The sequence below is a fragment of the Eucalyptus grandis genome, chromosome 8, assembly GCF_016545825.1.
Source record: "Eucalyptus grandis isolate ANBG69807.140 chromosome 8, ASM1654582v1, whole genome shotgun sequence".
Classification (NCBI taxonomy): Eukaryota; Viridiplantae; Streptophyta; class Magnoliopsida; order Myrtales; family Myrtaceae; genus Eucalyptus; species Eucalyptus grandis.
This window is the reverse complement of record NC_052619.1, coordinates 68,597,895-68,739,858: the sequence shown is the minus strand read 5'-3', so window position 1 is coordinate 68,739,858 and position 141,964 is coordinate 68,597,895. Positions and strand designations below refer to the sequence as shown.

Genomic DNA, 141,964 nt, shown 5'->3' with positions numbered 1-141,964 from the left:
CTATCAGTTTTTAGTTGTGTCGGTGTATTAGACCTAATGAAGGCATCGGCGACATGAGAGATTTTCAGATTCCTTCTGTTCTTTGGAGGACCGATCATGTTGCCCGGATTCTTCAAAAATAAAACAATAATTTATTGCAATTACCATTGCTATGTCGCTGTCACAAAATTTGTTCTTTTGTCATGTGTTTGAGTGTGGCTTTTGTTAATAATAGATAGCACTCAGCTACCTCTTTTTTCACATCTTCGATTCCAAGTTAAGCATATTTACGGAAGAGAAAATATGGGATTTCTATATATTTCGATGTATTGATAAAGTGTAGATGAGTTATTGGTTGATTATAAGGTAATAAGATAAATATAATATCAATTACAATCAAACAAGGATATTACATTCAGAGAAGATATATGCATAATCACGAGAGATATGGAAAATCAAGTAAATATTCTAACATCGCTAACCATGGATATATGAGCTGAGTATTGAATCTCTGTCAAGCGGGGGAGGAGAGCCTGAATAATGGAAAGTGACTCTCCATAAACCCACATTCAGGGGGATTGCCATATCGTATAGTACAGCTCCAGATGCATTTGCAACGTCAAACATCCAGAAAGCAAAGAAGTCCGGTGGGAGGACTTTAAGATCTTGCTTTTCGATGCATGGTGCAATTTCATTATAATCAGCAACTTTATGAGTTCTGAAGGCGTTCCAAAGAAAAGAGAACCCATGGCAAATCCTTTGGTTTGTTAAGTTCAAGTTTCCAGATCAAGATCCACTTGATGCGATTGTGAATTTTGGCAATGCTGGTAGTATGTAGCTAAGGAGAAAATAAGTAGGGTACCTTGATAATGGCATTCCCAAACTCATTTTTAGGATGATCCAGGGTTACAGTAAGCTGAGTAACCAACTCAATTAATTGTAGTCAACCATTGGAATAGTTGGTAAATTGGAAAATTAGATAAACGTTGATATCTATAAGTAAATCAAACTAAGTTTTTTTTCGAAACTTGATGAATTTGTGATGGGTTTATCCATTACAAAGGGATGAGAACGATTAACCAATGTTAAAAACAATGATGGCATTAAAGTTAAAAAAACTAGATAGAGAATAAAGGGAGGATGTTCATGTTAAAACAGCTTCATTTGGGTAAAATTTAGAGATGATAATTGAGGGCGCATAGCCCCTCTTCTACAGCTAGCGGCTGCCAGCCCTCCCTTGCCGATGCTCAACTAAGGGTTGACGGCTTGCGGGCAAAGCAGGGCGGGGGCGCCACCTCATTCAAGCAATCCAGTGAGTGCCTCTGACACCCCCACAGTGTCGAGTGAGACACAAAATCTTTCTTCAATTATTTATTTTTCTCTGAAAAAAACTCGGAAGCATAATAAAACAATCACATTATTTGGTAACAGAAATATAACAAGTTTAAATAATCTACATGTGCACTTTCTTTTTAGTGTTCATCTTCAAAGTATTAATACAAACACCCAAAAACAAATAATGATGAATCCGCTTATCTCCAATTCGTGAACTTAGCTGAGACAATGCTATATGATAGCACCCAATTAGTCCTAAGAAGAAAGTCGGATCAACTAGCGCCATTATACCCATATTAACCCAAAAACGAGCCTGTACGTTATCTAAGCCGCTGTTCAACTCAAGTATTAAATTATTAATGACCTTTGGCATCATCACGTGACCACCATTGTCATGACTATGTGGACCATCGAATCCTCTCAATGGTTTTACTATCTCACCATTTATGTCAGCGTACCAAGCAATAGAGTGATGAGGGATTAACTCTTGTAGCTCTTCTTTACCCCAAAGAGTGGAAGTACATTTGATATTCAATAATTTTACAAACAAATATCTAGGAGTTTACCAGTTGGTCAAAGATACCAACTCTTATAATAGATAATCAACTCTTTCAAAATTTATTAACATTTATATGGAATTGTTTTCGACTTTTATATAAAATTATTGACTTTATTCTAATCAAGTACATCATTTATTTGATTGTTTCATAACTGTGAAGTGTTTTTATAATCTACCAACATATGAGGCCATGGTTACACGGAATTATCAACTTTTATCTAGTATGTTTAACACATTAGTAAGCAACTCAATGGGTGGAGTGACATAGGGCTAACTGGCAAAACAAGTTCACTTAATATTTTCTTAGAAGGAGGAGGAACGTGGAACCCGCAAGAAAAGAAAAGGAAAAAACAAATAAAAAGGGAGGAAAATTTGATCAAAGCATGCACGACAAAGGGGCAAAATCGTAAAAAAGAAGAAGAAGAAGAAGCTATTTTTGGGAGTGTAAAGATTGGGGTGGAAATAAGACAATCTTTTTATTTTGATCGATCTATTATCATATGTTTCTAATTGGAAAATTCCCTCTTGATAGCCCCCTCAAGTGGAATAAAAGATTACAGGAAAACTTGGGGCGGAGGCAACACCGATTCTATTCCCTGAGAAAATATTGGGTGAACTTGTTTGCCGGAACTTTATTGTCATCCTCTTATTTTCCATTAATAAACACTAAAAAATTGGCTTTCTTGTCATGTTGAGAAATGCAAAAGAGATTCGTCTCGAAAAGCCAATCTTTCGAGATCGAGTGAATTGAAGGGTCAAAGAAATTTAGACAAAATCCTCCTCCTTTTGCTTGCCATTTTGAAGGAGATTCGATACAGTAGATTACACGGCCTAGCACGGATGCGTCTTTATTCACTTTCCTAAACATTGGTCGTCTCTTTGGTTATAAAACAATCAAGTGAGGGTAACAGAGATTCTCAGTTGGGTGAGAAAATACTGATACTACTTTTTCAAGTTTGGAGACGACAACAATGAAGAAAACGTCACCGGAGATTCTCTGCTGGCTCGTGGTCGTCCTAATAATCCTTTTATCTGACCATGGTATATCTTTACTATGATGGCTTAAAAATCTAGGATGTCTATACAATTATCTTTTCAAGAATCTCGCGATCATCGATGGGTTTGATATATACGTCCATAGAAACCATGCTTTTCGATGTATTTTTTGCATGGAATTAATTTTATGCGCCGTATTGTCCATGTGATAAGCTTATGCTAGCCTATGTTTATTGCATCGATGGAAAAAGATTTGCTCGGACATGATAATGTTCTGTATGCCTTTTGGTGATTGTTTTAATTCATGTTGTAAGCAATTCGATCATTTGAAGGAGTTAATTCAATCAGATGAAAGTTAATTATGCCGGATTTTCACTACAGATGGTCGAATCGCGTGCTGTGGATACTATAATTATTGTGCAATTTCTTTCTGTTGTTTTGCTTCTATAAAGACTACGACTTATCAGTCATGTACTCCCATTCCGGTCCAGGTTTGGTGGAGTGCAGCCTCCAAAATTCTGAAAGGTGTTCGGAGAGAGACATTACGATCAACCAAGCCTCAGTAGGCATGCAACCTTCGGGGATTCCGATTTTCTCAGTTGAAATTAAGAACGAATGCTCGTCGGCGTGCACCATCGCGAACGTCCACTTCCACTGCGGCGAATTCAGCTCCGACAACCTGATAAGACCAGAAATCTTCAAGCGGCTCGACTACGACGACTGCTTGGTGAATAACGGGCAGCCCTCTCCCCGGTCAGGTCCTCTCGTTCAAGTACTCCACCACCCGTATGTATCCCCTCTCCGTTTCAAATGTCGACATCTCTTGCTCCACCTGATGAACTTTTTTATCTAAGACTATCAGTTTTTAGTTGTCTCGGTGTATTAGACCTAATGGAGGCATCGGTGACATGAGAGATTTTCAGATTCCTTCTGTTCTTTGGAGGACCGATCGTGTCGCCGGGATTCTTCCAAAATAAAGCAGCAATTTACTGCAATTACCATTGCTATGTCGCTGTCATAAATTTGTTCTTTTGTCATGTGTTTGAGTGTGGCTTTTGTTAACAATGGATAGCTTCCAGCTACCTCTTTTTTCACATCTTCGATTCCAAGTTAAGCATATATACGGAAGAGAAAAATGCAGGATTTCTATATATTTTGATGCATTGATAAAGTGTCTATGAGTTATTGGTTAATTATAAGGTAATAAGATAAATATAATATAACCAAGAATTTCACACTCGTAGAAGATATATGCATAATCCCGAAAGATATGGAGAATCAAGTAAATATTCTAATATCGCCAATTTATGGATATATGAGCTAAGTATCGAATTGAAAGGATCTTTCATCTCTCAAGTGGGGAAGAGAGCCTGTAATCTAGAAAAGAATCTTAATAATGGAAAGTGACTCTCCGTAAACTCACATTCTGGGGTATTGCCATATAGTAGAGTACAGCTCCAGATGCATTTGCAAGGTCAAACATCCAGAAAGCAAAGAAATCCTGTGGGAGAACTTTTACTTCTTACTTTTCGATGCATGGCGCAATTTCATTATAATCTGCAACTTCAGGAATTCTGAAGGCGGTCCAAAGAAAACAGAACCCAAGGCAAATCCTTCGGTTTCTTAAATTTCAAGACTCTAGATCAAGATCCACTTGACCAGACTATGAATTTTGGCGACTGGTAGTATGTAGCTGAGTAGAAAATAAGTAGGGTACCTTGATAATGGCATTCCCAAACTCATTGTTAGAGTGATCGAGGATTGCATTAAGCTGAGTAACCAACTCGGAATAGTTGGTAAATTGGAATAATTAGATAAATGCTGATATTGATAAGTAAATCAAATTAAGTTTCTTTCGAAACTTGAACAACTTGTGATGGGTTTATACAAAGGAAAATGTACTTGGTAGACTGCATAAGAGTTACAAAGGGATGAGAATGATTAACCAATGTCAAAAACAATGATGGCGTTAAGGTTAAAAAACTAGACAGAGAATAAAGGGAGGATATTCATGTTAAAGTGACAAACGGCTTCACTTGGGTGAAATTTAGAGAAGATATTTGGTAAGTTATCAAGATAGCTTGTAATTCAATACGTAAACAAGAAAATTGGTATGTGCTCTAAACACCATCAAGTCAGGAAAATATTTTGAAACTTACTGATAATTATCAGCGAAAGCAATAGAACAATAGGAAAATCTCAATACGGTAAACTATAGATTCTGAAAATTATCTAATACGTGTGCCTTTTGGTGATTGTTTTAATTCATGTTGTTAGCTATTTGACTGTTTGACGGAGTTAATTCAATCAGATGAAAGTTAACCATGCCGAATTTTCACTACAGATGGTCGAATTGGGTGCTACGGATACTATCAATTATTGTCCAATTTCTCTGTTGTTTTGTTCTACAAAGACTAGGACTCATCAATCATGTAGTCCCATTCCCGTCCAGGTTTCGTGGAGTGCAGCCTCCAGCATTCTAAAAGGTGTTCGAAGAAAGACATCACGATAAATTATAAACGATGCTAAGTTCGGAGTTACTCAAGCGTCACTAGATACCTTTGCCTTCAGTCAGTATCCTTGTCCTCATTTTCTCCCCTTGCTTCCAACACCTAGCCAAATTTGGAGTAGCCAAGTCTTTGCTTGTTCCGTTGATCAACTTCGTTGAACACTCCTCAGCTACTCGTCGATGTCGATTCCACATAATTGTCGACAATTCCTCTTTGTATATGTCGATTTTTATGTTGTACAATTGTCAATTTTTTAATAACTCGAAGCACTATCGACAATTAGTCTGCCTTGATCAATTGCATTTTGTCGCTCATCAATAGTCATTGAAAGCTACACACTATGGTTATCGTAGACTGGTCAATTACTATATCGTATAGTTAATGATAATAAGGGAAAATTCCAAATAAAAGCCCGAAGTACTCTTATTTTCTCAAATAAGGGCATAGAATGGATATTATTTCAAATAGGAGCTCAAAGTGGGCATATCAATCCCAAATAAGATCTTAAAGTGGTTATAACTATTTCAAATAGGAACCTAGCCTCTTCGATCGGCAAAATATTTCGGCCGAGCAAGGATATTTTTATCAAAACACTAGTTAAATTAAAATTAATTAGATTAAAAAAAATTTAGAAGAAAGGAAAACCATGAGTGGGAGGGAGCCCCTCCCGCCTATGGTCGCCGATCCATCGGTAATGAAGGTCATGGGGTTGCCAACACCTGGGTGAGGGCTAGCAATCCTTGCTAGAAGCAAGAGAGGGCGGCGACCCTCTCCCAAATTTGGGAAAGGTCGCTTGTCCTCGCCTAGCGCCTCTAGATCTCGCCTTAGGTCTGGAGGCGCTAGGCGAGGGTCGACGGCCTTGCCCAAGTCAAGGCGAGGGTCCCACCCTCACCCAGATCCGGGAGAGGGTCACGCCTCTCTCGCTTCGGCAAGGGTCACCGACCCTCGCCCAAGTGCCGGCGACCTCACCAAACCTTTGATGGGGTGATGGCCACAGGCAAGAGCCCCTCTTGCCCATGTTTTTCCTTTTTGTTTTTCTATGAAAAGAAAGAAAATATTATAAATTTGAAAATCTTAAAAGATGAAATTTCCTTTTATAGCCGATAGTTTGCGCATTTCTTTGAGATTGATATAAGTACTTCAGGCATTTATTTAAAATAAGGTCTACTTTAGGCTCTTATTTGAAAAAATGACTCTTATTTGAAACAATATCCACTTCATGTCCTTATTTAACAAAATGAAAGTATTTCAGACCTTTATTTGGAGTTTTTCCCCAATAGCAATATCAATCAAGATCAACCAAACTCACTTAACTAATTAAACTCACTATTGATCAATTTAAACAAGTTCTGTTATTTTTTGTTGTAAATACAGTTGTTCCAGTAATTTACCAATATATATTTGGGACTTACCAATCCATTAAAGATACCAACTCTTATTATAGATTATCAAATCTCTTCAAAATTTATCAACATTTATATGTAATTTCTGTAGACGCATATATGGAATTAACTTTATTTTAGTTAAATACCAGCTTTCTATTTGATTGTTTGATAATTGCCAACTGTTCTTATAATCTACGAACATGTGAAGTTGCCACGATCTCTTACACGAAATAATCAACTCTTACTTGATAAGTTTGACACATCGGTAATAGACTCAAATATATTTAGCGAACCATTAAAATAGTTGGTAAATTGGAAAAATTAAATAAACGATTATATGGGCGAGTGACTCAAATTAAGATCAGTAATTTTGAATCAAAATAATAACTTTAACACACTAATAACCTATGAAAATAAATGATGTTATGTGTTTGGAATATTTGGTAATTCAAAATAATCGAACAATATTGGTAATTTTCTAAGAGCGTCATTATAAAAGTTACAAACGTTCGAGGAAAATGCTGGCGGTTTTCATTTACCGACATGCCTAACATTCCTTGAAAGCTTATGCAATATGACAGGATCGATATGAGAAGACCCATCCATTCCTTTAAACCTCTCTTGCCAAAGAATACCGAGGTGAATTACCATCAACAGAAAGCGGGGCATGGAAAAGTGTTGAAAAAAAGTGAGCACCCTCATGCCATTGATTGATATTAAGATAAACAATTAGATGGGAGTCTTTAATATCTTGTAAGACTATTATATTAGTAAAGCCCTAATAATAATGATTCGGATTTTTTGCCACGTTGAGGAACAGAAAGATAGTAGTCATTTGAAAGGTTTACCTTTTGTGGGAAAGACAAGAGCCTCATCTTGCTTACATGGAAGCCCCTGAACCCAGCCTAGTATGCTAGGAGAAGGGCTTCATGGGAATCCGAGATGGGCTCCCCTCCCTTTGGAGGGGTTGGCGGGGAAGTCCAATGGGGACTTTATCCCGTAATCTCAATTAAACCCCCTGTAAATGGGGGCTAACTGGCCACCCTGGGATGCCCGATTTAGGGTGGAGCAGTTTAAGGACATGCTCAAGTCAGAGAGTCCACACAGTCTACCAAGGAAGGTTCTTTATCCACTTTCCTAACCATGGGTCATCTCTTTCGTTTTATATATATAGAGAGAGGTTATCATTTTGGCGTGAAAAAAAATACTTGTAATCTTTTTCAAGTTTAGAGACAACAACAATGAAGAAGACGTTATTGGAGGTTTTTAGGTTGGCTATGGTTGTACTATAATCCTTGAGAAAATGACACTTAGAGTGCTAAAACTTGACACAAAGGAACACTTAAATACCAAAAGTTAGGAAAGTGACACTTAAGTGTCCAAATTAGAGCAAAATGGATCAGTTAAGTGCCAATGGTGAAAAAATCCGGCCAAACATTGACGTGACGATTTTCCGGTGGGTCAAGTGCAAAATGACATTGTTATACACGCTGTCATGGCTAGACAAGTGCCAATATAACATCGTTTTGTTGCCGACATAGGTAAATAATTAATATAAAAAATAATTAAATTAAATTTAAAACCAAATTAAAAGAAGAAGAAGAAGAAGAAGAAGATGAGCAAGAAGACGGCAGCGGTAGCTAAGAGCTTAGCCCTCGCCACCGCCGCCGCCCTACCGTTGCCGGGAAGGTGGGGAGAGGGTTAGCTAGGGTCACCAAGCCCCGGCCAAGGGCTAGGGTCATCGCCTAGCTAGCAATGGCTCTTGGGCCAGCTGGGTGAGGGCCGACGACCCACACCAAATTTGGGGAAGGGTCGTAACCCTCACCCTCGATTTGGGCAAGGGCTTGCAGGCTGCTCGTCGCCAATCAGCCGGGGGTCGTCGACCTCTCGGCCAGGGCTCGGCGAAAGCGGAGCCCTCTTTGTTGCTAGCTACCATTCATCTTCTTCCTCCCTTTTCTTTTTAAATTTGATTTTAAATTTAATTAATTAATTTTTATATTAAAATTTGAATTGTGCCAAAATGACGTTGTTTTTATATTTCTTTGCTGAGTCAACCATTCGGCGAGCGACGTAAGCGAATAAAATTAATAAAAAAATTGTTACGTAGGATTTTCGACGTGATTCGCCGGATTTGGCACTTAAGTGTACCATTTTTCAAAAAAAGTAATACTTAAGTGTCATTTTCTTAACTTTTGGTACTTAAATATCCTCATGTGTCAAGTTTTGACATTTTGTGTGTTCTTTTACCAATAATCCTTGCTTCTAAGCATGGTGCTGTCTTTACTGCGATCCCTCCATTATTTCCTCTTTTTTTAAATCTATGATCACTTAGCTTAAAGTTTAAAGATCGGGTTATTTTCTATTGGCTTGGTCCATAACTTTAAAGGAAAAAATTTGGACAAACTCATTTGTCAACACGTTGTAGACAAATATAAAATATGTGCAAACTTGTGATTTTTTAGGTGATGTGGTCGTACTAATTTGTGATGAATAATTACCTTTATTTCTTTGACTGGGAGGTGATCTCAGATAAATTCATACAATAACTTTTCGATCAACGGCTTTGTTATATACATTTCCAATGCATAATCTACACGGAAATTAGTTATGCACCGCATCATCAGCATAAGAAGTTTATGCTATATTTGTTGCTTTGATGGCAAAAGATTTGCTCGGACACAACCAGATGCAAAGGACCAAATGATCAGTCATTGCTTTTACTTGTCAAACCGACATGCTTGATCACTCGATTAACTAATAATCTTGAGAAACATACTGTGCTTTTGCATTCTGACGTGGTTCCTAGTACCCGTTCTTGTAACAATGACCTCATCGCTATAATCTTTTAGCTAGGTGACAATTCGATTGGCTTTGATGAAGAGTTTTAGACAGACTTAAGTGGATCAGATTGAAGTTTCCCATAGCCGGGTTTTCATAACAGATGATCGAATTGTGTGCTGCCGACATTATCAATCATTGTGCGAGTTCTTTCGACTTTTTTGCTTCTACAAAGACTAGGACTCATAGATCATGTACTCCCATTGCCATCCAGGTTTGCTGAAGTGCCGCATCCAACTATTTGCAAGCTGTTCGTCCGATGACATTACGATAAACCAAGCTTCAGCCGGCAAGCAACCTTCGGCAACTCTGGTTTTCTTGGTTGAAATAAAGAACCCGTGCCCGTCCGCTTGCGATCAGTAGCGTCCACCTCAACTGTGGCTGACATCCGGTTTTCGCCCAACGGAATCGCGAGCCTCGGACATTTAACAAGCAACGTCGCTTCGCCACCAAGTCGGCCCGCATACGGCCATCTCAGCACGCCTCACCTTCGCGCACGCTCTCTCTCTCTCCAGCTGTCTGCCCCTCGCTATGGAACCTGGCTTGGTGGATGAATTCGTTGTTGCCCCGAAGCTGTGCGAAGAAGGAGACCGCACTATACAGGCACGGCAGCAACTCCTCTTTCTGTCCCTCTCAAATCCAACCAACTCAGCCAATGCCATCTGGTCTCTCTTAGGCGTGACACGCACGGCCAGCTGGTCTTTCCTCCGGTTGCCAGCGTCCAACGGTGCCGCTCAAGGTCAAAAGCGGTGGTCAAATTGAAGACCGTTGCTGCAGAGTTGAAACCGCAGCTGCTCACTCATTTTCACCCCCACACGACCACCGTTCCCCTCTATTCTGTAATACCGACATGTCTGCTCAATTTTAACGCTGCGACCTCGCCATCGTCGCTCTCAGCTTGGCCGGCAACTCGCATCGCCGTCTTCCTGCCTGTTGCCTCAGCTTGGACAACAGCAGTTCGGGATTTCCGAGAGCTCGCCGAACCATGACCACAGTTTATTTATGACCAAAGGCAAGTGAATTACTGCCCGAGTATGCTACGTAGGTTAATTTCCATACGTCGAGGTCGATTCCATCGAGTTTTAATCACCTCGATCAATTTCGTGCTTAATTATGTTCATCAATGGTTTTGGTATATCATTATGTTGTCGGAATGCTGGATATTGAAGGGTGCCTTGATTTGAGCTTAATTAACACGGGCCATGGACGAATCTGAGGTTACGTCGATTTTCGGGTCTATTTATTGTAGACCGAATTTTGCTAATTTTGTGTAGGTCTTTACGGTACAAATTTGATGGGACTGCCTTCATAATGGCTCGTTCTACGACATACTAAGTGCATGTTTGGTAATCATCCAAACAATGTCTGATTCTGATTTTTTGTTCTCGGGAGCAGTTTGGGAACAGAATTGCATTTGGTAAAATTTTTGTTCCCGAGAACAAATTTGTTTCCGATAACAGATTTGGAGTAGAATTAAGAATAAAAAAAAAAACTTGATTCCAGGAACAAAAAAAGAATAAAAAAAGAATAAAAAAGGTGAAACTCTTCTTCCTCTCTCCTCCTCTATTGCCGTCGGCTGCTATCCGCCAGTCGCCAGCAACAAGTCCGGCGAGCTCGCCGGTGGCCAAGCGGCCTCGCCCAGCCCCGGCGAGGCTCACCCAGCCCCGCCGATGGCCAGGCAAGCCTCGCCCAACCACGACGAGGCTGGCCGAGCCTCAGCAAGGCTAGGCGAGGGCTAGGCGAGCCTTGCCCAGCTGTCGGTGAGGCTTGGCTAATGAGGGCCGGCCTTGCCGAGGGCCGGTGATGCTTTGGTGAGGTCGCCGGCCCTCGTCTGGCCGGTCGCTGGTCACCGGCCACTTATTGAAGGAGAAGAAGAATAGGAGAAAAAGGAAAAAAAGGAAAAAGTATAAAAATTGTTTTAAAATTAAAAGAAATTGATTTGGAACAGAATCAATGAGCACGGTACCAAACGCAATTCTATTCCAGAATCAGAAATTTTGAACAATTATCAAATGGCTTAAAATGCTGAGAAATTGTTCCCAGGAACAGAATAAAAAATAATCATTTCTGATCAGAATCTGTTCTCAGGAACAGAATCGTTACCAAACGCGTCCTAAAATTTCAGATTTTTCGGACTTTGCATGTGCAATCTATATATCAAAAACTATGTGGGTCCGAAATTGTTTTAACAAGCCATTTTCAAACCTTTGCTTGGTTTCCATTTTCTACAGGATTTTCGATAAACAATTTAGACTAATGTCCTCCATAAAAGTTTTAGATCACGTCTTAAACTATAACATTGAATTTTTCATGATTTTTGGAGTTCATTTAGGCATCCAAAATGCGATTTCTAGAACCTGTTACAATCTGGCTTTGTGCCCTGTTTTGCTCCGAATTTCAGAAAATTATTGGAACCAGTCCAAGCTAAACTGGACTCAAATTCTTCACAAAAAAGATTCGTCGGAGTCTCATCCACGCCGTGTTAAAGTTTCCTGATTTTTTGAACGGATTTGCTTGGTGAATGGCATTAATTTCTAAGGGTAGGCGAACTAGCTTTTGGATTAATTTTGAGACTTTGGAATTTCCCCTTTTGCGCTTGCCTTTTGACGGATACTAATAATCGACTGTCCTACATCATTTTCTTGTTTTCAAACGGACAAAGGATTGATGTTGTGAAATTGAGTGGGACTCTGTGTTTTAACCCGTTGGACGACATGTTTAAATTGAATTATTGAATTGTTAAATGCCGTCAGTCCTTGGGACAATGATGCCCTAGGTGTTAGAAGGGATATTTGGAGAGGTAACTGAATACCTCCATATGCCTAGGGATGTAACATGGTTTCCTCAAATGTCCTCGCAATACCAGATAAGTGCGGGATGCACGGGGAGTAATGGGGTCCTTGGAGGATGGTGGTAGTCAATTTACAGTAAAGATGATTAACTGCTATTTCAAATTTATTTAAGATTTATTGGGTTACTATTTTAAGAGGAAACGTTTTCCCATTTGCTATCTTGATTTTAAGAAAGGTTCTTAGGCAAGTTGATATTATAATGATCTTTTGTTTTCTTCGCATGTGCTATTATTGATTTATGTGATGTAGACTGATTAGTAATTTGCTTGCCGAGTGTTATGCTCATTTTTGGTGGATTATTGTCTTTCAGAGTAGTAGTAAATTTGCTGATCCTTTCTGCCTCTATTTCCATCAGTTATGGTGCCTTAGTGGACCTCAACTAGGACTTTTTCGAGTTCGTAGATCCAAAATTTTTTGGACATCACTTTTATTCGGTGTATAGTGATACTGACCATCGACGTAGGAGCCCCCATGAGCCTAGTACTCTTGGGATTCCTTGCTATCTACGCACGCATCGGAGGATAGCTTGTGGGACCGATCCCACATCCAGGCAGTGGTGGAGATGACGATGGCGATAGCGTGATAGATTGAGGTAGGGGCAGGACAGCGAAGCAGCATTTTTAGGATCAAGGCGACGATTTTTGGGCGTTCCAGTTCCGAAGGATAGGTAGCTAGTTATGTACAGGCAATCCCAAGGTCGGGGTAGTACCTTAGGTGTATTTTTAGTATGGTTCAAGATGACAAACCTTTTTCAAAAACTCCCAGTATACCTTACCATGTCACCTAAAGTAAATAAATAAGAAATGAAATGTGTTAGCCTGGTTTATATTTGTGCGTGTGTTCCTTCGAATGTCGATTGTCCTCGGACGTTCTTTGTCCATTTATGCTTCCGCATGTAAAGGTGAAAGCATAGGTTAACCGCACTAGGGATGACATACTGGGGGCATCACAGCTATGGTGGTATCATTGATAGTTTCTATGATTCCATGGATTATACCTATTCGTACAAATACCTCAGCGATTCCCATCAGAGCTATGACACCCCCAACACGTCATCCCTAACGCGATTAAGTTCCTTATCTGTCACTTACGGTCTTGACGCTCAAGCTCAACGTCCATTAACTCACAGCTTCTACTCTCTACTTTTAATATGAATCCAATCTTTTTACTCATATTGCAATTAAGAATGGGGAAGTTATTTGTCTTTTGCTTTACCTTAGCTTGCTAGAAAAAGGTTGCACCGACTACATGAAACTTGGCAGTACGGTTCGATTCCCAGTCTTAATTTTTCAGGACTAGTCCTCAGTGGGCGATTCGCTGTTCTAGGGAGAGACTTGCTCACCCGAACTATGCTTATCCCTAGCCTATTCGACTACTTCTTCATTTTTTATTTTTTATATTATAAGTAGCCATGCCCTATAACTTGTTACCATTGATCCTCTTACAAATTTTCTTGGTTATCTCGGAATTCAATAGCTGTGTTATCTTTCGCATGTTAAAATCGAAGAAGTTTGTTTCTCTAATGAATTTTTTTTCTATGGTAGATTGTAGAAACTTGCTTAGGAGTTTTTCATGTTAGCAGGACCTAGGGACATTGTTGAAGTCGAAGAAAGTTATTTTGCAGCTAGCAATGCCAAGGTATGAATGGATTATATAAGCACAAAATTTGCCAAAAGAATTTATTTCTAAGGTGACCCATAGTCAATATTGTGCCAGAGCCAGTATTCCTGTACCGATACTTTCTCAACCATCTAAAAGACCACCTCCTTTTTTAGGAAAAAGATTAGTTGTTTATTTGGTTGGCACAACAAAATAGGGCAGTTTTTGTATTTGTTGCCATGGCCTTTAGGTGTACTGATTAGTAAGTTGAAGAGTTGTTCTAGTTTTAGAAAGCTCTAGTTATGAAAAGTGTTGTATAGGGTATGTTTGTTAATCAGCCAAATAGTGTTTGATTCTATTCTTTTGTTTCCGGAAACAAAAAAAGAATATAAATTTGTTTGATAAATTTTTTATTCCCAGAAATCGATTTAGAGAAAAATCAAGAAGTAGAAAAAATTACTTATTTGTTTTTGGGAATAACTCTAGAATCAAGCCAACCTATTTTTCTTTTTTTCTCTTTTATATTTTTCCTTCTCTCTTTTTTTCCCTCCCAACTAGTCACCGGCAACTGCTGCCACCACCAGCAATGGAGGAGCTCATTGGAAGCTCACCTGGCCACCGGCGCAGCCCGGCCTCGCTAGGCTAGGGCAAGGCCGACCTCGTGATGGCTAGGCAAGCCTCCAGTGAGTTCGCCAACGACTGGCTGGCCGGACCTTGCCCCACTAGTCGCCGACCATGAAGTAGGAGGAAGAGTAAGAGAAGAGGAAAAAGGAAAAAGAAAATATAATACAAGTATAAAAAAATGAAAAGAAACAAAAAAATTCAAAAGTGGTATCAAACGCATTTCTATTTCACGAATAGAAATTTTAGATAGTTATCAAATGCCTTCAAATACTCAGAATTTCGTCTAGCGAATAGAATAAAAAAAAGAAGAATGATTTTTTAACAAAATTATTCCCAAGAATAGAATGGTTACCAAAAACACTCATATTGTTTGAATTGTAACTCTGAAATTATCAATAATTTGACAAAAATCAGCTCATTGTGCCGTCTCTGTGATAAGTTGGATTATTTTGTGTTAGAGTTTGGTGGCTCATATGGCTAATTGTGTTTTTCTAGTTACATGGAGAAATGTGTAGGACTCTCTCTACAATTTACTGCGAAGTATTGACGATTTTTCCCCAAATTAGAAGCCGCAAGGCCTAGAAGCAACTCTTGAATTCAGGCTTTGTGCTCATTGCATGCGGCCCTAGAAAAAACCAAGAATATACTTCATCATTACCCAGAATGTTGTAAATTTTACCTGGTAACGTTCTTCTTCAAACTTTGAGCAATGCCATTCTCTTATTTGTGATCTTATAGCATTGTGAATTTTATGCTACTTCCAATAGTGGTTTCTTTTGGGAGATTGAAGAGGCATTCGGTGTCGCAAGCCTTACCTTCTTCTCCTATTTTATTTGATTATTACATTAGTTTTGATTTTGTGTGCCAAGCTTTGTAGTTTTCTCTTAGCAATCCATTTTCCTTTGCAGGAAATAACAGGGGATTCTGCAATATCTTCTCCTGCTGAACTATTCACTTGACATGAATACCAGACGATTTATCGACTGTTGATAATAAGAAGTCAAGCTCCGATAGTTCATTTATATTCCTTTTAACTGACAGTAGTTGAATTCGCAATCGCATGGCAAAAATATCTGCCAACATCTGCAAAGTCAAATTGTTTCTGCATTACTTTTACTATTTGAGCTTCAAAAGTACCTCGGCACATCATTTCCGCATGCCTTAGGGACCAAAACTAGTCCTGAAACAACAGCTCTGGCTGCACTCCCCCTCTTAGATGGAGAACTTAATTTACAAGCGTTGAAGTAGAATCTAGAAAGTCACTGAGCTGGAGAATGGACCTTGTTTGAGGAGCTTCCATGCTCAGCAACAACCAAATAAAGGCTAGCCACAGTAGCAGCAGCTTCCCTCAACTCTTCGTCAAGCATAGCAATTCTTTTTTCCAACTTGACTTTGTTGGTAGAAAAGTTTGCCAATTTCTTCAAATCATCTGTCGCAGAAAAAGTAGCACTTTTGTCATCATCTCTGTGCGGAGTGTATCCGTTTTGGCTCTTTTGCAACTTCGCTCTTAACAAGCAGTTTAAAGTAATCAGATGGATCAGATAACAGGTTCACATCATTTTCATTGTAGGGGTGGAGACAGGCCGAGAGGACTGACTCTAGCAGGTGAAAGCTCAGTTTGAAATCCAGTATGTCTCACATCCTGGTCATGCATTGAGGATCCTAACCAATCTTAGATCCCACCTGGTTGCTGTTCTTATGGTAATTTTCACCAGAACTTCCACTTTTACCTTCCCCTCTCGAACCTGGTCCATCTTTGTTTGAACTCCAATTGTTTTCATGATCTCAAAAAGAGGGTGCTTCATACAAGCTCTGTGTCAATATCCCCCTTGGAATTTGAAGCATTAGACGATGAGCCATCAGAAAAGCTTCTAATAACATCGCCTTCACTTTCTGCTCGAGAACCCTCTCTAATCCCATTGCTTTCATCAGGAATGCTCTCATGGAGCTTATAAGCTATTGGTTCCGGCAAACTTGTGTTTTCCTTGCTGTGCAACTCTCTCACATGTTGGAGACCTGTCAATGAAAATTAATAGTCGAAGATAGTGGATAGCTTCCAGGTATGAGGTTAGACTTTTCTTAAGAAATGCGAGAAAAAGTAGACCTTGAGCATAGTTGCTGGCTTTTCCATGTTCACTTGCTTCAGCCGCAAAATGTTTTTCCTGGCTTGAAGTTGCTACTTCTACCAGTAGTAGTGTATCTTCTCGATTGGCAACTTGTTTGCCATCCTCTGACGTTTCTGGTTCTCTCTGGGCACCAAAAACAATCCAAGAATAGCAGATGTACCTGTTAACAAACAGGACTGAAAGCTAAGAACAAAATGAAGCATTTATAAAATGTGGAAACTAATTTATTGGTGATGTAATATCCTCAGCCTAGCGGGACTCTGTTATGCTCACAATTACTTCAGGAAGCAAACTCATTTTATGCTTTAAAAGTTTTAGGATTCAATTGTATTTCTATGACAGGTTTTAAAATTTGAATGCATTTTTTGAAGATTTTAAGACTCAATCGCACTTTTGTGACAAGTTTTAGTACTTCTAGTATAGTTATCCATTTTTCCTTTTGCACATAAAGTGATCTGATGACGAAGTATAAACAGCAAGACGGTTTGGCTGGAGCAAAAGAGTGGGGATGAAAACAAAGGCGATGAGCAATGCGATGGTTGAAGTTAAGATTTCGAAGGAAGCTCCGTTTATCTTGCTCGGCAAAACAATGGAGCAGTAAAGATATTAACGGGCCGCTCCAATCTAATCTAATCACTTCATAATATCTCTCTCGGTTAGCCTCGCCAGCCTTTTTAACCAAATAGCTTCTTTCCTAACCTCCTTTGAATAATCGGTTAGCATTTAGTTAGGTTACTGAGGTTCCTTTTTCAGTCAAGTTATTGATTTTCTTTCGAAAAAAGTTTCAATCACATAAGGTGCTCGAAAAATTATAGATATAATAATATTGTTCCCGATTGATAGGCGAGAAGAACGCTGCATCTCACGTAAGTAAATGGCACTGCCATTTTTCGGATGAGTAAAAAATACATTAACCTAATAATTTTAAATATTTTAAATGATTGACAGTAGTCTCATAGCATATGTACATCGTTGCCTCCTTCTATTACGGAGGATTTTGGACTATGATAAATTCGGACTTTGGATTCGTTTGGTTCAGCTTTAGGAAAATGGCTTTAGAAAAATACATATACCTTTGGAGTAAAACCATTGGCCATGGTATGGTGGCTCCACTGGATAAGAGCTCCATTGATCCTTCCTCAAATGTGAGGGGTTCGAAACCCAGTGGAAGCATTTGGTGTCTTAAGTGTGGCGCCGGGGTGGTGGGTCCTCCGCTAGCGTCACCCTAGGGTTTGCTCGCCGGCTACCGGCTGTACGAGGTTCTCTGGGTCATCCAAAAAAAAAAAAAAAACCTTTGAAGTAAATGGGTTTTTCAAAATGATATACGTTTGGTAAATTGTAACGTTAAATAGCATTGAAAAATAGCTTTGGCGCATATGCCATTTGGTAAAATCCACATTTATAAAAGGCTTTTGCTATTTTTTTAAAGATTAAAAATTAAATCTGATGGAGGTCGGTCATTGGACAATTGCTGTACAGCCAGATCTGGGCATCCGTAGGTCGTGCGAACCTCAAGCAAGGCAGCCTGAGGTCACGGTGGCTAGATCTAGCCATCCAGTGGCCATATCTGGCCTTGGAGGTTGGCCAGATCTCATCGTCGGACGGCCAAATCTGGTGGCCTAAAGTTGCAACCTCAAGCAACATTGCTTGGGTTGCACGAACCCAAGCAGCATTGCCTAGGGGCGCGACCTCAGGTGGTGGTCACCAGGGATACGTGACCCCCAGGCGGTGTTGACAATTGCCAGAGAAGCTCGATCTTAGGTGGCGGATCGGGGAAGACGAACAGTCATGGATGAACAAGGAAGAAAATGAACAATGACAGATGAATAGTAAACTTATTATTTTCAAAATACTAAAAGCTCAAAGTAGCGAAATGCTTTGTATTTTCCCAGGGACTTTGGGTTGCAAAAGCTGAACCAAACAAGTTTGGAAGTGGAACAACGGCCTACCTTTTGCATGTAATATGGCACTCTTTTTGTTAAACAAATAAAGGTTGTATTCATAGTTAAAATAAGTATCATGTTCGATTGGATCCCCGCATGAGAAACATCCAACTCTGGGACATCCCAAGCTTCATACGGACCGCGGACCCAAACGACATCACGTTCGATTGGAGAAGAAGGGCAGCACTGACTGAAATCATCTGCTATCTGGTTTCACACCTTCAATGAGCTGGAACACAAAGTACTGGAGAAAATTGCAGACATTTCCGGCGAAGTCAAAGACAAGTGCCATAACTTGGCACGGGGACACTTAAGTGCTATAATTTCAAAACGGTAAACTTAAGTGCCACTTTTTTTTTTCTAGTGGGACACTTAAGTGCCACCTCCGGCGACCCTTGCCGGAAATCCTACGTTGCAATATTTTATTATTATTTTTTACTTACGTGGCTCGCCGGAGCTCCAAATCAGCATAAAAATTAAAAAAAATTTTAAAAAAAAGAAAATTTTAAAAATTTTAATTTTAAAAATTTAAAAATTTAAAAAAAATAAGAAAATTTTAAAAATTTTTAATTTTAAAAAATTTTAAAAAAATTTAAAAAAATTAAAAAAAAAAAAAAAAAAAAAAAAAAGAAGAAGAAGAAGAAGAAGAGAGGGGGAGGTCGAACGGGCGGGCGAGGGCTGAGCCCTCGCCGCCGCCGCCTCCCGCCGTCGCCGGGAACGGCCGGCGACGGAGGGGGAGGGTCGGCCGGGGTCGCCGACCCCCGGCCGACCGACGGCGAGGGCCGCGAGCCCTCGCCGGCCCGGCCGGGCCCGGCGACCCTAGCCGACCCTCCCCACTCCGTCGTCAGCCCTTCCCGGCGGCGGGGAGGCGGCGAGGGCCCGCGACCCCTCGCCGGATCCGGGCGAGGGTCGCAGCCTGCGCCTGCATCTAGGGCGAGGTCGCGGCCCTCACCTGCATCCGGCGAGGGCTCGCGGGCCCTCGCCGCCGGAAGGGCCGGCGACGGAGTGGGGAGGGTCGGCGGGCCCGTGAGCCCTCGCCCAGATCCGGGCGAGGTCGCGGCCCTCGCCGCGATCCGGCGAGGGCTCGCGGCGAGGGCTCGCAGCCCTCGCCGTCGGCCAGCCGGGGCGGCGACCCCGCCGACTCTCCCCCTCCGTCGCTGGCCCTTCCCGGCGACGGCGGGGGCGGCGGCGGCGAGGGCTCAGCCCTCGGCCGCCCATTCGACCTCCCCCTTTTTTTTTTTTTTTTTTTTAATTTTCTTAATTTTTAAATTTTTCTTATTTTTTTAAATTTTTTGAATACTTTATAATTTAATTAATTTTTATATTATTATTTACACGTAGACATGAAACGGCGTCGTTTTTGCGTTTTCTCCGTCACGTCGGCGTGCAAAACGACGCCGTTTTGGACTAAACTCGCCGGAAAATTGCCACGTCAGCCATTTGGCTGGATTTTCGCCGGAGTGGCACTTAAGTGTCCCATTTTACTCCGATGATGGCACTTAAGTGTCCCTCCGTGCCAAGTTATGGCACTCCAGGTGTCCTCACCTCGACATTTCCCCTTGAATTTACTGTACCGGGCCCCTTTCCTTGCTCGTTCAGGATATTCCCTCGAGCTCGATCAAGTCTTTCAGGTTGAATCTGTGGAAGGAAGACTACAGTTGCCTCGAATGGCTCAATCAGAGAGAAGCCAAGTCGATTGCGTACGTTAACTATGGGTCACTGTCATGACTAAGGAAAACCTGAAGGAGTTTGCTTGGGGCCTTGCAAATAGCAAGCGCCCATTTATGTGGGTGATCAGGCCTGGTGCTGTGGAGGGTGATTCTGCAATTCTACCTCGGAATTCCTTGAGGAAGTGAAAGAAAGAGGGTTCTTGACGACTTGGCGTCCGCAGGATCAAGTCCTAAGTCATGGATCGATCAACACCTTCCTAACGCACTGCGGGTGGAATTCTACCTTGGAAGCTATCTGCAGAGGCGTTCCTCTCATTTGTTGGCCGTTCTGCGCCAAGCAACAAACAAACCGTCGGTTCGCGTGAATGGAGTAAGGGACCAGCACGGAAGTGAACCAAGATGCGAGGCGAGAGGAAATAGGAGCCCTTGTTCGGGAAGTGATGGAAGGGGTCGGTGGGAAGAAGATGAGGGAGAATGCCAAGAAGTGGAATGAGAGAGCTGTTGAAGCTGCCGGTCAAGAAGGGTCATCGTACGATGACTTTGACAGATTCATCAAAGAGGTTGTTCATTCGAAGGAATAGATTAAAGGAAACTATCACCAGATTCCCATATATTCCCAAAATATATCGAAAGAAGTAGCATTAATTTCCAATCTGTTAGTTTGTCCAGTTCCTTCCAAATGGTATTTTGTATCTTACAGCATTAGACAATATGAATAAAGATACTTTCCCTTTTGTACATTCTACAATTGCATTCGCTGTCCTGATCTTGCATGCTTTTAAGTAGTGAAACCTCGGCAAATCAATACCTATGATCGGCCTTCCGACCGTTCATCTGGTTTCCGGGCTCATGGTAATCAAGCGGATTGACGAGGAAAGTTTTTGAGATCTCGTACATCTCTTTGGGCTTCTCTGCATTGATGGCGTGCCCCCTGAATCTTTTATGACCACCGGTCGTGCAATTTCTGTTCCACATGCCCGTTCAACGCATGTGAATCCATAATCATGCGGTTGGAGTCCATGGTCTTGCAGACGGCCGATGTATGCTGAACTGTGTTTTCGTGCCATTTATGTATGGACTCGTCCCTTGTAAACCGGTCGCTCCACGCCCACTCTCGATCCCCTTTCTAGAAGTGCTCGTATGATGAAGTGGAATGAAGTAGTCATTTTAAAAGGGCAAGTGATTTTTGTACTTTTTGGCTCATCACAGCAACCATTACTAAGATTGATCGTACTTGAAAACACTTTTAGGCACCTAACCATTGAGAAAAGTGTCAAAAAAGAGAGAGAGAGTCCTTAACCAATTATATTAATGCCAATTTAATCATTAAAATGATGCCAATTTAGTCATAAATATCTTAATGATACCAATTTAATCTTATTAGTGTCAATTTAGTCCTAAACTTATTAATGATGTCAATTTAGTCATAACTCTTTGAATCAATATCAACTTAATTTTAAACCTTTTAATTCAATGTCAATTTAATTTTTTCAACTAATTTTGGCTAGATTTTGCTAACATGTACATCGGCTGGCTGATTTACGTAACACTACCAAAAATATTTTAACAATATTTTAATAAAATATCGAAAGAAGTAGCATTATTTTCTTCTTTTTTCTTTCTTATGTGGACAACTTGATTGTACTAAGGTACCAAGTCAATCTTTGGCTTATTGCCAGGCATAGACTTCCTACCCAAGCACTCTTACTATCTTACGGTAGAATTGATGGTGGAGCATGTGCCTTTTGTAATGCCACGTCGGATTCCATTGATAACCTATTTTTTGGATGCCTCATCACTGCTAGTTTTGCTTTCTTTTGGGCTGCCAGATGTAATCTGCCATGGCGCAATAAATCATGGGGGGAGAATCTCCGGTGGGCTACACCTTTCCTCACGGGTAAAGAGTTCCATAAATGCATTGCTCGCTTTTCTTTTGGTGCTCTGTCATATTATATGGAAAAAACAGGAGACAAGGCTATCACATTCAGGAATGTGAAGGATACTACAAGGAATAGGAGATTGCAGCACAACTAAGGCATTGATCTGATTATTTTCTCATCTGTGGAGACGGAACTGCTACATCGCTGTAGCTGATCTTTGGTGCCGCGGCTCGTCTAGTGCCGGCGTAGCTCTTCTCAACCCTCGAGGAATACCTCCTGCAGTACTTAGCTGATTCGTGGCCTCGATCATGGTTGGCTTGTGCTGCTGGTTAGCTCCTCCGCTCGACTGCTGGCTACTTTTGCTTGGTGTATGCGGAATTGCTGCGGTTGTTCGCGGGACCTTGCTATTTTGGTCGGTCCTTGCTGTTCTTTGGGCCTGTTGTTTAGGTTGTTTCTTGCTTCTGTCTTTGCTTGCCGCCTTGTTTGCAGCTGGCTTTGTTTTACTTTGGCTCCCTTCTACTCATTCTTACTTGATCTTTTGTATAGTTGGTTATAGCTCAATATATTCTTACCTTTACCCAAAAAAAAAAACATTTTGCTCACATGGCACTGCCGATCCAGTCTCTCTTGCATGCTGGCGATAGCGTGGCATACAAGAAACTTCATACATGAAGTCATCAATCAATAAAATTCAAATCAGAGCTCAGGTCATGTGATGTATAAAGCAAACAGAAACAGTATTCTAGTTCAAAATATTTATAGTCTACTCACATCAGTAAGGTGGGAGAACCAACCATTGTACACAAAAGAAGAAACTGCAATTGAAAATTGAAACTAAAACAGACTGAAACGTCTCGGTATCCCAGGCATGAAAACGCTCGTCGCCAAGGTTGTCCTCCGCGGTATGGACAAAACCTCGATCAATAACGCCAACGCAAAATGAACATCTGAGGGCAGAATAACAGCAGAGCGTTAGACAAACTTGAGATGTACACGGGTATCGAAAAGCAATTTGATTGATTGAGGACGAGGAGTGCGATTCGATAGAGAAATTGCAAAGAATTCACAAGAAATAATAACTTGAAAAGGTAAAATCCTTTCTTTCTTCTTAAACTTCATCGGAGCATCAATTCAGAAATCTTATAAACAGATAATCTGCTGCTAACAATGAATGAAGGGATCGCCCAAGGTGATATTCAATCGACAAAAATGCCATCTCATCCAAAACATACTTGGACGCTAAAAAAGAAATAGATAAAATATAAAGGGATCCTTCAACCAAGACCGAGAGAGGCCTGATCGAAAGGGTGGGCGTCCTGCTTGCCGTCTATATAGTTGAAACTTAATTCCATTTGCATTTAAGCTTTTGACACCCTTTGAAATCAAGGATTTCATCTCTGGGGACTCAGATTTAAGTTAAGCTCACGTTGCTTAGAAACTTGATTAACCTTTCATCACCGTAAACTAAATTAAATCAGAGTTCTGGCTGTGATAATAAAAGCCAACGCAAAGAATATTCTAAACCGAAATACTTTAAAGTCCATTCATCAGTAAGGTGGATGAAGTTTCACCATTGTCCACAAGGGAAGAAACCGAAATACGTACCGCAACCAAAATAACACGAACCGTGGCCTCCTAGGGCAAGGGAAAAGGCATCGTCAATGAACCCACGTTCCTGGGCCCACAGGGTTCCATGAAAGTATGCGCGAAAATGCTGTTCGATATAGCAAAGCTCCCTTCTGGTGTTGGCTGCAAAAAGAACGTCTGAGGGCAGGGCAGAACAACAGCAGAGCGTTAGACAAACTTGAGCATCGAAATGCAATATGATTGATTGATTGATTGATTGAGGACGAGGAGTGCGATTCGATAGAGAAATTGCAAAGAATTCACAAGAAATAATAACCTAAAAAGGTAAATTCGGAGCAACAATTCGGTTCGCTATGAATCTTATAAACAGATACTCTGCTACTAATAATGAATGAAGGGATCGCCCAAGGTGATATTCAATCAACAAAAATGCCATCTCATCCAAACCACACTTGGACGCTAAGAAAGAAATAGATAAAATATAAAAGGGATCCTTCAACCGAGAGAGAGAGAGAGAGAGACGGGCCTGGGAGAAAAAGCGGGGAACCTTGTTGCCCTCCAGCCAGAGGTAGCCGCAGACCAAGCCGTAAAAGCCGCTGCTGAGGTCGGTGCGGCTGACGGGCAGGCAGCCCATGTTGAGGGCTTGGAGCCGCAACTGCCGAAGGGAGGTGAGTTTGGCGAGCATAGCCTCCTTGCCCTGGATTTTCTCGCCCTCGATATTCATCACCGCGTCTTCCCCGTACAGGTTCACCAAATCCGCCGGGTTCCCCTCGAACGTCCTGAAGTAGTCCTCCAGGAATTGCTTGCCCTCCGCTGTCCAATCTCGATCCATCGTCAACGTCCTGAAGTGGTCCTCCAGGGATTGCTTGCCCTCCGCTGTCCAATCTCGATCCATCGTCAACGTCCTGAAGTGGTCCTCCAGGGATTGCTTGCCCTCCGCTGTCCTATCTCGATCCATCGTCGTCCTCTCTCCTTCTGGCCGATCAGATCTACGCGATGCAAACGGAACCACAATTCTAAGGGGAAAAAACCCTAGAGGTTTCGTTGGTGTGAGGCTCGGGAAGAAGAAACGAATCGCCGTAGGAAATTCAGAGAACGTCGTCGTTGGAGGGACTCGAGAGGAAATGGCAACGGCGCCGTCCTAGTGCGTGGTTCGCTAATTTGAAGCAACGAACCCCGGAACAAGGAGGCCCGATCTCAGCTGTAGGGACTCACCGCAGCAGGCGAGAATCATGAAATCTTCACGTCTTTCCTTCTCTAGACATTCACGGCCCTCTCTCTCTCTCTCTCTCTCTCTCTCTCTCTCTCTCTCTCTCACTTTCTCGTGTATCTCTCGATTTTGTCCGATAGCTTTTTCCCCCACTTTCTGTCTATATTCTTGTGCTTTTATAGTGCCCCTTTTGCACCACAGAACCAGTAAGAAAATATCGTCCCTTCTCTCTTTCCTGTTTTGTTTCTAAACACAATATAAGTGGGCACCAAAATATCACAAAATAATGCTAGATTTCCAGTTCTGTTCATGTTCACCGAGAATCAAGGGCACAATACTCAATTATTTTTTCATGGATTGGTTAGAGAATAGGCAATTTTTTCGCACTGACCAAATATCCGGTAAGGATATGCAAGATATATTGCTCAAGATCAAATATGCTTCCATGTATGATATTACCTCTTATAAGTTCAATATTTCATCCAAAATCTTCCAATCTACTGTGAAATATATCATATATCGCATGAACATATAAAAGATTTATCGAATATTAGAAGAATAATACGTTATCTAAGCTGCTGTTCAACTCAAGTATTAAATTATTAATGACCTTTGGCATCATCACGTGACCACCATTGTCATGACTATGTGGACCATCGAATCCTCTCAATGGTTTTACTATCTCACCATTTATGTCAGCGTACATCATTTATTTGATTGTTTCATAACTGTGAAGTGTTTTTATAATCTACCAACATATGAGGCCATGGTTACACGGAATTATCAACTTTTATCTAGTATGTTTAACACATTAGTAAGCAACTCAATGAGTGGAGTGACATAGGACTAACTGGCAAAACAAGTTCACTTAATATTTTCTTAGAAGGAGGAGGAACGTGGAACCCGCAAGAAAAGAAAAGGTAAAAACAAATAAAAAGGGAGGAAACTTTTATCAAAGCATGCACGACAAAGGGGCAAAATCGTAAAAAAAAAAAAGAAAAAAGAAGAAGAAGCTATTTTTGGGAGTGTAAAGATTGGGGTGGAAATAAGACAATCTTTTTATTTTGATCGATCTATTATTATATGTTTCTAATTGGAAAATTCCCTCTTGATAGCCCCCTCAAGTGGAATAAAAGATTACAGGAAAACTTGGGGCGGAGGCAACACCGATTCTATTCCCTGAGAAAATATTGGGTGAACTTGTTTGCCGGAACTTTATTGTCATCCTCTTATTTTCCATTAATAAACACTAAAAAATTGGCTTTCTTGTCATGTTGAGAAATGCAAAGAGATTCGTCTCGAAAAGCCAATCTTTCGAGATCGAGTGAATTGAAGGGTCAAAGAAATTTAGACAAAATCCTCCTCCTTTTGCTTGCCATTTTGAAGGAGATTCGATACAGTAGATTACACGGCCTAGCACGGATGCGTCTTTATTCACTTTCCTAAACATTGGTCGTCTCTTTGGTTATAAAACAATCAAATGAGGGTAACAGAGATTCTCAGTTGGGTGAGAAAATACTGATACTACTTTTTCAAGTTTGGAGACGACAACAATGAAGAAAACGTCACCGGAGATTCTCTGCTGGCTCGTGGTCGTCCTAATAATCCTTTTATCTGACCATGGTATATCTTTACTATGATGGCTTAAAAAATCTAGGATGTCTATACAATTATCTTTTCAAGAATCTCGCGATCATCGATGGGTTTGATATATACGTCCATAGAAACCATGCTTTTCGATGTATTTTTTGCATGGATTTAATTTTATGCGCCGTATTGTCCATGTGATAAGCTTATGCTAGCCTATGTTCATTGCATCGATGGAAAAAGATTTGCTTGGACATGATAATGTTCTGTGTGCCTTTTGGTGATTGTTTTAATTCATGTTGTTAGCAATTCGATCATTTGAATGAGTTAATTCAATCAGATGAAAGTTAATTATGCCGGATTTTCACTACAGATGGTCGAATCGCGTGCTGTGGATACTATAATTATTGTGCAATTTCTTTCTGTTGTTTTGCTTCTATAAAGACTACGACTTATCAGTCATGTACTCCCATTCCTGTCCAGGTTTGGTGGAGTGCAGCCTCCAAAATTCTGAAAGGTGTTCGGAGAGAGACATTACGATAAACCAAGCCTCAGTAGGCATGCAACCTTCGGGGATTCCGATTTTCTCAGTTGAAATTAAGAACGAATGCTCGTCGGCGTGCACCATCGCGAACGTCCACTTCCACTGCGGCGAATTCAGCTCCGACAACCTGATAAGACCAGAAATCTTCAAGCGGCTCGACTACGACGACTGCTTGGTGAATAACGGGGCAGCCCTCTCCCCCGGTCAGGTCCTCTCGTTCAAGTACTCCACCACCCGTATGTACCCCCTCTCCGTTTCAAATGTCGACATCTCTTGCTCCACCTGATGAACTTTTTTATCTAAGACTATCAGTTTTTAGTTGTCTCGGTGTATTAGACCTAATGGAGGCATCGGTGACATGAGAGATTTTCAGATTCCTTCTGTTCTTTGGAGGACCGATCATGTCGCCGGGATTCTTCCAAAATAAAGCAGCAATTTACTGCAATTACCATTGCTATGTCGCTGTCATAAATTTGTTCTTTTGTCATGTGTTTGAGTGTGGCTTTTGTTAACAATGGATAGCTTCCAGCTACCTCTTTTTCACATCTTCGATTCCAAGTTAAGCATATATACGGAAGAGAAAAATGCAGGATTTCTATATATTTTGATGCATTGATAAAGTGTCTATGAGTTATTGGTTAATTATAAGGTAATAAGATAAATATAATATAATCAAGAATTTCACACTCGGAGAAGATACATGCATAATCCCGAAAGGTATGGAGAATCAAGTAAATATTCTAATATCACCAACCATGGATATATGAGCTAAGTATCGAATTGAAATGATCTTTCATCTCTCAAGTGGGGAAGAGAGCCTGTAATCTAGGAAAGAATCTTAATAATGGAAAGTGACTCTCCGTAAACTCACATTCTGGGGTATTGCCATATAGTAGAGTACAGCTCCAGATGCATTTGCAAGGTCAAACATCCAGAAAGCAAAGAAATCCTGTGGGAGAACTTTTACTTCTTACTTTTCGATGCATGGCGCAATTTCATTATAATCTGCAACTTCATGAATTCTGAAGGCAGTCCAAAGAAAACTGAACCCAAGGCAAATCCTTCGGTTTCTTAAATTTCAAGACTCCAGATCAAGATCCACTTGACCAGACTATGAATTTTGGCGACTGGTAGTATGTAGCTGAGTAGAAAATAAGTAGGGTACCTTGATAATGGCATTCCCAAACTCATGCTTCAAGTTTCCATAAGTACACTTTCCTTCGTATAAACCCATCACAAGCTCTTCAAGTTTCGAAAGAAACTTAATTTGATTTACTTATCAATATCAGCGTTTATCTAATTATTCCAATTTACCAACTATTCCGAGTTGGTTACTCAGCTTAATGCAATCCTCGATCGCTCTAACAATGAGTTTGGGAATGCCATTATTGGAGGCTGTTGTATCTCCACTTGATCCGCGGGAGAAGCAAGTTCGCGAGGAAATAATTGCATTGCTCGAGGAAGAAAATTTAATGATTTTAACGGTAATAATGAACTTTAATCTTTCTATCAAGCAGCTACTCGACTTGGAATAACTCTTCTAGAGCGGCTCTTACAAAGAGGAGCTCTAAATAAACTAATTGAAAGAGCTAGAGGATGACCACGACATAGAAATGGAAATCAAGTCTCACAAAATAATGGGCTGACTTGGCCATATGGATTTCTAACTCCAGCAAGAGGTAGATCATTCTTCTTACGAAGAAAGAAGAATTGCTGTGAGATTCAATGGGTTTAATTGTTGCAAATTAACACTTATGGATTGGAATTCTAGCATTTCCGTGGTTCAGAATTTCCCTTTCTTTTGACCAATAGGTTAGTTCGTCCAGTTCCTTCCGCATGGTATTTTCAATCATACAGCATTCAAAATTGTAATTGCTTTAGTATTTACATTTTTTCCTCTCAGGTTATACTATGGGGGGTCATGTTGATGATGGAGTGCGGACCGAAGAAAACCTATAGTTAGCATCAGGTACATCATAGTTTTTCCCACCTTTCACGGTAGTTCGCTTGAAGAATAAAGATGGAGTAAATATTTCCTAGAGAGACTTCATGCACGACCCATCACATCAAGAAAGTTCAAAGCACCACATAAAAGGCATATCCATGAATTCAATAGACGTTGGACAGTAAGCAGACTGTTTTGTAAAGGCATATTCAAACATTCACTCATCCTTAGACAAAAACCAGAACTCTTCTCAAAATGCATTTCCACAACATAGAGCCGAAACTAACTGGAGTGTAATCCAATAAAAAGGTTGCTACTATGAAGTTACAGACATGCACAATGAGAAGCGACGTTTTGACATGGTGTAGAAATTGAGGATGATGCTTAATGCTTCTGTGAATAAGCTCCTAGTGACATCAAACACCTCCAAAAGATTTGAGGAGAACCACAGGTCCACATACTAGATAGATTCGACATTAAATTCAATTCCATTTGCATTTATTTTTTTGAAACCCTTTGAAATCAAGGATTTCATCTCCTGGGACTCAGATTTAAGTCGAGCTCATGTTGCTCAGACGATTGATTTACCTTTTATCACTGTAAACTAAATTAAATCAGAGTTCAGGCTATGTGATAAATAAAGCAAACACAAATCAGTACTTTAACGTCCATGCACATCATTCACAAGGTTGGATCAAATTTCACCATTGTCCATAAGAGAAACCAATATTCTTAAGAAATAGAACCGAAAAATGAGAACAATCCATACTTCATCGACAAGCCTCTTAGGGCTGTTAATAAAGCAAGGAATTTTATCAGTCGGCTCATCAATTAATTCTCCCAAAGATAGACAAGAAGACCAACCAGAAATAAAAGCATCTAAAATGCAGCTACTCTTATGGGAACTATAAAACCATCAACCACTGCGAACCATTACTCCATTTGATCAAGAAGAGAACATAAATATGTACCTTGAATATCTGAAATTTAAGGAACGTCGCGAATTCAATCCTCCAATATGTCCCGTTAAACACTATCTCATGTTTATTCAAAAAGCCCATTTCGCGAAGAACTGTTGAGCTCAATAACTACAGTCACATGTTCATAATGCAAAATAACTGCTTCAAATACTTCGACAAAGGGATTTTAGAAAGCTCCGACCAGAGAACAGCATCAGAGGACGCGTGTGAACTCATGCACACACGAGAGAAATTTGATTGATTGAGGATGAGGAGTGCGATTAGATAGAGAAATTGCAAAGAATTCACGAGAAATAATAACTTAAAAAGGTAAAATCCTTTCTTTCTTCTGAAACTTGATCGGAGCAACAATTCGGAAATCTTATAAAAAGATAATCTGCTGCTAACAATGAATGAAGGCATCGCCGAAGGCGACATACAATCAACAAAAGTGCCATCTCATCCAAACCATACTTGGACGCTAAAAAAGAAATAGATAAAATACAAACGGATCCTTCAACCGAGAGAGAGAGGCCTGGCCGAAAGGGCGGGCGTCCTGCTTGCCGTCTATATAATTGAAATTTAATTCCATTTGCATTTAAGCTTTTGACACCCTTTGAAATCAAGGATTTCATCTCTGAGGATTCAGATTTAAGTTAAGCTCACGTTGACTAGAAACTTGATTTACCTTTTAAACTAAGTTGATTAGAAACTTGATTTACCTTTTAAACTAAATTAAATCAGAGTTCAGGCTGTGATATATAAAGCAAACGCAAAGAATATTCTAATTCGAAATGCTTTAAAGTCCATTCATCAGTAAGGTGAACGAAATTTCACCATTGTCCACAAGAGAAGAAACCTAAATACGTACCCATGACTGAAAAACCAAAATAAAACGGACCCAGCTAGGGAAAGGGCCTCGTCAATGAACCCAAGGCGGTCCCAGCCCCACAGGATTCCATGCCAATATGTATGAAAATGCTGTTCGATATGGCAAAGCTCCCTTCTGGTGTTGGGTGCAAAGAGAACGTCTGAGGGAGGGCAGAACAAAAGCAGAGCGTTAGACAAACTTGAATATCGAAATGCAATATGATTGATTTATTGATTGAGGACAAGGAGTGCGATTCGATGGAGAAATTGCAAAGAATTCACAAGAAGTAATAACTTTAAAAAGGCAAATTCCTTTCTTCTTTTTGCGAAACTTGATCAGAGCAACAATTCGGTTCGTTATGAATCTTATAAACAGATATTCTGCTACTAACAATGAATGAATGAATGAATGAAGGGATCGGCCAAGGTGATATTCAATCAACAAAGATGCCATCTTATCCAAAACATCCTTGGACACTAAAAAAGGAACAGATAAAATATAAAGGGGTCCTTTAACCGAGAGAGAGACAGGCCTGGGAGAAAAGGCGAGCGTCCTGCTTGCCGTCTAGCCAGATGTAGCCGCAGCCCATGCCGTAGAAGCCGCTGCTGAGGTCGGTGCCGCTGACCGGCAGGCATTCGATGTTGAGGACTTGAATCCTCGACAGCTTAAGGGAGCAGAATTTGGCGCAAATAGCCTCCTTGCCCTGAATATTCTCGCCGTCGAAGGTCATCATCGCGTCTTCCCTGTACAGGTTCGCCAACTTCTTCTCCGCTGACTCCTCCACCGCCAACTCCGCCAACTCCTTCTCCGCCCACTCCGCTCGCAACTCCACCAACTCCTCTAATATCGAGAAGTGGTTCTTCAGGAACCCCTTTGCCTTGGGTATAAGATCTTTCGTCTTCTCTCCTTGGGATGGATCCATGGTTTCTCGATCGATGGTCGTCTTCTCCCCTTCTGGTTCTCTTCTCTGTGCTTCGGATCTACGCGATGCAAAGACGACACCCCAAGACTAAAGAATAAACCCTAGGGCTGATCGATGGTCGTCTTCTCCCCTTCTGGTTCTTTTCTCTGTGCTTCAGATCTACGCGATGCAAAGACGACACCCCAAGACTAAAGAATAAACCCTAGGGCTGATCGATGGTCGTCTTCTCCCCTTCTGGTTCTCTTCTCTGTGCTTCAGATCTACGGGATGCAAAGACGACGCCCCAAGACTAAAGAATAAACCCTAGGGCTGATCGATGGTCGTCTTCTCCCCTTCTGGTTCTCTTCTCTGTGCTTCCGATCTACGCGATGCAAAGACGACACCCCAAGACTAAAGAATAAACCCTAGGGCTGATCGATGGTCGTCTTCTCCCCTTCTGGTTCTCTTCTCTGTGCTTCAGATCTACGCGATGCAAAGACGACACCCCAAGACTAAAGAATAAACCCTAGGGCTGATCGATGGTCGTCTTCTCCCCTTCTGGTTCTGTTCTCTGTGCTTCAGATCTACCCCATGCAAAGACGACACCCCAAGACTAAAAAATAAACCCTAGGGCTCTGAGGGCTTTCTTTTTATTTGGACTTAACCCGACCCGGAAGTTCCGGTCCGGTCCGGATAAAAATACTAAAATGCCCTCTTTTTCCTCTCTTTCTTTTTTTTTTTTTTTAATCTTTTTCCAGTTCAGCCCCTTGCGCCTTTTCGACTACTTCTTCATTTTTTTGTTATTTAATTTCGTTTTTTATTTTATAAGTAGCTATGCCCCCGTAACTTGGCTGTCCAACGGATAGATCGGGCAGGATTGAAAACGGTCCTACTCCTATTGACCAATTTAATCTGTTTTAACATTTTCGTATGATATAAATTTGATGATACATACCCGACCCGATCCATACTCAACTCAACCTGTTGATACCTAAATTTTTGCCCAAAAAAATCATTTCAAAAAATGGAAACTTGTTTTTCTACAAAAATATTTCATGTCAAATTATTGCATGTAGATTATCTAGTTGTTTAGTATAGTTTTTTTTTAATGGAAGATGTTTTTCCTTTTTTAAAAAAATATTTTAAAAATTAATTAATTAAAAATATTTTTTTTTTTTTTTTTTTAAAGAGCAAGTTGGGGCCAATGATCTAAATGTGACTAGCAAAGCCCAAAAGGTCAGATTGGAATTCAAATGGCAAGTTGAGGCCAAAATGCAATTTCTAAAAGTTGAGGGACCAATTCACAAATTTCGCAAAATTTCACCCGAGCCCTTAAATCATCATCTTGGCCCTAAATTAAGTTGAAATTGAACTTGGGCCAGGTCCAATCAATCAAATTGGGCCAAAATGACCAAACTTACATTGAATTGGGCATTTTCGGGTAAAAGAATGGCCAACTTTGAGGGACTCTCTTGCAAAATTGGGTAGAGACAATTGCGAAAAATGGTCAAGATCATAAACTACTATAAAAGATCTTGCTAATTAATTAAAAATTACAGCCAAATTGATGGATTAAAGCATTCAAATCAACAGCCAAAAGTCAGTCCACGAGTTGGTCTCAATTCGGAATTGTTGAGTAAGCAACTTGATGGCCCCACCATATCCTCCTCAGCTGCCCAACCAGCCCGATATTTGCACGTGATGGAAGACCATATATAGTAGTGCAAGTGGACGAAAAATGGCCAGGGATAAGCTGCTGAAAGCACCGGAAAATCGTAGCAAAATCCACACACTCAATAACTGTAGAAATTGAAAAAATTGGCTAAGTCAGAGAGTGGGTGGACTAGCTCAGTTGGCAGGCTTGGTAGAGGGGCAAAAAGCCAACCAAGAGATTGATGAATTCATTAGATAAGATCTATGAAGTGTGCTCTTTCGGGGAATAAGAGGTAGAAGACAAGAGGCACGAGGGAGAACTCACGGTCGTCCTCCAAAAACACCTCCAGAAGCAACTCAAAAGAGAACCCAGAAAATTCCAGATCAACCTTCAGAGAGAAAAGTGAAATTTTCACAAACTTGCAGCCAAAATTAGCCAAAACCTTCAACTAGAGAGTGAAACTTCACTCAAAGATCTTTCAATCCATTGGTCACATGTCCAAAATGGAGTTTGGTAAAGTCTCCTAAATCCCCCTGAAAATCACCCCCCTGGCGGGTTAAGAGAGTCCTAAAAATTTTCTAGGTGTTGAGCCCGGTTGGTCACGAGCAAGGAAAAACGAGTCTTTTTGCGAAAAGGGAGAGACAAATGAGGAAATCCATGAGCTACAAGCCAAACTAGAATATTTATAGGTTGGGTTAGTTCTAATTTGGCCAACAAAAGAGGTTCGAAGCCTAATTTCAGAGGTCAATCAAAACCTTTGTTGTCACCCTTTTCTTTTGCAGATCTCACTTTCAGTTTGAAGGAGCCATTTTCCACGTGCCCCACCCCCGGAGGATAATTTCTCTTTTCCTCAACCAAGACTCACTTGAAAACGAAATTAGGAAGCAAGGTAAGCATCCTAGATGTTTTTCTATTTGAGTTCAAACATGTTTTGATCACGAAAATCAAGAGGAAAACTAGTCCGGAGAACTGAATTTCGAGACTGAAATTTTTCTAAATGTTTAAAACCTCTTCAATACCCCTACATGCTTGACTTGTTACTCCCCTTTGCATGCGTTTTTTTTTTTTTTTTTTTGTGACTTTGATGAATGTTATATGGGAGTATGAATAATGCATAAGACAACCCGGTTTAGTTTTTAAATTTCCTTGTGAACCATGAAACTGCCTATAACATGAGCCAAAAACCAAGCAAACCCACATTGAGACATGTTGGGCCAGAGTAGATCATGCATGTATACTTCTTGGGACGTTCGTTTTGATGCATCCGGTTGATCGTTTTCGGTGACGTTTGTTGCATTTGAAAGGATAACTTGCATCGGGTTTTTCTTTTCCGCGTTTATTTTCAAGTCATTTTAATTTCTTGGATGTTTACTTACCATATCACTTTTCATTAATTTGAGTGTGAATTTACCTTCTAAATTATGTCAGATTAGTCTAGAATTAAAAAAAAAAAAAAAAAAAAACTACAAAAACATTTGCATGGACACTTAGTGGTTTTATAAGTATTGTAATTGGTAATCAAGATTATATAATCATTTAGATAAACAACCTTTCGAGTTAGTGGTACCGCAGGGGCGCTAATAGAAACATTGACGTAATTAAGTCCCCGTTCCTAAGAATCTCTGGTTGCATAGGAATTGAGACAACACTCCCACGTCTCGATTGATTTCTAGCCAACCCCAATAGACTAGTGGCGACTTCTAGAATTACATAGGTTGTTAAGAACTAAAAAAAATAAAATCCAACGTCGCGCGAGGTATGGGCTTGGGAGAGCCCGCGCCTAATTTAGGGCCGTTGGTCCACCTCTTTAGGCAAATGCCTCTAAACCTTTCTTCCTTTTCCCCGGATGGAAAAAGAGAGGTCGTGACAGCTTGGCGACTCCGCTGGGGACTTGGTTACAAACCTTAGAGAACTTAGGCCGTAATAACTTGGTTGGTCGTTTACTAACATGGAATTCATTTGATAGCGCGTGTCAAAGCCACGTGGAAAACAAGGTTAGTCCATTAACAATGTGTTAATTGTTTTTGTAGGTTTGGAGTAATAAGGGGTGGAGTGTGTGTTGACCCATTTCTTTTGCAAGAAGGTGTAGGAATGTATGTCTATATGGATGGAAATTGAAGTGTTGTTTGTATATCAATTGTTGTGCATGCCTTTATACTTACCTTAGCACTACACATTTACACACACAACCCGCGATCTAAAACCCCTATCGCATCAAGAAGCCCATAGGAGGTGCCAAAAGATGGAACCCGTGCGGGGAATGACCCATGGCTATCCATTTTTTGGTCCCGCTCATTTTGATTAATGATAAAAAGAACTGTATGACGTAAATGAGGAGTGGGGAAAACTCTTTTGATCTAATTGAAATGGGAACCTTTAGCCTTTAGAATCATACCTCTTAGTGAGCCTCATGAGTCGACATGCGATGTGTCTTTGTGTTTACCGCATTTTTTTCTCTCTATCGAAGGTACCCTGGTATTTTATTCCCCCGATTTAAATAATGTTTTTTGTACATATAATGTTTTATCATAAAGATTAGCTTATTTTGTGACATATGGTGATTGATCAAAATGCCTATTTAGGTTTAGATACCATGGGTTTCCCTGAGCTTCGTATTATCCCAATCCCCAATCCCAAAGAAGGCGTTGTTAGACATGTGGGATGCACTTGATGCGAGCAAGAAGACTTTTGTAGAGAAGAAACTTGGCTATCTTAATTTTTCTCTTATATCGAGTCCCACGTGCCATTAGTGAAGGCCATGGCTCATTTTTGGAACCCCAAGACTTCAACGTTTGTGTTTGGTCATCATGAATTGACCCCAACTTTAAAGGAGTTAGAAATCATTGTTGGCAATGTCCCTGCATTCGGTCTTGTCGACCCTCCTTTAGGAGTAGATCCTATCCCACTATCAAGTCAATTCCTAGGAGTTCCTCCTCTTGAAATTAAAGAACTTCTTAATAGGAATTCAAAAGGCCTCCCTTTGTCTTTCATCGAACAAAGATTCCGTAGTTTTCTCCCAAGCCCCAATCCTCAAAATGCTCAAATTTTCCTTCTAGCATTCTTTGGATTCGTTCTTTTCCCGTTCACCCAAAAGACAATGGATCCTAGCGTTGCTCATATTGTCTATAGAGTCCTTCACCTTAAGGGATTTACACACATGCTTCTTGCCGAAATGTTCCTCTCTCTCAACCGTTTCAAAGAGGACAAGGGTTCGATCCTTAGAGCACCTATAGGCATCCTTCAAGTTTGGATTCTCTCTCACTTAAAAGTATTTGGAGGGAATTTGGCTATTACCAACATCGATAAAGATACAAACCCTCTCACCAAACTTAAGGATATAGAAAAATTCCTCCATGCTTGGACATTCCGTGGTTGGGTAGAACTTTTTGAAAATATCACCCTAAACCAAATCTTATGGCAAGCCCCTTGGATTCCTTAAAGCACGACTTATGAGCGGTCACGATGACCCGATTCCACTCTTAGGTTTGACAGGATTCACGTCTTATTACCCTTTAAGAGTAGTTCTCCTTCAAAGTTGGGGTTGTTTCATTTTGACTTTCGCGATAAGGCTATCAAAGGGAACCAAATCGAAGACATGAAGAAAGAAGTCGAAAACATCGTCAACATCCTACATCATTGCCCACCAAGGGATATTGAGTGGGTTATTCAGTTGGAAGGAGAAATGAGAGAGCACCACGCATCAAGAGGATATATTGATCGTTGTATTGAACCCGAAGTTGCCGTCGTCATTCCAAAGTTTCCTACGAAGCCAACTCCGAAGGAAATCCAAATGGAGCGGATTATAAGGGAAAGGGATGAAGCTTTGGCTAAGGTGGAGCATTTGACCGAAGCAAATAAACGCATCCACAAGTTGCTTTGAGGGGAAAATTGAACGATTAGTCATATTCCATTAGAGTTGTGTTTTTAGAAAAGTTGTATAAGGTTTTCCTTATGTGAAATTTTAGTAGCAATGTACTTTAGCGGATGTATAGGGATTTTCCTTCACAATTTTTTATGTAATTAGTGACGTCTTTCCCTCCCTTTTAATACTTTGATTCTAATGGAATATGAGATGGGCATTTTGATCAATCATCATGTGTTACCCCTTTCATTGTATAATTTCCTATGACAAAATATTGATAAGAAGCCACTTATGTGAGATTTGGCTTATGCAAGGGGTTTGTTATTTCTATTTCGTTATAAGAAAATATAAAATTGAAGGGTTTTAAGTTTTTTTTTTATCTTATTTTTCATCTTTTGTATGCTGATTTGTTTGTTCTTTTGTTTTATTTGTACTAAACAAGGTACCGACAACACGGCTTTAAGACGATCGCCCATCAAGACCGGTTCTGTAGCTGCAAAGATGAACACAGAAGAACAAAATGTCCGTTTTAATGCCTTGGATAATAGAATCACCGACTTGGCAACCCAATTTGCCCAATTTGTGAATGAGATTCGAGCTAGTCTAGTGGCTGCAACCCCCAATAGAGACGTGCTCGTGCCTACTCCTGAAGCTAGCAATGCCAACGTTAGGGAGAACGTTGCTGAAGAGATTCCCCATCAAACACCCGTAGTGGTAGAACTTGACCCCATCTCGGAGGCCATCTCAGCTCGAATGGAGGAGGAGAACAAAAAAAGATTTGCTAAGCTTGAGGAGAAGCTTAAAGCCATACAGGGATATGAAAGTAACATGATCGAGGATCTGTCTCGATACGCCAAAATGGACTTTCTTGAGAAGTTTGAAGTTCCCGATTTCGCTAAGTATGATGGTACCGGCGATCCAAAAGTCCATCTGAAGTACTATTTGAACAAAATGGGGCGCTATGCGTAGAACACCCCATTACTGATTCAAACTTTTCAGGAGAGTCTATATGGCCCGGCCTTGCAATGGTACATTCTGCTGGAACCAGAAAAGATGGAAAAATGGGAGGAATTGGCGGAGGCATTTGTGCCGCAATATAAATACAATACCAAGATTGCATCGACGTGCAAAGTGTTAACGTGCATGGAGAAAATGAGAAATGAGTCATTCGGGTCATTCGCACAAAGGTGGTGCACCTTGGCTGCTCAGGTTCGACCACCACTAGACGATGTTGAAATGGTGAAGCTGTTCCTTAACACCCTTCCTCCAGACTTTTACAACAAAATGATTGGCTTTGACTGTGGAAACTTTACTCGTTTGGTTGCCATCGGAGAGAGAATTGAAGAAGCCATGCATGAAGGTCGGATAACCGAAGGCACAAACAGGAAATTTACTAATAAGGAGAAAGAAGTAGAAGTAGCTTACGTGCAAGCCCTAGCCGAATCAAAACCATTTTCGAATCCTCAAAATCCTTCTACATTAAGAGGGAGGTACCATAATTATGAGCCTAGGAAGTGGACGCCAAGGCAATTCACACCTTTGCCTAGGCCCTTGTCCAAACTGTTGCCCAAGTTACTGTAGAAAGGGTTGGTAGCTAAGGAGATTCCTCGTGACAACCCTCATAAATTCCCAGGGTTCGACCTTACAAAGTCTTACGAGTACCATATGGGTGAGAAAGGCCATGATGTGGATAATTGCCGAGTGCTCCAGAACAAGGTCCAGAGCCTATTGGATAAAGATATCTTGTCATTTAAGGAGACGCAACCCAACATCAAGCAGAATCCTTTACCCGTTCATGTTGGGGATGTCAATATGATTGTGGAAGGAAAGGATAGGAATGTGCAAATGGTTGGGGTTGATGTCCACAAACTATATGAAGATTTGATTTTAACTGGCTATTACAAAAGGAGCGATGAAGATGTCCCAACTCAGAAGAAATTAGAGCGTGTCACCAAGATGATCAACATGGGCATAATCCGAAATGGAAGAGGAGGCCAAGCAAATGAGACGATGACAGCTGTAATTGATTTCTCTCCCAAGAATTCTTGTTGTGAATTTGGGATGGTTGTGGAGAGGTCAGTTGAGGAGGTAAGTGTTGTTGAAATACCAAATGATGTCAACAATGAGGAAGAAGCCTTAGATGCTAAATCCGAGCTAAAGGCTAAAAGAATTGGTAGAAATCGTGAATTTTTTAAGATGGCACTAGAAAAGGGCAAAGTGATAAATACACTAGGCCAACCAAGTGGGAAGTATGACTATCTCGTCAAATACTCACCTTCAAGTTTTTTCATGGATCCTAAAGAAACCGTCCTTGATGGGTGGGGAGGCATAGATGACTTAGCTGAGCTCAAAGAAGAAACCATCGCCATGATGACACTAGTAATCATTGATTTATCTATTGAAGAAGAGCAACGAGACTCTAATGAGTGTGAGTTTAAACATGTGGTTATTGATTTGGCGACTGAGGAGTTCAAGGATGTGAGTTTAAACATGTGGGAGAGGCTGAGCCTAAACGGATGGTAATTGAGTTGCCGCCATACGATTAAGATGAGACCCCAAAAAGCCCTATCGCTAGTTTCAATCCTAAGGCAGTTCCGTGGGATTATGGGACAAATGAAGTCGATGTTGTTACCCGATCAGGTTGTTGTTATGCACCCGCAGAAGTTATGGAAAAGAAAGCTGTCACTAATGAGGAAGCGAAGCAATTTTTAGCGATGATGAAATCTAGTGAGTTTGACGTGGTAGAGCAGCTAAGGAAGATGCCTGCTCAAATTTCGCTCTTGGAGTTGTTCAAGACCTCTAAGAAACACAAAAATGCACTATTGAAGGTTCTAAATGAGATACACGTACCGGAGACCATTGGGGATAAGCAGCTAGAGGAGTTCATTGGGTCCATTCTCTTGAAGGACCAAATCTCGTTCTCAGACGAAGATCTTCCGGAGGAGGGACGTGATCATAAAAAGGCCTTACTCATATCGGCCAAGTGTTGTGATATGATGGTAGCCCGGGTCTTAATTGATAATGGGTCCGCTCTGAATATTTGTCCATTAGCCACCCTTCGTCATCTCGGGGTTGGTAAAGAGCAAATTAAACCATCCAAGTATACCGTCCGAGCTTTTGACGGTGTAAAGAAGGAGACAATATGGGAAGTTGAGCTCAACCTTTTGATCGGCCCTACCTCATTCCTAACAAAATTCCAAGTGTTGGATATCCCCAGTGCTTTTAATTTCCTATTGGGTCGACCCTGGATCCATGCTGCTGAAGCTATACCTTCCTCTCTACATCAGATGGTTAAGTTCATTTCGGAGGGGAAAATTATAACCGTTCATGCATAAACTGATTTTAAGATCTTTCAAGAGACATCCATCTCGTATGTGGAGCCTGAGGAGAAGGAGAAATCTAGCTACCATACCTTTGAACTAGTCTCAATGGTCCATGTACTTGTCGGGACCACTGTTAAGAGTCCTGAAATGTCTAGTCTGTCTATCATGTCAAGTAGAGTGCTACTGGAGCACGGTCATATTCCCGGACTGGGATTGGGATTGTATGCACAAGGTATTGCCAAGCCCATTGAAGCCCCCAGGAATCACAAAAGAGTAGGCTTAGGCTACCAAAAAGATCTAGAGAGTCAGTTGAATTATGAAGAGTTTGCCGGTCAAGGCATACATGGCAGAGGTAGAGGCCGAGGTTACCATGGAGGACATATGGGCCGAGGCGATCGTGGAGGCCGAATTATGCGTGAGGGGATACATGGGCCAAAGTAACTGTTGGGGCCGAGGTGTGTGTGGAGGTTAAATGGGACAAATCGAATATGGAAGGGACACTAATGCAATACAAAATCAGCAAGGCTTGCTCCTTCCATCACTAAAGGATCTTTATCCACCATTGGAGAAGACCTTTATCAAGTCACCTGAGCTGCTACAAGAAGAGGAGGGAACAATCTTGGGCATGGCAGACCTATTTGGTGCCAACTATGTGTGTGCCACCTTTGATGATGACAAGGCGGAGCCTTCTGCGAGCTTTTTCCAGCTTTCGGAGTAGGGATGCTACTTACCTATCCTGTTTAGTTTTATGTCATTTCCTTTATGTACTCCCTTACATGTGGAGAGTTGTTTAGCTACTTTTGTTATTTTCGTTTGTAATCAAGGTATTGGATTGTGAGCTGTGGTCCAAGATCTGAACCTTGTAAAATGGCTTTATCATGTTAATACTAATGCATCCATGTTTTATTAAGGGCATGAGGAAGTATTCCATCAGTCCTATGATGATGCTTTGAGGCTTGGACTTCCTCATGACTCCTAGTTTTCAAAGTTTTGGGAAAAGATGTCTGAGAACATAAGGACAATCTCCTTATTCGTATTTTTTCAAATAGTTATTCAAAAGAATTTTTGAATGTGCATCATGCATGGCATTTGTTAAGTGATTTTACTGACCCCCTCATTTGCATCTCAGGCATGTCATTCAACATAATCATGATACCTATGTATGTGACTTGGAATTACCTAATGAAAGTCTCTTCAAATCCGACGAGGATAATGATATCTAGAAAGACATCGAAAGAGATTGGATTCGTCATGAAGAATCTAAACCCTTGACAGCCGAACAAACAATTACTGTAAATCTTGGCGACACTAGAAAATGTTAAGGAAACCAAGATTGGGGCAGGCCTTTCGAGATCGAGGCAAAAAAGAATGGTTCGGTTCTTAAAGGAATATCAAGATATATTCGCATGGTCCTATGCGGATATGCCGGGACTAGACCCAAAAATCGTGGAGCACACTCTGCCAACTAACCCAAATATGTCACCAAAAAAGCAAAAACTTCGAAGAACAAACCTGAACTTTCTAAGAAGATTGAGGGAGAAGTTATGAAGCTATTGAAAGTAGAATTCATCGAAGTATCTCATTATGTTGATTGGATGGCTAACATTGTTCCGGTCATGAAGAATGATGGACGGGTTAGAGTTTGCATAGACTATTGAGATTTAAACCGAGCAAGCCCGAAGGATGATTTCCCGTTACCGCATATTGATGTTTTGGTTGATAGCACCGCAGGATTTGAACTATTCTCCTTCATGGATGGGTTCTCTGGATACAACCAGATTAGGATGAAAGAGGAGGATAAGAGTAAAACATCCTTCATTACACCATGGGGGACCTTTTGTTACAGGGTGATGCCGTTTGGCCTAAAGAATGCGGGAGCCACATATCAAAGAGCAATGGTCACCTTATTCCATGACATGATGCATGAGAAAATAGAGGTATATGTCGATGATATGATTGCCAAATCAAAGCATGGAGAAGACCATATTAGGGTTCTAAAGAAGTTATTTGATCGACTTAGAAAATTTAAGCTGAAACTTAATCCCGCCAAATGCATATTTAGGGCAAAGTCTGGGAAGCTATTAGGTTTTATGGTTAGTAGCCGAGGCATCGAAATCAATCCGTTAAAAGTTAAAGCCATTTGCGACCTCAAAGCTCCCTTTATTGTCAAGGAAGTTCAAAGTCTCCTGAGTAGATTGAACTATATCGCAATATTCATTTCTCAATTGTCAGAGACAGCCAAACCATTCTTCAAACTCCTGAGGAAGAATACTAAGATTGAATGGGACGCCGAATGCCAGAAAGCCTTTGAAGAGATAAAGCAATACCTTCTTCAGCCACCAGTGCTGGTACCACCAGTCCCAAGAATACCGCTAGTCCTCTACTTAACCATCCTTAAGGAGTCACTAAGGGCCATGCTTGCCCAGAAGAGGCCAAGTGATCAAAAAGAATGCGCGATATATTATCTCAACAAGAAATTCACTGTTTCTGAGATGAATTACTTAGAAGTGGAAAAAACATGTGTAGCATTGATTTGGGTACTGCACCGGCTATGCTAGTACACTCTCCACCATCAGATTTTGCTTGTGTCAGAGAATGACCCAATCAAGTATCTGTTAGAAAAGCCAGCTTTAGTTGGAAAGATAGCTAAATGACAAGTCCTAATTTTCGAATTTGATATACGAAGCGTAGCACAGAAATCAATCAAAGGGAGGGCCATAGCTAATATGTTGGCTAAAAATCCTAGAGAAGCAGAATTTTTCGACACAGCGGACTTCTTGGACAAACGTATTTTGGTAGTAGCAAATGATAAATGGACCATGTACTTCGATAGGGCTGTAAATTTATCGCTCCGGGACCGAGGCAATTTTGATCTCTCCAACTGGCCAACATCATCCCGTAGCTGCAAAATTGATGTTCCCCTACACTAATAATATCTCAAAATACGAAGCGTGCATCATCGGCTTGCAATTAGCCATTGACATGAATGTCAAGAATTTACAGGTATATGACGATTCTGCACTTATTATTATGCAAACAGAAGGTTGCTAGCAAACACGCGATCCTAAGCTGATCCCATATCATGAATTCCTTGAAAAATTAATGAAGGAATTCAAGGAAATATCCTTTGAATATTTTCCAATGTCTCAAAATCAATTTGCTGACGCATTGGCCACATTGTCATCAATGTTGCATGTGACGGAGGGATTGGATATTGAGCCATTAAAGATTGAGATTCTCAAACACCCAGCTTACTATATGTCAATTGAAGGCGAGCTAGACGGAAAGCCATGGTACCACAACATCTTGAATTACCTCTAGCTGGGAGAATTTCCTCAAGGATGTGAGGTAGCTAACAAGAAATATATCAAGAAGTTAGCGTCAAAATTCTTTGTTTCTAGCAGTGTGCTCTACAAAAGATCATTTGATTCAGTCCTGTTGAAATGTGTTGATGCTAGAGAAGCCAACTAGTTGATGAAAGAAATACACAAAGGAGAGTGTGGACCACACATGAATGGTCACCTTTTAGCAAAGAAGATCATGAGGCTCGGATATTTCTGGTTAAGCATGGAAACCGATTGTATCAAACATGTCCGCTACTGTCATCGGTGTTAGATTTATGGAGACAACGTCAATGCCCCACCTAACGAACTACACTTGATGTCTCAGCCGTGGCCATTTTCCATGTGGGGAATCAATATAATTGGGCCAATTAACCCCAAAGTTTCTAATGGGCATCACTTAATTTTGGTAGCTATTGATTATTTCACAAAATGGATTAAAGCGAGTTCATATGTCAATGTCATCACAAAAAACGTAGCAAAATTCATTCTTCGTGACATCATTGCCTGTTATGGTGTACTAGAAGCCATTGTTACTAATAACAGCTCGAATTTGAATAACAAGATTGTGGACGAATTGCTTCATGAATTCCAAATTCGCCATTTGAACTCGTCACCTTATCGCCCGCAGATGAATGGAGCAGTGGAGGCAGCTAACAAAAACATAAAGAAGATCCTATCTAAGACGACGGACAATTATCGTGATTGGCATGAACAATTGTCATATGTGTTGTTGGCATATCGAACCTCAATACGTACTTCGACGGGGCAACGCCTTACTCACTTGTATATGGCATGGAGGCAGTCTTACCAATAGAAGTGGAAGTTCCCTCGTTGAGAATTCTCTCGCAGATTAAACTCTCAGAAGCTGAGTGGATGTAGCAGAGATACGAATAGCTGAATATGATTGATGAGAAGAGACTTAGTGCACTATGCCATGGTCAATGCTACCAGAAGCGAGTTGCGAAATCCTTTAATCGCAAAGTTCGACCGAGACATTTCCAAGTGGATGAACTTGTGTTGAGGAAGGTATTGCCTATCATACTTGACCCACGCGGAAAATTCACTCCAAATTATGAAGGCCCTTTTGTCATTAAGAAGATACTACCCGGTGGGGCTTTAATTCTGGTAGAAATGGACGACCGTGAGCTGCCAAAGCTTGTAAATGCTGATGCAGTCGAGAAATACTTTCCATGAATGAAATTAGTGCTATAGAGCCTTTTCTTGTACAACCCGAGTCACTTAGCACTTGCATCATGCATTTCATGCATACATTCTATACATGCATATGCATTCATGTTATGTATATCTAGTTGCTTTGATGGAAATATCGTAAAACGAAGAAAATTAAAATGACAAAACAAAATGGCAATGGTCCACATTCGAGATATTCCTAGGAGTTCTCGAATACAAAATCAGGAGAAGAGTAACCTGGTATCATTTCCGATATACCCTCTCTAACCTCTTTTTTTGACATAGTCTCCCTATTTGGCAGGAATGTCAATATTCGAAGAATAAAGCCAAGAAATTGATTTAAATAGAATACATATCGACTAAGCAAGTATGTGGAGGTAACACATGCCAAATTCACCTAACTTGGTTTAAAATATGTGTTATTCTAGAAACGGTTCAATTAAATAAAAAAGAAGCGCCTCATGGACACTACTAGCGCTTCGGCCTAGTGGTATGGGGAATGAAGTGGTCGAGAACAGCCCGGGGTTCGATCCTCGGAAACGGCAACGAGTTTGCCATAAAATGTAATAAATAAATAAATAAATAAAAATTTGCATCTTTTATTTTTGCAAAAAAAAAAAAAAAGGAAAATACTTGGGCTAATGAGACCAAAGGCCTGATATTCTCTTCAAGCCTTAAAACAATACGTTCATTCCGCTGTTTGCCGCCAAATGGTGAAACTGACCAAGGGTAATGTTGTATTGTCTCCAGTTTTATGATTCCTGAGGATTCATGTACTAACACATTCCCTTTTGTTCTTCGTAGGTCGCCTAACTACTAAGGCAGAGGTAAGTACCCTTCTTCTCAAAATCAAATGGAAAACAAATGGAGAATTTCCATCGCAAAAAAAAAAAAAAAAAAAAAAAAATCTAGTGTTTTTTAGAAATAAGCCAAAAAAAAAATGGAAATTGAAGAAACAAGTTTTCCACAAAGTTTGCAAAAAAAATTATTACCTTTAAATTGTCCATCCACTTGACGGATCAGTCATTTTGAATCATAATTCCGAATGGAGATTAATCCATCCAGATGATCTCAGCAAAAATGAAAGGCGATGTTACTCATGCCAAGCGAGAAACACTTAGGATGAGGAAAGGCAACCCATTTCCAAACATGTCCTTTAAGCACTCTGGGATTTGAGCAAAAAAGAAAACCCGTGTTTTTAAGGTAAATGAATTCATTCGCAAGCAGTACATAGATCAAGATGATAAGAGGCATTTCTTTCCTCTATCATACACACCACGGGTGACAATAGTTAGCCCATTTGAGCCTTTTAATATGAAGAATTTTCTACAAAATACCCCTGTCAAGAACCACCCCACAATGGGGCAATTATGGAGGTTTGGGTTGACATTATTTGGAGAGGAAAGATGAGAAAGACTTCTTTGCTCTCACTTACATAAATCTTTTGTGGTAACTTCAGATGAATTCTTATGGAAACTTGAAGCATCCCGAGGTGAAGAAGAGCATTCATTTCTCCACCCAAACATAGATACCCTTTGCTTAAACCAAGTTGAGCCTAATCATTCATTTCCAAAACCTGAGTGGTGATTATCTCCCTACATTAGGGGTAGGGCACATGATTTACCAATGCAATTGATGTCTACATGAGAATATGAAAAGCATCTCAAAAATCCTAAAAGCTGAAAAAGTCCAAAAGAGCGAAAGTCAAATGAAAATTAAGGGGTATGAAAAAGTAGTGTGCCTGGTAAAAGCAAGGCCAATACTCGGGAAAAAGAAATACTTGCACTAAAGAGAAAATCATTGTAAATGCAAAATTCATTATGCTAAGATGATTAGTCAAAGGACTTTTGAGATAATTTGAATTTTAAAAGTCAAGTGCTTAAAAAATGGATGATATGGTAATGATGCCATGATAATCACTAACTCTCAACTATCCCTCTTCGAAAAAATGCTGAGCCTTTTGAGCCTATCACTGAACCAACATTACAACCTATTCCCGAAGTCTCTTCAGATTGGGATAATTCGAGTGGAAATTAGGACTTTCTAAAGAAGACACCACTTGAAGAAGTGAGAGCAAGGTTGTTCTATCTCATCTTAAGGTTTCTTGACTTGTAAACCTGACGAAGATGTCCATCGGTGATTAATTCATTTCATAGCCAGTGATGCTTATCCATTGCTAAAACCATGACCAAACCTGCACTATGGTCCATCTAAAAGACATTTTAGATTGGTCAATGTGTACTTAATGCGAATGATTCAAAGCCTTGCACACTGGAAGAGTGAGGTTGAGTGATCAGTTTATTTCCCACATGAATAGATGGGATCAAATAGCCATTTTCTTGAGAATATGCAAGAAGCCCTTTCTGACTAGGGGTCCTTGCTTGGCATAATTAACAGACCTTTCTCATAAGTCAAGGTCATTTCAACAAGAATTTTTCTCCCAAGAGAGTTTGACGATTGATATCATCCAAGCGTGATGACAATTTTACGAGTTTGTCAAGTAGTCGAAATTAATTTGATTTGTTTATGCAATCATTGCCTTCTCATTACCGATACACTCTTGATATTGTTTCTAATGACATATGTTGGAATTGACCTCATCTAGTATGCTACTTGTTATAATGAATTCTATTTGATGTGTAGTATCCATTTCAGAATATTCTCGAATGATAGGTTTCTCCACACACAAAAAAAAAAAAAAAAAAAAAACATGCACTTTCAAGAGATTTTGGTTATCCATAAACCACGCAATTCCAAAGGGTTCATGGGTCAACCTTAAACCATGCATTTTCAAAAGGTTCTTGGTCATCCTTAAACCTTGCAATTTATAAGGTTAGTGGGACTGCCTCAAACCACATGGTTAGTGAGTCTGCCTCAAACCACACGATTAGTGGGACCGCCTCAAACTACACGGTTAGTGGGACCAACTCAAACCACACGGTTAGTGGGATTGCCTTAAACCACAAGGTATGTGCGACTGCCTTAAACTATATCCTTAAACCACACTTTTCAAAATTTTCACAGGTACATCCTTGAACCATGCTCTTTACATTTAGCTCACTTGCATTTTCATTTTATTATTGTCAAAAAAAAAAAACCAATAACCAAAAAAATATAAAAAAAAAAAAAAAAAAAAAATTAGGTGTCGCCTTATCTTTGAAAAAAATCTCTTTGAGCTTCCTTCCAAAGAAGGGCAGCTGTTGACATCTAAATTTTTGCCCAAAAAAATCATTTCAAAAAATGGAAACTTGTTTTTCTACAAAAATATTTCATGCCAAATTATTGCATATAGATTATCTAGTTATTTAGTATATTTTTTTTTTTAATGGAAGATTTTTTCCTTTTAAAAAAATTATTTAAAAAATTAATTAAAACTAAAAAAATTAATTAATTAAGAATACATTTTTTGTTTTAAAAGAGCAAGTTGGGGCCAATGATCTAAATGTGACTAGCCAAGCCCAGAAGGTCAAATTGGAATTCAAATGGCAAGTTGGGGCCAAAATGCAATTTCTAAAAGTTGAGGGACCAATTTGCAAATTTCGCAAAATTTCACCCGAGCCCTTAAATCATCATCTTGGCCCTAAATTAAGTTGAAATTGAACTTGGGCCAGGTCAAATCAATCAAATTGGGCCAAAAGGACCAAACTTACATTGAATTTGGCATTTTCGGGTAAGAAAATGGCAAACTTTGAGGGACTCTCTTACAAAATTGGGTAGAGACAATTGCGAAAAATGGTCAAGATCATAAACTAATATACATGAGCTTACTAATTGATTAAAAATCACAGTCAAATTGATGGATTAAAGCATTCAAATCAGCAGCCAAAAGTCAGTCCACGAGTTGGTCTCAATTCGGAGTTGCTGAGTAAACAACTTGGTGGCCCCACCATATCCTCCTCAGCTGCCCAACCAGCCCGATATTTGCACGTGATGGAAGACCATATATAGTAGTGCAAGTGGACAAAAATGGCCAGGGATAAGCTGCTGAAAGCACCGGAAAATCGCAGCAAAATCCACACACTCAACAGCTGCAGAAGTTGAAAAAATTGGCTAAGTCAAAGAATGGGTGGACTAGCTCAGTTGGCAGGCTTGGTATAGGGACAAAAAGCCGACCAAGAGATTGATGAATTCAGTGGATAAGATCTATGAAGCGTTCTCTTTTGGGGAATAAGAGTAGAAGACAAGAGGCACGAGGGAGAACTCACTCCTTCAAAAACACCTCTAGAAGCAACTCAAAAGAGAGAACCCAGAAAATTCTAGATCAGCCTTCAGACAGAAAAGTGAAATTTTCACAAACTTGCAACCAAAATTAGCCAAAACCTTAAACTAGAGATTGAAACTTCACTCAAAGATCTTTCCATCCATAGGTTGCAAGTCCAAAATGGAGTTCGGGAAGGTCTCCTAAATCCCCCAAAAATCACCCTCCTATCGGGTCAAGAGAGTCCTAAAATTGTGTTGAGCCCGGTTGGTCACGAGCAAGGAAAATCGAGTCTTTTTGTGAAAAGGGAGAGACAAATGAGGAAATCCATGAGCTACAAGCCAAACTAGAATATTTATAGGTTGGGTTAGTTCTAATTTACCAACAAAAGAGGTTCGGAAGCCTAATTTCGGAGCTCAACCAAAACCTTCATTGTCACCCTTTTCTTCTGCAAATCTCACTTTCAGTTTGAAGGAGCCACTTTCCATGTGCCCCCCGGAGGATAATTTATCATTTCCTCGACCAAGACTCACTTGAAAACGAAACTAGGAAGCAAGGTAGCATCCTAGATGTATTTTTATTTGAGTTCAAACATGTTTTGATCACGAAAATCAAGAGGAAAACCAGTCCGGAGAACTGATTTTCAAGGCTGAAATTTTTCGAAGTGTTTAAAACCTCTTCAATACCCCTGCATGCTTGACTTGTTACTCCCCTTCGCATGCGTTTTTTGTTGTTGTTGTGACTTTGATGAATGTTATATGGGAGTATGAATAATGCATAGGACAACCCGGTTTAGTTTTTAAATCTCCTTGTGAACCATGAAACCGCCTATAACATGAGCCAAAAACCAAGCCAACCCACATTGAGACATGTTGGGCCAGAGTAGATCATGCATGTATACTTCTTGGGACGTTCGTTTTGATGTGTCCAGTTGATCATTTTCGGTGATGTTTGTTGCATTTGAAATGATATGTTACCTATTTTCATCCAGATGGAGTAATGTTTCGTATAGATGTTGCATGTGATGGTTGCCGGGGCTTCAAATCTGGGTATATGACATGGCTATTTGACCTGGGTTCAACACCAGATTTGCGAAAACGGCTCCAACCCGCATATTGGAGGCCGTTTTCAATTGGTTATTGCATGTTGTAGGCTGTGATTTTTTGTTAAACCTGTTCTTTGCATGTAATAGAATGTCCTTGATACTTCGCTTTCACATGAGATTGCCTATGGTCGAGATTGAAGGCCGCGAACATGGCCCGAGGAAGCCGCTTTGGGGCAATTTGATGCAAGCTAAGTATTTGATAAAATATTGGAACCAAGCTTCGATTTTGAAAGGGTTGATTTGAGCTCGATTATTGTGATGTTCATGTGCTGTGATGTTTAATGTTAGCATATATCGGTTTAGAGAATTATTATTTTTTAAAAAAAATTAAAAAAAATTAAAAAAAATTGCAAACAAAATTTCCAAAAAAAAATCCATAAATTTTCAAAAAAAATATAAAAGTGATAGATGGTATCAAATTAAGGTAAAAATGACATCCATGAAATTTTCTCAATTTTAAAAGGTCATTTTCCTAATTTAATGTTATTTTGGTATTTTATAATCATTTTTGTAAGTGATCTATTTTTGGTAGATTAAAATTATTTAGAGTAGTTTCATGCATATTTAAATTCCCATTTTGCTCACGGGGGTCCTATTCCGGGGTGTGATAACAAGGCCATGCAATATTATTTGCCTGACTTGTATTGGGTTTTCCTTTTCCGCAATTATTTTCAAGTCATTTTAATTTCTTTGATGTTTACTTACCATATCACTTTTCATTAATTTGAGTGTGAATTTACCTTCTAAATTATGTTAGGATTAGTCTAGAATTAAAAAAAAAACTACAAAAACATTTGCATGGACACTTAGTAGTTTTATAAGGATTGTAATTGGTAATCAAGATTGTCTGGCTATTTAGATAAACAACCTTTCAAGTTAGTGGTACCGCAAGGGCGCTAATAGAAACATTGGCGTAATTAAGTCCCCGTTCCTAAGAATCTCTGGTTGCGTAGGAATCGAGACAACACTCCCGCGTCTCGATTGGTTTCTAGCCGACCATAATAGGCTAGTGGCGACTTTTAGAATTACATAGGTTGTTAAGAACTAAAAAAAACAAAATCCAACGTCGCGCGAGATATGAGCTTGGGAGAGCCCGCGCCTAATTTAGGGCCGTTGATCCGCCTCTTTAGGCAAATACCCCTAAACCCATTTTATTTGGACTTTTCTTTTTTAAATCCATCTGTGATCTATATATCTATTTTAAGATGAGTCATATATGACCCACTTTCATCAATGTGAGTTAAAATATAGGTCTCTCACCCATTTCGACAGCCCTACCTATAATCCGTTACCATCAATCATCTTACAAATTTTCTTAGTTGTCTCGGAATATAGTAGCTGTGTTATCTTTTTTATGCTAGAATTGAAAAAGTTCATTTCTTTTATGACGATGGAATTGCTTCATTTTTTTCTCAACCATCTAAACGACTATTTCTTTCTTTCGGAAAAATATTTAGCTGTTTATGTTGTTCCTATTACCATGCCTTTTCAAATACTGATTAATAAGTTGAAGTGAGCTCCATCGCGCCTGTTTTGTAAGATTTGTTCTAGTTTTGGAAGGCCTTTTGGTGATACTGAGAGTCGAGTTCTTTTGACTTTATTTTCCTAATTTTCAAACGAACGAAGGACATCAACAACGCCAACTTTCTTGCGTTTCCCGAAAGGCAAAGTGGAATCCCCCCTTCCTTCAAGTTATATAACTTCGTGGGGTCAATGCACGACACGCGTCCTCTCCACCTATATAAAACACCCCTCTTCTTCCAAAAAACCATCTCATAAATTTACAAGGTCGTCCACGTAGAAATCGTCCTAAAGTTCAGCCCTTTGTAGCTAAATATTAGAACATCACGAGACATCACGGATAAGCGCAAGCGGTACGAGCGCGTGTTCAGCCACTTCGACGGGGACAAGGACGGCAAGATATTCCCCACGGAGCTGCGGCAACACGTGGCCACCGTCGGCGTCGGCAGGGACATCTCGCTGGCGTAGGTGGATGCGACGTGAAGGAGGCGTTCCGGATGTACGAGGTGGACGGCGGTTGGGGGTGCATCACGCCCAAGAGCCCTGAACAGGATGCTGAGCTGGCTCGGCCAGTCCCAGATCCTCGACGGATGCAAGGCGATGATTGCCAGGCTCGATCTCAACGTTGGCGGCGATTTCGGGTCTCGTGTGCTCGCCCTTTTGATTTTTCCTCTGCTTTTGGCATATCATTATTTCAAAAAGATGGATAACATCTGATTAGGCTTTGAGGCAGGCGAATCCCAGCTAGTTTCGAAGTCTCATGATCATTGTTGGCGCATTACCCCTCTTGGAAAAAGGGGGCGAGGGAGACCAAAGCAAAACGTTTCGGTGGGACTTATGAGCATTTCAACTTCCGCAGCAGCAAAACCAAAACCTTTTCTCTTTTCTCTGGACGAGCTCAAGAAACTCTTCTGTGAAATAAAGCCTTGAAGAAAGGTGTCGCCTTTGGACCACTTAGAACGCGTTTGGTAACGTTTCCGTTCAAAAATTATTCCCCGAAACAGAAATAGTTTTTTTTTCTATTTTTGTTCCCTAGAACAATTTTTTAACAGAAGATGGTGTTTGGTAACAATACAAAATTTTTGTTCGTCAAATAGAAAAAGAACAGAAACACATTTGATAAATTTATATAAATTTTTTTCTTTTTTTCTTTTTTTCTTTTTTCTTCCTTTTGGCCGGTCGCCGGCCTCGGCCTTGGCCGGCAGCGATGGCCCGATGGCTGGGCGAGCTCGACCTCTCGGGGGCCGACGACGCTCCGACGAGGTCGTCAGCCCTTGACGGCCGGTCGCCGGCGGTCGTCGGCCATGGCCGACGCCGGCGACCGGCCAAAAAAAGAAGAAGAAAAGAAAAAGAAAAAAAATGGGAGAGAGAAATTGTTTCTCATAAGTATTCTCGGGAACAAGAAATAAGTTTTTATTGTTTTTATTTCTGTTCCAAATTTGTTCTTTGGAACATAAACAAATCCCGGAAACAAAAACGTAAACAAACACGTTTCTGTTCTTTTTTTGTTCCGGGAAACAAAAGAACAGAAATTGTGTTCATGACAACAAAAAAAGAACACAAACAAACAGGCCATTAAGGTATGCCCACTATAATCATGCATTGGGTTCTTTTTCTATTTCTGTATCATTGGGAATGTCAAAGAAAATATGGAAAACATCTGTTTGCTAAACTTTTGATGGATCCGAGCAGATATTGAGGGACTTTTTAAAAGGATTTTATGAAACTATAAAGTGCAGACCAGCCGCCTCGGTCTCCCCATCCCTCTCTCTGTCTCTTCCATATTATGACAAAGTTTAACATGCATATATAACTAGCGATCTATATGTAACGAAAAGAGAACCTGCCTAAGCTGCTTGCTGCGTGCTGAAGATAGTGCCTGGATTGCATGGGAATACATATTCCTCACGTCAGAAACCTTGAACCTGGAAAATTCTCCCTTAAGAGTATGTAAAAAACTCTCTCCAAAAATTGGCACTACTTGAATGCTGTACAAGTATATTCTCCCATCTTCAAAGGAGCACATCGCTGCTACCTCTGCTCTGATAAGCTTTGAGGAGACGAAGTAACAGTTCTTCGTTATCTGGGTTAAAGTCAGCTGCTTTCTCCAGTATACCAATCTTCTTTTCTAGAGTTTGCAAGCGAGCACCTTTCTGTGGCTGCCTACTTACTGCAAATTCTAGCCAACTTTGTCATCCTATTAAACTCCCGAGTTTTGCGAAGCACCTCATCTTCCCAACATTCGTAGAGCATAAAGGTTTCAACCCTGAACCACCATCCTTACATACATTTGGTTAAACTTTTCTGGTGGTCTTTCATCCTCCAAAGCCCAACTGTTTTGAATGAGCTTTCAAGTGAAAGTCAATATTGGGAAAACTGAAAGCCTAATGCTACTAAAGAACTAGTGCTTTCAGCTTGGTCAAATGCTAAAATTATTTTTTTTTCCAAAATTATGCCTACCAATTCTTCAAATTTTCAATTTTGTCCCTTGTTACGTATTTTGTTTTATTTTCTTTTTTAAGAAAAGGGACAAAGCCCCTTGCTGGACCGGCAAAGGACTATAGCCACTGATGATCTAGATCTAGCGCCAATAGTCGTCGATTGAGGTCACCCAAGGTGGCGAGGGTCACGTGACCTAGGTAGCGTGCAACCCAGGCGACCACCACCTGGGTCTCACGGCCTTAAGCAGCCCTCACCTAGGTCTCACGAGGGTCGCGCGACAACACCTACGCTAGATCTGGCTCACCAGCAGTCATAGCCCTTCGCCAATCCGGCAAAGGGTCTTGTCCCTTTTAAAAAAAAAATAAATCCAAAGCCCATTGCAAAAGTGTTTTCCCAAATGCAACTTGAACTCAAAGTCCATTTGTAAAGAGTTTTTAACAAACACAATTTGCATTGTCCCAAATAGTTTTGGCTTTCAGCATTTATATTACACTCAAAATTCATTTGCCAAGCTAAACCAAACGTACGTTTACTGTCCCCTTGAAGTTTTGGGCTCGTGGATTTCCTCGGTGCCAAAATAAGACGCCAAGGCTGAATACTCTGGATACCAGTATCTTCCAGCAGATATTAGTTTACCGTCCAGGGCATCTACATCTACATCACGAACCCTTCTGCTGATACAACATTCTAAACTCAATGCCGACTCAACCGTCTCGACAGTGGGTGCTATAACATAATGATGTTAATTATTCCTAACTGCAGCAAATTTATTATTATTATTATTTTTCATATATTGAAAAGGCATGAAACTATAACAGCTATGTCAAATTTTAAAGCAAAATTAACAAACACGACACGTAAGTGAAACATATGTGAGATACATAGGTAAAAGTCAACAAGTATAAATTTTTATGGTGCATAAAAGCCAGGGGGGGCAAGTGCCCCACTGATAACATTGAGGTGCCGTCCCTGTTTCTAAGACCAAACCACAAACGAAATTATGCACCATACTTTTCAATGGAACAATAGCAAGCAACAAAGTTGAACGGACAAATAAATTGTGATTAAGACCTAAAAGTATTTTTAACTGATTAAAGGAAAGTGGAGTACCATCTGCATCGCTTTCAATAAGAAAGTATATCCCCCAAACAAGTATCACGAGTTTTAGGTTTGGCAACTTTGACTGATACTCCTTCAGCAACTATTGTTGGAGGGTGGTTGATTGGAAATGGACATTGCGGCTATTCAAATGAGATGCATATATAGAATGTTTCGTTGAGGAAAACCAGGTCCAGTCAAAGCTAAAATGGAATAAACTTACGAAGTGTAGCTAGGTATCTCATTCAAGACATTTTTTCCCGCAAGATACTAGAATAAAGCATCAATCAGATAACTGTAGAAACAATTCTGATTGGCAATTCATCTAAGATATGTTGAGTATTGATAAAGATTATGTAGCCCATATCCTATTCCAGTGGCACTTGTGTAATTTAATAAATGCAGACCAGTTTTCAAATCTGGTTTACATCTGCCTGCCTACGTCCCAACAAAAGATTTTGTATTATTCAAATACAGCGATGCTCCATGCCAAAAGAAAGAAAATGCACTTAAGCAAGAAAGGTCGGAAGAAAATTAAAGCCTACGTTTTCCCAAAGAAAATCGTATGTAATTAATGACCATACTCATATTTCACAGGACTGAGGGATTGGAAAACAAAAAAAGAAGAAAAGAAGAAAAGCAGTCCCGGGTCAGGATGAAAAGTGATATCTGAAAGCCCTCAGCACTCAGTGACATTATATATGTGCTTAATAATCCAGACGCGGTGAAGCCTCATTTCCCTCCCAAAAACGTATTACACCACTCTACAAAACTCAACCAGTTCCCTAATAGCCATGCGAATAACCTTTAAAATCAATCCAGAAAGCACATAAAAGAAAGAAGGAGAGGGAGGAAAGAAACTTTAATAATAATTAACAGAACAAAAATTGACTTTGAAAAAGAAGAAAATCCCTTAAAAGGCAGAATCTGCTCCACCAATCCCACAGAACACTGCAATTTTGTACCTTGAATCAACACCTAAAACCTTCCACCTTTCAAAACACTAGCCACCAAACAGCTAGCTACGTAAACCAAAGAACTAGAGGTGGATTTGTCTTACCAATAACAGATAATGCTAGGAAAACTATAGACCATGAGAAATATGTGAACACATACATGAGACAGATCAGGATTAGTGGAACTATTTTGAAGGGAATGCCCAGTAGGTTTGTCAAATTAAATCCATAAAGAAAATGAAAAATCATCAGTTATAATGTCTAACTAGATTGCCAAGTGACAAGCAGAAAGTAGCCCTGGGAGATGTTCAATATAATTTTACCTCAAGCCAGCTACTATGCACGAAATGTTTCTTGGCCACAACTGCATCAAGCAAAATATCCTCGACTTGCACAAGTTGATCGACAAGGACATGTGTGCATTCTCCACAATTCTCAGTCACCAGACCAACTCGAGAAAATAGTTAGCCATGAGGCTATAACTCTATAGGAAATACCGTTGTAACCAATTAAACATCTCATTATAGTCAAAAACCCTTCTATTTTAAATCAACGTAGTATAAGGCAAAAAACCATCTATATAAGCAATTTCTAAAGTCCGAACCATATGTGGAATGAAAGAAAGGTCCCTCTTATGGATAGATCAAATCTACGTAAAGAGAAGCGGAGCCGGTAAATTATCTATTAGGCAGAGGCACCTAAGAAGCCTGTACATGGATATAAACTGAAAAGGGCCACTTTCTCGCCTAAGAATCTGAATATATGAAAAGTGCAGCCACAGAATCAGAAGGCAGTGGGACTCTCAAATCTTCAAAACTCAAACAATATTTTTATGAGTTCCCCTATGAATTCACCAGCCAGTTAGGTACTTCAGTAACTGCTGGAGCTTCAGTGCTATTTGTTCAGTGCAGATGTGCACCAACAGAAACACAGCACACTGACAGAAAGGGACCACCCAAGAATGCTAGGTTCACGCTATTTCTCAAGCCGATAATATGAAGCTATCCCGAGTACAAACACATCCAAGAAAATCATAACAGAAAAGAAAAGATAGAAAGACCTAGCATTTCGACTTCTGCAAGTTACCAAGTTGATGAAATGGCATCTCACTATTCACGACTTAATTGCTGCATTACATTCCCTGGCAGCTAAAATTATGCATGGATTCTGCCCACAAACAAAAGCAATAGACTACAACTCTAAATGCACAGCCGATACTTTTTATCACACCTCAACCTTTTGCCACTTCAAAAGAAGATAATAAAAGCATCCAAAAGAAATTATAACATTCATTTATTCAGAAAGCAAATCCATATCACGCACAAGCCTACGCCTACATCATAAGGCAAGCCAACTAGCTTATGGGATTTAATAAGAAAAAGAAAACTGACCAATTGTGGATACTTTTCTTCGAGACTATGAAATGACGAGGGAGAATCCATGCGGATGACATAAAATACAAGCGGGACAAAACTAAATCTGCCAGATTTCAAAAGACATAATCAGGTAAATGTTCATGAAACTTTCAATGCCAACGCCAATCTTGACCTTTCAAACACTAATCCTTAATCTTAATGTAAAAGATTATGCAAAATAGAAGGCTACTCATTATAAATGTTAATGGACCAAATTTTCTTACAGGCAAACAAGAATGAAGTTACCTGTAGGTTGCATTACCAGTTCCAAAAGAAACCAAATCGCCATCTTTTAAACTGGCTTCCTTGTTAGGGAAACTCATGAACCTTTTCTTGGGATCCAAGATATTTGTTGATAAATGTACCATATTTCAAGCAACCTCTAATCAGGACCTTGGCAGAAGAGGTGGAAGACTCGATTGGCAAGGGACCCGCGTTAGTCATTGCAGCGACAGTTATCTCTGCATGAATCATCGATACTCCCTTCTCTTTGTAGAAAATTATGTCACAACCTGTAATTACAGCAAGGGGTAAAAATCATGACAGTAACTCAGAGACAGCCAACAAACATCGAAGATAGGATTTCCAGTGCCAAAGTTCAGACAGCGATGCTTATATACACGCAAGGTTGTGACTGTTACGCAGCTAAGCTGAAAGTAAGTTCTTGTTTCTCGACAAACAGAATGGTACCCCTTGAGAAGCCAGCGCGTGTATGCAGATCGCACCCAAGATGAATCGAAACCAAACCAACATACCCGGAGGCTTCTATAATTCATCTTATCTGCTCATATCTCCAGCGAAACTAGCAATTCCATCACCTTTCAATGGGCCCTATTCCCCATTGAGATGGGAAACGCTTCTATAATTGTTCCCTCACCCTCCGGCTCCAAGCTTCTTGTGGTGAAGAATTCTGAGACTGATTCTCCAACTCAATTTGAAATCTGGGGTTCGTCTCAGTTGGAGAAGGAATTCTGTGCTCCCCAATCTGTCCACGGTTCTGTGTTTACTGATGATTGGTAATAAACCATATCAGTCTCAAGCTCCAATGAATCTGTTGTATAATGTCAGTAGAAAATTGAAATGATCTCAGAATGAATAGGTTCAAGGGGATATCATGGAGCCATGATGAGTCTCTCATTGCTTATGTTGCCGAAGAGCCAGCTGCTTCCAAGCCCAACTTCAACAGTTCTGGCTATACAAAGGATAACTCAAATGAAAAAGGTCGTTGCAGCTGGAAAGGTCAAGGTGACTTTGAAGAGGAGTGGGGGAAACATACGCAGGAAAAAGGAAGCCAACTCTCTTTGTTGTCAATACTAAGAGGTCCCATTACGCAGTTTTAAAATGCTCTGCTCACTGGCAGAAGTTTGAAATTGCAACTTTAAGATCTGAATTAGCTGGTTGTGTGCAGTGGAGAGGTACAAGCTGTTCGAGGAATCACAAGCTCTCTAAGTACCGGCCAGGTCATATGGGCACCATCAGTTAAAGACACGAATGAATATACGGTTTTTGTTGGGTGGTCATCAAATCTTAGGAAGTTTGGCGTCAAGTATTGCAACAACAGGCCTTGTGCAATATATGCGGTTAAAAACCCATTCCATCAATCAGAAGCTGACAAAGTTGGTGTCAAGTGGGAACATCCTCAATTGGTTTCCTGCTCTTGCAAAAAATTTTCTTTATGTGACTATTATTGATATGACTTTTAAATGTGATTTTAAGAATTCTAGAACATCATCCAATTTTGTAGAGCTGATGCTGGTGTAGATTCTCCTTTGTGTAATTTAACTCAGAGCATCAGCAGTGCTTTCTTTCCCCATTTCAGGTATGCTCCTCTTGGCTCTTTGGATATGTTCTTCATTTGTTATTCGTTTGGGTTTATCATGTAATATTTTTTTACAAAGAATGCCCACAATATTCACTTAATGGTCTCCGTCTGACTCCAGTGATGCTTACCTTCCCTGCAGATCACACCATTACCTGGTGCCTGGCCACAAAAACCTGGATCTGCTACTTTTCCTTTCTTTGGGGTTCAGGTCTCTAACTCTTTCATTCCCTTTGACTTTTGAACAACTTAGGAGCCTTTCATAAGGTGTCTCTCCGACTAATTTCCACATTTGTTTTGTGCAGCCTGTCATAGTGGATAAAAAGGTTTGAAATTGAAGGCGAGTGTAGTGGATACATGTGCTTAAAAGTTCCTGGCCTGGGGCATTTCGTACAGTCTATGCTGATCATGAGCGATACGAAACAACATACTTCAAACCATTCCCAGGATACTATTTTATTGGTGATGGCTGCAACAGGTTAGTTGATACAACTGTTAAATTATTGCTTGAGTTACTTGCTTCTCAAGATCTTCTCTTTTGGTACCTTCATTCAAACATTTTTTATGTGCTCATACGATGTGGCTTTGTTTTTGTTGAGAAACTTCCAAAGACCAATTATTTTCCTTCTTGAAGCATCCAGTGCCTTGAATTGTGGACTAGTTATCTGATGATGCTTCACTTGCCTCTGCAGTGGACACCGGATTGGAACAGCAGAAGTCGAATCTGCTCGTCTCACATCCCAAATGTGCGGAAGCTACAGTTGTTGGTGTTGAGCATGAGGTACTTTAGAGAGGAGTAAATTGATGATAAAATTTTCATTGCACTTGCTTTGCTATCAAATCAACAAATCATGTTTTTGTCTCTAGGTGAAAGGACAAGCCATTTATGCCTTGGTCACTCTGGTGGAAGGTGAACCTTATAGCAAAGAACTGAGAAAAGGCCTCATACTCACCGTTAGGAAACAGGTTTGCATCCCACTAACAGTCATTTTTTTATTTGTAAACTAATTGCTCTTGCTTTCTTAAACTCCCCAAAGTGACTTATATTTGTCCTCTGACAACATGCAAGTTCTTGACAGAGTAACCTCTTAATGTGATGATAATTGTGATTCATCTGATTTTCTTTCCACATGCTAGTCCCACTAAAAACAGATATTGTTGAGCCGCTTGTTTGCTTACTCCTCTGAATCTGTCCTTGGGCTTTGCAAACAGTGCTTAATCCCTTTCGTAATTACCATGGGGCACTATGCTTAAGATCTCACTCGTACTTCTCATTTGATTATTAGATGCCTCTAATTTCTTATTGATTCCCTGGTGACATTTAATGATTTTGATCTTAGCTATCTGAAAGTTATTTGCATATTCTGATTAACAATGAACATATTCATCACATGGAGCTCTATCTCCCTTTACTTACATGAGATGTGTAACGAGAATGATCAAACAGTGGGACACATGCTAAATGGGCTCTTTTGGCTGATGGATGACGATGAACTCACCGCATCTAACACTTCGCCGACATTTTTTCTTTTTGGTTTCTCCCTTTCTTCCGAGCTAAAGACAACTATGTTATCAGTAGGATCTGTAATCCTCACATAACATTTACTACAGTAGCAAATATAGGGCCTTGTTGATGATGTGTAACGAGAATGATCAAACCAATATCGCTATTCCTCTGCTTGAGGCTTGTCTGAGTAGGTTTTCGTAAGGCATTATCTAGGCTACAATTTGAAAATCGATAATCTCCTGAGATATTTGGAGAATCTCTGTCTCAATTATGTGACTTTTTCGATTTAACCACATTGCTGATAGATGTGGATATACTTATCCTTCAATTCTTCTGGTTCTTGCAGGCAAGGTGGAGGATACAAGTAAAGTTCAAACGTTGCTCTTTATCGCTACTTTACCAGACTGGGTGAAGGGTCTATGTAACTCAATCTGCCAAAATTGTTTTGTTGTTTTGAATTTGTATCTTGGTTGTCAATGTTTTCTTGTAGTTGTTCAATAGATTTGTATATGATTCAAAAAAATCGTGCTATTTGTGGTTAGAGGAAAAACAATTGTGCTGTCATTAGTTGTTAGACTGGTGTTGTATGTCCATGCCAAGGCATATGCCTTGACTTCTTTTTCGAGGTTGAGACACCTGGAGTGCCATAACTTGGCACGGAGGGACACTTAAGTGCCATAACTTTAAAATGGTACACTTAAGTGCCAATATCGGAGTAAAATGGAACACTTAAATGCCACTCCGGCGAAAATCCGACCAAATGGCTGACGTGGCAATTTTCCGGCGAGTTTGATCCAAAACGGCGTCGTTTTACACGCCGACGTAGCGGAGAAAATGCAAAAATGACGCCGTTTCACGTCCGACGTGTAAATAATAATATAAAAATTAATTAAATTTAATTTAAACTTAATTTTATTTAAAATATTCAAAAATTAAAAAAAATTAAGAAAAAATAAAATAAAATAAAGAGAGGAGATCGAACGGGCGGCCGAGGGCTGAGCCCTTGCCGCTAGGGTGAGCGGTTCCGGTTCCTTACAAGTTCCGCTTGGAACCCGGAACCTACCCTCGGGTACGGGTTCCTCATTTTTTGGAACTCGGAACCTACCCGTCAACCAAGAACCCGGAACCTACCCCCCGTCACAGTTCCGGGTCGGTTCCACGTTCCAACAGGTTCCGACAGGTTCTTTTTTTTTTTTAGTTAAAAAAATGGAAATAAATGCAGCAATAATACACAAACTTCTCATTCATCAAAGAGAATATAACACAAACAGCAAACAGCATTTTAGAAGCAATAATAAACAAACTGTTTTTACACTCACGAACAATCCAGTAGTTCGAGCACATGATGGATGAAATGTGCTCTAACAGTGACCATAATTGCTCGTATATATCATCTTCGGGCGCCACCTCTCCAGAATTATGAGCACCAATGCCCAAATTGTTTTTCTTCACTTCACCAGCCATGATTGGATCAGCAATGAGCTTCCAAGACCCTCACCTGCTCAATTAGCCAGGTGCACCCATTAGCCTCTTCCCCTCCGATCATAAGCGATAACGAATGCAATTAAAAAGTCAGACACTATAAGACGAATTCCTTATTCACCACCATTGACAGGGAGTTTCCCCATACTCGAGCCACTTAGGAGCTATAAATGGTACTTAACAAATCGACACATTCATATATATCAAACCGCTGAAAATTATTCGGCCATGCAAAGCTACAAAAAAATAAAGTTTTCCCTAACAAACTGGGTCTGAATTTGAATTCCTAGCTGCTCGTTATATAATGGATCCGGAGATCGTCGTCTTTGGATTTACAATGAACTGTTAGAGTTGTTCCGGCTAGCAAACTGTTACAAATTATAACATGTGTTCTACCCCAAACATCTTCCACACAACTTATGAGCAACAAAGAACAAACAAATATGAGTTTCAAAATGACAGAGAGAGAACACTCACAAGAAGAGGTAAGCGTAGAGGTCAGCGGTGGCGAGGGCGAGCGGCGGTGGTCGAGGGCGAGCGACAGTGGCATCGAGGGCAAGCGGCGAGCTACAGCAGCGTCGCTCGGGGAAAGCTCGGAGCTAAGCGAGGGTGCTGCGGGTCGCGTGCTTCGGGGCACGGCGAAGGCAGAGTTGCGGCATCTTGGGCTTCGGGGCACAGCGAAGGCATAGCGGCGGCGTCGCGGGCTTCGGGGCACGGCGAAGGGAGAGCAGCGGCGTCGCGGGCTTCGGGGCACGGCGAAGGCAGAGCAGCGGCGTCGCGGGCTGCGGGCGAGGCGCGGCGAAGGCAGCAGGGCGGAGCAGAGCGACGCTTGGTGCGAGCCGCAGCGAGGCGAGACGCGGCGGGGATGCTACTTGGTGGCGTCGAGCGAGGGCGAAGAGAGAACAGAGGGCGAGTGTCGTGAGACAAAGAGACTGAGTGTTGTGAGATTAATTTGGGGCACGGTGAAGGCGAGCGCGGCGGTCGCGGCTCAACCCACGGCCAAGGGGGGAAGAGCTCGGTTCGGGCGGAGGTGGTGACGGTTCGAGCAACGACGGCCGGACGGCCGAGCGGCGGCGGCAAGAGGTGGTGACGGTGGCTTGGGACAGCGGGCAGATACCTCACGGCAGCGCGGGACGGCGAGACGACTCGTCGGACGAGCAAGGGGTGGTGGGGTTCGGTGGCCAAGAGATGGTGGTGAGTAGGGCGTGGGGCGGCGGTGTGGTGGTGGGTGAAGCAAAGAGCCGGCGAGAGGAAGGAAGAAGAAGAAGAAGCGGGGGGTTTCGGCGAGAGAGGGGGAAAGAGGGAGAGAGAGAGAGAGAGAGGGGAAAAGAAAAAGTTGGAGGACAGGGAAGTGACGTGAGGAGGAAAAAGGGGAGAAAAGATGGAGAGAGAAAAAGAAAGGGAAAGGGGGGAAAAGACGTGGAGGGGATTAGGGTTTTTTTTTTACCTTGGCCGGTTCCGGTTCCTCCGGTTTCGGTTCCCATAGGAACCGGAACCGAACCGGGAACCGCCGGTTCCCGAAAAGAGAACCGGGAACCGGAACCGCCCTTAGAACCGGGAACCGGAGTGGAACCTCCGGTTCGGTTCTCCGGTTCTCCGGTTCCCGGTTCTACTGGAACCACGCTCACCCCTACTTGCCGCCGCCACCTCCCCCCGTCGCCAGAAGGGCCGGCGACGGAGGGGGAGGGTCGGCCCCTCGCCGGATCGCGGCAGGGCCGCGACCCTCGCCCCAAATCCGGCGAGGGCTCGCGGCCCTCGCCGACCCTCCCCACTCCGTCGCCGGCCCTTCCCTCCATCGCGGCGGCGGGAGGCGGCGACGAAGTGGGGAGGGTCGGCCGACCTCACACGGCCCCGGCCGGGGCCGGGCGCGAGGGCCCACGAGCCCTCGCCCGGATCCGGGCGAGGGTCGCGGCCCGCCGCGATCCGACAAGGGCTCGCAGGCCCTCGCCATATGTCGCCCTGGGGCCGGCGACCTCGGCCGACCCTCCCCCTCCGTCGCCGGCCCTTCTTGGCGACAATGGGAGGCGGCGGTGGCGAGAACTCAACCCTCGCCGCCCGTTCAATCTCCCCTTTTTTTTTTTTTTAATTTTTTTAATTTTTTTTTTTTTTTTTTAAATTTTTCTTAATTTTTTTAATTTTTTTAATTTTTTAAATAAAATTAAGTTTAAATTTAATTTAATTAATTTTTATATTATTATTTATACATCGGACGCAAACGGCATCGTTTTTTGCATTTTCTCCACCACGTCGGCGTGCAAAACGACGCCGTTTTGGACCAAACTCGCCGAAAGTTGCAACGTCAACCATTTGGCCGGATTTTCACCGAAGTGGCACTTAAGTGTCCCATTTAATTTCAAAACTAGCACTCAAGTGTACCATTTTGAAGTTATAGCACTTAAGTGTCCCTCGGTGCCAAATTATGGCATTTGGGTTGTTCTTTTGCTCTTCTTTTTCGTTACTTAAGCAAAGCTCTTGTTGATGATGTGCAATTGAATGCTCTCTTAATTAATCCTATTCATCATTTGCTCAGGAGATTGTTTTTCACTTGCAGGAGTTCACAATTGAATATTGCTTTTTGGATTATTTCAATCAGGCGTAAAATGATAGGGAACTCACAGAGGACAACTTTGACAGTGTCATGTCACCATAACATAAATGAGTGTCATATGGGCAACTTCCTGCTTTGAAATTTTCAACCCAACTTCAATATCTAACTGGGCTGATGATGATTTGCAATAGATTTTATCCTTCTCTCAGGTCCACCGGTGAACGAACTAAAATCCAATTAAGTAGAGAACATTTTTCCACACCTAAAATGCATTGATTGTCATTGTTGGGTGAGCTAGATTACACCATATTTCACCCAAAATTTTGAGACCCACAAATACTATAAAACTCAAAACGCCAGAGGAAGGCTAATGATGAAAAACCACCCTTTATCCTCAAAATGCTCTCCAAAAAAGTGTATTGGGAAGGCTGGATAAAGGATTCGTTTGTGATGAAGTCGCCAGTTTATATTGAGCCAAATGAACAAAGGACGCATTGCCCGAACTTGGTTTCCAGAAAATCAGTAGTCGGTGACATTTTTAATTCATGAACCTTCAATCAACAGAGCTAAAGTTAGGCTTAATCTGCTAGTAATTAATACCAATAACTCTCAACGGTGAAAGGCATCTTACTGTGTATTGTAATACCAATTAAGTTGTTGAGAACCATTCCTCAGTAGGCTTGCTTTCCCAGTCATAGAGCCACACCGTATAGTGGAGGAGATATTGAACTGAAACAGCAAAAAAAAAAAAAAAAAAATTTGACGACGGCTTTTAAGAAGAATGACTTCTACCCTTTTAGAAACATAATTAAGTCCCCATCACAAGAATCTTGAGTGTTCTACAGGTTCTCAAAATCATGCAAGTGCAGCTGTATACAAGCAAGACATGCACACACCTAACCACATTCGCACACGAGCATGCATGCCCTATATATAGCAACAAATCAAGGCAAAGGTGTTCACGCCCCCCATATAGCAACAAATAAAAGCTAGGTTTACACCGATGGCCATTATCTCTCCATAAACACATGTAGAGCATTTCACTTGCTCAGTCGTTTGTCTAACAGCAAGAGTAGCATCTGTGAAATAGCCACCTGCGAATCACATAATCTAGACAACAATCTCTAGGAACAGGTACAACCATCTCTAGGAACAGTAACAATGAAGCAGATCACTAATAAAGGTGCCATTCAATTCTCAGGCAACAAAGAATTCTCAAAAAAAATGGTTCTGGCTTGTTGGCTACAGGTCTAAGTACATCTTCAAAAGCAACAAGAGCATCTATATTTTGATCTTCATAGTTGATAAAGCTAAAAGGTATATAGAAAAATGTAATGTGAAGCTGCAATCGACGCCCAGAGCCTGAAGTTACTTCCAGCCCCAATAGTAAGTTGCTCGAACTCAACAAATAATAGAAGACCTGTCAATAACACTTCAAGTTTTCGGCTTCTTTGGTACTCCCAAGTTACTAGGCTCAGGCTTCCGCTTTATCCCCAAGAAATGCTCAACCTAGAATACAGCCGAACATCAGAACTTGTGAAGTATGAACTAAGGGCAGGTGCCTTAAAAGTCAGGACAAAAAGATTCCCTGGTAAAAGAAAACAAAAGGAGAAGAGAGAAGCCCTAAAACCATTTTGACAAACACAGCTTGATAAAAATATCACTAAAATCGTGATGCCTAAGACCTTGCTTTTCTTCTAAAAGTCTAGTAACCTTAGTCTAAAATGCATCTGGAAGCAGAAGTACAAAAATGATCTGATGGTGGCAAATACTCAGAAATTATTCCAAGTGGTGTTAAAAAGATAGCCAGGCGGTGCCGCATACATAGACAGAAGGCAAATTCTAAAATAAGTCACTTACAAACAATCTTTCGGTATGCATACAGTGAAAGAACAAGAAATCTTGCTCATTGACCATCCAAACAATACCAGGATTCTAAACTAAACAGCCAACTTAAACTAGTTTTGACCCAGTAAGCAGCAATGCTACCCAAATCAGCAAAAGGCAGTAATCTGAAAAATCTGGAGAACAAAATAAGGGTTCCACAGTTCAGAAAGAAAATATGATCGCAAATTGTCCAGGCCAACACAGAATTAATCGAATGTATACCTTCATCAACCTCGAGGCCTGAAACAATCTTTCAGTATCTGTCAAGACAACCCTGCTTTCCTGTGATTCTCCAATCGCAACACTCTGATTTTCTGCATTGTGTAAGTATTTTCTTCTCCGATGCAGGGTCATCACTGAATCTAAAAATGACAGTGCTAATAATAAGTTGAGTGTATGCATATACCAATAGGGATAAGAATATTTGGCTTACTTGTCATCATAGATTCCAGTTTTCTTCTTTGTAAGCTTCATCCCTCTGTTTCTGCTCGCCAATTTCCACATTCTCAAGCATCTCAAATTCTAAAGTCAAACCACGAATTACAGCTGAAAAAAGATCTTTAGCGACAAATTGATGAAGTTCCACATTATTGGTTGATATAGCTAGAAGAATCACAGTAGCACAAAAAGAAGAAACTTCACAGTAGCACAAAAAGAAGAAACTTTGGTCACAGAAAACTTCTAAACACATCTGTAATACAGGAAGAGCCAGACCTTTGTGATTCATAAGGAAACTGTAAATGGATTAGAAGAGTGAAAAGAATCAAATATGAATATACCAATTCACACAAAGAACAGGGAATAACAAAAATCTGCTCATCATTTATACCTAACCATAGAGCTTTGTGCGTAGATGTCCAACTCCTGCAAAGAAGACATGTCAGTGCGGTTGGCATGCCCCAATTGTTCTAGTGAAGGAAGCCCTGTATTTAATGCCAGGGAAGCTATCGCAGAGAGGAGTGCACATATTTCACGAGTTAAATCTCCAAGTAACTTCTCCTCCATAACCTCAACTTTCAAATCTGAACTAGCAACCATGCCAGTAGTATCCGGCGCCCTTGATCCGAGGAAACAGTTCGGAAACTCATGTTCCTAGCAGCCAATCATCTTTAAAAAACTTGAAATGCAACTGCAGCCAAACAGTCTTCACGCACTTTTGGTTTTTATATATCAAATAACACCAATGAACTAATGTACAGATACTCTGCCACAAACTAGAAGATTTATTTAGCTATAGGTTTTTTAGTCGAATTATCAGCTGTAGGTTTGAATGCCTGAAAAGATCAGCCAGAATTTGTCTTTTACAAAACCATAGTTTTGCCCGAAGCGTGCTGATTATGCTTTTGTAGTAAGAAGTCATATGGTTTCAGCAATTTTGTTCCGACTTCTTACTACAAGCACCCAAGCAATAAGCAATGCACAATCTGTCCAAATAGTATAAGCAAATCATTGCAAGTAATGGTTTTGGGCAAGAAACCATTCATTAGCATACACAGCAATAAGCAAATTCTCATTCGGCTCATCAATCAATTCTCCCAAAGATAGACAGAAGAAATTTATCAGTCGGCCCATCAATCAATTCCACCTAAGATAGACAAGAAATAAATTAGTGAATTAGGCAGCATTCAAATTAATTCGCAAATTGCATTTCCTCACAAGTGTGAACCATATCTACAAATAAAAATACAAATAAAACCTTCACAAATTGCATTTACTTCTACATATAAAAAAAACAAATAGAACCCACTGCTGACTCGTTAAGCACGGATTACTTTTTGTCAATGTCCAAACTCTTGACTCAGCTGCTGAGCCTACTGGTGAGCCTGCTGTTGAGGGGCCAGCGGCAGGTCCTGGGGCAGGAAGAGGGGGCAGGAAGAGGGAGCGGAGGTCCTGGGCAGGGAGAGGGGGCGTGCCCAAAGAGTAGATTTTTGCAAGAATAATCAGATCTTCTCTTGCGCCGGACGGACATCCGACGGGTCAAGGTTTGATTTCGGTCACCGGGAGGGTTAATTTCCTCAACCGGCTGAGAATGTTTAGCCAAATATCATTATCAGTTATTTCTTAAATGATTTCATGATTAAGAGGCTCAGACTCCGTCGTTGCAATTCTTATTGCAGAACTTTCAAGTCGGTCCGGATAGTCGGTCCGAATGGCCGGCGCCATCCGGGAAGTTCTGCAACAGGAACGACGGAGCCGGTCCTGTATTCTCGTCCTAAGTTATAATACTTTTTACCTTTACCACCAAAAAAAAAAAAAACGATTGAGTCTGAGCCTCTTAATCATGAAATCATTCAAAAAATAATTGACAATCATATCTGACTAAACATTCTCACCTGGTTGGTTGGGAAATTAACCCTCCCACTGAACGACATCAAACCTTGACCCATCGGATCCAAAATGGCTTCCACTGTGTCCACTTCATGCTGGCTGCGGGCAATCTTGCGAAAAGATCAGTAATAGCACGTATACCTGAAAGACTACATGAAACAGGTATACCTAAATCCGATAAAACCGAACTGAAATGAAAGTAAGCCACAGCATTTTCTCCATAATTATGGAGAACGACGTGGCGGTATCTGTCGAATGATCGGAAATACCACCCACAGTAAAGGGTCGCCCGCAGTCGATTTCTTTCCATCCTTCGCGGCAAGAGCGAGAAATGGGGAAGGGTTTGAGAGAGGCGGAGGGGTTTGCGGAGGGTTTGGAAATCCGAGAGAGGCGGAGGGTGAGAAAACCTCCGATCGACCTCAATTTGTACCACGAAATTACCAACTTTTTTTTTTTTTAATAATCTACTAACATTTATTTGTGTTATATTAATAGGTGGGTACGGGGTGGGGACGCGTAAGTTTCAAAGTAGGTTTCGACTCCCACGCCCTGCAAGAGGCAACACAAAAGTTTGAGAACGAGTATAGATTAGAAATAAAGTAAGACTAACCAGAGAAAAACACGCATTTTTTACCAAGGCTTTTGAAAATTCGTTCATATTTTACAATGTTATCAATTTTTCATTTGCGGGGATTAAGTTACCCATTCTTATATTAAAACTACCAATTCACCGGGTTAAATATAGTTTTAAATAAGGTTTGTTTCGCAAAAAATATCACGTTTTTTTTAAAAATAATTTTCAGGAAGGTTTTTTTTTTTTCAAAAAATGACCATATTTTTGGTATTCGGTTAAAATCTAAAATTTAAGTGAAAAATAATTTTCACTATTCATTATCTAATTTACTTTTTGGCAAAAATTCCCTACAAACTAAATTTTAATATTTTTAATAGACAAAAAGATAAATTTAATTTTTATATGTTTTTAAAAATGAACTTTTAATTATTTTATTTAAAAAAATTGAATTTTTATTTCCTTTTTCCTTTCTTTTCTTTTTCCTTTTCCTTGTCCTTCCTCCTCCTTCCTCTGTCGTTGCGTGCCTCGACGATGGCCAATTGCCTATGGCCAACTAGACACCGATCGATCGAGCCTCAAGCTCCCTAGCCTTAGTTGAGCTTGGGCGAGCTAGATCGACCAAGTTGTGAGCTCGCCGATTTGATCTAGGCGAGCTCGAGCTTGCCGAGGCCAGCCTAGCTTGCGACTTGCCGATTCAATGAGCTTAAGCCTTGCCCTTGTCAAATTTGGTCTTTGGCGAGGCTAAAGTTGGCCTATGGCCGACAATTGGCCAAGGAAGAAGGAAAAGAAAATGGAAGAAAAAGAAAAAAAAATTAGAACTTAATTTTTAAAAAGAAAAAGAAAACAAAGAAAAAAAGAAAAATGTATTCGGTGAAAGAATGTGAGATGGAAGGAGTTATTGAAAATATTTTCCATTTTTCAGAAATGAAAAATATTTTCCCACTTTTGATGGTGTTTTTTCCAATAACATAAAATGTTTTTCTTAATTAGTTCATTTTCCGTAAAACGAACGCTAGAAAATTTGGAAAACGTTCTCTCGACCCGAAAGTTATTTTCTGTGAAACGAATGAAGTCTTATCAACATCTTTTTCAATAAGTCACCAATATTCAACTGTGGAGTTTAAATTATCGATTATAATATGAAATTATCAACTCTTATTTCACTACATACCATTCTAATTATTCAATCGTTTAAAAAATACCATCTGTTTTAATAATTTAATAATTTTTATAGGAAAAATTCAAAATAAGAGCTTGAATGGCTCTTATTTTCTCAAATAATGACCTAAACTAAACTTATTTTTCAAAAAAATGAATGAAGTGGTCAGATCAATCTCAAAGAATGACTTAAAATAATTATGACTATTTCAAATAAGGGTCTAGGCTTGTTGGCGTGTGGATTGGCGAAATATTCCGGCTAATCAAGAATATTTTGGTCCAAACTTCTTTTGTTCTTTTTCCTTTTATTAGGACAGTGGGACAAGTGTGGGTGGACTTTAGGCTCGTTTGGTTCGGCTTCTCTAAGGGGCTTTGGGGACCTAAAGCCCCTTTGAGAAAATATTTTATATTTGAGTCACTTGTGAAAGCTCATCGAGCATATATTAACATTCCTAATGCTGAAAGCCCAATGCAACTCATGAGGTGCTTTGAGCATTCGACATTCTCCCAATGCAAGTTCCACTATTCACGCGTCACTACTGTTCATCTTCTTCCCCACGACTTCGAGTTCCCCGCTAGCCCCGCCACTACCTTCACCGTCGACACCTTCCTCTTCTGCGACAAATCCATCCCCTTCGACGAGTGAAAGCAGCACCGCGTCGACTCTCTGCTTCTGCACTCCAACTCCTTCGGCTCTCGCGAACCAGACCTCAAACCGCCAAATCCGGCGGTCCAGAGGCCAGATACGGCCGTCCGAATTTGGCCTTGACCCCCTCCCCCTCGACCAACCGACGGCCCTCCTGCCTCACCGTTCTGGGACGCCCTCAACTTCGAGTTCTCTGTCGGCCCTGCCGCCACCTTCGCCTCCGCCTCCACCATTGACGCCTTCCTCTTCTGCGGCATCCATCCCCTTCAACAAGCGCGAGCAGCACCGCATCAACTCCTTGCTTCCGCACTCCAACTCCTTTAGCTTGCGCGAATTAGGCCTCAAGCCGCCAGATCTAAGCCTCTATGACCGTAGACGACGACGTGCGTCGCTTGAGGTCGCAACCTCGGCAGCCGATGGTTAGTCGGCCGCCAGATTTAACTTTCAAATTAAAAAAAAAAAGCAAAAAAAGCCCATAACAGATGTGAGTTTTGCAAAATGGTATTTGTGCTAAGTAACCTTTCAATGCTACAATTTACCGAACGCTATAATATTTCGAAAAATCAATTTACTTCAAAGGTATTTGCATTCTCTCAATTAGGGGTGTGCAACCGAACCGGATATATCCGGTTCCCAGACCGACCCACATGGAAAACAGGGTCAGGAACCGGTTCCCTTTGAAACCGGTCCGAGAACCAATTCCCAAAATTTAGAACCGGTTTAAACCGGTCCGGGAACAAGTTCCGAAGGATTACCCTTCCTGGACCGGTTTTGGAACCGATTCTAAGACCGGTTTTGTAAGTAGAGGTCCAAAACTCTTTTTTTTCTCCCAATTTATATTCTTACTCCCGCAATCACACGACGTTTTTCCTCTTAGCTCTCTTAAACACACACGATACTCCTCCTTTGTCGTTCCTCTTCCTCACTTGCTTCCCTCCCTCACCGACTCCCTCGCACCGTCTGACGAATGGACAATGTTCGTTGCTACCAAATTATTGTGTATCACATGAATTGGCTCACCTAATTTCTCTTTTGTAGGAGGAGTTATGCTTGCATAAATGAGTAGCTTCATGTAACAAATATGGGAATAAGACTATTATCAGACCCATGTTTATTTCTAATTCTTTGCCTTATGATTTTATTTATCATAATTAGCCCTGTGAATCCTTAATTTTTTGTTTAATCAAAAATCTAATGTATTTATTTATTACAAGTGCTTAATGTTTCAATACAAATTAGGAGGATTACGTTATTTTCTCATATATTAATATAAAATTTAAAGTCGTATAGGATATTGAGAGATTGCAAAACAAGTTCAGTGGAAATAGGATTGACCCTAGAACCGGATCGGAAAAATAGGATGGATTGGATGTAGGGTCCAACACAAACAAGATCGGGTGCAGGGTCTAAGTCTAAACCCTACCCACCCCGGACCCGATCACCCCTTTCCCAATGGCATTTTCGCAAAGCCGAATCAAACAGGCCCTTTGATTGCTGTAAATATGGATATGAATGCATGTTTCCACGTACACACCTACTTTTGCTTGCATAGTCAACATATTTTTATGTATTATTTAATTAATTCTAATGGTATAAATTATGACTCCTCTCTTGGTGCTTTTCCGTTTGGAGGCATCATTTTCATGCCCATATGCCCCCCTCAAAAGAAGAAACTTTCACTTGTATTTTTCTGAATTAATTATTTTTCTATTTGACTTTGGATCACGCTCTCCCTTTCCTCGCATCCCAAAGAAGACATTTTATCATGTTCGTATTTTATAATGTGAGAGATTCGATATGACTAGAGTCTCATGTAGGAGAATTGATATGCTAATAAATAATTAATATATCTTAATTGATCAATAATTCATTGACTTAAATTTTTTTTATAAAAATGGTCTAACTAAATATATTGACGGGCTTGAATTTAAATTCACAGGACAATGGTGACAAATGGAGCTAATATGGCAATTACTTGGCTTAAGATTAAAAAACGATGTCGCATCCCAAATGTTATTTTGTCACGGAACTAATGTGGCAATTGCTTGACTTCAAATGAAAAAGAAAAAAAAAATCACACTCATGCCAAATGTTATCTCAACGATTAATGACCCTAAAGCCTGGACAACCACTAGTGGTGAGTAATTGGATGAGGTGACGACACTGGCAACTTCAAAACCAACCCCTAGGTCGTGATTGTCAATGTGCCGTCCAAGGACTGTAGTGACGAATGACGATCAGTGAGGACTATAAATTCTTTTGTTCAGTAAACCAAACACTTGAAAGTCCAGTTCTCAAAAAATAAAGTCCGGAGTAATAAATTATTTTAAGTCAAACGAACACCAACTTTTGGGCCCTTTTCCTTGCATTTTCATCGCCAGCGTGCTCTCCAAAGTACCCTTAAGCCTGGTGCTGGGTCGGGCCGACCCGGTTAGAGCGGGCCTGTCTCGGGTCATGCTTTTGTCACTTTGTTTATCCAAGAAGAGGTAGGAGAAGAGGAGCTTCGTGGCCTTTTACCGAACGCCTTGCGTGCGTCCCAATCCACTCGCACCCTCCTTGAAGAAAACGCATTGACAATGAAGTCCGAACCGATCAGCTCAAGCCCGGGTTCGCAACATTAAAGCTTAGAAGTGTCCGAGGGAAAAGATCGTTCTGTTTTTCCTTTGAAGGTCAGTAGGAGTCAAAAGGAGAGAGAGAGAGAGCTGAAGTAGGAGGAGGAGGAGGAGGAGGAGGAGAGGAGTCAAGAAGGAATCGTCCCACTTTCGCTTTTGAAGTTTCTTGGGCGTTCTTGCTTTTTACGGGAAGTGGGTGTATCTCGTGGCGACTGGTGATGGTGGTATTCTTGGATATGCTGCGTTGGTATTCTTGGTCACGCTTTGTTACTTTGTTTATCCAAGAAGAGGTAGGAATTCCAGTTTTCTTGGTTGAAATAAAGAACCTGTGTCCGTCCATTGCTCAGTCTGTAGCGTCCACCTCAACTGTGACTCATTTAGCTTCGACATTCCCATAGACCTGGAAATATTCAAGCGGTTTGGCAATGCTGAGGCCGACTACTTAGCGAAGGGAGGCGGAGCTCTCTCCCTCTGGTGGTATCATCTTTTTCGAGTACTCCGCCTCCTCCATGTAAATCTTCGCCTTCAAGCATATTGGGATCTTTTGCAAGTAATCTAAGGCTATCAATTTTCAGCTGTCTGGACGTGGTAGAGAAGGTATCAGTGTCAGGAGAGTTTTTCAGATTCCTTTACATCTTTCGAGGATCATTTTGCTGGGATTCTTGAGAAATAAAGAGCAATATATAGCAATAATCGGTAATACCATGTTTCTGTTACAACTCTGCTCTTTTATCATAAGCTTGAGTGTGGCTTTCAAGGGATAGTATTAAGCTATCTGTCACATTTGCGTCATTTCTCAGAAGACAACCCCTCACATAAGTGACGATGACAATTATGTTTTACGACTTCAAAGTTGAGAATAAGCAAGCAAGTTGATTAAGATTGATAAACATAACCTCCTCGACAATCACTTCTCAGTCCTCTTTTTACCAGTTATTAGTTGGATTCCACGCCATAAATGTGCGAAACCACCAGCTTACCATGACCATACTGATGCTAAATGCACCTTTCCATGGGTATCCTAAAACCATAGCAAACCAGCAAAAAGTTCCCCAAACATAAATCACGAGCGCACACGAAACCTTAAACAAGACGCTCTCAACTCAACTCCAACCATAACAATACATCTCGCAGCCAGTTAAATTTACCTGCCGTTGAACACTGAGACACAAGTCTCACTCAAGCATCCTCATGTCCAACCAAAGCGAGAAGCATCTTCTTGTAGTCCCCAGATGTGTCATTTGCAATAGCCCGATCTAGAGGAACACTGTTCCTTTTGTGGTACTGTTCTTTGATCCGCTGCATGTCAACTTCCGCACGAGTGGTGACTACTCTGGTAAGAGCCCATTCATCTGTTCCCAGCTTGTTGATGGCCAGACGCAGTACCTTCTCAAAGTACTTCTCTGGATAAGTCAAGCACTTAATTGCTGATCTCAGCAGTTTCAGAAATTCATCATTTGGATCAGCCTTCAGATCCTGCATTACAGAGGTTTCCACACGATTACAGCACCAAAGCAATCTCCCAGAGTAAGCTGTGTCTTAAAATGAACATAAAAATCTCCACTAAGAAATTGAAAGAAATTCAACAGCTGACACCTGACATACAGAATAGGAACATATATAAATGAAAAATATCTAGCGAGACCATTAGAGTGGTCGTAAACACTTATATATCAGGAGAAATCAACTAGGCAACTTGCAGATCAAAGTGACATCAGCCCAAGTTAGTCTTTATGTAGGGCGGTTTCGGCTTCTCTTTTATAATAAAAATTATCTGAGGACGACTCATTACTATTAAAACATCAAGCTTGTTACATTAGAGCCTAAAGAATATGGATTTTCAAGTTTGGTCTCATGATAATGATGGATACTGATCTAGGTATCAGATGAAAAGGATCTTTCATCTGTCCTCATATATCAGTACAGGAAAATGTGGGGGGAAGGTGCCTGTATCAAGTAAAATCTTAATTGTGGCATTTCACTCTCCAAAAGGTCACTTTCAACAATCTCACTATAGCAGAGTAGATCTCTAGATACATTTGCAATGCCAAACATCCAGAGAAGTAAAGGATTATTTTCTCCATAGCTTTTAGACGCATGTGCAATTGCATTATAAACTGCAACTTCACAAATTCTGAAGGTAATCCAAAGAACAGAGAGTCCATGGCGAATCCTTTGCTTAGTTAAGTTCAAGTTCCAGATCAAGATCCACTTGACACCATTATAAATTTGGCAATACTATAGTATGTAGCTATGGAGAAAATAAGTAGCATACCTTGTTGATGGCATTCCCAAACTCATTGTTGTAGTAATTGAGGGTTGCATTAAGCTGAGCTTTACTTCTTGTAGTAACAATTCTGATGAGTTCATCATGATTGTAAGCCTTCTCGTGAATCTTCTCATGAAGTATCTTAGCCTCTGATCTCGCCAATGTCATGTTCACCTCAGGCCCCTCATACCGAAAGGTACTTGCCGATGGAGGAACAAGCAGCTGCAGTGTATGCAGAGATCGAGCTCGCCCAGCCAGGCGTGAGGTCGGCCTCGCCGCGCCGGGCCGACGGTGACCCAGAGCCACACCGTCGTCTCCCTCCACCGCATCGGCGACCGCGCTCGACGCCTCCTCGCCGCCACCGCATCGGCGACCGCCCCTCCGCCTCACGCCCGATCGACGCATCTGCTGTCCGGAGCCTCCGTTCGCCACCGCCGCATCGATCTCACCGCGCCATGACCCACGACTTCGAGATCCGCTCGATCGTCGACCCCGCGCCGGCCCACGACTCGACCGGCCGTCCTCGCCGCTCCGCTCCTAGACGTCTCCGCCGCTCGAGACCCCACGGCCGAGCCCCGCACCACAAAAAAGAAATACAAACAAACAGGCCCAAACTTACCAAACGTGTTTCTATTTATTTTTTATTCCCAAAACAAGTTTACCAAACGCGTTTTTTGTTGAAATTGTTCCCTTAAACAGAAACACTTTCAAATGGTAGTTAGTAGTTGAAGGATGTGACCATTGTTAAATCGGAAGAATTTTCATTCGACCTACCTTTGAGCATATCCGTAATTCCCGGAACAATTTTTAAACAAAACACAAACAAACGCACCCTTAGTAACATTTTTGTTCCTAGAAATTTTTTTTTTTAAGAAATAGTCTTTTCTATTTTTACTCTAGAATAATTTCTGAGTAAAAGAATATTTTTGGTAACTACACAAAATTTATATTCTCGAAATAGAAAAAGAATATAAATGCGTTTAGTACAATCCATAATCTTTTCTTATAACGTAGCATTTCTTTTAATTTTTTAATAATTTTTTAAAAATTGTTTTTCCCTTTTTCTTTTCTTCATTGTGCGCCGGTTGTTGATGCTATCCTTTGTTTGCTGTCCACCGGCCACAGCCGCCCGATGGCCGAGGGGAGGCGGTAGTAGGGGGACAAGTGACAAGGAAGAAGACAAAAAAAGAAAAAAAAAAGTGACTTATTTCTATAAATTCAAGAAGTTACTTTTTTTTATTTCTTATTTCTATTCCAAATCTATTCCTCAATCGTTTTTTTATTCGAGGGAATAGAAAAATTAATTGATGTTACTAAATGAATTTCTATCCTTTTTATTTTGGAGAGCCAAAAAAAAATAAAAGGTTTCTAAATGGAGCCTAATTCGCGGAAATATTTTTAACTCAAACGAACACAACTTTTGGGCCATTTTCCTTGCATTTCCATCGCTAGGGTGCTCTCCAAAATAGAACTTAAGCCTGCTGTTGGGTCGAGCCGGCCCAACCAAGTGGCCCATAAATCCATCTAGCCCGGTTAGAGGGGGCCCGTCTTGGGTCACGCTTTGTTACTTTGTTTTTTTTGGTAAGGACGCTTTGTTACTTTGTTTATCCAAGAAAAAATAGGAATTCCGGTTTTCTTGGTTGAAATAAAGAGCCTGTGCCCGTCCATTGCTCTGTAGTGTCCACCTTAACTGTGACTCATTTAGCTCTGACATTCCCAGACCTGGAAATAGTCGAGCGGTTTGGCAATGCCGAGGACGACTGCTTGGAGAACGGAGGCAAAGCTCTCCCTCTGGTGGTATCATCTCTTTCGAGTACTCCGCCTCCTCCTTGTACCCCTTCGCCTTCAAGCATATTGGGATAATCTAAGGCTATCAATTTTCAGTTGTCTGGGTGTGGTTGACCAATGGAGGTATAGGAGAGATTTGCAGATTCATTTACATAGGATCATTTTGCTAGGATTCTTGAGAAATAAAGAGCAATATATAGCAATCATCAATAATACCATGTTGCTGTTACAACTTTGTTCTTTTTATCATATGCTTGAGTTACGTGACCATGCGACGACTAAGGCTCTTTTGGATCGCTTGGATCATTGGGGCACCTAAGCAAGCCTTAAGCCTTGCGCTTTGCTCGGATTGATCACTCACTCAGTCACCCGGTTCGTCCGGATTGAAAACTTTTTGATTACTAAAATGGTTGGATGGATACAAATGAGGGGGAGAGAACCTTCTTATACTAGAAGCCCTCCCATTACAACCGTTAATCGAGTTTTCATCCGGTGGACAAGATTGTACCACTCAATCTACCAACTATCGACACTAATGATAGGAGAGTTCTAGACTTCGACTCAATTATCATATCGCCCGCCCTTGGAATGTTTTGGAAGCTCTCTTGCGGGAAATCATGGTGATCTCGGAGGTCCTCCTTGAAGATGCACGGTCCTTTAGCCATGGAAACCTCTTGACCGTGACACTTGAGTGTGGCTTTCAAGGGATAGTATTAAGCTATCTCTATCACATCTCTCGTCATTTCTCTGAAGACAACCCCTCACATAAGTAGCGAAGACAATTATGTTTTACGACTTCAAAGTTGAGAAGAAGCAAGCAAGTTGATTAAGATTGATAAACATAACCTCCTCGACAATCACTTCTCAGTCCCGTTTTTCCCAGTTATTAGTTGGATTCCACACCATAAATGTGCGAAACCACCAGCTTATCATGACCATACTGATGCTAAATGCACCTTTCCATGGCTATCTTAAAACCATAACAAACCAGCAAAAAGTTCCCCAAACATAAATCACGAGCGCACACGAAACCTTAAACAAGACGCTCTCAACTCAACTCCAACCATAACAATACATCTCGCAGCCAGTTAAATCTACCTCGCACGGAACACTGAGACACAAGTCTCACTCAAGCATCCTCATGTCCAACCAAAGCGAGAAGCATCTTCTTGTAGTCCCCAGATGTGTCATTTGCAATAGCCCGATCTAGAGGAACACTGTTCCTTTTGTGGTACTGTTCTTTGATCCGCTGCATGTCAACTTCTGCACGAGTGGTGACTACTCTGGTAAGAGCCCATTCATCTGTTCCCAGCTTGTTGATGGCCAGACGCAGTACCTTCTCAAAGTACTTCTCTGGATAAGTCAAGCACTTAATTGCTGATCTCAGCAGTTTCAGAAATTCATCATTTGGATCAGCCTTCAGATCCTGCATACAGAGGTTTCCAGATGATTACAGCACCAAAGCAATCTCCCAGAGTAAGCTGTGTCTTAAAATGAACTTAAAAATCTCTACTAAGAAATTGAAAGAAATTCAACAGCTAACAACTGACATACAGAATAGGAACATATATAAATGAAAAATATCTAGCGATACCATTAGAGTGGTCATAAACACATATATCAGGAGAAATCAACTAGGCAACTTGCAGATCAAAGTGACATCAGCCCAAGTTAGTCTTTATGTAGAGAGGTTTCAGCTTCTCTTTTATAATAAAAACTATCTGAGGACGATTCACTACTATCAAAACATCAATCTTGTTACATTAGAGACCAAAGAATATGGATTTTCAAGTTTGGTCTTATGATAATGATGGATACGGATCTAGGTATCAGATGAAAAAGATCTTTCATCTGTCCTCATTTATCAGTACAGGAAAATGTGGGGGGAAGGTGCCTGTATCAAGAGAAAATCTTAATCGTGGCATTCCACTCTCCAAAAGGTCACATTCAAGAATCTCATTGTAGCAGAGTAGATCTCTAGATACATTTGCAATGCCAAACATCCAGAGAAGTAAAGGATTATTGTGGGAGCACTTCAATATCTTGCTTTTAGACGCATGTGCAATTGCATTATAAACTGCAACTTCACAAATTCTGAAGGTAATCCAAAGAGCAGAGAGTCCAAGGTGAATCCTTTGCTTAGTTAAGTTCAAGTTCCAGATCAAGATCCACTTGACACCATTATAAATTTGGCAATACTGTAGTATGTAGGTATAGAGAAAATAAGTAGGATACCTTGTTGATGGCATTCCCAAACTCATTGTTGTAGTAATTGAGGGTTGCATTAAGCTGAGCTTTACTTCTTGTAGTAACAATTCTGATGAGCTCATCATGATTGTAAGCCTTCTTGTGAATCTTCTCATGAAGTATCTTAGCCTCTGATCTCGCCAATGTCATGTTCACCTCAGGCCCCTCATACCGAAAGGTGCTTGCCAGAGGAACAAGCAGCTGCAGTGTATGCGTGAGCAATAAGCATGCTTTGTTGAGCTCCAAACAACAAAGTCAAGCTCTAGGAAACTATGAGGTCATACACAGCCAAACAGAATAGCATAGAAAAGCACAAGACTTTCACATTTCTGTGATTCTTACAAGTTGCCATTAGAAGCACACCTAACAAACTTGACAGATATTTTAGTATTTCTCTTCATAAATCTCCAAGCTTCTGGCCTTGTGTATTCAAGGCATCAGTTTGAGAAACATATACTTTCACACGCAGTGCAACTACAGAAAATTGACTTCATATCTATTTGATCGACAGGATGATCCTGCAATGAGATTAAAAGCTAGGAGTACCTTGCGGAAATCCCCAGTAGTGTGATATGCGATGTCTTCTTCAAGAGATTTCTTATAACGAGCATGATAGGCCTGCCTCACCATGAATAACTCCATTGAAGACCTCGTGCAAGCAATTTCCATGAGAACCCAGTTGCTCGAAGTCAATCTCTTGGTAGCTTCATTGGACAAGAATGCATCACGCTCCGCAGGATCCAGGGTCCACAGAAGCACAGATCTCTGATAAATGTTTGATGGAAATAAGAGACAGGGGAAACACAGAGGACAACAGCTGAGCAAGAACTGGCTTTTGGAGAGATCCTTCACACTGCAGAATAGAAAACTGACCTCAAAGTCACTAGAGAGTTCTTTGTCAAGCGCTTTGAGAAGATCTTCCCCATATGTCTCGGCATATGTTTGTCGGATCACTTTCCGCTGCGCTGCATTTCTATGAGCCAGTATGGATATGATCAGATCTTCATTCGTCCCCCATCCTGTAGACACAAATTTTCCAACAGCTAAAATATTTACAAACTTTTTCCACTGAACTCGTCCTATAAAAGCACATAATAACTACCAAACTCCATGCGTAGAAGTGCTAGAACCACTCAAATGAACTCAAGAAGAAGTGGCTCTTGCCTCTTCTCTGTGTTTTTTATTAGCTCATCCAGTAGCAGAAGCAAAGATGGGACATGTAAGACAAGACTGATCAGATCAACGCGGACAAAGGAACGTCTAGCGCTAAAAACTATTCTTGATCAGAAGGAACTAACAGTCCATGACACAGATCAGAAAGAGACTCCGCAGCAGAACCCGGGATCATAAGATCCATCGAAACAAAGAAAGAGAAGGACATGCATTGCTAAGATTAAAAATAAAAGATAAAAATAAGGACACCCAGATGAGCATCCGATCTTCCGAAACCGACGACGATCGAAGCACGGAACGACGGCTCGGAAGAGGATCCACGTAGTCGAATGTTCAGAGCAACACGAAAGTAGATGGAAAGAGAAAAGTTTAGCCATGACGATGATGATGATGATGAATGCAGGAGACCTGCGAAAGCTTTTTGGAGCTGCTCAGCATCCTCAGCCGGAGACGGAACCGACGGTGGCACCGCGATAGTCGCCATTCTCTCTGTGCGGAAGCAAGTTGGTGATATCGCGAGGAGCCGAAGACGATGATGTGCCGGGCTTTTATAAAGACAGACAGAGAAATATTAAGAAAAATCAAGATTATTACCGGATTAACCTCGAACTTTAAATTTAATCCAATTCCACCCCGAATTTTTAAAAAAAAATCAAATTTTAAACCATGTCTCTATTTTATCTCGAATTTCTTTGTCTACAAATAAACTCTCTTTAGGTTTAATCTTAAATCTACTTTGAACTTTCTTGATTTATAAAACATACCCCACATTTAATATAGTCCCAAGTCTACCTCTGTTAACTACCCGTCTAAAAACTTGTTATGAGCTATTTGCTGTTCGATATGACATTTTTACGCTGGTAACAAATCCACTTTAATAATATATGAAAATTGGAAAAATTAGGGATGATGAACAGCTATTTTTGAAAAAAAAAAAAGCGTTAATGGGGGTAGATGTAGGGTTAGAGTTAAAGTTTGAGATGAATTTAGAATTGAATCTAAAATTGAGGGATTTTATTAAGAAAAAAAAAGGTCATGACAGATTTATGGTAAACTTAAACTTAGAAATTTTATTTTTGATAAAGAAAATTTTAAGGCAAAATTAAAATTAGATCTAAAATTGAGGATTTTTCGGGGAATAGGGATCATTGATACGCAAAAATTATTAAGCCTGAAAAGGCAGCTTTAGGATATGATTTTCTTTTGCTGTAAATGCGGATCTGAATGCATGTTCCCACGTACACGCCTACTTTTGCTTGCATCGTCAACATCTTTTTATTTATTATTTCATTAGTTCAAATGGTCAAATTATGACTTCTCTCTTGGTGCTTTTCCGTTTGAGTCATCATTTCCATGCCCATCTGCCCCCTCAAAAGAAGAAACTTTCACTCGTATTTTTCTGAATTAATTATCTTTCTATTCGACTTTGGATCACGCTCTCCCTTTCCTCGCATCCCAAAGAAGACATTTTATCATGTTCGTATTTTGTAATGCGAGGGATTCAATATGACTAGAGTCCCACGTGAGAGAATTGGTATGCTAATAAATAATTAATATATCTCAATTGATCAATAACTCATTGACTTAACTTTTTTTTTTTTTATGAAAATGGTCCAATTAAATATGTTAAATGGCTTGGATTTAGATTCACAGGAAATTGGTCACAAATGGAGCTAATATGGCAATTACTTGGCTTAAGATTAAAAACCGATGTCCCATCCCAAATGTTATTTTGTCACGGAACTAATGTGGCGATCGCTTGACTTAAAATTTAAAAAAAAAATCACACACATCCCAAATGTTATCTCAACGATTGATGACGCCTAAAGAATGGACAACCACTAGTGTTGAGTAGTTGGAGGACGTGACGACACCGGCAACTACTTCAAAACCAACCCCTAGGTCGTGATTGTCAATGTGCCCTCCTAGGACTGTAGTGGCAATCAGTGAGGACTATAAATTCTCAAAAAATAAAGTCCGGAGTAATAAATTCTTCTAACTCAAATGAACACCAACTTTTGGGCCCTTTTCCTTGCATTTCTAGCGCCAGGATGCTTTCCCAAAATAGCCCTAAAGCCTGGTGCCGGGTCGGGCCGACCCGACGTGAGGCCCATAAATCAGTCCGGCCCGGTTAGAGCGGGGCCCCGTCTCGGGTGACTTTGTTCATCCAAGAAGAGGTAGGAGAGGAGGAGGGAGCTTCGTGGCCTTTCACCGAACGCCTTGCGTACGTCCCAATCCACTCGCACCCTCCTTGAAGAAAACGCATTTGACAATGAAGTCCGAACCGATCAGCTCAAACCCGCGTTCGCAACATTGAAGCTTAGAAGTGTCCGAGGGAAAAGATCGTTTTTTTTTTCCCTTTGAAGGTCAGCAGAAGTCAAGAGGAGAGAGAGAGAGCTGGAGTGGGAGGAGGAGGAGGAGGAGAGAAGAAGTCAAGAAGGAATCGTCCCACTTTCGCTTTTGAAGTTTCTTGGGCGCTCTTTGCTTTTTCATGAAGTGGGTATATCTCGTGGCGGCTCGTGGTGGTGGGATTCTTGGATAATTTATGCTGCGGGGGTTATTCTTTCTGTCTTGGGAAATGGGGAGGCAACGATCGCTCAAGAGCAAAGCTGCCCACTTCGTCTCCGATCTCACCACCGTTCTTCTCAACCCCATCTCCGACAAACCCTCCTCCAAGCCCTCCCCTCCGTCTCAGTCTCCCGTGAGCCTCCCTCTCCCGGGCTGCTTTCTTGATGCTTTTCTTGTCGTGGGCAGTTCTTGCTTTTGAGTTTCTTTTTTTGGCTCTCCATTGTTGGATTGACCTGCTCTTCGGAGCCGGTCAAACGTCTGTTGCTTGCTGGGTTTCTTGTACAGTGTTTTGTTTGCTCCCTAGAGGTTGAAGTTTTTCTCTTGCGTGATTCGTGGGTCGGTGGACTAGAATTTTCTTGATGGTCGGTCCGCGGTTGAATTCCGCTGTTTCCGTGGACTCAAAATCGATTGCATCCGAATTACCGCGCTTGTTACTGCTGATGGGTCGTGCAATTAGGAAGTCAAAGCTTAGCTAGGAACTGCTGGCTGAAAACACTGCGTCTGTGGAGTTTCTTTACTGTATTCGCTTGTTTGGTGTCTGTGTTATTAAAGACCGTAATTATTTTGGGATGTTATGTTGTCAAGCTCATTTGTTAAATTGCCCTTGCAACTCGCTCCCTGTTTAATAGGATAATGCATGTTACGCAAAAGAAAGCCCAATAGATGGTTCTGAAGATTCTGTAGATAGGCAAGATCATATTTTTCTTATTTCTGTCAACTTAAATGTACCTGCTGATGCAGTGCTCCTTGGGTTTTGTTGTATGTAACCAAGATTGTGATAAATTTCTGCCGGTTTATACAGAGTCGCTCAAACTAGATAACAACTACACACTTCTTTGTTGAGACACCTGAAAAGCTCAATTGTAGAGGTTTTCTATGGTAGTATTGCATGCCAATGAATTTCCTTGGCCAGAAATTGCGGACTCTCTGATATTTACATGCTCAAGATAATGTATGAAGGGATTTTAGACCCTAGTTAAGATATAATTTGGCATTACTCTACATCTGCATTAAACAGCAGTTTTCCTTTACTTCTGGTGTTTATGGTGGTTTTAGCTGTTTGAAGATTACATAACAGCAGCTGCTCATAGTTGCCTACTTTTATAGGACGATGCAAGTGACTCTACAAAGAGCCAACTAGATTCAATCAGAGAAGAGGGTTCAGAAGATTTAGTCAATGGTCCCGATACATCGTCTTTCACAGCATTTCTTTACTCTCTCTTGACATCATCTGAGCCTGGAGACGATCCCAATGTTGAAGGGAAAAATGATAATGAGCAAGTGAACACTGAAGTGGTTGCTGCATCAAAAGAAGCATCTGACGTGCCTAGGAAGGAAAGTGTTGGCAAGAAAAGCTTGTTCTCTAAAGGGAAGCAGTCATTGGGTAGAGCTTTTAACCAGGCAGCAAAGATTGCTGGGTACCGGAATCAGAACAGAAATGCGATAGTGACATGAAATATAGCAATGTAGATGAAGTCATGCTTCCTGGAGTTGAGATGAGGCATTTGCAGAATGAGACAGAGCCTGTGGATCTGACTGATGTTCCAGATTTGTCAGAACCTTCATTGCTGCTTTCAGAGAAAACACGTAGTGTACTTTATACATCACTTCCTGCACTCGTTCAGGGGAGAAAATGGATGTTGCTGTACAGGTACGGTCATATTTGCTACAGTTTTGCATCTTTTCTGTAACCGGTATCTCACTTCATCTTATTAAAGAAGCGCTCTTAAATTTGTGTCTCATACTTTGCAGTACATGGAGGCATGGCATATCACTTTCCACTTTGTATAGGAGAAGCATGCTTTGGCCTGGTCTCAGCTTGCTGGTAAAAATTTTCTACTTTCTGTTTAGAAATGAGTTTATACCATTCATGTACTAGAGTTAGGGATATACTTCAGCCTAACAAAGAACGTATTTTGCTTGGTGACACACATGGAAATTAGATGTCATCACTGTGGTTAGGGATGGTGATTTTTTTGCTTGGCTTTTATGAAGCACCTTATAAGTACTTTTTAATGGCTTTGACAGTTTTTAAGACCCTGATTTTATGTCAACAAAAATAAGCTCATCATTCAAGACACTTTCTTAGTCATTATGGAGGTTGGACATATTGTCAAACTCCTTAAATGGCCAATCCACAATAGTTCATTGCATCAAAATTAGTGCACCAAAAGTTAAAGCATGAACTGCTACTGACAATTCTCTCTACTTATAGTTTCTCAGATACAAGTACTTCCAATGTCCCAAACAGCTTTTTTGTCAATTAACCTAAGAATATTAGTTCTTATGCATGTGAGCTCTATTAGGTTTGTTTGAGATGATAAGTGCTCTTTCTCTTCACTTTATTATTTTGAACTGCAATTTTGATAATAACTATATAATTGCTCTCTTTGATACTTTATACCCTCTCTTTTTATGTGTATTGAAAGAACTCTTATGGACCTGCAAATGCTCATCCAGGTAATTGGGGACCGTAAAGGTGCGGTATTTGGCAGCTTAGTGGAGGCACCACTTAGACCAAACAATAAGAGAAAATATCAGGTGGGCAGTCATGAATTTCCTTGTTTGAAATTTTCTTCAGCATAGATAATTATTCACCCTAGATTTTCAACAGGGAACAAATAGCACTTTTGTTTTCACAGACACACCTGGTCATCCAGTTATATACCGCCCTACAGGTAATAATTTCCCCTGTTCCTTTCCATTTAAAAATTTATTTTGTGAAGCTCTCGATGGCTCTAATTTGCTTGCATCAAAATTATTCATTTACCATTGATGAGTTTTTAAGCCACATTAGCTTGTGCTTGACTATGGTCGCGTGCCTTCATGCTATAACTCTAGATTTAGCAACAGAAACTGATTGACTTCGAATAACAAACAATATGTTGTATTCATTGTCATTACATTGATGCATGAACCATGAACTAGAGGCTTATGATCGAACTTGGGGATCAAATTGAATTGTCACGTGTCCTTCAAATAATAACTTAGGGATTTGTTTGTTTAGAATTAAGTAGAAAGTACTTTCTGGTTTTTCCACCAAAATATAAAATATGATCCAAATTTCTGAAATTTATGAAAAAATTACATAAGAATTTATGTGTCAACATTTGTATCTTGTGAAAGTTTTGGATGTTTAGTACTTAAAAAGAAAGGCAAAGTCTGTATGCTGCACGATTTGGACTAAACAAAAAGTAGAAGTATATCTAGACACGCCCTAGCTCTAATACACAGTATAGCTTGCCCAAAAATTAGTTGTCAATTTCAAGAATTAGAAAAAGATATCAATTCTTGAAATGTGGTTCTCTCTCTCTCTCTCTCTCTCTCTCTCTCTCTCTATATATATATATATATATAATAAATTGATGTTTATAATGAAGTAGCAATAGTTGTGCATGTCTCCTTAGATAGAGATGGTGGTGAACGGGAATGTTAACCATTTCATGTTTCCTGCCTTCAACCGCTGGTATAGTTTGCCCTACCATGTTTTGTTCCTCTCCTGTGTATTTCCTTCCCGGCGACATTGGTTAGAAACACACAGTTGCCAACGTGCATGCATCCTGACAACTGCATGTAAACAGGGGCCAATCGGTATTACACTCTGTGCTCATCTGACTTTTTAGCGATTGGTGGGGGCGGCCACTTTGCAATCTATTTGGATGGCGATCTGTGAGACTTTCTTGCTTCTTATCATTTTCTTTACCCCTCTCTGTACTCTCCAAGTTTTCATTTATTTTATGTTTGTTGCGTTCCTTTAGAAGGGAACTAAACACGATATAGAAGTCATTGACATGTAAGATTACCCAGTGATCAATAGCTAATCATTGTTCATTTTTGTTTAGGTTGAATGGATCGAGCTCAGTCTCAGAAACATATGGGAATCCTTGCCTTGCAGGTTCTCAAGACTTTGAAGTAAAGGAAGTTGAGGTAGGGAAGCTCTATGACATGCGTGCTAGTGTGATTTGAAAATGGTATAATGCAAAATTTAAATAATGCTAAACATACCAAGATTTGTCAACGTAATTTTCATAATTAGTCATACTATACCTAGCATTGTTCACAAAATTTAGCTTATTTGGCCTCCTTATGTTCAGTCTCTCCTACGTTTTGCAGCTGTGGGGCTTCGTATATGCTTCCAAGTATGAAGAGACGCTTGCTCTTAGCCGAACGGAGTCCCCTGGCATTTGCCGATGGTAACCTTTTGAATCATGAGCTGAGCTTTCTGATAACTAGTCACCTGAAGCACGGCGGTTGGGGTGCACGGATATACATCCGATTGTGTATATTTTCGCAAACGCTGGATGAGGAAACACTTGCCTAGACCCAGTGCACCATCGAAAGCAATCACAATGACCAATCGCCCTAGGTCCCGTGTGGGTCTTTCTTCTTGTAAGGGTTGCGATGATCACAAATCCGGTCCATTTTGAGTGAATGTTGTTTTGCACGTGCTAACCCTTGTTTCTATCTGTTGTATAGTCCTCTACATGTTTTGCATCCTACCTTGTATATAGCAGGAGTGCGCGCCAAAACTCAGAGTCAGGCATCACATTTTTCTTTGGTCTTATATATGTAAATATATGGTTCCTCCTCTCTTCCTTTTTTTATTTTTATTTTCTGGATGCTTTTATCAGTCAAGCTTGCACCTCGATGCCCTCCTTTTAGAAAACACTGAAGACATCAAGGTATAACTTCTTCTTTTTATTTCTAAAAAAATTATTGTAAAAGATAGGAACACAGGCATCCTCAATACATGCTTCAGAGAACTCTTTTGTAAGAGGACTGTGATTATAATCTAAGCAGCTTGGAATGTTCAAAGATAATATGGGAGCTCATTTCGTTTTCCCTTTTGACATCCACGAATCTTTTCATTATCTAAAAACCGATGTGGATTATGATGAACACAAGGTCTAAAGTGCAATTGGTGCAAGCTAGCAACACCTAGAAGTCCTTTCAACAATAAGGCTTCTTTAGGCCCTTTTGTGTCCTCCTCGAAACACTTTGAATCTGAAAGTATCCGTCGATTATTGGTAAGGCGGTTGCTTAATGGTTAAGCTGCTTGTCTTTTTCTTCAGCTAATTGTGAGTTTGAAGGAAAATGGTATTACTCTGTGAACAAGATAGCAGGTTATTTCGGACGTCACGTGAGGCTATGGTATCGAGAATGCTCCATCTCGAAGATTTTAATGTGGGCCTTGGCCATATTAAAAGGTCATGGTTCAAATTGATATTCCCTATCAATAGCGAAACTTCTATAACGACAGTTCATTGTCATTGCTATGCTGGTCGTCTTTCTCCGGCTTCATCTGTGGTTTCAAAAATTGGAATTGTCCATAGATATTAGTTGAACCTGTACTGTAGGAATGTTCTTGATTTCGAGCTTTTCCATGATTTTGCCGAAAATTGAGAACTACCAAAAAGAACTGTCAGAATTAAAATGAGTAATACTAATACCAATAAAAAGCTTTTACCCCTAAATTATTCTGGAAAATGAAGTAGGTGGCTTTTTTGTTTTTTTGTTTCCTTACAAAAGTGAAATCTTTTTACTATAAGTATCTTGCAAGCCTTGCAACACGACGACCACTTGTACCATCCAATCGAATTATCATATACTTCGATTGGTCTGTATACGTTAATTTGTGCAAAAAGGAGCAAGGACAGGAGATGACTTGTCCTACGGTTCAAGGTTTTCTAGATTCCTCTCCTGGGAAGTGTTACCAACGACGAATTCTCGTATTGGCGCTGTTGCTTTCTCCGGTGCTTCCCCTGCTTGGAACCCAGATAGATACTTCTCCGGCGCAGGCAGGGGTAGCCGACCCAAGTGAAAAGGAGGCTCCTTTCATCGAATGGCGACCTCCCCGAAATCGTCGACGCGGCCCGCGAAGAATTCGAGCGCCAGCGGCGCAAGAATTTGGCTCTACTCGCTCCTGCTCACCCTCCAGTACGGCTTGCAGCCTTTGATCTCCAGGCGGTTCATCAGGTCGGCCGCTTCCGAATTTCAAGTACTACTTCGCTTGCGGTTTCGATCCACGGTCGAACTTTGCTGGTTTCGCTTCCGGGGGGTATGTGGTGGTTGTGCGGGAGCTTTTCGGCGTTATTGGTTGATCTGGGGGTGATGGGTTGTGAGCTGTTTCTTGGGAAGTTTGATTCTTGAAAGATGGTTTGGTTGGGGGGGCGCTGGTTTGCTTTTGTTCTTGATTTCTGCTCTGTTGGTGTGAAATGTTGGATTCTTCTGGTGTTGATGCACGTTGGGATTCTTGGGTAGATGGATTGCTGCAGTAATGTCACAGTTTCCTCATTTAGTTTATAGGTAATGACCACTGGAGAATCATATTGTAAGCTGTAATTAGTATGTGAAGAGCCATAGCAGGGTGAGTAAATCAGAGGCGAGGTATTTGCTCTGCGAAATTGCCTATTAAAATAGGCCTCTTTGAAGCATAAAAACTCGATCAAGAGGCCATAAAGCCAAATTTTCTTTTGTGGAGGGCGAGCCTTAAAGTTAATGTTTATTAGTGTTGCTTTTGGAGATGGGAGGGGTGCTTCTTTCTCTATGCAGGCTCTACAGTTAAACCATTGGGGATAGTTGTTATGGTTCCTTTTTTCTCTTAAACTTTTTTAAAGCTTCTGAGGGAACTGGACATTGGAGCCCTGGCCATCTTGGATTGTTTATTGTGAATGATTGGTCCTACTTAAGAGAAGTGATTATGCATGAACATGTAATGGCTGTGACTTTGTTGATGTGATTGACTATAATGATGTCATAATGACATAATACAGATTGCGGGGAGGTCAAATTCTTCAAGCATCATATTCCTTATTGAGTCGAGATATTATTGTGGGCCTTCTCAAAACTTGCAGAGGACCAAAAATCATTGTCCCTTGTTATATGTTATGATACAATGACACTCGTCAGAGAGTGTTTCCAACTTTGATCCTAAAATCTGTCTATTTGCTGCAAACTATGGAGATTGTATCGCAATATATTGTTCCTTCTTGGTGAACTCCTTTGTTGGTACATGTAAAGTGGAGTCTCTCATCTTGGCGTCATTTCTCCAGTCATGGATTTCATCTTTATCATTTTTTGCAGGCGTGAAGTCATTGTGACTACCTCTGTTTTGACATGCGAGGTAGCAAAAGTAAGCACTTTTCTTTTCTCATTCTTTGTGTACTTACCCATTTCACATTATAATCACTATCTATTCCATTTATTTTACATCACTTCGAAAGGAAAATGAAATTCTTCTGTTCGTTTTTCAGGTTGTCTTTGCCATCTTTTTTATGGCAAAAGAAGGAACTTTGAAGAAACTATCCCACCAGTGGACTTTGGTTGATTCTCTGATAGCATCAGGACTTCCTGCTGCTATTTACGCACTGCAGAATAGCTTACTTCAGATTTCCTACAAAAATCTCGATTCGCTAACATTCTCAATGCTGAACCAGACCAAAATCTTTTTTACTGCTTTCTTTATGTATATCATCTTAAGGTTTGTTGCTTAACCTCTCTTTATCTTTCGTTTTTGGATAAATTTCTTGTGTATGATTGTACTATCTTCCTGGTGCTCCTAATTTTTGCTGAAGGACAAATCCGTCTCTCTCTCTCTCTCTCTGTCTCTTTCTCTCTCTATACACATCTGGACATGCACATATAATAGAAGTGATGGAGCAAGTAATGTTACAAAAGAACTTGCTCAAAAATTTAGAATTCCTGAATTATTATGACCACTCTTCTAAAGCAATATTTGGTGCCACATTTGTAGGCAAAAGCAATCAATCCAGCAGATAGGAGCCCTCTTGTTATTGATAATCGCAGCCATTCTTTTAAGCATTGGTGAAGGTTCTAACAAAGGATCTAGTGGTGGAAATCCTGACCAGACTCTCTTTTATGGGATTATTCCTGTTCTAGTGGCTTCTGTGCTATCAGGTCTGGCTTCTTCTCTGTGTCAATGGGCTTCTCAGGTAATAGGAAACAAATTCAGTAACTTGTCTTGAGTTGTGTTGAAGATCTTGCACAATGATTATTACTTTTGTGCTGCACATTTCCCTTTTTGCAGATCAAGAAACACTCATCGTACTTAATGACAGTAGAAATGTCTGTTGTGGGATGCCTGTGTCTGCTTGCTAGTACTTTTAAGTCTCCAGATGGAGAAGCCATCAGGAAACATGGATTTTTTTACGGTTGGACTCCACTGACTGTGGTAAGTGTCTAAAAGGTTTTTTTTTTTTTTTTTCTTGGGTTCCTTTCTCAGCATAAGATCCGGATTGTCTCCTTGGTTATAAGCGTATTACATTTATTTAGTTTGAACTGGTAAACAGTTATTGCTCAAAGAGCATAAAGGTAGGATTCTGATCGAGGTAGCTTTCTTCTAGCTGCTTAAATTAAAAAACATGATATACAAATTAAATTGGAGAGAGAGACAGCAGTACTCTCACTGATTTCATAGTGTAGTTGAAACTACTGTTTTTGGAGTAAAAGCATCTCAAATCATTGGTTAGGAAGAATTTTTGGGATAAAAATGGGAATGAAATCGTACGTGCTGTAAGTGGAACTACCTGAGAAAATAAGCTTAAGCTCTTTCATTACAACATAGCTGGGCATTAAAAAATCCATTACAATTTGATGTGGGCTTGTGAAATGGGCTTCATTCGTTGGTGAAAGGTTATGATTAAGTAGCTATGGTAAAGGTAATTTTCATGGAGTAACTAAGTGCATTGGTAATTTAGGGATGAATCCCATAGGAAATTCTTTATGTTCAGAATGGAACAGCCTATGTAAGATCTTGATACTGTCATGTGCTCCATTGGAATAATCGTTCCTTAAAATTGTTGGGTCCAGCATCAATGATCTTAGAGATTTAGCTGGTGAAATGGGGTTTTCAGCCTGTTTATGCATCAATGTTCTGTTACACTTAATTGATATTCAGCTTGAGTTTGTTCAGGGTGTGACTGCATGCTGTTCTGTGGCAACTGCCTGGCATGTGAAATTCCATGGTTTGAATTGGAACGAACGAAAATACCACTTAGTACATACATGAGTAGCTTTGAATAGGTTCTATCTATTAAATTTGCCTTCTGAACCACCTGTTTAACCTATTAATTCACCTTTCTCAGCAGCAATGACCAATGAGAATTCTATACCCTTTTGTTTTGTTACATCCAGATCCCAGTCATTTCTAATGCACTTGGTGGAATCCTCGTTGGCCTCATTACAAGCTATGCTGGTGGTGTTCGTAAGGTAAGTTTGGCTTCAGCTGCATTACAGTGGCAACTCCATGTGCTTTGTCCTGCAACGTGTCCTGTATCCTGGGTTATTGACTGGCCAAACAAAGAAATAGTCAAGTAATTACTTTCTGGGTGAAAGCATTATGAAACTGCCATATGTCGGATCAAAAGACTGATTTACGTGATTGAGTAAAAGTGGGAAAAATAAATATCTGATAGTAATTTTTAGATCTTTAATATTCATGTTAAGAAATGGACGTCCATCTTTATCCTGTATGATGCTCCCCTTGGCGCCTCAATAAATTTCAGCCATTAATTTATGAAAATGAGACTTTTGATCGAAGGTCGAGAGTTATTGAGACATCAAGGGAAGCACGATACTGGTGGAGGATCTTCTCCCTGTTAAAGTTATAATGCAAAATTTTGGGGAAGCATTTAGTTTGGCCAGCTTTGGCAGTCATTGGAAGATTTTCCTTGAAAACGAGCCATGGAGGATGGCTAAGTTTTTTTCGTATTGCATTACTTTTCATATAACGATCTTTCATTGTGTTGTTGATGGTATAACTATTACTTACATTGGTTAGTTCTCTCTTAAATTGTTGCAGGGATTTGTTATTGTTTCCGCGCTACTAGTCACAGCCTTGCTGCAGTTCATTTTTGAAGGGAAACCGCCTTCATGGTATTGTCTTGTTGCTCTTCCACTTGTCATGAGTAGCATCTCAATATACCAGAAATATCCTTACCGAGTCAAAAAGAAGGAAGCTTAGATCACAGTGTTCCGAGCTCGAGGGGAATATTTGATTCGCCCCTAATTGTATTTGATCAATCATATCTTCCAGCTGGTAATTGTAGCTTGGGGAAGTTTTAGGTTTTAGTTGCTACAAAATCGATCTCTCTGATGTTTCCATCGTCCCTGCTTCAATTTTTTCATTTCTAGATATTTTCTTCCATTTAATGCTGTGGATCAAGAGCTTATCATTCAAGAAAGTCGTTTTTGCTATCATGTCAAAATTACTGACCTTCTTAAGTTGCCGATTTTCGCTTAATGCCATGTTGGAATCCTTTTGGAGAGTTGTCAATTTGGTTGAGTAGTTACCAAACACATTTCTTGTCTGAAAGGCGCATTCTCCTAGAATGAGAGAAATTTACTGTGGCGTGCGAAACTGCGATCCGTGATTACTTTTATTATGTACTACGGTAGAGTGTGAGGACTTATTTTTCCATGGTAATAAGTCATCACGGATGTATTTTGTAAAGGGTTTATCATTATTCCTTTTGATTAGCTTGCACTGATGTATTTTAAGCTCGTCAAGTTATTCTAACACGCATGATCCCGGCTCTAAATTACTAGTTCTCTTTTTGCTTCCAATGTATAAGTGAATTCCCTTTTCATTTCCAATATATAACTTATTACTACTAAATGAAGTTTATCGAGATGTGTTGAGAACTTATTATCCATTATATTTTTACCACTTCTACATTGAATGGCAATGTTCCTATAAATTACCATTTGCCTTGGCATCTTTAGGGTGAGCGACCCTTCCAAGTTTGAAGCGGACCTGCTACGACTTAAGCAAAATTATTGCCATGCATTGTGAACTTATCATGGCCAATAACATGCATTATGCTCAGTCTTAGAATAAGATGGAGTTATCTCTCAGGATGTTACCCTGCTCCTTAAGTGTGTTATCATTTTGTAATTGTACTTATCGTGCTACTCTTTGCAAACAAGGGAGTAATTGCAAACAAATGTGTTGGTATGTGTCGAGCCTATTTGGTAAAAATAATTTTTGTTTCTTGGAGTAACTATTTTTGTTCTTTTGTTCCAAGGAACGAAAAAATAATAGAAATGTGTTTGGTAAAATTTTTGTTCCTTACAACAATTTGGAACAAAAATAATGAATAAAAAAAAATAGCTTCTTGTTCCTTACAACAATTTTTTTCTTTTCTCTTCTTTTCTTTCCTTTCCTTTTTCTTTCTTTTGGCCAGTCGCCGGCTTCGGCCATAGCCTACAACTTCGTCGGAGTGCCACCGAGCCATGGCGAGGCTCGTTGGCCCAGGCTAAGCCTTGTCAACCGACGTGAGGCTTAGCCTCACTAGGGCAGGGCGAGGTTGACCTTGCCTAGATCTGGTAAGGCTGGGCAAGGTCGAGTCTCGTGATGGCCACGAGCCTATGGTGAGCTCGCCGACCCTCTCCCTAGCCTAGTGAGGCTCTGGAGCTTGCCTAGCCAATCACCAGCCACTGCCATGGTCGGGGGCCGGCCGCAAAGGAGGAAGAAGGAAAAAAGAGAAAAAGGAAAAAAAGAAAAATATAATTAAAATATTAAAAAATAAAAGAAACAACAAAATTATACCATTCTATTAAACACATTTCTATCTCGGGAATAAAAGTTTTATGCAGTTACCAAACGCGTTCTTATACTTAGAAATTGTTTTTTTTTCTTTTATAACCCGGGAACCACCGCACAAGCAGCAGCTAACGGCGTAAATCTGGGGCGGATTGAGCCACCACCACAAACCCAGCTGCCGATGAGTCGCATAAATGTGATACCTCTGGGATTTGAACTAGGAGAGAGCCCGAAGCTAATTGCGTCACCGCGGGTGATGGTTATATTTAGAAATTGTTTCCGGAAATAAAAATAAATAAATCAATTCTGATAAAAAATTATTACCAGGAATAGAATCGTTACCAAACGCGTCTTCACATCTGTTGTGTGAGCGGAGTAAACACCACGTCTACGAATTCTTAAAACCGATCATTTGGAAATTAGTGCGGTGAGCTCCATAATCCGTTATGCATCGCTTAAGGAGACGGCCTTGCTTCATTCTCACCATCAAATTAGTTTCACAATAAGTAACAAAATCCATGTATTTACATTACTTTATAATGGCTCAAACCATAATGGATTTCCTGAAAGATAAAAACATGCTACGATTTTCTGATTAAATATTTTTCAAGGTGTTAAAGACTAAACAGTTCAAAATTAAATACTTTTAGATACATAGTTCAGTCATCGCTTCAGGAAAGAATAATAAAAACAAGAAAGGAAAAAGTTACTGAAAACCTTAAATTATATTTAATGTGATATATTTATCTCTTTTTTCTTCTTTTTTTGTGATATTAAAAACTTTAAATTTTTGGTGACTTAAAAAAATTTAAAAACTTATGGGGCTTTGTAAAGTCGACGAAGTGAAAACATTAAACCCTGCTAAAAACCATAACCTTAACTTCTCCGAGATAAAGCTCGGAACAGGCTAAGGTTCTTTCGAGCTTCACTGCTTCCCCCTCTAGCCATGGCCATCCTCGCTCTCCCCTTGGTCATCTCCTTCCTCAAGCCCCACGCGGCGAGGCTCTCTCTCTTCGGCCCCCGCGCGCCGGCCTCCTCCTTCCGCCTCCGCCGCCGGCCGCCGCTCGGCCCCAGCCATTTCTCCCGCACCTCCGCCTCCGCCGTCAGCGAGACCTCCGCCACCCCGCACCGCTGCTCCGACGAGCCGCAGAAGCCGGCGGCGCCGACTTTCCAGCAGGCAATCCAGCGTCTCCAGGTGGGTTCGTAGAATTCGTCATTTTTAACTGGGTTCCCCTCTCCCCCAATGTAGGCAGCTTCGATAGGATTCGAGGGTCAGTTCTTGATTGATGTTTTCGAGAATCTTGAGTGGACTTGGTTCTCCGTGTGCTCGAAAGATCGATGCTTTTTTTCGTTTGCTTCCTGAAAATGGCTGTTCTTGCCACGTTTGGGATTTCGCCAGACAATGTGATGCGCTAATTATTAAGCTCTTCTTGCGATATTGACGTTGAAAAAGTACAGGAGTATTGGGCTTCAGTTGGATGTGCGATAATGCAGTGCAGCAACACAGAGGTAACGTGCAGTACTGACTTATTCGCGTTTCTCTCTGACTTCATGGATTTTGGTGACGTTTTATTTATTTGTCAGCGTAGATCAGAGATCATACTAGTGTTTACACTTTCGTTGATTATCATCTTTTGTTCACGAAATTGAGGTAGCAATAGCTAGAGAAGTCACGCGATCGTGGGGTTTCTTTCTTTTTTCATTTTTTTTTTTAATGTACTGCGTGGGGAGTCACATGTCCACTTTGAGTATAGGTGGGAAATTCTGCTGTGAGATTGTGAAGGTCTCTTGTCCACTTAATTATGGCCAAGAAAGAGTTTCTGGTCTAACTTAGACATGGTTCAAACATCCATTTATTTTTGCTTCGTCATGCTTTTGTCCACGCATACAAGTTAGGAGCTGTATGTACCATTGTGAATTGATGACATGTCTCATTCTTCCTTCATCTGCATTAACCAGGTAGGAGCAGGAACTATGAATCCCCTGACATATTTACGTGTTCTTGGTCCAGAACCATGGAATGTCGCGTAAGTACTCTTTTTTTAAGAAGATAGTTTCAAAAGAACTTGTGTGCTTTTCCTATATTTATATCCTTGAGTGGCAATTATTTGCATTGCAAGTCTGAAATATTTTTTGGGGAATTTCAGAGCTATATTGGTTGTAGAACAAGATTAGTATTGCATGAGAGATATTGCATTTTCTATCACGGTTCATCACATGAGATTAAAATTGCTCCTGTAAGTTAAGAGATTAGTTTTTATTTTAGACTCTCATATTATTTAGAGTTATCCTTAGATAATCGTTGCAATGTGGGAGAAATGCTAGTTTCATGATGTGAAAGCTTGTCACAAACAAACAAGTCTTGTTTGAGTGTGGGCCAAATTTGCAGATATCTGCATAATTTTTAGAGAGTGAGACGAGTCCTTTCGCAGTTATAGTAGTTACCCATTGATGAAGGGAAATGTTGTTGCATTTGATAGGGTTATTTTCAGGAAGTCCTAGGTTTTCTGACATTTCAATTGTACACAAGATAATCATGTCAATATTTTCTATTAAAGTAAAAAATGGTGGCTTGTCTTTCAATCTCATTTTTCCAGATGTTGAGGTAAAAAGCTGATGATTTGATGTTTCTCATATTAGGTATGTGGAGCCCAGTGTCCGGCCTGATGATAGTCGTTATGGAGAAAATCCTAACAGGCTTCAGCGACACACTCAGTTTCAGGTTAACTAAATTGGGCTTGTTGATCATTATGGGATGGTATGGTCCTGGATGCTGTCTGTTTGCACTTTTAATCGTTTTGGATGTCTTTTATACTTACTGGTCTCAGGTAATACTAAAGCCTGATCCCGGAAATTCACAAGATCTATTTATACGTAGCCTGGCAGCACTAGGTAGTGACCGCAACTTCATTAGCACGCCTAAAATAGATGCTTGTTGATTTCATTACATTCTTATGCCTTGTCTGTGAATGAGTGCTAGCTTACTTCACATGTTAATTATTAACCTTCATTTTTTGGCACCCAAGCTTTCAGGTTTATTACAAGATAAAATGGTAGTAACTATTTTGTCTTGCAGTTTTTTCCTTTTCTCAGTGGGTGTATAATCCAATGTGATTTTCCATTATGAGTTTTCTGCAATACTAATCTAGAAGTATGTTGGCTTTTGGAGGGTATAACTTTGAAGTTAGCTCATTTAACAGCAATAGTGGTCCATCTTTTTTATTGATTGGAGGTTCATACAGATTTTTTTTCTTTTATCCAACATGCACGGAGTTAAGTTCAAATGTTACTCAGATTTTCAATCTAAATTTGATCATCTGATCATGGATCAACTGTAGTTTAGATTCTCTTAATGGGCTCATGGACTTCTTACTTTATAAGCAAGTAAAAGGCACCTTTTTTTTTCTCAGTGGAAAATCGGCATGGATATTTATTTCAGTGTGTGGATTTTCATGAGTTCCTCCTTTAGTGTAAACAAGTTTTTTACACAACCACCATTCTGTGAGTTACATGTGTACTTTAGAAATTGTTGCATAACCAAATTCTGTCACATGACACTTTTCCAATAGTGAGTGGTGTAAACTTCATTTTACCTGTGAAGGAATTGAAGTAAAATTTCTTAGTTAATGCCCTTCTGTTTTAGAAATGAAACATTAAAAGTAATCACATCTAAGTAATTTAATTTTGTGAGTTGTCTTTTGAGTGCAATAGCAGAATAGTTATTCTCGATGATGTTTGTCCTTTCCTGCACATTATATTCAGCATTAGATTCTTCTCTAATTGACAGGTATTGATGTTAATGCACACGATATACGGTTCGTGGAAGACAACTGGGAAAGTCCGGTAAGTTTTTTCTGTGACAATCAAGTCCATATGGTACACGCCGACTTTGCATTCTTCAACTTGTTATGTTGATGGGATCCACAAAAATGTAACTGGATTATTTCCAGTTCTTTGATCTTGCGCACTGGGGACTAACCTTGATGTGGTTTACTCACAGGTTCTGGGTGCTTGGGGGTTGGGCTGGGAAGTCTGGATGGATGGGATGGAAATAACACAATTCACCTATTTCCAGCAGGTTTTCTTCCGTAGAATTTGATCAGGTTTATCGCATGCATGCAGCGTGGTTTTCATGTGCATGATATACTCTTCTAAGAATCCTTCTCTTTTCTAGTTCAGGCCACTAAAGTGGTGATTTTGTTAAGTCTCAGGTTTTGTGCTAATGTTTTCAGTTCTTCTATTCTTATTCTTCAGGCTGGCAGTCTTCAGTTGATGCCAATATCTGTTGAAATCACGTATGGTCTTGAGCGTATCCTTATGTTGCTTCAGGTCTGGTAATTCTTGTATATCTTTCGTTTGGATACTTCTGTCAGTTTGCCTAAACTTAACTGTGGATTTCTTCTAGGGAGTTGATCATTTCAAAAAAATTAAATACGCGGATGGAATCACATATGGGGAGCTGTTCTTGGAGAATGAGTAAGCTAACACTTGCCTTATTTATCTCATGTTAACATTCTCTCGGTCTCTCTCTCTCTCTCTTTTAAAAGAAGTAATGTTAATGCTGTGCTACTATTTAATTATCGTAAGAGCTCCTTTTGACGCCTGTGAGCTCGTTGTTCTTGTCTTTGGAACCCTCATAAGTTTGTCTCCTAATTGTGATAAATATCTTGTTTAAATATTCATCAATTGGGTTCAACGAGATTCTTGTCTCTAGAATCATCATAAGTTCATCTGATGATTGGGGTACATGTCCTGTTTAATTATTCATCAAGTAGGTTCAATAAGCAATCAATATTCTACCATCATCATCAATATTTCATTACATGACAAATTTACTGTTATATCCCTCTGTCAAAGTTACATATGTATGTGTATGTGCGTGTGTGTGTGTGTGTGTGTGTGTGTGTGTCCCGGGGGGGGGTTATACGTTAAGCCATTTTGTATAGGGGCGGTACCCCCTTGGTAAGTTCTTAAAGAAATCTTATGTATCATTCGAAAATAATTCTAAATATGGTCTAACGAAATATAATGAATATAATCAAACTCTAGAGATTTTTGGTCCTCTTTAAGCATAGAGAAGCTTCTAAGCAGGGTGGTGCTCTAACCAATTGAACTACAATCCCCAGGATATCTTCTTTTTATAAAGCAAATTGACTTCGGTTTTTATTTCACTTTCTGTTAGGGTTATGTACCTACTCAACCAAAGGGAGGCTTTAGTTTTGGGCAAACAGAACCAAAAGAAATGGAAAAAATAAAATAAAATAAAATAAAATAAAACTAAGGGAGGCAGGAATTTGTGGACTGTTTTATCTTTTATTTAAAAGGGCTAAATTGTAGCGGTTGCGGCATATAAGTGCAAGGAACTGGCTAAGAGTCCTGATCAGATTCTGTGAACAAGGATTTACCCTAGGAATGGCACATACGAGATCTAAGAGGTTTTTCGATTCCTTTGCCATCCTCCCCTCTTTATTTTACTTGTCATGGGGGCAAAAGAATTCTTTACTTGTATCTGTTGGGGAAATGCCATATACTGAAATTTTTTGGCCTTGGAAGGGCTGCTATAGAAAGTTTACGTTCACGTTTCATTTGACAAATGGCATGCAGATGCACTGGAGAATTTTTCCTTTGCTTGGATATCATAACTTTTCATTAGTAGTATGGTAAGAGACAAGCATGGCATACCAAGTCAGATCCAGTCTTCTGTTAACATGCTAGGTCAATCTTTGATTGCAACAATCATTTATAAGTTGGGCGAAAAATGCGAAATTCAATTGTTGTGAGGAGAGTTTCAATCTATTTTGTGTACTTGATGTGGAACAGAGATTGGGAATAATTTTGGTACCAGCCTCCAACTTCTCTTCAAGGCTGGCCTTGGCTTAGGAGGATGAAAGAAATAGTGATACTAACAACTAAAGCCCAATGCTGGCACCTTTATTATCTTGATATTCAGCTAAATATGCAGTAGATTCCCAAACTCTGGATTTTTTTTTTTTTTTTTTGGCCCTCTCCTCTTTTCAAGGTCTTTAAAAGACAGGCTCTGGCCTCTCATGATACTGCAGACTATTGCTCTGGCCTATGTACTTTGCTCCTAATTCATTTAGAAAGTGGCTAGTGAACTCAGAAGTTTAATTGCGAAATTATACTAACAATACTCACACCAAATTTTTTTTCTTAGTTTCACAATCGTTGAGTTCCTCTTGTTGATCAGTTTATACTCTTCTATATTTTCACTCGCATTTGATCAGTTAAGTATATTTACTGCCAACCTATCAGAGAAGCTTGATGAGCTTCAGTGGCAAAAAGATTTGAAAAGAGATTGTGATGAATGTAAAAGTTGAGCTCATGTTGCAAAAGGATACAAAAAGGATAAAATGATACATGTTAATGTAAACATGTTGAGATCACTTTCCTTCTATAGTTATGACTTGGGGTGACTGTCTCCCTTTTACTCGTCAATTTGCTGTTGCATAATCACCCTGCTTTGATTTGCTTTACTTTCAAGCTGCAGATGATGACTGTTATATTTTGTCATTGTATTTCAGGAAAGAAATGAGCTCTTATTATCTTGAGCATGCAAGTGTTAATCATCTCCAAAAGCACTTTGACTTTTTTGAGGAAGAAGCTCGTTCCTTGCTTGGATTAGGCCTGGCAATCCCTGCGTATGTTTCGTTTTTTGAGATTTTTACAAAACTTCAGGTGTCTCTTTGTTCTAGTGATCACTTGCTCTGCAACATGTTAGGTATGATCAGCTTTTGAAGACGTCTCATGCTTTTAACATTTTAGACTCAAGGGGCTTTGTTGGGGTGACAGAACGTGCTAGATATTTTGGTCGCATGAGGAGGTATGGTCTCTGCTAACCCCTTGAAAAAAGTTTTTATACTGCTGCATAAGATGCCACTCTAGCGAGCTCGGGGTTTTCTTGTTGAATACAGCATGATGTCAAAATTGTTGAATTGAGGATTTTCTTTTCCAAATCTGCTTTGGAGGATCTCAATATTTATTGTGTATAAAAAAAGTTCTGTGATAACTGTTCTGATTTACCCTTTCGAAGCCAGCAGTAAGGTAAGAATAATTTTTGGGGTTTCAATTTTTTAACTGGTGCCACAAAGGTTCTTGCCATTACCTAAGTGTTGTTTTATGTTAACAAGTAATTTTGCTTAGCATTTGAGTTGTGCATCGAAAACTCCTAGAATGACTCCATTTCATGGCCGGTTTGCTCTTATCCTTGCCCCCTCCTCCGATTCTGCACCACACCCTAAACACTATAAAGGGAGTTGTAATGTGTATCTCGAACTATTAGTTTTCACACTTTGTCCCATTAAGTATGAGAAGAGTTACAAATTTTTCCCCAAACTTGTAATTTTGCCACCCACAACCTAAAGTGTGTGGGGATTGCAACATTTGTTCCAAGAGGATAAAAAGGCAGTCATTGTGCTCCTTGAATAGATGATTAGCAAATTACTGTTTGGACTGCCAAATTTCTGTTTGGACAAGTTTTCCTGGTGAAAGAAGTGATAAGATGAGACACCTGATGAAGAAGTTCCAATTATGTAGAAGAGCCCTAATCTCTTTTTTCATCCCATTTTCATGTCTCTATTGGTCTATATTGTTCGAGTGCTCAGAGTGTGAGACATAGTGTGCGTAGGTAACTAAAATCATGGCAAAGTTACTATAATAACAAGTCCTGATTAGCTGAGAGGAGGTAAATGGCCAAATCTTGGGTTTCATTTGTATTGGGAGAATGGACTCCTTTGGGAGCCACTAGGTCATTATCTTGCATAGCAAGCAAAAGGTGAAGATGAGCTTACAAAATACTTGTGTTTCCTAAGTTGGGGTAGAAAAAGCTCTTAGTCATTCTTTTTAAGGAGAAGAAAGCCAGTCCATGTGATGTATGGAATGTGAACTTGCCACTTTGAAGACTTTGGCAGTTGAACTGCCCTTACAGCTTTGGGGTAAGCAAGTCAATGAGATGGTCTTCATCTTACATAACTATCACGAGTTTGAGATCCTTTCCTTTCAGAATTTGGAGGAGATAAATCGACTCAATTTATTCAGCAAATATTATGTAGGTTGAACTCAATATATTCCCCTAATATTATGTTGGTGGATGATAAAAAGAAATGGCTAGTTTAAGAGTAATCCCTGGCCACTCATATTCATTCCTATTTCTGATCAGTTTAGCTCGACAATGTGCACAATTATGGTTGAAGACCAGGGAGTCGCTAGGGCATCCACTTGGTGTTGTTGGTGAAACTGTTCATCTAGCTTGTCCCCAGGAGGTTGTTGATGCAGCTTCAAACAAGGTAAATACACAAATCAATCTGGATTACTTTTCCAATTTGTATGCTGTTAGGCAGTTTCTACAAAATGTTGGATGTGCGACATTACCCTTTCTTTGCATATTCTCTCGGAAAGACAGCTATTTTCTATTTATTTATTTTTTAATCAATGCCTTTGATTTTTTAGACAGAAATCTTCTCAAAGTTGAATTAGAGCTGACTGAGGCAGAGTTTGGGATACTGCATTTGGATTTTAACCATTGTTCTGACATGTTTTAGTTGATTATAAACTTTTATGAAACTATTTACCGTTTTCCATCGTGACCATATCATCACTCTCCTTAACCAATAAATAAGATGTTGTGGCAAATCAAAGTCTAACTTGTTGGCCAAAAATCAAGGTCTTACTCAATTTTGGGGAGGTATACCTTTACATAGTGCAATAGTTCTTTTTAAAGTATTGTGATTGGTTTCCAGTTTCGGTGGTTGTTTTGACCTTATGTCTACATAAGAATCTCATTATTGACTATATATTTTCAGCTAAAATGATTGGTCATTATTATTTCCCTTTTTTCCATTGTATTGTTCACAGGTTCAAGATGTACCAAGGTTTTTAGTACTTGAAATTGGAACTGAAGAGATGCCACCTCAGGATGTAGTTAATGCAAGCCAACAAGTATTCTCTTCTCTTCCTGAACAATCTCTCTTCCAACTCTGCTTAGTACTCCATGTGTTCTTCAATGACCATGCTTCTCTGTTACAGCTTAAAGATCTAGTGATAGAGTTGCTGCAAACCAAGAGATTAAACCATGGTCCAGTTCAAGCATTTGGCACTCCTCGCAGACTAGTGGTACTGCTTCAATTTGCTCGCTTTTGTTAATATCGTCCTTTGCATACTCTCAGTGACTTTTTTTATGCTTCATAGAGGGGTAATGCACGTCACATCTATTTCAGCTCTCATTATGAGAGCTTTTCGTCTTGTAACTTGTTACAGCAGCATCAGCCTATTTGGTATTCTCAGAATATAGTCACCTTTCCTATCTATGAAAAGGGAGAAGTATAGTAACTTAGAATGATTGAGATGTCAGCAAGGATGGTTAAAATTGGATGAGTGGTGAATAAAAGGAAAACCTTGGAAGCATGCTAGACCATCAGCGAAATATGCCCTACCTGGACTTTTCGTTCCTTCTTTTGCATATCATGTGAAGGATGCATTTCCCATTAATGATGAGTTCACTTGCAGTCAGAGATGTAAGGAACTTATGTTGCACTTTTGGAATAAAAAGCTTAGTTTGTTTAAGGAAGAATGACCAAATTCCTTTCACTCAAGACGCAAAACTTTTCTTGCTATGAGTGTGTATAATTGAGATAACTATTCATAAACATCATGTTCGAGGCTTTTCATTTTTATATGTTTTCATTTGCTTGATTTTAAGTCTTAGCATATGCTTAATTTCCAGATCTGTGTGGAGAGTCTTGACGCCAAGCAAACAGACAATGAGGTTGAAGTGCGAGGTCCTCCTGCTTCAAAAGCCTTTGATGATCAAGGAAAACCCACTAAGGTTAATTTCTCTTCAATTTGATGTTTGTGTTCATTATTGCATTTTACCAGAGGATTTATATTTGCAATGTTCATTTATTAATGCATTGATTGACATAATGGATCTTGTGTGTCATTTAACTTGTTGAAGGTTTGTGGAATCCCTTATGACTTGAATGCATTACAAGGGGTTGACATTTTATGTCATTTTGTTAAGATATAAAAGAGGATGGCCTACTTAGTTAACTTTAATATTAGAAGCTAGAAGTTTGCATTGAACTCTTTTTTCACCCATTTATGTGTGATGACTCTTCCACCCACCCTTACAGGGTTTGCATGCTTAAGGTTCGTCATCAAATCAACTTTCTCTTGAAGGGGACTGTTAAAATCTTCTTACCTTTTCTCTACCAAATTAAGCTTTTAGAGAAGACGGTTTACACTCAACTTCAAGACGTATTAAAGCCTGGATATAATTATAGTATCTCGAATTTGTAGGGGTCCCCCCCCCCCTTCTTTTTGATTGGTTTTTTTTTTTTTTTTTTTTGGGGGGGTGAGGAGGTGGTATATGAGATCCTTTTCTTCTTTTGAATCGAGTGATAATCTTATTTTGGTGTATCACTGGAAACTGATTTGCTCCTCAATGTTATCTTTATCAGGCTGCCGAAGGTTTTTGCAGTAGATACTCTGTTGGCCTGGATTCATTATATACAAAACCTGATGGTAAGAGAAGTTGAATATATTCCAGGTTAATTCTTCTTCTCTACACATAACCTTTTGCTTAGCGCTAGATTTCCACTAATGCAAGTTCTCTTCAAGGCAGTTGGTACTTCATATGAATGTTTCAGAAATTAAAGAAATGGAAAAAGAAAACTTGAACTAGAATATGGGCACTTTATTGTAGAATTTATCTAACATTCCCTATCAACCACTAATTTTGTTTTATTGTCTTCGATGACACTAAGCTGGCTAGCCCGGAGGGAGAGTGATAAGAAGGATGTGAAGTTTACTTTCCCTAATAATTCGTTAATGAGTTTTCTTAGGGCACTAATAAACGATAATTATTGAACTTTAATATCTAAAAAAGCAGTCTTTAGTTTAGTCAATATGTTTTCTCTGAAAGCAGTTATGCTTGCTGCATGATACCTGTCAGGTGTTTGAATGTTCTTACTGCGTCATGTATGGATGGATTTTTCATCAGGATGTGGCCATTAATAAGCTTTAAAATAGGCATTGAAGAGAACATACTTCGATTTGTTTATTAAGTAATATACTTGTTTATGTATGTGTAAATATTGCTTTCATCTTTCTTCAGGGAAAACAGATTATGTGTATGTTCTTGTGAAGGAGCCTGCTCAACTTGCTGTCCAGGTCTTCTTGCTGCTTATTTATTTGTTCAGTCATTCTTTAAAACTGGTAATAATTAGTCTCACTTTTCTGAAGGAATATACTGAGGATAGAGATTGTTTAACGAAATTGAGGATACACATTGCTTTCGCTGCTATATTATGTTCTATTGTCTATTTCAGGATCATGGGCCTGGCTCAGGCCTGAATTCTTTATTTGAAATTATTTTTTTTTTTAAAATAATTAATTCATACCCTGGCCCTCCATGGAAAACCTGGCCGGTCCTGGCACAGCCTGGTGGCCAGCCCTGCTGACAACTATTTTACAAAGTATTTGCCTGTCATGAAAGTGTTTTATACACTATTTAAAAGGAAAGTTGCGAGTGGATGGGCATTCTAACTTCCAATTTCATTTTTTAATTGGTTGGTGATGTGTTAAAACTAGTCAAAATAGAATTTATTCAAGTCTGATAGTTTAGCAAAGCAAATGGCTGCCTGCTTTGTATGCCACAAATTGTTCACTAAAGCATGGAGTACAAACTACAAACTATTGAGTTCTTCTTCACAATAGCATGTTCTAAGAAAGTTGTGATAAAAAATTCGCATGTTCTCACCACCAATTTAAGAAAAGTCACAAGATGGCCAATTTCATAGAATTTTTCTTAGTAGTGCCTGTACTGCACTTGTTGAGGAACGAAACAAGGAAAGATGCCAAATATTTAGGGCGCCAACTCTTTTGTGATGTACAGTCAGTGCTTTGAATGTTGGATCCATCTTTATTAAGTATGCTTACAAGTCTCGTTAATGTAATCTAGGTATCATTTGAGAGAAGTCAACTTTCTGGCATCTTAAACTATTTATTATGGTTTTTAGCAAAGGATAGCATCATATGTCTTTGCAGGAAAAATGTAACATATCCATCTTATGCTCAGGATCACCATATACAGTGATTATTGTATGTGGGTCCTATGTTAGGGCAATGATCTTTTGTCTGGGTAAGTAAAGATTCTGATATTTAATTTCTCTCATATGTTAAGGTTTTGTCTGAAGATTTGCCCAGTACAATTGCTAAAATATCATTTCCAAAGTCAATGCGTTGGAACTCTCAGGTATACGCATCTTATTTTCTCACTCACTTTGTCATCCTCTGCTGAAAATTCAATGCTGTCTTGCACTCTTTCTGTTCTATTTTGATTATTGTGGGAAATAGTTTTCTTGCTTAATGAACCTTATAATGGCAACTACTAAAACATGTTGGTCTTATGGTATGTCTGTAATGCCTTGGATTCTTTTTGTATGCCTTGTGTGCCTTTTGCTGCTCCATATTTCTATGGTTTAATGTTGTTTAACACTGCATTTATTTCTTGAAACCATTTTAATCTTCATTAAGTCACTGCAAATGGAAGTGTCTTGGTGTGGTCAATGTTTAACTAGTTCTACTAGCTTCCTTATAGGATACACTTGCAAAGAGAAACAGAGATTGATGGTTCTAACAAGTGGTAGGGATTGGCCCCAGGCAGATAACACACCTCAAAAAGTGATCGTCATGGTTTAGTCCAATATATCTAATGATAGTATTTCCAAAATGTTTTTAATATCGCTCTACTAAATGTCTTTCTTTGAGATGCTTCCTATATTTTCATGGACAACTGAAACTTGGGCAAACTTCTAGTTATACGTTATTCATGCTTTTAGTATTGGGACAAAAAATAGGTTCATCTTATCAATCATATATGGATGGATCTTAAATAGACTCATCTCCTCAATCATCTAGGGATGGCTCTTTGTCGATTATGATGGTAAGATGCTAAAATTATCAAGAATTTGTTGTGCTTAGAGCATTTATTAAAAAGAGAAGCATGGTGATTAAACTAGGAATATTATCAAGAATTTGATGGCTCTTAAATAGGCTCATTTCCTCAATCATATAGAGCTTTGAGGTGTTTTTTTAAAAACTCTTGAGCTTTTATCGACTGTAGGCTAAACAATAAACCCATCCTCTAAGTGGGTGATCATTAATTTTTCTTCCTCACTGGAGACATAGTATTCTTATCATAAATAGGACTAGAAAATATTATTTCAAAAGGGGCCGTGTCAACAATAGTAAATACATATGGACAATTCCTCAGTATCTTTCTCATTACAGCAAATATTGGCTGTGTGGAGGTAATAAAAATTATGCCTTCTGGAGAGATATACTATTTCACCAATCAAGTCACTGGTATATAATCTACAAAGTGGTGACAAATCTTGTAATGTGTGTATCTTTCAGTATATCAGGTAATTTTTTGTTTATGTTGAATCCATTAACCAAAATGTGTTCTACATAATTTCACATCTTTTATTTTGTAATCAACATATGAAATTTGGAGGAGCTATTTGTTGTCGATTGGGTCGCATTTGCTTTTACATGTTCTAGATTAGATCACATCTCAATGAGTAGCATGCACATTCTTTAATTATAGAAGACAATAAATCTCAGTCTGATATGTCTTAACAATCCAGACATGAAGTGATTTAAGCATTTCACCCTTGGCTTGGCTTTATTTTATGGAATAAATTTCTACCTACATTCTCCTGATGCTCTTCATCATCTACCAAGATAGATGGTCAGGATGTTCATTTCTAGCCTTCGTTATTTAATAATGACATATTTTATTGTCCAGGTGATGTTTAGCAGACCTATCCGGTGGATTTTAGCCCTCCATGGAGATGCAATAGTGCCATTTACATTTGCTGGACTTTTGAGGTTGTTATGAAGTGTTGCTACCTGCATCTTTCTCCTCTCTGTCTTTTCTCAATCATTATTTTCTTTTATTTTTATTTTTTCGGTCAGGGTCCTTTCTAAATAATTGAGTAAGCTTAATTTGATATGTCTTTCTGTCGTGGTCTTAATTTTCTGTGGTTTGCTGAAATTTGTAAAAAGCTGCTTTTGCAAGTTATGAATGTTTTGCCTCTTGCACAAGTGATAAATGCTCAAATGATAGGTAGTAATTGCTGTACGTTGCTCATTGAAAACACTTCTTTGCATTTATCTATGTGCTTTAGCATATTTAAGTGGGTAGTCTTTTGAGTTCTGAAAACCCATCTTATTGAGGACGAGGATGTTAAAATTAAACAATTGCTCCATTTATTTATTTCAGAAACTGATAAGAAGAGGACTTGCTAGTCCAAATTTCTAAGCCGATCAAGCATCATATTTTTCCATTCTTGCGCATTGGATTAGTTCTATGATTAATTGACATTCTCTTAAAAGTAGCTAGTATACTAATGGAATACACTGAATAAGATTCTCTCTCTCTCTCTCTCTCTCTCTCTCTCTCTCTCTCTCAAGATTTCTTGTTTTCCTTTTTGTTTAAAAGTTGTGTAAGCCATAACTCAAAAATATCTTTTTATCCAGACACACAAGTGTATTGCCTTGGTTTCCTTATTTTATGGGATCTGCTCTGACCTATGTGGCAAGTGGCATGTGATAGATTAATTACTTGTATTATGCTTATTTGGACCCCCAGAATGTTAAATAACTTGCTTTTCCTTTCTACTATTCCATTGGAAGTGCATTCAATTGGGTGGAGATAGATATTAGTTTTTGGGGAAATCTCCTTATTCATCAATTGAACTTTAGGCCATGGTACCTGCTTATGCATTGTCCTCACATTGGCCAATGCATGTCCATGTTTGCCCTTTTTTTTTTCAAGTTTATTTGGACATTGAGCACTGACAGAACTTGTATGCATGTCCCATGCTCTTGCAGTGGAAATTTATCTTATGGTCTTCGTAATACTCCATCAGCCACCTTCCCAGTAAGTATCCAAATTTTCTCATGGTTGTAATATTTTCAAGGGCATGGATATACTTTATGTCTTTTGTTACTTTGAAAAGCTCTATGAGAACTCATTTATCGGTACTCTGTCATCTAGCCTTTTCCTCAATCTATTGTGCAACTCCAGTATGCCTTGCCCTTTTAATTCTATTCCTTTCTTGGTTAAATTTTTGCACTTTTCAGTCTCCGGTACTCTCCTTTAAAACTAGTTATTCTGGTTCATTCTTCTGGTGTTCTTTTCTCTCCGTCTAATGCAGCATGGCATAGTCCATTTTATAATATCTAGCATGACATAGCTTTACACAAAGGAAATTAATATTAACGAAATTAATGAAGATAAGAATAAACACAATGCCATATATGGCTGTTAAAAGAACCTAGCTGTATGTGTGTTTGGAGGAGGATGATAGCGATCAAAGAGCATGGCCTTCTTTTGGATGTTGAAGATGAAAGAGTGCAGTTTTGTAGTGGACTGCAATGAATCTTGAAAGGAAATACTATTCAAATATGAATTCTATGAATGTCACAGAGGAAGATGAAGTTGGATATTGCAATAAGCAATATTCGAAAGTATCAGAAATGTGTTTGTTTCTCTTAAAAAAAAACAAACAGAATTATTGACAAAGAAAAGAAAAGGCTATAAAATCAGAATATACAAAACATGTGAAAAAGATAGCATCATTGCATTGGCACGCAAGCTATTTGTGTTAAATAAGAGATCAGTTCTCATATTATTAGGATAACTTCACCAAGTATGTTGGCCAGTATGTGTTTAATGATACAAGGGCTCCAGAACAAATTATGTTATTAGATAATTACTAGTCAACAAGGTCACATGCAAAAAAGATAATTCTAAGCTCATTCCAGGAGATGAGCATTAACATTTTTTTTCTGATTTTACATGAGTGGAAGTAAAATAATGTTGTGATTTCCCTTTGTACTCTTCTTGGTATGAGTTTTCTCTTTGCATTTTTGCTACTACTGTAGGTGGAAAGTGCAGAATCCTATGCAGCTTTAATGGGAAAAGCTGGAATTGAAATTGATATTGAGGTATGATATAATGAAATGATTTGCAGTTCTTCTTCTTCTTTTTTTAAGTTGGTAATCCTTTTTGGAAAAGTATTATTTTGTTGAAAACCTGCCATAGATAGTAAGGTTGATGAATACTGATCTTTCAGATTTTTTTGTATGCAGGCACGGAGAAATCAGATATTCAGGCAATCGGCTGCACTTGCAGAAAGTGCCAAAGGTCAGATTGTTGTCAATGACGGATTACTTAATGAGGTAACAATCCTTAAGTAATACATTTGAATATGGTTGTCGAGTTTGCTGCTAAGTACCAGTTCAACTTGTATCAGGTTGTCAATCTTGTTGAGGCACCTGTTCCGATTCTTGGGGAATTTAATGAATCCTTCTTAGAGCTTCCCAAAGACCTTTTAACAATGGTAAGTCTCATTATCTCGGGAAGTGCAAACAAGTATTTGAGTTGGCTTCATTTTCTAGTTTTTTGGGAATGTTACCTTGCGAAAATGCAAACTAGTGTTTGGATTGGCTTGCAAACTAGTCTTTGACTATGGTCATATATTTGGTTTTCTGCTTTCTCTTTCCCATTCTTTTAGTTTAAGCCATCTAGCAATAGTGAAATAAGAAGCAGCCAGATTAGAGCCAGACTAACACTATATGACTTAATCTAGGATTCAAGCATGGAACTTCGATGACCAGTAGAATGTGCACATTTAACACCTGCAATGATGGAAGTTATTTAATAGAATGGTGCCTGTAAAACCAACTGATATTCCATCATGCCATGGGAAGTTTGTGGTTAAAATGTCTACTGTATACAAGTAACTTACTTTGTAGCTGTTCTTTTCGTGTTTTGTTGAGGTTGTTTATGCTCCAATGTGCAGGTTATGCAGAAGCACCAAAAATATTTTTCCATAGCCGATCACAGTGGGAGGCTGTTGCCATATTTTATTGCTGTGAGAAGTTCTTTGAAATATAGCAATTCATTTCGGTTGTAATATACATTAATATTGTTTATATGATAGTCCGGCCTGGGAATTTCCTTTTAGGTGGCAAATGGGACAATTGACAGGACAGTAGTCAAGAAAGGAAATGAAGCCGTTCTCAGGTTCACATCTATCTCCCTTTGAACACCTGATGATGCTTCTAGAAGAGAATGAATCGATCTAATTTTGAAGGTCTTCAATTCTGTTTGGCATACTATAACTTTGCAAAATGACTAGCATGAAAATACTGCGCTTATGGCAGGTCCTTAATTCTTGTGAAGTACTGTCAAATTTATTCATTTAATCATTCTGATTGCAAGTGAATAAAGTATTTTGCACAAATTTGTTCTTTGAACTTCCAATTAGTAGTTTTGACCAGTTTTTGTCTATTTTGCAGAGCTCGCTACGAAGACGCCAAGTTCTTTTATGAGATGGATACACGTAAAAGATTTTCAGAATTTCAAAGTCAATTAAAAGGGATACTTTTTCATGTGAGTACTTAAACCGTGTGCATGATCTAAGGAAAGAGCAGTCTATATATGTAAGACCTGTGTCACAAAACTGATTAGAGAACCCGCAACAAGTAGAAAGAGAGAAAGAAGGAAGAGAGAAGGAGGAGAAAGAGAACATAAAAGAAAGAAAGAGAGGGCTGTAGTTTTCTGTAATAACAGAAACCCTACACCCATTGTATTTATATTGAATATAAATTGTATATAACAATAATATTCTTATGTAAGTAAAAAAGGAAATAAAACTCTGATAATAAAGGAAACTTCATAAAGTAACTTAACACTCCCCCTCAAGCTGGAGCATATAGGTCACCATGCCCAGCTTGGAACAACCAACAATAAAAGCAGGACAAAATAATGCTTTGGTAAACATATCAGCAAACTGATCTCTAGAGGCAACATAAGAAGTTGCAACCAACTTCTACTTCATAGCATTCGCTTAACTTCTATATGCTTAGTTTGCTCTTGAAAAAGAGGATTCCGAGCAATATAAATAGCTGTTTGATTATCACACATCATATCAATGGGTTGATTAATAGAAAATCCAAGCTCCTGGAGAAGAGATTTCAACCACAACAATTCGGCCACAGTATGTGCCATAGCACGATATTCAGCCTCTTAATTTGTTTCTTCCTATAGATAGTAGAGCCCAATCAGCAATCGTAGTAGTAGCAGTAGCAGCAATAGTAGCAGTGAAGAAAAGAATCTGTTTTCTTATTTCTCATAGAGTGATTACAATGAGTATAAATACATGAACAAGGAACCTAAATTAGGTAAGAAACCTATTTAGATAAAGATCCTAAGTTGCCTCTAATATCTATCAATATCTAATTTACAGCTAACAAAATAAAAAACAAATCACATAATATCACGTAATATAATCACGTAATATAATCAGGGAGAAATTCTAGAAGATTTCCTAATACATTCCAACACTCCCCCTCAAGCTGGCTTGAAGATGTCTTCCATAGACGGCTTGTTCACTAGACGAATGAATTACCTTCTATGTAATCCCTTGGTCAGAATGTCAGCAGCCTGATCATCACTTGAAATATACGGCATACAAATTAGTCCGCTATCAAGTTTTTCCATAGACAGCTTGTTCACTAGACGAATGAATTGCCTTCTATGTAATCCCTTGGTTAGAATGTCAGCAGCCTGATCATCACTTGAAATATACGACATACAAATTAGTCCGCTATCAAGTTTTTCTTTGATGAAGTGTTTATCAACTTCCACATGCTTTGTCCGTTCATGTAACACGGGATTATGAGCAATTGCGATTGCTGCCTTATTGTCGCAATATACTTTCATTGGTATGGAACTTGGAATTTGTAGTTCATCTAAGATACCTTTAATCCACATAACTTCACATACACCATGTGCTACCGATCGAAATTCAGCTTCAGCACTACTTCTTGCCACCACACTCGCTTTTTTGACTCTTCCAAGTGACTAAATTACCACCAACAAACGTGCAGTAAAAAATAAACTTGAAGTAGATCTCCTATCCATATTGCTTCCAGCCCAGGCCGAGGCCGCCGGGCGAGCTCGGCCTCTCGCATCGGCCATGAACACCTCAATTTCCGGCCGCCGAGCCACCGCCTGTGTCCATGTTTTTCAAACATTAGACCCTTACCAGACTTCCCTTCAAGTAGCGTAAAATTCTATATACCGCTTCAAAATGCCTTTGAAGTAGATCTCCTATCCATATTGCTTCCAAATTTCAATGCATCGTGAACACCTCAATTTCCGCTGTGCATGAAACATTAGACCCTTACCAGACTCACCATATACTTAAAATGCAAACCATACTTACAGCATATATCAAGTCGAGTATGAGATAAGTAAATAAGTCGATCAACAAGCCTTTGATACCTTTCTCGGTCTATTACTTCTTCAGCCTTGGCAAGTTCAAGCTTCATATTTGGTTCCACAGGGGTCTCTGCCGCTTTACATCCTAATAGACCTGTCTCTTTGAGCAGATCAAGAACATATTTGCGTTGGTTTATAAAAATGCCTTTTTTGGATCTCGCAAATTCTATTCCAAGAAAATATTTCAAGACACCCAAATCCTTAACTTCAAATTCCTCAGCCAACTTTCCTCGCAAGCTTTCCAACTCAACTTTGTCATCACCAGTTAATATTATATCATCAACATAGATGATTAGAATTGCACGCTTACCTTCCTTTGAGTGTTTATAGAATAGAGTGTGATCTCCTTGACTTTGGTGATAGCCAAAACCTTTTAACCACATTCCCGAATTGTTCAAACTACGCTCTTGGAGATTGTTTAAGTCCATACAACGACTTTTTTAATCTGCAAACTTTGCCTTAAGTTTCTGCAAAACCTGGTGGTAAACTCATAAACACTTCTTCCTCCAAGTCACCATTCAAGAATACATTCTTCACATCTAACTGATGTAAGGGCCAATCAAATGCAGCAGCCAAAGATAGTAAAATTCGAACATAATTTATCTTGGCAATTGGGGCAAAAGTCTCATGATAGTCTACTCCATAAGTCTAAGTGAACCCCTTTGCCACCAACCTTGCTTTATATCGTTCAACACTCCCATCGGGTTTACATTTTACAAGAAATACCCATTTACAAATCAACAATCTTTTTTCTTCCGGTGCATCAACCAACTCCCATGTGCCATTCTTCTTAAGTGCAAGCATTTCATCCTCAACAGCCATCTTCCACTTTGGATCCTTCAAAGCTTCATGGATATTTCTAGGAATAGATATGTGAGACAAATTTGACACAAATGCTCTATGATGATGAGATAACTTTTGGAATGACACATGTTTTGATATAGGATGCTTAGTACATGATCTAACTCCTTTTCTAAGAGCTATAGGCATATCAAGATTAGAAGCATTAGTATCAGAATTTAAGATAGGAATGGAGGGAAAAAGAGTACTACTGGGATCACCTGATGACGAAGGCAAGAGATCATCTCTCGGGGCTGCAGACGGATGAGGCTCCAGGACAAAGTTCTGATCTGCAATATTTTGAAGAGTTTTCCTTCTAGTATAAACCTGAAGCTCAGGCTTGTTGATCACATTGTGATCTTGAACTTTTTCTCTCCCTATCCTTGACACATCAAGATTTGCGAGGTGTTTTCGAAGATTCAAACAAAGGAGTAGGAAGGACAGAGAGTTAATCTCTTCACTAACTTCGCCATTCTCCCCCGAAGAGATTTGTTAGAAAAAAACGGTTGTGACTCGATAAATGTTACATCCATAGTGATATGAGTTTTACCAAAGGTATGTGGATTGTAACACTTGTAACCTCTTTGATTAGGTGCATACCCTATAAACACACTTTTCAGCCCGAGGATCTAATTTAGTAAGAAACCTATTTAGATAAAGATCCTAAGTTGCCTCTAATATCTATCAATATCTAATTTATAGCTAACAGAATAAAAAACAAATCATATAATATCATGTAATATAATCACGTAATATAATAAGGGAGAAATTCTAGAAGATTTCCTAATACATTCCAACAAGCAGCAACAGTAGTAGTAGCAGCAGTAGCAACCGCAGTAGTAGCAACAACGGTAGTAGTAGCAGTAGCAGTAGCAACGGCAGTAGTAGTAGCAACAGTAGTAGCAGCAGCAGCAATAGTAGCAGCAACTACCTAGCAACAGCGATAGTAGTAGCAGCAGCAGTAGTAGTAGCAACGGTAGTAGTGGTAATAGTGGTAACAGCGGTAGTAGTAGCAGCAGCAATAGCAGCAGCAGCAGCAACGGTAGTAGTAGCAGCAGTCGCAATAGCAGCAGCAGCAACAGTAGTAGTAGCAGCAGCAGCCGCAATAGCAGCAATAGGAGCAGCAATGGTAGCAGCAATGGTAGCAGTGGTAGCAGCAGAAGTAGCAGTAGCAGCAGCAGTAGCAGCAACAGCAACGGTAATAGTAGTAGCAGTAATCGCAATAGCATTAGTAGGCGCAGCAATAGTAGTAGGAGCAACGGTAGTAGTAGGGGCAGCAAAAGTAATAGCAGCAGCAGCAGCAATAGCCGCAATAGCAGCAGCAGCAATAGCAAGAGCAGCAATAGGAGCAGTAGTACGAGTCATAGTAGTATCACTCATGACGATAATCTCAATATAAATATATTTACCACAGAAATCTCGATTCAAATAATTATATGCTTAACGGAAACCCAGCAAGACCAGTCAACCATAATCAATAAAGTACTCCGATTCTTGAATCTGCTGATTAGTAAGTGTTGTAATCCATGTTCACAAACCGAACCTGACAAATTTGATGTCTTCCAATCTCATATGTATCAAGACTTGAAGAGAAAACAGATAAAAATTACAGCTTTAGATGACTGTGCACCAACCCTAGGGGACTCTCAAACCAGCAATAGGATCAAGTAATCGTAGTTAGACCCGCACCGATACCATGTCACAAAACCGATTAGAGAACCCGCAACAAGTAGAAAGAGAGAAAGAAGGAAAGAGAAGGAGGAGAAAGAGAACGTAAAAGAAAGAAAGAGAGGGCTGTATTTTTCGTAATAACAAAACCCTACACCTATTGTATTTATATTGAATATAAGTTGTATATAACAATAATATTCTTATGTAAGTAAAAAAGGAAATAAAACTCTGATAATAAAGGAAACTTAATAAAGTAACTTAACAACCTGTTTTATGATATATGGGATCTGGCTTCTCAATCTCACATAGCGACCAGTTGTAGATGACCTACAGCTAGTGGGTATAATTGCACCATCTCGTAGTAATATTTCAATATGCACCCGGGTGTGGTTTTACGACTAAATAGTTCTTCAAGCACTAATTCTCCTTCTTATATGCCAAATATTAGCTTTTAGAAATCATTAGCATGCCATAATGTTGGGTATGCATAAACCGAGGTCTCATTAGAATCAGTTTAGGATCAAGTACTTGAATTGGCATAACTCAGGACTCTCCTCTTCAAATAGTTAAGCGTATTTCTGAAGCTAAATTCATCCTAAAAGGATCTGAGTCTAGTGAATTATAAGTTGAGGGAGTGAACAATTAATCCACTGTTTTTTTTTTTTTTTTCCTTCTTTGATGTGTGTGTGTGTGTGTGTGTGTGTGTGTCTCTCTCTCTCTCTCTCTCTAGTGTGTTTTACAGATCTTAGATGAGATACGGCACTATAGAGGTCTTAAAAGAAATGATGAGGAAAATTGGGCGATAATTGGTATTTCTCAGACATGCAGCAAGAACAGCATGTACATGAAATTTTAAAAGTCAGGGAACTTTATCTCCAGTAATAGTTGTTCTTAGCAAGATCTATGGTCATCAGCTATGATTTTTGGCTCAGCCTCATTTCCTGGTCAAAAACTTCTAGGCACAGAACTACATGTTCTACTTTCTAAATGGATAAGATGAAATCATCATAAGTTCAAAAGAAAACCCTACATGCTTGATCTGAGCTTTGGTTTAGTTATCCTATTTTTCACAAGAAAAGATTGTGTTTTTTCCTTTTTCTACAGTAATTTTTGTGTTAGACTTAACTCTTCAATGCAGTATAGACTACTTTTGGCAAACTGATTTTTTAATGGTTTGACCAGTACCTGGAATTATTCATGAGGTTGTCTTTTTTTTTTGCTGGTATGTATGATTAAATAGGAGAGGCTTGGAACAATGTTGGATAAGATCTCGCGTTTGCAGAGCACAGTAACCAAACTAAGTTTGGCTATGGGTGTTAATGAAGATAAGCTACAAATTGTCCAAGAAGCTGCATCACTTGCTATGTCTGATCTTGCTACCTCAGTTGTCACAGAATTTACTTCCCTTGCTGGAATAATGGGCCGTCATTATGCTCTTCGAGATGGCTATCCTGAGCAGGTTAACTTCATTTACAGTTTCTGCAAGGACTTCTCTTTGCCAGAAGGATTTTTCTTCTTTGTTTCTTTGTTTGAGGTCTGATGGAACCGGTCTTGATTTTTGTTGTGTGTTATCTATTTGTGGTGTTTGCTTATGGTGGCGCAGTTTAGTGCCAGGTATGTTCGCCATGGCAATACGTGTGCTTCATCCTGATGTTTATGGCTTTGGCAGATTGCAGAGGCCTTGTTTGAGATTACACTTCCTAGATTTTCTGGAGATATCCTTCCCCAGACTGATGTGGGGATAGTTTTGTCAATTGCTGACAGGTGAAAAATCTATTGAGTTTATATAAGTAGCCCGCTCAAGAGCACTCATAATTTCACCTGATGATCCATGTCATGGGAGATTATGCCGTCATTTGTTGATAAAGAGCACATAGGTTCATGTCTTTTGTATTTCATTTCCAATTTGCTCATATCCTCAAGAATAATACAGTAGAAGGGTTCCTAGTATAAATTATTACATTGTAGACTGGATGGTTTTGGTATCATCATACTACATTGGTTATGAATTCATCATTTTAACACAAATAGAACAGCTATCTGCATAGTCTGCTGAAAATTGCTTCCTGAACTTAATTGGATAATTTTCCAATGATATCATTGTGCAGACTAGATAGCCTTGTCGGCCTATTTTCAGCTGGCTGTCAGCCTAGCTCAACCAATGATCCTTTCGGGTTGAGGAGAATTTCTTATGGACTTGTGAGTTACCTGTGTCCTTTCTTGCTGCTTCTACAATGGTGATGCACTTAAAAGGTCAATTTATTATTTGAATACGTTGCTGTATTGTTAGGTCCAAGTGCTGGTGGAGAAGGACAAGAATCTCGATCTGAAACATGCATTAGGAATTGCAGCTGATGTCCAACCCATTGAAGTTGAGGAGAGGACATTAATTGATGTAAGATCCTTGACAATAGACTGTGCGTTAAGATTGAATGGCTGTGCATTTTCCCATTACCGTGTTGATATGCTACAACAGCATCCAGTCCCTAAACATGGCAACCTCCAGGCAGGCTGCGTGGCTGACTTCATGTGCCCTGCACCATGAATTTACGTGATCCAAAGTGGATTAAAAAAAATATGGGAAAAGGACACTACAAATGCTATAACTTTCGTACAATGCTCACTTAAGTCAGCAAAATTTTTTGACGGATCATTTAAGTGCCACTCCAGTAAATAAATTACTGATTAAGTGCCAACTCCGATTTGGGATGCCGAAAATCTGAGATGGCATTAGTTTATTATAAATTGGCTACGTGGCCTCATCAGAGAATTTCATTCAGCAAAAAAAGACGTCATTTGTCAGCCCTTGTTTTTTTTCCATAAATTGACAAATTGGGGCTAAATTAGGGCAAAGAAGCAAACCTTAACCCTATCCATTGAAGTTACTTGTAAAATTACAATGTTTATCTGCAAGAGAGTGAGTAAAAGCCCCAACAAAACAAATTTGAGGTCGTTGGAGAATTGGCTGCTTGGGGTTTCTTTCAAGGTGATTCTTGAAGCAAAGCAAGTGAAGAGGCATTATTTAAAGCTTCTCATGATTTTTGATGAATGAGGTCGTTGGGCACGTATCTCATCCATAGGTTATGTCATGGTCTGTAAGATCTCCTCGAGGTTCCGCAAGGATTGTGGACTCAACCAATGTGTCTAGTGGGCTTTGTCTTCATCTTCACTGCAAAGCCTTGTCTTCAATCTTCCTCATGGTCTCATCCTCATTGTAAGGCCTCCTCTTCCTCCTCCAAACTAGAAGAATAGGTCCCATCTTCACCCACGCTTCAGATTTTGTCATCTCGAGCTGTGGCGAATGAGAATTGTAGCATTATGAAGGCATACCACAAGCAAAAATAGAGCTCTCTGTCTCCATCATGAAAACAGAGCTTTGCTCCTTCAGCTCCATAGAGAGTTTTCCCCCATAGAAAGCACTTTGCCAAGTTGGACGAAATATTTGTCATGTTGGACTTCAATTTCTTTTTTAAAAGCCGTGTAGGACTTCTGGCCAGATGTCACCGGAGCACATAAGTGATGGTTTTTTTTTTCTTTCCCGATTTGGCACTTGAGTGATCCGGCAAATAGGTTTGTCACTAAAACGAGCGCCATACAAAAGTTATGGCACTGCTAATATCCTTTTCCCAAAAAATAAAGAAGTCATTTCGAAACATTGCCTATCATAGGAACTAGTAATTCAGTAAAGTGACCTCCTGATTGAGTTCAGTCTTGCATTAATACAATTCATAGTGTTACTTCAAGTATTGATAATTTTATTTTCCTTTAGGTGCATCAATTTGTCACTCGGAGATTGGAGCAATTTTTGGTATGTGTACTCTCTGGATGGGACTTCTTACTTAAATTAATATTTTAGTGAGGTGTTTCAGGTCAATTTCTGATTGTTTTGCGAAATTCAGTCATAATAAGCAGTGGTTTACTTGATTTCATTCTCTATTTGATATCAAAAAGGCGTTGTCCTTTATTCCAGCATTTGGGTATGTACATCTCCCTTGCTGCAACGCCACTCTAAAGATAGAGCTCCATTAGAAAAGTGAATGGAAAAGAATATAAATCTGAGTTATTATAATATTCATATGGATAGATATTGGTGATATCTAAACTAGTCTGAGTAAATGAAAGTAAATGGTTAATCTAATATACCAATAACATGGTATTCTAGTATCGCATTATACCATCCAACTTATGCCTCCAAAAGATACAAGAATGGAAACCATAATCAAAATTTAACCTCATGTTTCAGCTCCCTTTGTTGCTACTACTGATTATTTTTCTGGAACCGGTACTTAGATTGTTTCTCTCATCATTATTATAGTTTTCTGGCAAGAGATACGATGTGCAGCCAGCTTTTGACTTAATACTGGGTATATCATATTTCAGGTTGATAAGGGTATTAGTCCTGAAATAGTTCGGTCTGTCCTTCTGGAACGGGCAAACGTGCCTTGCCTCGCAGCAAAGTCTGCATTCAAAGTAAGTGTCATGTTGCCAGTTTTGGCCAGAAACTTGGACCTCATCTTTAATTCATGCTTCAGTCAGAAGACAACAGCTGTTTAAAAGGTTTTAACTAGCTTTAGAGTTGAAAAGATGTTTCTGATAGATCAACATGAGTCCAGAGAGGATGTAGATATCTGTAGCTGATAAGACAGTGCAGTGCTCTCATTACTGAAGTTGGAAAAAGAGAGGGATGTCCTTTGAGAGAAAGCAATTGGATGATGTTTGCATGCAGAGCCTATATGAAATTATTTATTTTTCCTATTGACCTATGTAAACTCTCTTCAAAGTTATCTTACACTAGTGATATTAAATTCTTAAAAATAGTTTCCTAGTCAATACTTAAGGAGACAAAAATTCATTCATCTGCTTTGCCTCTTTATCCATGGATGCTCATCAACTTCTACTTGTATGTAAACATTTCTCACAGATGGAAGCTCTATCAAAAGGAGAACTTTTCCCAAAGGTTGTTGAGGCGTATTCTCGCCCCACAAGAATAACCCGTGGAAAGGATGTTGGCGCCATGGAGGTAATTCTGACTAGAAGAGGACATTGTATATTCAATTGAAATATCAGAACAATTTTAATGTTTATGTAGCATATGCTAGAAGATAAATATTAAGAAATCTTAGGCATAATGTAAGCTTTAGAATTTTTGGAAATTAACTAGGAAAGAGGTGCTATTAGTCCCATATTGTTGTCAAAGGTGCACTTTCTGTAGATTTTTTCATTCCCCCATAAAAATGATAAATGAGCCTATGAGTTCTTGAAAGTGTATATTGATTGACGTTAGCGAACCAGAACTGGCTTACCCTTCATAATGTCCACATCCCACAATACCAGTGAATGTCCTTATTTATTCCCTTTGTCGCACCACGATCATTGTTATCGTGAGCTAGGTAACTATTCTTCCAACCTTAACTTTTGAAACAGTAAGCGATAGTTCTCTTGTCAAAACAGTGTAAGATGATAGTCAGTTATCTACCCAACTACGAGAGGTCAATCTTATGTTCTCTTTGAAGTCAATTCAGTCGTTTCTGAACTCCTGGATGGTGTTGTATAATAATGCTATTGGAAACACCTTTTTCTGCTATTATCTATTTAGGTGGATGAAGCTGCATTTGGCACAAGTGAAGAGAGGGCTTTGTGGGATTCCTTCTTGTCAGTGAAAAACCAAATAAATCCTGGTATCGATCTACTTATTATAAAGAAGTCTGCTGTTCTTTCTGATCCATTTGTAACTGTTTTGAGCCGTTGTGCCCCATCATCTAATATGTTCTGTAGTCCCACTTTAATTTTGTCTTTAATTACTGCTAATGAAAAAAGTTGAGCTTGATTCCGCTCTGATTTAAGTTTTTTGCCTTCCTGAAGCCATCGAGGTTGATACTTTTGTTGAAGTATCTGCAAAGCTTGTGCAGCCGTTGGAGGACTTCTTCAATAACGTTTTTGTTATGGTGGTATGTTTTTCCTCAATTCATGGTACACTTATGTAATCTGGCTTCAAGGTGATGTAAGAACTTCCGAAATGTTTGTATAGCTTCATTGACCATCTCTTAGGTTGGTTAGCATGTTGCCCTTGGTGTGTGTAGCTGGATGAAAGGTAGATGCTTTATACTCATGAGTTACGAATGAATACGTAAGCACCAAATGACACAAGACCCTCGGATTTGAGACATCAGCATCGACTTTGACCTTCTGACTTTATTGGATGGAGTGTTCTCTAGCTTGACTTGGAGAATCCTCAGGATATTACTTCATAGTGACACTTCGATCGTATGTCTATATATGTGCGCAACTGATTATTTACACTGGTCATGGCTTTTTGCTTTCTTTGTGCAGGAGGATGACAGAATCCGAAACAACAGGCTTAGGCTGCTTAAAGAAATCTCTGACCTTCCAAGAGGCATTGCCGATCTGTCAGCTTTGCCGGGATTTTAAGCTGACATTGAGCCAATTTTGTTTAGTTCTGAGAGGATTTTTTTTTTTTTGGGGGGGTTGTTAAAATGAAAGCAAACCACAGTGTGTACATACGGTAGAGTAGGCTTCATTAAAGGAGAAAGCCTAGGATGTAGAAGAACTCGTGAAGCCTAGGAAGTTGTTGTGTATTGTGGTCACTCCAAGCATGTAAAAGAAGATTTTGGACAATTCATTGAGAATGCTTATTATAGGATTGCATGTTATGGACAAGATCGAGAAAGAAATTAATGATGTTATAAACTGCGTGAGCTGTGTGAAGCAATACATACAAAGTTCCTTCTGCATTGTTTAACGATTCCTCCATTTTATTGGTGTTGGATGAGATGAGCAGATAAAGGGGCTGATACTTGTCTTACTCAACATGGTTGCGGACGATCAGAACTTTAGTTATGTCAAAGACCAGTACATGGTTCTCTTGAGCATTCAAACGTGTGCATAGGAGTCTCATTGTGTTTTCCGTGGTTTATGATAATCAGTTTAGCTTCATACTTAAAAGAGTGGCCCACAAAGATCCAAAACAAAGTGGACGGGGCATCGAAGCGTTGAGATCAACAACACCTGAGCACAATAGGGTTTCGGATAAGTCTTTTATGAATGCAAGGATTCATCATGAGAGGTCGCATAATACGAGCTGTTTAATTTATTTGGAATTTTCTTAAGTGCATATCTACAATTTTGGGTCTAAAATTTGCCAGTAACTTCCCCGAGTAAGCCTCGTAACTTTAATTCCAGCCCCCTCTGAATGAAGAACACATAACCCTCATGCTCATCGATCTGCAAATTCCATCATTTTGGTAAAGCAACTAGTTGAATTAATTGTTAGGTACATCTGCACGCTAAATGCAGTCATAATACAATTTTTGCCGGTTCAGTTTACCAGTTAATTTGCATATTCTACAGATGGGTAGAGAGAAGCAGCTAATTGAATTAATTGCTAGATTACATCTGTACACTAAATGCAGTCATTATACAGTCTTTGCCGGTTCAGTCTACCAGTTAATTTGTAAACCCTACTGACGGGAAGAGAGATCGTGGGGTCAGGGTCCCAAATGCATGTAAGTGTCGTCGTCCAATAGTTGTTCAAGATCAGTCAGATCACCATCAAAATCTGTTGCTTCTCCATTATGGTCGGGTGTCATTTCGTATTCAACCTGTAATCATGGACCAGAATGATAACTATCGTGAGATCACATTGAAGAAGGAAAGGAATTGCAAGGAATAGTTTACTGTTTCTTTATAACTGCATCATAGATAAATTTTCTAGTCATTTCACCTTCAAAAGGAAGCATTCAAAAGCCCTCATGCCCGTCACAATTTCAAAATAAAACTTACGAAAGCACATAATGTGGAGAATGCGAGCATGTGGTACAACAGACAAAAAAGGATGGACGATTTCTTATAAGATTGCCTCAATCATATCCCCCAGTGCATTATGCATGAGAGGTTATTTCTTCTTCTTTGAATATATGTACAAGAGTGTGCATGCTGTGTCAAGGCGGTGTGAAGGCACAATCGTGGTGTGCAGACACTAACACGAGCACGAGCACGCCCCCAAGAAAAAGAGAGGGAGGGGGACGTTTTGCCAGTTAGTGCAATCCTTCGAGTACTGAACATATTTTTAGCAACATTGGAATTACCTGGGCTTCTTGTATCTCAGAAACAACGTTTAGCAATCTCCTATATTGATCCCTGGCCTCAGGGTATTGCACCATGGACTTCACCCTAGCAAGAGCTTTTTCCAACCTTTCTTCAGTCTGCTTTCGTCCTTCTTTCAAAAAATCATACTCATCCTCATCTGAGGATGCATCTTGCATGCTGGAGGTGTCAGTAAGTTCTTCTCGTTTAAAACCTCGTAGGCCACTTCCCTTTCTTCTCCAACGCAAAATAACTTTCTCTACAATTCCCACGGACCAAAGAATATTTTTGCGATTTTTCCGCACCTGGTGACCTCTGAAATGGGCCTTTAATCAAAAGATTTTTCATCATTTCAAAGGTTAAGAAACTTCTGAAGAAAACTGAAATAATATGCCATGAAAAAACAAAAATATTAATACTTTTCTTTTGAAAACAAAGAGGACTTCAGAAACTTTAAAGGAAAAAGGTTTAGAGATTTCAAAAAAACGTGATGAGCAAAAAGGGAGGTATGCAATGTACCTGAATCTTGACAATTCGCTGCCGGGTGATTAAAAATTCTTTCCGACCTTTCCATCCACGAAATTTGTTCTGTATCCGAACTGCTGCAGCATGCAAAGGTTCATCAACTTGTCCTGGTTTGTATACCTTCGATGCAACCAGTGTAAGAGCATGTTCATCTGAAATTCCATGATTATCATCACCAAACTCTCTCAATTGCTTTCTTTGGAAAGACTGCACTCTAAAAACTTGGTGAATACGTGCAGCAGCTTGAGTGGCATTACAAACAGCAGCCAATGAATCTTTAAGTGAAACGCCACTTGGCAAGTCTCCTTCTCTGATTGGAGTGGGACTTCTCTCTGAAATTGTTTGTACTGCTTTTCCTCCAGAACCATGACAGGCATCACCTCCAGCAGTGTCCAGATTAAGCAGCGAAAGGTGAGCACTCAAAGCAGATTCAGCAAGATAGCCTGCAATTCCTTTGTGTCCATTGGCAGAAGCTAAATCTGCAGGTGTTCTGCCCGTTGTATACTTGGGAGTTGGATCAGTTAATGCTCCAGGTGCTGCACCAAGAGAGATGAGGGAAGCAACCGTCCGCTCTCTGATATCATTAACACCACAATGATCAAATGGTATATATTTCAAGAAAAAATGTAGGCATCGTAAAACATTCTACCAGATCATTACAAGATACAGAGACATTCAAGTACTTATAACAGGATATAACTTTTCAAATGATTAAGTTCTTCATGAATAGAACTTTAGGTGCTCCCTATGCAGCTTAAAACAATCAATAACGTGGTGAACCACTGGTAGTCGACCAATTCCATCCCTAGTAATTAAAATCAGAATCTATTGAATGTTCACAACTGAGGGGGACAACATCTCAGTCCACACTTGGTTATTGGCAACTTAGAAGAAAAATTGAAGATCTTAGGGCCCATTTAGCGAAAGAAGCATCTAGTATTCCATCTCCCTAAAACAAGAAAATCAGTGAGGAAAATCATATGGTGTAACCTTGCCCAGGCAACTTTGCTTTCCCTGGGATTTTTTTGAGTACGCAAAACTACCAAAAAAGAGTAACTCTTCTAACCAACCGAAATCAGACAAAAAATAAAATAAAATTTCATGGTAAATTTGAGTGTTGATGATTTTGATTCAAAAATAAATTACATCGTGAAGAAAATGGAAAATACAAAAAAGTGAAAGCGATGTATTGACAACATTTCCCCGGACATAGGAAAGTAGAAATAGGATAGTCCATAGAACCAGAGGTAACCTAAAATATGTTGCTATAAGCTCTAGAGGTGAAAACAGCATTTCCGATAACCAGGTACAAATTCCAAAAGCGCATACCTGCCAAAAGATGCTGCCCAGTGAAGTGCAGTCCATCCATTTGCATCCCGAAAATTTACACTTACACCGGCAATAATTGTTGGTTGCAGGGCCCAATCATAGCCAAGAGCAGATGCAAAATGTAGCACACCTTGACCGTCCTCATCCAATACACTGGCACCTTTTCCGCCCTCAGCTGCCTTTTCTATGAGCCATTCACATAACTTCTCCTTGAGTAGCTTTTGGAAGAACTGCTCTCTTACTCCCTCTGTAGAAAACTCATCTGAAGTACTTTCCATCACATGATCCCAATGAGCATCATCATCATCTTTCAGCAATGAGCAGATCTTACTTCTCAACTGCGAGTTTTCCCCAATATTGCTGTTGCTGAGACGTGGAGTGTTTGAGCACATCAACTTTGTAAAACGCATGTAAAGAGTCTCATTTATACTGCCATCTTTAGTATCTGCAGAAATCACATCTTGAGAGTTGTTCACACGGAATTCAAACTCACGAAGTTCACTACATGCCACCCTATTGGAACATGTAACGTAAAAGGGAACCCTCCCAGCCTTGTGCACTGGAGCATGGCAACGCAGAACACCATCTGCCATAACCTCTGCTGGAACTTCTACTTCACCAAACATGCAAGACCATTTGCATAGTTCTGCATCTTGTTGACTTCTCAAGAACCTTCCAGTGATCAGCACCTGTACCGCATAGCAAAACAAAGAGGAAGTGGCATCACTTGAGTGTGAAACAAAGCAAGTATCGCCCCATTCAATACTTCTGATAAGTACTAAAGCTATGACGATGCTAGCAGTGGACAATGTGGAAATTTATCAGAGTACCTTGATTTCTAAATCAGCGTATGTCCAACTTGGTGAAAAATCTATGATGCTAAATAGCTGTTCCTGGGAAAGAGAGGGAGTGAGCATAAAGTTATTATCATGCTCCTGAGAGTCACTCGAATCGATACCATCATCATTGACAATTGCACTCCAGTAGGCTCCAGTACTAGACTGACCAAGTAACGCATTCACATCCCCTAGTTGTTTACTCATCCACCGGTTGAAGCTGTCCATCTTCTTCAAACCTTCTTCTGCTAGGATATTGGCAAATGGCTGTTTTCCCATAGAAGGGCAGCCTGCTTTCACTTCTAATGCAACATTGCCATCTAAGAATGAGTTTGAATGATGTCCATTTTCTGTACTTACACTCTCTGCAATTTTATTGGTCAGATGTACCTGACAAGGCACCAAAATACACTAGCAAATCAGCAGCATTACTTTCTCCATGTGACTAAAAGCAAGATTACAGGCTATGTCTGCATGCAACTTCAAATCCCCAGGCCACTTAAGACAAGGTTCAAATCGACTTCACAATCTTGTTAAAATGCTCAATTAATGCAAATATTAAGCAAACTCTAAGCTCTGCTACATAATTTAAAATAAAAAATAAAAAATCCATTGGTAGAATATAAGAACCATTCAAGAGCAGATAAAGATGATCCAGGTACCATTAATCTAACAAGGATATTCCCCTATCTCATGAATAAGGTTATATACCTCATAATAGCAAGACAACTAAAGCTTTAAAAAGGAATTTGCTACCTAATTTAACTATTTCACCATTCATTTTCTTCTGTAGATATCATCTGACCAACAAAATTGGAGCATGTGGATTGCATAGATATTAACACTATGCTCAGAGCACAAATTTTTCTAAAAAAAGAAAAATCAAATCCACATAGCTATCTTCAAGTACCTGTAATTCTTCTTGGTCCTGTGATTGGATCCCAATCTCCTGCTTTGTACTGATACCATCCGTGAAAAGCTGCTCTACTGTATCATGAGCATGTTTAGGCATGATATCAGGGGTAACAGGTTGTGCAGAAGAACCTAACACCTGAATAAGAGTGGATTGGCCACCAGAAGTACAACTTTCTAATAGCGGCTCCCAAGATGAAAAATCAAGATTCTTCTGAGGCTCTAATGCTAAACCAGCAACATTACACTCTCTAGTAATATCAGCTCGAGAAAGAGAGAGAAAGTCCATCCCAGGTTTAAGAGACAGGTTTTGTTGATAATCATCTGCTGGAAGTTGAGAATACTAACATAAGATTGGTGACGATAAGTTATAAGATAACAAATGAAAAGATAAGAAGCTCAAGAAGCCTAGAAGCAATTGCGTATGAATGCTCTCCAAATCAAGGAGGGAAAATTACACAAAGAAGAAGAATGCACTGATTACTTGAATCTGAAGCCGGATAATAAGGATCAGAGTGTCCAGTGTCAATATTTTGCATTCCAGCCTCTTGAAAGTCAACAATAGAGTGATTTCCGGAATTTGCCTGGTTACTATATGCTGTTCGCAGTATAAAAACAATCAAGAAGAGATAGTTAACTTAAAAAATGAACAACCACTCTACAAAGCCCTTCCAACCACATAACACTCTAGGAATGATTCTGGGACAGTTATTAAGCAAATGAAACGGGAGATGCCTATAACACATAAAAGAACCTGATTCAGCATCCTCATACTCCGATGCCTGAGGACTAGAGCTATCCGTTGTTTGAGAAGGAACTTGATAGTTATTTTGGTGAGAAATAGAAGACAGAGAACTATTTGTCTCATGGTTAACTTCAGTTTCATGGGACAAGGAAATTGTCTCTTCAGTATCTTTGATTCGATGGATGTTCATCCTGTTGCCCTGAGAAAAACATGCCCATAACAGTGTGAGCAGCATATAGCAAGAGAAAAGATATTAGATACAATTGCATTTACAGTGTAGGAACTCATTCATTGATTCTAATGATTCAGAAGCTCAATTAGTCTAGACTCTTGTAGCAACAAGAGAAGTGATTATTGAAAGATACATTGCTTGTACAAGGTTAAAGCAACCAAATTAGCAATTCTGCTGTAATAGGATATTATGGTACTAACTTGTAGAAATTAACATTACGCTAGAGAATGGTGCCATCACTAATTTGGTGTTCCACTAAACCACAAATAAAAATAATTTCTTTTATAATGAAAGCAATGTTAATTGGAACAAGAGTTAAGCTTGTTGGGAGCATTCAAAGGACAGGATCTACCCAGTAGAATATGAATAGCATACAAGTCTACAGAGATTTATGCAATATGGGAGATATACATGCATTACTCTACTAGAAGAAGGAAAGTTGACGTGGCAAGCTTTTACACAAACCTCTTAAAAAGTTGTAAACAATTTCTTGGTTTTAAGGTGGCAAGATCCGAGCAGGGTATACAATTGTCTCGATGAAGTATGTACTGGATCTATCGGCCAGGACCAGCATGTTAGGGTTTACACCACCAAATAGAATTTCCTATTAATTCCAATGTGAATGTTGGTAGCTGATGACAGGGACTTTTCTGAGCGTTCAAACAGATACATAAGGGTAGTTGGGAAGCTGAACTATCTTGTTGCACTAGACCCAACACTGCCTTTGCAATCTGCAGTAATTCATTCCAAGTCATCTCCTTGAGCTCCTCAACAATTCTGATATCCAACTACAACCGATATCACTTTATCTATAAAAATTTTCAGGGAAGGAGGTCTTTTGCCTGATAACTGGAAGGATCTACTCAGAGAGGAAATTTACTACCTACTATTCCACATCTGTTGGAGGCAGTCTTCTCTCGTGGAGAAAAGGAAACAGTTCAAAGTCTTGCCTATGCCCAGGCTACATGCAATGTGACTTAATGGGCACTTGACATATTCTTATGGAGCTTGAACTCAAGGAGCTTGTGCCCATGAGGTAGCGGAGTGACAAGGAGCCCACTTTTCATATTGCACCTAATTTTGTATCCAACGAGTGTCCTAAGCCTACTATGGTCGACTGTTTTTTGAGCAAGAAAAGCTTCAGCAAGGACTTATTACCAAAGCTATGTTTAAAAAGTGGACAACTTGCTGACATATTATCCTAAAACCATTCGACGACTTGCTGACTCGTTTGCAAAACCCTTACATGCATACCATTCTGATCGCCTCTTCACGATCCTTTCTATAGGTAGTACTACCATGAGTGGAGAGGGAAAAGGTTTTCAAAAAGCCATTCTCAGTGACGACAGGGGATTCAATGGATTCATTTGTAACATGCTGGGCCCCCAATAGGTCGAGGATTTATTCAATCACATAGTTTGGATCCTAGAAAATGGCTCCCTTGGGGCTTTCTATTTGATTGTCAGTAATAAAAGCAATCATCCCCCTATTGTCTTAAAATAAGAAGAGCACCTGGCTCTACCCATTCACAAAAACTCCCTTCTATGTCCAAACATCACATGCCAATAGATGTGGTCACTATTATTGGGACTCAAGATAGTGTGCCACAAGGTTTGAGGGTGCGTTTGATTCAACTTTTCCAAAAGCCTTTTAGCCTCCAAAGCCCCATGGGGAAATTTTGAGGTGTTTGGCAAGCTTGTTCAAAGGGCTTTCAGTCAAATGCTGATCTCGAGAAAGCTAAAAGCCCAATGCTAATACGAACCAACTTTGGGCTTTTAGCATTTGACCAAATATCGAAACTACTTTTGTTTCTTTTTCAAAATTACTATCATAAATTTTTTAGTTTTTCGATTTTACCTCATTATTCCAAAACTATCCTTACCTTCCCTAGAGTCAACAAAGAGTTTAATATTTTTTAATTAAAAAGAAAAAAGAAATCCAAGAGCCATTTATTAAAAAAAAAAAATTTGCCAAATACTCTTTACACCAAAATAGTTTTGCAAAAATTTTTTTTACCAAATGCAATTTGCATTTCTCCAAAGCCTTTTAGGCCAAAAATATTTGCATATCCCCAAGACTCATTTCCAAAGCTGAACCAAACACAGCCTAAGAGTAAAGCTCACTCTGATTAAGTGTGAAAATTCAGAAAACCCTATACAGGTTAAACCAAGTGTTCTAGAATGATTGTCATGTGTAATTATTAAGTCCCTCGGAAGTCCACCAATCCTTTGTCATATCATGCATAAAAATAGAGGGTGTCCACCTATTTTGGCTAGAATGCATTACTTACCCCTCTCTCTCTAGTATAGAACATTATTAAATAAAAAATTGCACTTTTCTCTCACATAGTATCAGACCTAAGGCTTAACCCTAAACGCCCGAACAATCGCCATCGCCACCATCGGCCACTCACCAGAACAATCACCGTCATGGTTGGTCTCCATCGTGTCCCTTTGCTCACACAACTCTTCCTCACATGAGTTCTCTCTCCGTGACTCATGCCTCACGCAATTCGCGCAGCTTGTCCAACTCACGAGACACCTCATGCGGCTCGCGAAGCACACTCTTGTGGCTCGCCTAGCCCCGCGCTTGCACGACTCCCTAGTCACTGGGATGCTAGGTCACCTCCAGCGTTGATGTTTGGGTCATGTTTGGGTCATGTTTGGCTCACTGATTTTCAGTAGTTGAGATGCTGGGTCACCAATTTTTGGGTCGATGGTTTCTGTCTAGCTGTTTCTTGGTGTTTGCCGATTGTTAATTTCTGGGCTGCTGTTTCTTGGTGATATATTATTAATTTCGTTGAGTCACTGATTTTTTTGGGCTAAGTTATCTAAAGAAAGCTATTGCGAGAATTTTCTTGTTCTTGGAGAACGGGTGATACTTTGAGGGATAAAAGAGAGAATGATCCTGATAAAAAAAACATTCTGTAACGAAAGATTATTTTCTCATCTAATAAAATTATTGATAAGAAGCTTGACAGCAGTTCTAACTTCCAACAATGGAAGGAAATTGTGAAATTTACTTTAACAGGCAGGAATCAACATACACTTAACTGAGTCTAAACCCAGAGACAATGAAAATTGGGACTTTATTAATGCACGTATTCTTAGTCAAATATTAAACTCTATGAAGAGTAATGTAGTTGCTTTAGTAACACATATTGACACGGTTAGATTACTATGGGAGTACTTAGATGTGTTATATTCTGGTTAAAATAACCTATCGAGAATTTATAAGTTATCGCGGGACTTTAATCGATCTAAAAGGAAGGGCCGCTCTATCACACAGTATTTTGCTGATTTTAAGAGAATGTAGGAGTTAAATGGAGATGAATGCTGTTCTCCCTATTTTAGCTAATGTTTAGCAAATGCAACTTCAAAGACAACAATTGGCTATGATGGGATTTTTAGAAGGTCTAGGCCTTGAATATGAAACTGAGACCTAGGTCTCAAATTCTTGGAGAAGGGACTATTGCATCACTCATTGATACATTTGCACGAGTTTTTCGAGTATCTTATGGGTCTTCTCGAGGTACATTTATGATAAATAGTTCAGCTCGTGTCCCAATCTAAAATTGGCAATGAAATTAGGAGTAATGGAGGAAGTCATGGAGGATATGATGGACATGGTGGCCGAGGGGGAGGCAAGGCACAGGAGTAAGGAGAGGCCAAGGTCAGCAAAATGATAATGAACAATCTTATGTGTTTACTTACCTCAAGGGCCACATGAACATGTCATTATTATGGCAAACTTGGTCATATTCAAAAAAAATTTCTTTAAATTACATGGAAGACCAGGGCAACACCAACAGTTTGCAAATACTACTTCCAATGCTGACCCTTCTCCACAATCTTCTAAAGGCAAGGTAGTTAATATGTCTTGAGGAATTGGCCTGATATAACCAGTTTTCAAATTTCACAGCATGTTTCTTCCACTGCTACTTTGGTTCAAATAAGTAATGTTACCGCATGTCTTTCAACTACTTCTCTTCCTTGGGTCATTGATTCAAGGGCTTTTGAGGCCTTTTAGATATATTTTCCTCTTACTCCATTTTCATCCACAATTACCTTAGCCGAAGGATCATCTACACATGTTAAGGGAGTTGGCACTATTCACCCAACTCCTTCATTGCCATTGTCTTCAGTGTTTTATCTTCCACAATTTCCATTTAACATCATTCAATGAGTAAATTAACCAAAAACTTTCATTGTTCAGTGACATTCTACCTTAATTCTTGTATTTTTCAGGATCTAGCTACGAAAAGGATGATTGGTAGAGGACATGAGACAAGGGGTAGGGGGTTGTATGTGCTGGAAGATGCTTCATCAATTGCTTACCCTAGTGTTACATCACTACATCAGATTCATTGTTGTCTTGGTCATCCTTCTTTGCATAGTCTTCAGAAGTTAAATTCTAATTTTCATTCTCTTTCTAGTCTAGAATGTGAGTCATGCCAACTTGGCAAATTAAATCGTATTAGCTATCCACCTTGAGTCATTAAAGTAGCAACATCTTTTTTGTTAGTTCATTCAGATATTTGGAGTCCTTGTCATGTGGTTTCCAATTTGGGTTTTTGATATTTTGTTACTTTTGTTGATGACTACTCAAGAGTGACTTTGTTATATGAAAAGTATCAAAATAATTTTTTCTATATTTCATGCATTTATGTCTAAAATTCATACTCAATTTGGTGTGCATGTTAAAGTTTTGCATTATGATAATGCTGAGTAGTACTTTTCTACACCATTCTTTGATTTTATGACTCAACACGATATGAACCATGAATCTTCTTGTCTTGATACACCTCAACAGAATGGTGTTACTGAATGGTGTTATTGAAAGAAATAATCGATATTTGTTGGAAGTTACTAGATCGATGTTATTTGAGATAAAGGTCCCTAAAATCTTTTGGTTTGATGCTATTCTAATTGCCTGCTATCTTAATAATCACATGTCCTCTTCTATTTTGCGAGGTGGCATTCCATTTTCTACTTTGTTTCCAAATGAGCCACTATTTATCTTACCACCTCGAATTTTTGGTTGCATTTGTTTTGTTTATGATCATTGAATCAAAACTAGATCCAAAGGCTATCAAGTGTGTGTTTATGGATTATTCTCGTACTCAAAAGGGGTATTGTTGTTATTCTCCATCATTGAGAAAATACTTTATAATTGTTGATGTCTCATTCTTTTTTTTTTTTTTGGTCGAAGATGTCTCATTCTTTAAATCCACTATTTATCATGATATTTCAATTACTGTGCCTGAATTTGATGAAGACTTATATGTGACCACCATTCGATCTACTACTTCAACTGTTTCACCAGTATCTCCACAGTATCTCCACAAGAACCGCCTCCTCTCTAGATTTATACTCGACGTCCTTGAGTAGCTACTACTCTCCCCCTTTTCCTCCTTTCACTGCTACGTGTCAAATCCGCCATTAGACTCTTCCTCCACATCTAATCTTGATCTTCCTATTGCTCATCAAAAGGTAAAATGCTTGTACTCAACATTCTATTGCAAATTTTATCTCTTACTTTCATGTGTCTCATTTTTGGTCATTTTTATCTACTGTTGAATAACATCCTGTCCCTAAGTCTGTAGTTGAAGCATTACGAAGTTCTGACTAGAGGACAACAATAGAAGAAGAATTAAAGACTCTTGAAATGAATCAAACTTGAGACTTGGTACCTCTTTTTTTAGGCAAAATTGCTATTGGTTATCGATAGGTGTGTACTGAGAATGTCAATCATGATGGTTCTCTTGCTCATTTAAAAACGAGACTTGTTACCAAAAGGTATGCCTAGGTGTATAGAATTGATTATTTGGATACTTTTTCTCCCATTGTCAAACCTACTTTCGTTCGAATTTTGATCTTTTGCTGCCGCAAATAATTAGCCCTTATTTTAACTTGAAGTTAAGAATGCTTTCTTGCATAGTACACTTAATGAGGAAGTTTAGATAGAGCAACCTCCGGGGTTTGTTGCTCAGGGTAAGCCTGGGGGATTAGTTTGCAAATTAAAAAAATCTTTATATGGTTTGAAGCAATCTCCACAGGCATGGTTTGGGAGATTTTCTGACGCCACACTTTCTTTTGAAATGTTGAGATGTGAAAATGATCACTCTTTCTTTCATAAATATCCAGGGGAAGGCAAACTATTCTTGATTGTATATGTTAATGATATTATCATCATAGGAGATGACTTGGTTGGTATAGCTAAGCTAAAGATCTATCTTCAGCACCAGTTTCAGACTAAAGACTTAGGAAAATTGAAGTATTTCCTAAGAATTAAAGTTGCACGGTCAAATAAATATATTATTTTGTCACAACGAAAATGTCTTGGATTTGCTTATAGAGATAGGTATGTTGGGATCAAAGCCTCTTGATTCACCTATGGAACAATGGGCTAAACTGACCGTTGAGGATGGGGAGATCTTTGATAATCCCGAGAGATATAAAAGACCAGTTGGGAAGCTAAATTATGTTACAGTTACTCATCCAGACAGTCTTTCCTGTCAATGTGGTAAGCCGGTTTCTGTCTTCCTCCCGAACGTCTCATTGGGACACAGTTATTTGTACATTGCGATGCTTGAAGAAGACTCCAAGGAAAGGGATTGTTTATTAGAACCATGGTCAACAAAGTTAAAGGATTTTCGGATGCTGATTGGGTAGGGTCTCCAAATGATAGGAAGTCAACCACAAGCTATTGTACCCTAGTTGGAGGGAATCTGGTATCATGGAAGAATAAGAAACAGATTGTTGTTACATGCTCTAGTGCCGAGTCAGAATATAGAGCCATGGCATAAGTGACGTGTGAATTATTATGAATTCAACCGTTATTGATTGAGTCAGGTTTCAAAACTTCAACACCTATGACCCTGTGGTGCGATAATAAAGCTGCAATGCATTCCAATCCCGTGTTTCATGAGAGAACGAAACATTGTTACTTTATTTGAGAGAAATTACAGAGTGAATCGATTCTTCCAAGTCATATTCGAATTGGTGAACTAGTAGATATTTTTACTAAACCTCCAAGTAATGAGAGAATAGATTATACTTGTAACAAGCTAAGCATGATTAATATCTATGCTCCAGCTTAAGGGGGAGTGTTAGAGTTTTAAGGTAAAATAGTCTTTAGGAGCTTTAGGGTTTATTTTATGTGTGTGTGTGTGTATATAACATTATTGAATAAAAAATTGCACTTTTCTCTCACATTATTCATATCTACCCAGGCGGGGAAATGGTTGGCCAGGTTGAACTGCAAACCATTCACTCACGTTGACCAGCAGTTAACTAGTTAGCACAGTCAAGCCACAAGCCAGTGGCTTGACCAGTTTTAAATTCAGTTTAACTTCTTAAACACTGTTGATTGCAGCCAGATAACACCATGCCAGCAGCAGCAATTAGATTGAAAAGAGAGGATAGCACAGAGAAAAGGGGGAAATAAAAGGTAATAAGCACCTTTACTTCAAGGTAGTGTACCAGAACAATGTGCGAGAGCTCCCTGTAACAGTCAGCAAAAGAGATGAAACAAGAGAAAACCAGAGTCAGACATTTTGCTTTCCGCTGGGTGAGTTCCAATAATAATCTCCTATTGAAAATTTAAAGTGAAATTTTTCTTTGCAGTCAACTGTGTGCCTTATCCATCCATGTATCCATAGACGCATAAACATATTTTACAGAACCACACAGCCATAATGCCGCCAAACCACCCCCCCCCAAAAAAAAAAAAAAAAAAAAAAAAAAAACCCATAAAAATAAAAAACCCAAACAAAATAAATAAGTAAAAAAGGCACGCCACACAGAAGATAAAAATTTATAATGCATAGCCTTTTTATCCCAATAACCTTATTCTTTGAAGATAATATGCTAAGACCTTACGGAAAACTCACTCTTCAAGCATCCAATAGGTGCGCCGCTGAAAATTTTCATTATGTTCACCATGTGCATAATAGCAATGCAACACATCAATGCTTCCCGCCTGAAATAATAATACTTCATCTATTATTAAATACAGCATGAAAAGGCCTTCAGGATAAAGCTACAAAGGCAGACATCCTTACCTTGAGTCTCTCATGAGCTTCCTTCACTGTCTTCCCATCTCTTTTCTTCCTCCAATTATGCCCATCTTTTCTGAAGTATCTGAGTACCTTCCGATCAAAAAGAAATAAAGAACCACCTGCACAAAAAATGAATTATCACGTGAGGCATGCATTGAGAGAGTCTACCTTAATAAGCCCATCTGATCTGATTTACTCATTTCCAAGGACATTACAAGGCACAGGTGTCCAAAGATTTTCATTTCACACAAAAAAGAAAAGATTAGTACTTCACAATGTTGGCATTGGTCAAAAACGATATCAAGTGCAGATGAAAGGAGAGAGAAACTCAGCAAGAGCAATCAGTAAATCAGCACTTTAAAACACAAAACCACAGAAAAAGAAAACAAGAAATGCCATTTCATATTCTATTCAGACAGAAGCAGCTAAAGGCGCTGATTATATATGAGGAAAAAACAGGAAACATGGTGAAGCAAGACTGAGGATCAACTATGGTAAAAGACAAAGCAAGCAGTAATCATCTCTGACCGGATTTTTAAGATGAGAAAATAGTTCAGACAATGGCCAAAAATGAAAAGTAGATACTGCCAGCATTCAATGCAATGTGAGTAGTTGCTTCCACCTCCCCCAGTGACATCTCAATCTAACCACAAAGGCATTAAGCCTCGAGGGGATAATGAGAAGCCAAAAGGTGTAAATCATAGTGCCGATAATATTAAATAAAACTAACACTGTAAAAGTACGGCATTGTGAACTTGTTAGCTATGTATTAATATTATAGGAAATGTAAAAATTCACTAACATGGTATCGAGAAGGTACCACAGCATGCAAAATCATTCAAAGCATCTATCAGAAAAAAAGATTATGACACACAAAATTATGTGTCTATCAAGCAAATCTGTTACTTATCATCCGTTCATCTGGAGTATGCAGGCATGTAATTTGCAAAGTAGGAAAAATAGAAAAGGAATTCAAAATGAAGCAGTAGGATGTAGAGATCTTGCTCCTCAAAAAGAATCAGCTTCCGCATAGAATTGGTTATGTTAACTTCAATTATTACTTCCAATAGAAAGTATACTCACTCGAAATACAAGATGTGGAAGAAATAAAAAGGTTACACGGTGAATCAGAAAGTGATAAACCTAACCATAAAATTACCCAATTCATAGGGAAAACCAACATACTTGGAGGCATATTTGCAGGCTCTGGTGCAATTTGAAACTTTTTGTAGTTTTGGAGAATTTCACAAATTTCAGCTGGGCGTAACCACCGATGTTGCGCATCCAAAAGTATTTGCTGGATATCTGCATTCAAATCATATCCCAATCTGTAAAATTATATCAAATTGCTGCAAAATTTCATTCATCTTTGGCAATCAAGTATAATAATGAAATATATCTATTTACTGGTAAAATAAATTGCGATGCCAGCGATTAAATTGAAATGGGTGCTGTAAATGTAAATACCCGACCAGGGATGGTCAATTCTTTTTTCTCTCTTTTTTTTTTTTTTTTTTTTTTTTTTTTTTTTTTGGAGCTGCAGTTAGACAGGTCAACTAATGTCGACAGTAAGCATCCAAATAACAATCAAGAGAACAAAACTCCTCATAAACCTCTTCAGTGTGAGGCCATGCGAGCCCATCATATTAGACAAACGAGATGGCAAAACACATCCCCAAAATGATGGCAGTTCCCAGAACAATTCTCTTAAGGAAGAGAAGTAGTTGCAGACTGCTTGACAGGCACCCTTTGGAAGTCCCAGATAAAAGTGGGGCTGGTCTGGTTCCTTTTTTGCGTCCACCTCTTTTCAATGGGGGCATGGTATATCCTTAAAAGTGCAGTTTGATTTCAAGCTCTATCTTGGCCAGTATAATGCTCAAGGGAGTGTAGTCGGGCAACAAAAGCATATGCCGATTGTTAAGATGCCCCAGGATGAGGAAGTGCATGGCAAGGGAATTCTTGTGGTGAGGGAAACAATGGATGACTCTTGATTCACACCTAAAGTAGTGTATATTTGCCGCTCAAAATCATTGTGTGGGTGCAATTTCATTTTCAGGGAGAGTGTTAAGCACCCGGAAAGGAACATGCAAGGAACTTCCTTCGAAACGAATGAAATCTGCGAAAACACCTAGCAAGAGGACGGGCTACGTTCACAGAACAACTAGTCAAGCTGTAGCATTAGAAAGTTAAAAAAAAAAAATTCAGACGATGCACGAGGGCCAAGCTCAGATTTTTAGCCAACAGTTTCACGTGTCTAGTCAACCCACATTGCCTATCAGCATCGCCCAGCAAACAAACTAAAAGTGACCCGCCACGAAGAGCCGAATCCGACAGCAAGTGGTTTCCAAGAATGATTCTTGGCAAACTTTTTTCCCCCATTATATATACCATTTCCAAGAATCAAGCATCCCGAGCGAATCGAAGTAAAAAACCCAGAACCCAAAAGACGAGGATTCGTCAAGAGAACGGAGCACCTAAGAAGAAGCTAAATTCGTCTCCAAAAGCCGCGCTTTCTTTATTTAACCCGCAACGAACTTCCCAATTCAAGCCGCCGTCTCACTTCGGCCAAGAAGGAAAGGAAAACTCGCACTCTCGACACACTCCATCAAGAAAGCCAAGAGCCCACGACCGAAGAAAAAAGAACCCGGGGGAAGAAGAGCGGGGCCTACCCAGCGGGTTGCCGAGCACGTATCGCCTCGCGTCCGCCATCGATCTGACCGAGCTCGGAAGCAGGACACAGAAAGTAGAGAGAGAGAGAGAGAGAGAGAGAGAGGGAAAGGAAAGTAGAGAGAGAAAGTGTGGCGATCGAAGAGAAAGACCGGATTTTGCTGCAGTGTGAAGGAGGAAAGAAGATATTTTTGGGCTTCTTCTTCGATGGGGAGAAGGGCGAGAACGCCGCCGTTTCGGGCCTGGTCGCCGCTGCGGGACAAAGGAGAACGCCGGTCAATCTTGACGTGGACAGCGGGTACGGCCGCCCACCTCCTCCTCGCCTGCCTTTTTTGCTTCCTTTTTTAACTTTTTCTTTTTTTGAATTCTTTTTGTGATTGTTTTATGACGAGCACAAGTGGTGGGATTTTATTAACTAATGAATGTATATAAGGTCCACGTTCTTTTTAAGCACCTGGTAAATCCGAATTATATTATAGAGAAAAT

General features: G+C 39.7%; 9 protein-coding genes and 2 long non-coding RNA genes across 21 annotated transcripts; 4 read left to right on the top strand and 7 right to left on the bottom strand.

Moving 5' to 3' along the window:
• Window positions 1-22,426: 22,426 nt before the first annotated feature.
• Window positions 22,427-25,189, bottom strand: LOC104415796 (nuclear transport factor 2B-like). 3 transcript variants are annotated; one of them, XR_005545324.1, is made up of 4 exons: window positions 24,410-25,189; window positions 23,902-24,060; window positions 23,068-23,243; window positions 22,427-22,956 (listed from the first exon to the last, which is right to left on the bottom strand). XR_005545324.1 is itself a non-coding variant. In XM_018860009.2 (4 exons), the coding sequence occupies exons 1-3, from the start codon at window positions 24,839-24,841 to the stop codon at window positions 23,932-23,934; spliced, it is 498 nt and encodes a 165-aa protein (XP_018715554.2). In that variant the 5' UTR covers window positions 24,842-25,189; the 3' UTR covers window positions 23,040-23,243; window positions 23,902-23,931. The 3 variants fall into 3 exon arrangements, 2 of the variants coding, with proteins under 2 accessions (XP_018715554.2, XP_010025471.2); XM_018860009.2 differs by lacking the exon at window positions 22,427-22,956 and having other exon boundaries at window positions 23,040-23,243; window positions 24,410-24,736; window positions 24,800-25,189; XM_010027169.3 differs by lacking the exon at window positions 22,427-22,956 and having other exon boundaries at window positions 23,040-23,243.
• Window positions 25,190-30,446: 5,257 nt separating this feature from the next.
• LOC108954256 (nuclear transport factor 2-like) lies at window positions 30,447-32,521 on the bottom strand. The gene is made up of 3 exons (XM_039299024.1): window positions 31,532-32,521; window positions 30,851-31,159; window positions 30,447-30,816 (listed from the first exon to the last, which is right to left on the bottom strand). Exons 1-2 carry the CDS (start codon window positions 31,919-31,921, stop codon window positions 31,034-31,036), a joined length of 516 nt encoding a protein of 171 aa, XP_039154958.1. The 5' UTR covers window positions 31,922-32,521; the 3' UTR covers window positions 30,447-30,816; window positions 30,851-31,033.
• A 5,396-nt stretch (window positions 32,522-37,917) lies between these two features.
• Window positions 37,918-38,997, top strand: LOC120287477. Its single transcript, XM_039300285.1, has 2 exons — window positions 37,918-38,340; window positions 38,416-38,997. The coding sequence occupies exons 1-2, from the start codon at window positions 37,918-37,920 to the stop codon at window positions 38,995-38,997; spliced, it is 1,005 nt and encodes a 334-aa protein (XP_039156219.1).
• A 23,555-nt stretch (window positions 38,998-62,552) lies between these two features.
• Window positions 62,553-63,621, bottom strand: LOC120286472. The gene is made up of 2 exons (XR_005545132.1): window positions 63,295-63,621; window positions 62,553-62,833 (listed from the first exon to the last, which is right to left on the bottom strand). It is a non-coding gene; the product is annotated as an uncharacterized LOC120286472 (long non-coding RNA).
• A 2,746-nt stretch (window positions 63,622-66,367) lies between these two features.
• Window positions 66,368-69,989, bottom strand: LOC104415793. The gene is made up of 3 exons (XR_001981133.2): window positions 67,686-69,989; window positions 67,475-67,614; window positions 66,368-66,874 (listed from the first exon to the last, which is right to left on the bottom strand). It is a non-coding gene; the product is annotated as an uncharacterized LOC104415793 (long non-coding RNA).
• A 5,434-nt stretch (window positions 69,990-75,423) lies between these two features.
• Window positions 75,424-77,244, bottom strand: LOC104415792 (annexin D2-like). Its single transcript, XM_039300284.1, has 2 exons — window positions 76,846-77,244; window positions 75,424-76,046 (listed from the first exon to the last, which is right to left on the bottom strand). Exons 1-2 carry the CDS (start codon window positions 77,242-77,244, stop codon window positions 75,750-75,752), a joined length of 696 nt encoding a protein of 231 aa, XP_039156218.1. The 3' UTR covers window positions 75,424-75,749.
• A 2,205-nt stretch (window positions 77,245-79,449) lies between these two features.
• LOC104415791 (annexin D2) lies at window positions 79,450-100,711 on the bottom strand. Of its 6 annotated transcripts, none has more exons than XM_039300570.1 (6): window positions 100,702-100,711; window positions 82,456-82,538; window positions 81,748-81,893; window positions 81,421-81,639; window positions 80,863-81,075; window positions 79,450-80,053 (listed from the first exon to the last, which is right to left on the bottom strand). In XM_039300570.1, the coding sequence occupies exons 2-6, from the start codon at window positions 82,529-82,531 to the stop codon at window positions 79,757-79,759; spliced, it is 951 nt and encodes a 316-aa protein (XP_039156504.1). In that variant the 5' UTR covers window positions 82,532-82,538; window positions 100,702-100,711; the 3' UTR covers window positions 79,450-79,756. The 6 variants fall into 6 exon arrangements, with proteins under 6 accessions (XP_039156504.1, XP_039156500.1, XP_039156503.1 ...); XM_039300566.1 differs by lacking the exon at window positions 100,702-100,711 and adding an exon at window positions 92,201-92,214; XM_039300569.1 differs by lacking the exon at window positions 100,702-100,711 and adding an exon at window positions 87,932-87,951.
• LOC104415790 (oxidation resistance protein 1) lies at window positions 84,243-89,219 on the top strand. Its single transcript, XM_010027166.3, is given in 9 exon segments — window positions 84,243-84,748; window positions 85,723-86,079; window positions 86,082-86,266; window positions 86,368-86,440; window positions 87,076-87,156; window positions 87,230-87,293; window positions 88,197-88,284; window positions 88,458-88,542; window positions 88,729-89,219. Coding segments are annotated over 9 exon segments (1,140 nt in total). The 5' UTR covers window positions 84,243-84,625; the 3' UTR covers window positions 88,813-89,219.
• Window positions 90,210-94,851, top strand: LOC104415789 (UDP-N-acetylglucosamine transporter ROCK1). Its single transcript, XM_010027164.3, has 7 exons — window positions 90,210-90,591; window positions 91,699-91,747; window positions 91,869-92,095; window positions 92,369-92,567; window positions 92,663-92,806; window positions 93,769-93,843; window positions 94,436-94,851. Exons 1-7 carry the CDS (start codon window positions 90,458-90,460, stop codon window positions 94,595-94,597), a joined length of 990 nt encoding a protein of 329 aa, XP_010025466.2. The 5' UTR covers window positions 90,210-90,457; the 3' UTR covers window positions 94,598-94,851.
• Window positions 97,050-124,547, top strand: LOC104415787 (glycine--tRNA ligase, chloroplastic/mitochondrial 2). Of its 3 annotated transcripts, XM_039300563.1 has the most exons (36): window positions 97,050-97,373; window positions 97,637-97,687; window positions 98,138-98,205; window positions 98,819-98,900; window positions 99,007-99,070; window positions 99,966-100,021; window positions 100,179-100,256; window positions 100,433-100,507; window positions 100,584-100,654; window positions 102,721-102,837; window positions 102,918-103,019; window positions 104,355-104,481; window positions 105,050-105,133; window positions 105,221-105,307; window positions 105,918-106,019; window positions 106,654-106,717; window positions 107,310-107,365; window positions 108,378-108,449; window positions 110,007-110,089; window positions 111,095-111,143; window positions 112,151-112,213; window positions 112,358-112,447; window positions 112,522-112,608; window positions 113,071-113,142; window positions 113,236-113,294; window positions 113,570-113,663; window positions 119,308-119,526; window positions 119,737-119,831; window positions 120,176-120,266; window positions 120,358-120,462; window positions 121,837-121,875; window positions 122,448-122,537; window positions 122,989-123,087; window positions 123,664-123,745; window positions 123,930-124,015; window positions 124,398-124,547. In XM_039300563.1, the coding sequence occupies exons 1-36, from the start codon at window positions 97,125-97,127 to the stop codon at window positions 124,494-124,496; spliced, it is 3,207 nt and encodes a 1,068-aa protein (XP_039156497.1). In that variant the 5' UTR covers window positions 97,050-97,124; the 3' UTR covers window positions 124,497-124,547. The 3 variants fall into 3 exon arrangements, with proteins under 3 accessions (XP_039156497.1, XP_039156498.1, XP_039156499.1); XM_039300564.1 differs by lacking the exons at window positions 97,050-97,373; window positions 97,637-97,687; window positions 98,138-98,205; window positions 99,007-99,070 and having other exon boundaries at window positions 98,819-98,936; XM_039300565.1 differs by lacking the exons at window positions 97,050-97,373; window positions 97,637-97,687; window positions 98,138-98,205; window positions 99,007-99,070 and having other exon boundaries at window positions 98,822-98,900.
• Window positions 124,548-125,324: 777 nt separating this feature from the next.
• LOC104415786 (calmodulin-binding transcription activator 3) lies at window positions 125,325-141,645 on the bottom strand. Of its 2 annotated transcripts, none has more exons than XM_010027161.3 (13): window positions 141,481-141,645; window positions 139,997-140,116; window positions 138,815-138,930; window positions 138,644-138,732; window positions 138,213-138,255; window positions 130,527-130,716; window positions 130,257-130,370; window positions 129,771-130,099; window positions 128,855-129,250; window positions 128,025-128,713; window positions 126,690-127,269; window positions 126,173-126,496; window positions 125,325-125,686 (listed from the first exon to the last, which is right to left on the bottom strand). In XM_010027161.3, the coding sequence occupies exons 1-13, from the start codon at window positions 141,518-141,520 to the stop codon at window positions 125,573-125,575; spliced, it is 3,144 nt and encodes a 1,047-aa protein (XP_010025463.2). In that variant the 5' UTR covers window positions 141,521-141,645; the 3' UTR covers window positions 125,325-125,572. The 2 variants fall into 2 exon arrangements, with proteins under 2 accessions (XP_010025463.2, XP_010025464.2); XM_010027162.3 differs by having other exon boundaries at window positions 129,771-130,096.
• Between the last annotated feature and the right edge of the window lie 319 nt (window positions 141,646-141,964).

Bases quoted from the DNA above. Each gene is read 5' to 3' on its own strand.
- LOC104415796 (XM_010027169.3), bottom strand. From the start codon at position 24,841: ATGGATCGAGATAGGACAGCGGAGGGCAAGCAATCCCTGGAGGACCAC. The intron at 24,061-24,409 runs GCCCGTCTCTCT...CCCTGCCCTCAG, and splicing joins TTCCCCGCTTTTTCTCCCAG to ACGTTCTTTTTGCAGCCAAC.
- LOC108954256 (XM_039299024.1), bottom strand. From the start codon at position 31,921: ATGGATCCATCCCAAGGAGAGAAGACGAAAGATCTTATACCCAAGGCA. The intron at 31,160-31,531 runs GCCTGTCTCTCT...GCCCTCCCTCAG, and splicing joins ACGCTCGCCTTTTCTCCCAG to ACGTTCTCTTTGCACCCAAC.
- LOC120287477 (XM_039300285.1), top strand. From the start codon at position 37,918: ATGAACACAGAAGAACAAAATGTCCGTTTTAATGCCTTGGATAATAGA. The intron at 38,341-38,415 runs GTCCATCTGAAG...CAAACTTTTCAG, and splicing joins ATGGTACCGGCGATCCAAAA to GAGAGTCTATATGGCCCGGC.
- LOC104415792 (XM_039300284.1), bottom strand. From the start codon at position 77,244: ATGCGTCGATCGGGCGTGAGGCGGAGGGGCGGTCGCCGATGCGGTGGC. The intron at 76,047-76,845 runs GTATGCTACTTA...TCTGTAATGCAG, and splicing joins TTGGGAATGCCATCAACAAG to GATCTGAAGGCTGATCCAAA.
- LOC104415791 (XM_039300570.1), bottom strand. From the start codon at position 82,531: ATGGCGACTATCGCGGTGCCACCGTCGGTTCCGTCTCCGGCTGAGGAT. The intron at 81,640-81,747 runs GTCAGTTTTCTA...AACATTTATCAG, and splicing joins AACTCTCTAGTGACTTTGAG to AGATCTGTGCTTCTGTGGAC. The intron at 80,054-80,862 runs GTATCCTACTTA...CTCTGTATGCAG, and splicing joins TTGGGAATGCCATCAACAAG to GATCTGAAGGCTGATCCAAA.
- LOC104415789 (XM_010027164.3), top strand. From the start codon at position 90,458: ATGGCGACCTCCCCGAAATCGTCGACGCGGCCCGCGAAGAATTCGAGC. The intron at 91,748-91,868 runs GTAAGCACTTTT...TTCGTTTTTCAG, and splicing joins TGACATGCGAGGTAGCAAAA to GTTGTCTTTGCCATCTTTTT. The intron at 92,096-92,368 runs GTTTGTTGCTTA...CCACATTTGTAG, and splicing joins TTTATGTATATCATCTTAAG to GCAAAAGCAATCAATCCAGC.
- LOC104415787 (XM_039300563.1), top strand. From the start codon at position 97,125: ATGGCCATCCTCGCTCTCCCCTTGGTCATCTCCTTCCTCAAGCCCCAC. The intron at 106,020-106,653 runs GTTAATTTCTCT...TATCTTTATCAG, and splicing joins ATCAAGGAAAACCCACTAAG to GCTGCCGAAGGTTTTTGCAG. The intron at 110,090-111,094 runs GTTGTTATGAAG...ATGCTCTTGCAG, and splicing joins ACATTTGCTGGACTTTTGAG to TGGAAATTTATCTTATGGTC.
- LOC104415786 (XM_010027161.3), bottom strand. From the start codon at position 141,520: ATGGCGGACGCGAGGCGATACGTGCTCGGCAACCCGCTGG. The intron at 138,931-139,996 runs GTATGTTGGTTT...TTTTTTGTGCAG, and splicing joins GCCTGCAAATATGCCTCCAA to GTGGTTCTTTATTTCTTTTT. The intron at 126,497-126,689 runs GTACATTGCATA...TTTTGATTAAAG, and splicing joins AGCGAATTGTCAAGATTCAG to GCCCATTTCAGAGGTCACCA.